Raw genomic sequence first — 143,363 nt, forward strand, 5'->3', positions numbered from 1 at the left:
CTACCCACATAACTGAGGTACCATTTTTATCGGGACACTTGGGGGAACACTGGGTAGGAAGAAATGTGTGGCTCCTCCCAGATTTCAAAACTGTCTGTCACCGATATGTGAGGAAAAAGTGCTTTTTGCCAAATTTTGAGGTTTGGAAAGGATTCTGGGTAACAGAATTTGGTGAGAGCCCCACAAGTCACCCCATATTGGATTCCCCTAGGTGTCTAGTTTTTAAAAATACACAGGTTTGGTATGTTTCCCTAGGTCCCAGCTGACCTAGAGGCCAAAATCCACAGCTAGGCACTTTGCAAAAAACAGCTCTGATTTCTTTGGGATAATGTGATGTGTCCACGTTGTGTTTTGGGGCATTTCCTGTCACGGTCACTAGGCCTACCCACACAAGTGAGGTACCATTTTTATCGGGAGACTTGGGGAAAAGCTGGGTAGGAGGAAATTTTTGGCTCCTCTCAGATTCTAGAACTTTCTGTCATCGAAATGTGAGGAAAAAGTGTTTTCTTTTCCAAATGTTGAGATTTGCAAAGGATTCTGGGTAACATAACTCGGTGAGAGCCCCACAAGTCTCCCCATATTGGATTCCCCTAGGTGTCTAGTTCTAAAAAATGCACAGGTTTGGTAGGTATCCCTAGGTGCCGGCTGAGATAGAGGCCAAAATCCACAGCTAAGCACTTTGCAAAAAAAAAACTGATTTCTTTGGGAAAATGTGATGTGTCCACGTTGTGTTTTGGGGCATTTCCTGTCACGGGTACTATGCCTACACACACAAGTGAGGTACCATTTTTATTGGGAGACTTGGGAGAATGCTGCGTAGGAGGAAATTTGTAGCTCTTCTCAGATTCCAGAACTGTCTGTCACCGAAATGTGAGGAAAAATCTTTCTTTTGCCAAATTTTGAGTTTTGCAAAGGATTCTGGTTAACACAACTTAGTGAGAGCCCCAGAAGTCACCCCATCATTGATTCCCCTTGGTGTCTAGTTTTTAAAAATGCACAGGTTTTGTAGGTTTCCCTAAGTGCCGGCTGAGCAAGAGGCCAAAATCCACAGCTAGGCACTTTGCAAAAAACACCTCTGTTTATTTTGGGATAATGTGATTTGTCCACGTTGTGTTTTGGGGCATTTCCTGTCACGGGCACCAGGCCTACCCACACAAGTGAGGTATAATTTTTATCGGAAGACTTGGAAAAAGCTCAGTAGGAGGAAATGTGTGGCTCCTCTCAGATTCTAGAACTGTCTGTCACCGAAATGTGAGGAAAAAGTGTTTTGTTTGCCAAATTTTGAGGTTTGCAAAGGATTCTGGGTAACACAACTTGGTGAGAGCCCCACAAGTCTCAGCATATTGGATTCCCCTAGGTGTCTAGTTCTAAAAAATGCACAAGTTTGGTAGGTTTCACTAGGTGCCGGCTGAGCTAGAGGCCAAAATCCACAGCTAAGCACTTTGCAAAAAAAAAGCTCTGATTTCTTTGGGAAAATCTGATGTGTCCACGTTGTGTTTTGGGACATTTCCTGTTGCAGGTACTAGGCCTACACACACAAGTGAGGTACCATTTTTATTGGGGGACTTGGGAGAACGCTGGGTAGGAGGAAATGTGTAGCTCTTCTCAGATTCCAGAATATTCTGTCACCAAAATGTGAGAAAAAAGTATTTTGGCAAATTTTGAGGTTTGCAAAGGATTCCGGGTAACAGAACTTTGTGAGACCCCCACAGGTCACCCCATCTTGGATTCCTCTAGGTGTCTAGTTTTAAAAAATGCATAGGTTTTGTAGCTTTTCCTAAGTGTCGGCTGAGCTAGAGGCCAAAATCCATAGCTGGGCATATTGCAAAAAACAGCTCTGATTTCTTTGAGAAAATGTGATGTGTCCACGTTGTGTTTAGGGGCATATCCTGTTGCGGGCACTAGGCCTACCCACATAACTGAGGTACCATTTTTATCGGGACACTTGGGCGAACACTGGGTAGGAAGAAATGTGTGGCTCCTCTCAGATTCCAAAACTGTCTGTCACCGATATGTGAGGAAAAAGTGCTTTTTGCCAAATTTTGAGGTTTACAAAGGATTCTGGGTAACAGAATTTGGGGAGAGCCCCACAAGTCACCCCATATTGGATTCCCCTAGGTGTCTAGTTTTCAAAAATACACAGGTTTGGTATGTTTCCCTAGGACCCGGCTGACCTAGAGGCCAAAATCCACAGCTAGGCACTTTGCAAAAAACAGCTCTGATTTCTTTGGGATAATGTGATGTGTCCACGTTGTGTTTTGGGGCATTTCCTGTCACGGTCACTAGGCCTACCCACACAAGTGAGGTACCATTTTTATCGGGAGTCTTGGGGAAAAGCTGGGTAGGAGGAAATTTGTGGCTCCTCTCAGATTCTAGAACTTTCTGTCATCGAAATGTGAGGAAAAAGTGTTTTCTTTTCCAAATGTTGAGATTTGCAAAGGATTCTGGGTAACAGAACTTGGTGAGAGCCCCACAAGTCTCCCCATATTGGATTCCCCTAGGTGTCTAGTTCTAAGAAATGCACAGGTTTGGTAGGTATCCCTAGGTGCCGGCTGAGATAGAGGCCAAAATCCACAGCTAAGCACTTTGCAAAAAAAAACCTGATTTCTTTGGGAAAATGTGATGTGTCCACGTTGTGTTTTGGGGCATTTCCTGTCACGGGTACTATGCCTACACACACAAGTGAGGTACCATTTTTATTGGGAGACTTGGGAGAATGCTGCGTAGGAGGAAATTTGTAGCTCTTCTCAGATTCCAGAACTGTCTGTCACCGAAATGTGAGGAAAAATCTTTCTTTTGCCAAATTTTGAGTTTTGCAAAGGATTCTGGTTAACACAACTTAGTGAGAGCCCCAGAAGTCACCCCATCATTGATTCCCCTTGGTGTCTAGTTTTTAAAAATGCACAGGTTTTGTAGGTTTCCCTAAGTGCCGGCTGAGCAAGAGGCCAAAATCCACAGCTAGGCACTTTGCAAAAAACACCTCTGTTTATTTTGGGATAATGTGATTTGTCCACGTTGTGTTTTGGGGCATTTCCTGTCGCGGGCACCAGGCCTACCCACACAAGTGAGGTATAATTTTTATCGGAAGACTTGGAAAAAGCTCAGTAGGAGGAAATGTGTGGCTCCTCTCAGATTCTAGAACTGTCTGTCACCGAAATGTGAGGAAAAAGTGTTTTGTTTGCCAAATTTTGAGGTTTGCAAAGGATTCTGGGTAACACAACTTGGTGAGAGCCCCACAAGTCTCAGCATATTGGATTCCCCTAGGTGTCTAGTTCTAAAAAATGCACAAGTTTGGTAGGTTTCACTAGGTGCCGGCTGAGCTAGAGGCCAAAATCCACAGCTAAGCACTTTGCAAAAAAAAAGCTCTGATTTCTATGGGAAAATCTGATGTGTCCACGTTGTGTTTTGGGACATTTCCTGTTGCAGGTACTAGGCCTACACACACAAGTGAGGTACCATTTTTATTGGGGGACTTGGGAGAACGCTGGGTAGGAGGAAATGTGTAGCTCTTCTCAGATTCCAGAATATTCTGTCACCAAAATGTGAGAAAAAAGTATTTTGGCAAATTTTGAGGTTTGCAAAGGATTCCGGGTAACAGAACTTTGTGAGACCCCCACAGGTCACCCCATCTTGGATTCCTCTAGGTGTCTAGTTTTAAAAAATGCATAGGTTTTGTAGCTTTTCCTAAGTGTCGGCTGAGCTAGAGGCCAAAATCCATAGCTGGGCATATTGCAAAAAACAGCTCTGATTTCTTTGAGAAAATGTGATGTGTCCACGTTGTGTTTAGGGGCATATCCTGTTGCGGGCACTAGGCCTACCCACATAACTGAGGTACCATTTTTATCGGGACACTTGGGCGAACACTGGGTAGGAAGAAATGTGTGGCTCCTCTCAGATTCCAAAACTGTCTGTCACCGATATGTGAGGAAAAAGTGCTTTTTGCCAAATTTTGAGGTTTACAAAGGATTGTGGGTAACAGAATTTGGGGAGAGCCCCACAAGTCACCCCATATTGGATTCCCCTAGGTGTCTAGTTTTCAAAAATACACAGGTTTGGTATGTTTCCCTAGGACCCGGCTGACCTAGAGGCCAAAATCCACAGCTAGGCACTTTGCAAAAAACAGCTCTGATTTCTTTGGGATAATGTGATGTGTCCACGTTGTGTTTTGGGGCATTTCCTGTCACGGTCACTAGGCCTACCCACACAAGTGAGGTACCATTTTTATCGGGAGTCTTGGGGAAAAGCTGGGTAGGAGGAAATTTGTGGCTCCTCTCAGATTCTAGAACTTTCTGTCATCGAAATGTGAGGAAAAAGTGTTTTCTTTTCCAAATGTTGAGATTTGCAAAGGATTCTGGGTAACAGAACTTGGTGAGAGCCCCACAAGTCTCCCCATATTGGATTCCCCTAGGTGTCTAGTTCTAAGAAATGCACAGGTTTGGTAGGTATCCCTAGGTGCCGGCTGAGATAGAGGCCAAAATCCACAGCTAAGCACTTTGCAAAAAAAAAAACTGATTTCTTTGGGAAAATGTGATGTGTCCACGTTGTGTTTTGGGGCATTTCCTGTCACGGGTACTATGCCTATACACACAAGTGAGGTACCATTTTTATTGGGAGACTTGGGAGAATGCTGTGTAGGAGGAAATTTGTAGCTCTTCTCAGATTCCAGAACTGTCTGTCAACGAAATGTGAGGAAAAAGTGTTCTTTTGCCAAATTTTGAGTTTTGCAAAGGATTCTGGTTAACACAACTTAGTGAGAGCCCCACAAGTCACCCCATCTTTGATTCCCCTTGGTGTCTAGTTTTTAAAAATGCACAGGTTTGGTAGGTTTCCCTAAGTGCCGGCTGAGCAAGAGGCCAAAATCCACAGCTAGGCACTTTGCAAAAAACAGCTCTGTTTATTTTGGGATAATGTGATTTGTCCACGTTGTGTTTTGGGGCATTTCCTGTCGCGGGCACCAGGCCTACCCACACAAGTGAGGTATAATTTTTATCGGAAGACTTGGAAAAAGCTCAGTAGGAGGAAATGTGTGGCTCCTCTCAGATTCTAGAACTGTCTGTCACCGAAATGTGAGGAAAAAGTGTTTTTTGTTTGCCAAATTTTGAGGTTTGCAAAGGATTTTGGGTAACACAACTTGGTGAGAGCCCCTCAAGTCTCAGCATATTGGATTCCCCTAGGTGTCTAGTTCTAAAAAATGCACAAGTTTGGTAGGTTTCACTAGGTGCCGGCTGAGCTAGAGGCCAAAATCCACAGCTAAGCACTTTGCAAAAAAAAAGCTCTGATTTCTTTGGGAAAATCTGATGTGTCCATGTTGTGTTTTGGGACATTTCCTGTTGCAGGTACTAGGCCTACACACACAAGTGAGGTACCATTTTTATTGGGGGACTTGGGAGAACGCTGGGTAGGAGGAAATTTGTAGCTCTTCTCAGATTCCAGAATATTCTGTCACCAAAATGTGAGAAAAAAGTATTTTGGCAAATTTTGAGGTTTGCAAAGGATTCCGGGTAACAGAACTTTGTGAGACCCCCACAGGTCACCCCATCTTGGATTCCTCTAGGTGTCTAGTTTTAAAAAATGCATAGGTTTTGTAGCTTTTCCTAAGTGTCGGCTGAGCTAGAGGCCAAAATCCATAGCTGGGCATATTGCAAAAAACAGCTCTGATTTCTTTGAGAAAATGTGATGTGTCCACGTTGTGTTTAGGGGCATATCCTGTTGCGGGCACTAGGCCTACCCACATAACTGAGGTACCATTTTTATCGGGACACTTGGGCGAACACTGGGTAGGAAGAAATGTGTGGCTCCTCTCAGATTCCAAAACTGTCTGTCACCGATATGTGAGGAAAAAGTGCTTTTTGCCAAATTTAGAGGTTTACAAAGGATTCTGGGTAACAGAATTTGGGGAGAGCCCCACAAGTCACCCCATATTGGATTCCCCTAGGTGTCTAGTTTTCAAAAATACACAGGTTTGGTATGTTTCCCTAGGACCCGGCTGACCTAGAGGCCAAAATCCACAGCTAGGCACTTTGCAAAAAACAGCTCTGATTTCTTTGGGATAATGTGATGTGTCCACGTTGTGTTTTGGGGCATTTCCTGTCACGGTCACTAGGCCTACCCACACAAGTGAGGTACCATTTTTATCGGGAGACTTGGGGAAAAGCTGGGTAGGAGGAAATTTGTGGCTCCTCTCAGATTCTAGAACTTTCTGTCATCGAAATGTGAGGAAAAAGTGTTTTCTTTTCCAAATGTTGAGATTTGCAAAGGATTCTGGGTAACAGAACTTGGTGAGAGCCCCACAAGTCTCCCCATATTGGATTCCCCTAGGTGTCTAGTTCTAAGAAATGCACAGGTTTGGTAGGTATCCCTAGGTGCCGGCTGAGATAGAGGCCAAAATCCACAGCTAAGCACTTTGCAAAAAAAAAAACTGATTTCTTTGGGAAAATGTGATGTGTCCACGTTGTGTTTTGGGGCATTTCCTGTCACGGGTACTATGCCTACACACAGAAGTGAGGTACCATTTTTATTGGGAGACTTGGGAGAATGCTGTGTAGGAGGAAATTTGTAGCTCTTCTCAGATTCCAGAACTGTCTGTCAACGAAATGTGAGGAAAAAGTGTTCTTTTGCCAAATTTTGAGTTTTGCAAAGGATTCTGGTTAACACAACTTAGTGAGAGCCCCACAAGTCACCCCATCTTTGATTCCCCTTGGTGTCTAGTTTTTAAAAATGCACAGGTTTGGTAGGTTTCCCTAAGTGCCGGCTGAGCAAGAGGCCAAAATCCACAGCTAGGCACTTTGCAAAAAACAGCTCTGTTTATTTTGGGATAATGTGATTTGTCCACGTTGTGTTTTGGGGCATTTCCTGTCGCGGGCACCAGGCCTACCCACACAAGTGAGGTATAATTTTTATCGGAAGACTTGGAAAAAGCTCAGTAGGAGGAAATGTGTGGCTCCTCTCAGATTCTAGAACTGTCTGTCACCGAAATGTGAGGAAAAAGTGTTTTTTGTTTGCCAAATTTTGAGGTTTGCAAAGGATTTTGGGTAACACAACTTGGTGAGAGCCCCTCAAGTCTCAGTATATTGGATTCCCCTAGGTGTCTAGTTCTAAAAAATGCACAAGTTTGGTAGGTTTCACTAGGTGCCGGCTGAGCTAGAGGCCAAAATCCACAGCTAAGCACTTTGCAAAAAAAAAGCTCTGATTTCTTTGGGAAAATCTGATGTGTCCACGTTGTGTTTTGGGACATTTCCTGTTGCAGGTACTAGGCCTACACACACAAGTGAGGTACCATTTTTATTGGGGGACTTGGGAGAACGCTGGGTAGGAGGAAATTTGTAGCTCTTCTCAGATTCCAGAATATTCTGTCACCAAAATGTGAGAAAAAAGTATTTTGGCAAATTTTGAGGTTTGCAAAGGATTCCGGGTAACAGAACTTTGTGAGACCCCCACAGGTCACCCCATCTTGGATTCCTCTAGGTGTCTAGTTTTAAAAAATGCATAGGTTTTGTAGCTTTTCCTAAGTGTCGGCTGAGCTAGAGGCCAAAATCCATAGCTGGGCATATTGCTAAAAACAGCTCTGATTTCTTTGAGAAAATGTGATGTGTCCACGTTGTGTTTAGGGGCATATCCTGTTGCGGGCACTAGGCCTACCCACATAACTGAGGTACCATTTTTATCGGGACACTCGGGGGAACACTGGGTATGAAGAAATGTGTGGCTCCTCTCAGATTCCAAAACTGTCTGTCACCGATATGTGAGGAAAAAGTGCTTTTTGTCAAATTTTGAGGTTTGCAAAGGATTCTGGGTAACATAATTTGGTGAGAGCCCCACAAGTCACCCCATATTGGATTCCCCTAGGTGTCTAGTTTTCAAAAATACACAGGTTTGGTATGTTTCCCTAGGTCCCGGCTGACCTAGAGGCCAAAATCCACAGCTAGGCACTTTGCAAAAAACAGCTCTGATTTCTTTGGGATAATGTGATGTGTCCACGTTGTGTTTTGGGGCATTTCCTGTCACGGTCACTAGGCCTACCCACACAAGTGAGGTACCATTTTTATCGGGAGACTTGGGGAAAAGCTGGGTAGGAGGACATTTGTGGCTCCTCTCAGATTCTAGAACTTTCTGTCATTGAAATGTGAGGAAAAAGTGTTTCTTTTCCAAATGTGGAGATTTGCAAAGGATTCTGGGTAACAGAACTTGGTGAGAGCCCCACAAGTCTCCCCATATTGGATTCCCCTAGGTGTCTAGTTCTAAAAAATGCACAGGTTTGGTAGGTATCCCTAGGTGCCGGCTGAGATAGAGGCCAAAATCCACAGCTAAGCACTTTGCAAAAAAACAACTGATTTCTTTGGGATAATGTGATGTGTCCACGTTGTGTTTTGGGGCATTTCCTGTCACGGTCACTATGCCTACCCACACAAGTGAGGTACCATTTTTTTCGGGAGACTTGGTGAAAAGCTGGGTAGGAGGAGATTTGTGGCTCCTCTCAGATTCTAGACTTGTCTGTCACCGAAATGTGAGGAAAAAGTGTTTTTGTTGCCAAATTTTGAAGTTTGCAAAGGATTCTGGGTAACACAACTTGGTGAGAGCCCCACAAGTCTCAGCATATTGGATTCCCCTAGGTGTCTAGTTCTAAAAAATGCACAAGTTTGGTAGGTTTCCCTAGGTGCTGGCTGAGCTAGAGGCCAAAATCCACAGCTAAGCACTTTGCAAAAAAAAAGCTCTGATTTATTTGGGAAAATCTGATGTGTCCACGTTGTGTTTTGGGACATTTCCTGTTGCAGGTACTAGGCCAACACACACAAGTGAGGTACCATTTTTATTGGGGGACTTGGGACAACGCTGGGTAGGAGGAAATTTGTAGCTCTTCTCAGATTCCAGAATATTCTGTCACCAAAATGTGAGAAAAAAGTATTTTAGCAAATTTTGAGGTTTGCAAAGAATTCCGGGTAACAGAACTTTGTGAGACCCCCACAGGTCACCCCATCTTGAATTCCTCTAGGTGTCTAGTTTTAAAAAATGCATAGGTTTTGTAGCTTTTTCTAAGTGTCGGCTGAGCTAGAGGCCAAACTCCACAGCTAGGCACTTTGCAAAAAACAGCTCTGATTTCTTTGGGATAATGTGATGTGTCCACGTTGTGTTTTGGGGCATTTCCTGTCACGGTCACTAGGCCTACCCACACAAGTGAGGTACCATTTTTATCGGGAGACTTGGGGAAAAGCTGGGTAGGAGGAAATTTGTGGCTCCTCTCAGATTCTAGAACTTTCTGTCATCGAAATGTGAGGAAAAAGTGTTTTCTTTTCCAAATGTTGAGATTTGCAAAGCATTCTGGGTAACAGAACTTGGTGAGAGCCCCACAAGTCTCCCCATATTGGATTCCCCTAGGTGTCTAGTTCTAAAAAATGCACAGGTTTGGTAGGTATCCCTATGTGCCGGCTGAGATAGAGGCCAAAATCCACAGCTAAGCACTTTGCAAAAAACAACTGATTTCTTTGGGAAAATGTGATGTGTCCACGTTGTGTTTTGGGGCATTTCCTGTCACGGGTACTATGCCTACACACACAAGTGAGGTACCATTTTTATTGGGAGACTTGGGAGAATGCTGCGTAGGAGGAAATTTGTAGCTCTTCTCAGATTCCAGAACTGTCTGTCACCGAAATGTGAGGAAAAAGTGTTCTTTTGCCAAATTTTGAGTTTTGCAAAGGATTCTGGTTAACACAACTTAGTGAGAGCCCCACAAGTCACCCCATCTTTGATTCCCCTTGGTGTCTAGTTTTTAAAAATGCACAGGTTTGGTAGGTTTCCCTAAGTGCCGGCTGACCAAGAGGCCAAAATCCACAGCTAGGCACTTTGCAAAAAACAGCTCTGTTTATTTTGGGATAATGTGATTTGTCCACGTTTTGTTTTGGGGCATTTCCTGTTGCAGGCACTAGGCCTATCCACATAACTGAGGTACCATTTTTATCGGGACACTTGGGGGAACACTGGGTAGGAAGAAATGTGTGGCTCCTCTCAGATTCCAAAACTGTCTGTCACCGATATGTGAGTAAAAAGTGCTTTTTGCCACATTTTGAGGTTTGCAAAGGATTACGGGTAACAGAATATGGTGAGACCCCAACAGGTCACCCCATCTTGGATTCCTCTAGGTGTCTAGCTTTAAAAAATGCATAGGTTTTGTATCTTTTCCTAAGTGTCGGCTGAGCTAGAGGCCAAAATCCACAGCTGGGCCCTTTGCAAAAAACAGCTCTGTTTATTTTGGGATAATGTGATTTGTCCACGTTTTGTTTTGGGGCATTTCCTGTCTCGGGCACCAGGCCTACCCACACAAGTGAGGTATAATTTTTATCGGAAGACTTGGAAAAAGCTCAGTAGGAGGAAATGTGTGGCTCCTCTCAGATTCTAGAGCTGTCTGTCACCGAAATGTGAGATAAAAGTGTTTTGTTTGCCAAACTTTGAGGTTTGCAAAGGATTCTGGGTAACAGAAATTGGTGAGAGCCCCACAAGACTCCCCAGTTAGATACCCCTAGGTGTCTAGTTCTAAAAAATGCACAGGTTTGGTAGGTTTCCCTAGGTGCCAACTGAGCTAGAGGCCAAAATCCACAGTTAAGCACTTTGCAAAAAAAAAGCTCTGATTTCTTTGGGAAAATGTGATGTGTCCACGTGTTTTGGGGCAATTCCTTTCGCGGGTACTAGGCCTACACACGCAAGTGAGGTACCATTTTTATTGGGAGACTTGGGGGAATGCTTGGAAGGAGGAAATTTGTGGCTATTCTCAGATTCCACTTCTTTCTGTCACCAAAATGTGAGGAAAAGTGATTTCTTTGCCAAATGTTGAGGTTTGCAAAGGATTCTGGGTAACAGAACTTGGTGAGACCCCCACAAGTCACCCCATCTTGGATTCCTCTAGGTGTCTAGTTTTAAAAAATGCATAGGTTTTGTAGCTTTCCCTAAGTGTCGGCTGAGCTAGAGGCCAAAATCCACAGCTGGGCACTTTGCAAAAAACAGCTCTGATTTCTTTGGGAAAATGTGATGCGTCCAATTTGTGTTTAGGGGCATTTCCTGTTGCAGGCACTAGGCCTACCCACACAACTGAGGTACATTTTTATCGGGACACTTGGGGGAAAGCTGGGTAGGAAGAAATGTGTGGCTCCTCTCAGATTCTAGAACTTTCTGTCATCGAAATGTGAGGAAAAAGTGTTTTGTTTGCCAAATTTTGAGGTTTGCAAATGATTCTGGGTAACAGAACTTGGTGAGAGCCCCACAAGTCTCCCCACATTAGATACCCCTAGGTGTCTAGTTCTAAAAAAATGCACAGGTTTGGTAGGTTTCCCTAGGTGCCGGCTGAGGTAGAGGCCAAAAACCATGGCTAAGCACTTTGCAAAAAAAAGAGCTCTGATTTCTTTTGGAAAATGTGATGTTTCCACGTTGTGTTTTGTGGCATTTCCTTTCGTAGGAACTAGGGCTACACACACAAGTGAGGTACCATTTTTATTGGGAGACTTGGGGGAGTGCTGGGTAGGAGGAAATTTGTGACTATTCTCAGATTCCAGAACTTTCTGTCACCAAAATGTGAGAAAAAAGTGTTATTTTGCCAAATTTTGAGGTTTGCAAAGGATTACGGGTAATAGAACTTAGTGAGACCCCCACAGGTCACCCCATTTTGAATTCCTCTACGTGTCTAGTTTTGAAAAATGCACAGGTTTTGTAGCTTTCCCTAAGTGTCGGTTGAGCTAGAGGCCAAAAATCCACAGCTGGGCATTTTGCAAAAAACAGCTCTGATTTCTTTGGAAAAATGTGATGTGTACACGTTGTGTTTAGGGGCACTTCCTGTCGCAGGCACTAGGCCTACCCACACAACTGAGGTACCATTTTTATCGGGACACTTGGGGGAAAGGTGCTCTGTGGCTCCTCTCAGATTCCAGAACTGTCTGTCGCCGAAATGTGAGGAAAAAGTGTTCTTTTGCCAAATTTTGAGGTTTGCAAAGGATTATGGTTAACTCAACTTAGTGAGAGTCCCACAAGTCTCCCCATCCTGGATTCCCCTTGGTGTCTAGGTTTTAAAAATATACAGGTTTGGTAGGTTTCCCTAAGTGCCGGCTGAGCAAGAGGCCAAAATCCACAGCTAGGCACTTTGCAAAAAACAGCTCTGTTTATTTTGGGATAATGTGAGTTGTCCACGTTGTGTTTTGGGGCATTTCCTGTCGCGGGCACCAGGCTTACCCACACAAGTGAAGTATCATTTTTATCGGAAGACTTGAGGAAATGCTCGGTAGGAGGAAATGTGTGGCTCCTCTCAGATTCTAGAACTGTCTGTCACCGAAATGTGAGGGAAAAGTGTTTTTTTTGCCACATTTTGAGGTTTGCAAAGGATTCTGGGTAACAGAACTTGCTCAGAGCCCCACAGGTCTCCCCATATTGGATTCCCCTTGGTGTCTACTTCTAAAAAATGCACAGGTTTGGTTGGTTTCCCTAGGTGCCGGCCGAGCTAAAGGCCAAAATCCACAGCTAAGCACTTTGCAAAAAAAAAGCTCTGATTTCTTTGGGAAAATGTGATGTGCCCACGCTGTGTTTTGGGGCATTTCCTGTCGCGGTACTAGGCCTACACACACAAGTGAGGTACCATATTTATTGGGAAACTTGTGAGAACGCTGGGTAGGAGGAAATTTGTAGCTCTTTTCAGATTCCAGAATTATCTGTCACCAAAATGTGAGAAAAAACTTTTTTGCCAAATTTTGAGGTTTGCAAAGGATTCCGGGTAACAGAACTTGGTGAGACTCCCACAGGTCACCCCATCTTGGATTCCTCTAGGTGTCTAGTTTTAAAAAATGCATAGGTTTTTTAGCTTTCCCTAAGTGTCGGCTGAGCTAGAGGCCAAAATCCACAGCTGGACACTTTGCAAAAAACAGCTCTGAATTCTTTGGGAAAATGTGATGTGACCACGTTGTGTTTAAGGGCATTTCCTGACGCGGGCACTAGGCCTACCCACACAACTAAGGTACAATTTTTATCGGACACTTGGGGGAAAGCTGGGTAGGAAGAAATGTGTGGCTCTTCTCAGATTCTAGAACAGTCCGTCACCGAAATGTGAGGAAAAAGTGTTTTGTTTGCCAAATTTTGAGGTTTGCAAAGTATTCTGGGTAACAGAACTTGGTGAGCGCCCCACAAGTCTCCCCATAATGGATTCCCCTAGGTGTCTAGTTGTAAAAAATGCACAGGTTTGGTAGGTTTCCCTAGGTGCCGGCTGAGCTAGAGGCCAAAATCCACAGCTAAGCACTTTGCAAAAAAAAAGCTCTGATTTCTTTGGGAAAATGTGATGTGTCAACGTTGTGTTTTGGGACATTTCCTGTCGCGGGTACTAGGCCTAAACACACAAGTGAGGTACCATTTTTATTGGGAGACTTGGGAGAACGCTGGGTAGGAGGAAATTTCTAGCTCTTCTCAGATTCCAGAACTTTCTGTCACCAAAATATGAGGAATTTTTGTTTTGCCAACTTTTGAGGTTTGCAAAGGATTCTAGGTAACAGAACTTGGTGATAACCCCACAAGTCACCCCATCTTAGATTCCTCTAGGTATGTAGTTTAAAAAAATGCATACGTTTTGTAACTTTCCTTAAGTGTCAGCTGAGCTGGAGGCCACAATCCACAGCTGGGCACTTTGCAAAAAACAGCTCTGATTTCTTTGGGAAAATGTGATGTGTCCACGTTGTGTTTAGGGGCATTTCCTGTTGCGGGCACTAGGCCTACCAACAAAACTGAGGTACCATTTTTATCAGGACACTTGGGGGAAAGCTTGGTAAGAAGAAATGTGTGGCTCCTCTCAGATTCCAGAACTTTCTGTCATCGAAATGTGATGAAAAAGTGTTTTCTTTTCCAAATGTTGAGGTTTGCAAAGGATTCTAGGTAACAGAACTTGGTGAGACCCCCACAAGTCACCCCATCCTGGATTCCTCTAGGTGTCTAGTTTTAAAAAATGCATAGGTTTTGTAGGTTTCCCTAAGTGTCGGCTGAACTAGAGGCCAAAATCCACAGCTGGGCAATCTGCAAAAAACAGCTCTGATTTCTTTGGGAAAATGTGATGTGTCCACGTTGTGTTTAGGGGCATTTTGTGTCGCAGGCATTAGGCCTACCCACACAACTGAGGTAACATTTTTATCGGGACACTTGGGGGAAAGCTGGGTAAGAAGAAATGTGTGGCTCCTCTCAGATTTCAGAACCTTCTGTCATCGAAATGTGATGAAAAAGTGTTTTCTTTGCCAAATGTTGAGCTTTGTAAAGGATTCTAGGTAACAGAACTTGGTGAGACCCCCACAAGTCACCCCATCTTGGATTCCTCTAGGTGTCTAGTTTTAAAAAATGCATACGTTTTGTAGCTTTCTCTTTTTGTCGGCTGAGCTAGAGGCCAAAATCCACAGCTGGGCACTTTGCAAAAAACAGCTCTGATTTCTTTGGGAAAATGTGATGCGTCCAATTTGTGTTTAGGGGCATTTCCTGTTGCAGGCACTAGGCCTACCCACACTACTGAGGTACATTTTTATCTGGACACTTGTGGGAAAGCTGGGTAGGAAGAAATGTGTGGCTCCTCTCAGATTCTAGAACTTTCTGTCATCGAAATGTGAGGAAAAAGTGTTTTGTTTGCCAAATTTTGAGGTTTGCAAATGATTCTGGGTAACAGAACTTGGTGAGAGCCCCACAAGTCTCCCCACATTAGATACCCCTATGTGTCTAGTTCTAAAAAATGCACAGGTTTGGTAGGTTTCCCTAGGTGCCGGCTGAGATAGAGGCCAAAAACCATAGCTAAGCACATTGCAAAAAAAAGAGCTCTGATTTCTTTTGGAAAATGTGATGTGTCCACGTTGTGTTTTGGGGCATTTTCTTTCGTAGGAACTAGGGCTACACACACAAGTGAGGTACCATTTTTATTGGGAGACTTGGGGGAGTGCTGGGTAGGAGGAAATTTGTGACGATTCTCATATTCCAGAAATTTCTGTCACCAAAATGTGAGGAAAAAGTGTTCTTTTGCCAAATTTTGAGGTTTGCAAAGGATTCCGGTTAATAGAACTTAGTGAGACCCCCACAGGTCACCCCATCTTGGATTCCTCTACGTGTCTAGTTTTGAAAAATGCATAGGTTTTTTAGCTTTCCCTAAGTGTCGGCTGAGCTAGAGGCCAAAATCCACAGCTGGGCAATTTGCAAAAAACAGCTCTGATTTCTTTGGGAAAATGTTATGTGACCACGTTGTGTTTAAGGGCATTTCCTGTCGCGGGCACTAGGCCTACCCACACAACTGAGGTACAATTTTTATCGGACACTTGGGGAAAGATGGGTAGGAAGAAATGTGTGGCTCCTCTCAGATTCTAGAACAGTCCATCACCGAAATGTGAGGAAAAAGTGTTTTGTTTGCCAAATTTTGAGGTTTGCAAAGTATTCTGGGTAACAGAACTTGGTGAGCGCCCCACAAGTCTCCCCATAATGGATTCCCCTAGGTGTCTAGTTCTAAAAAATGCACAGGTTTGGTAGGTTTCCCTAGGTGCCGGCTGAGCTAGAGGCCAAAATCCACAGCTAAGCACTTTGCAAAAAAAAAAGCTCTGATTTCTTTGGGAAAATGTGATTTGTCAACGTTGTGTTTTGGGACATTTCCTGTCGCGGGTACTAGGCCTAAACACACAAGTGAGGTACCATTTTTATTGGGAGACTTGGGAGAACGCTGGGTAGGAGGAAATTTGTAGCTCTTCTCAGATTCCAGAACTTTCTGTCACCAAAATGTGAGGAAAAAGTTTTTTGCCAACTTTTGAGGTTTGCAAAGGATTCCGGGTAACAGAACTTGGTGAGACCCCCACAAGTCACCCCATCTTAGATTGCTCTAGGTGTCTAGTTTAGAAAAATGCATAGGTTTTGTAACTTTCCTTAAGTGTCGGCTGAGCTGGAGGCCAAAATCCACAGCTGGGCACTTTGCAAAAAACAGCTCTGATTTCTTTGGGAAAATGTGATGTGTCCACGTTGTGTTTAGGGGCATTTTCTGTCGCGGGCACTAGGCCTACCCACACAAATGAGGTACCATTTTTATTAGGACACTTGGGGGAAAGCTTGGTAGGAAGAAATGTGTGGCTCCTCTCAGATTCTAGAACTTTCTGTCATCGAAATGTGAGGAAAAAGTGTTTTCTTTGCCAAATGTTGAGGTTTGCAAAGGATTCCGGGTAACCGAACTTGCTGAGACCCCCACAAGTCACCCCATTTTGGATTCCTCTAGGTGTCTAGTTTTAAAAAATGCATAGGTTTTGTAGCTTTCCCTAAGAGTCGGCTAAGCTAGAGGCCAAAATCCACAGCTGGGCACTTTCCAAAAAACAGCTCTGATTTCTTTGGGAAAATGTGATGTGTCCACGTTGTGTTTAGGGGCATTTTCTGTTGCGGGCACTAGCCCTACCAACACAACTGAGGTACCATTTTAATCGGGACACTTGGGGGGAAGCTGCGTAGGAAGAAATGTGCGGCTCCTCTCAGATTCCAGAACTTACTGTCACCAAAATGTGAGGAAAAGTGTTCTTTTGCCAAATTTTGAGGTTTGCAAAGGATTCCGGGTAACAGAACTTGGTGAGACCCCCACAAGTCACCCCATCTTGGGTTCCTCTAGGTATCTAGTTTTAAAAAATGCATAGGTTTGGTAGCTTTCCCTAAGTGTCGGCTGAGCTAGAGGCCACAATCCACAGCTGGGCACTTTGCAAAAAACAGCTCTGATTTCTTTGGGAAAATGTGATGTGTCCACGTTGTGTTTAGGGGTATTTCCTTTCGCGGGCATTAGGCCTACCCACACAACTGAGGTAACATTTTTATCGGGACACTTGGGGGAAAGCTGGGTAAGAAGAAATTTGTGGCTCCTCTCAGATTCCAGAACTTTCTGTCATCGAAATGTGATGAAAAGGTGTTTTCTTTGCCAAATGTTGAGGTTTGCAAAGGATTCTAGGTAAGTGAACTTGGTGAGACCCCAACAAGTCACCCCATCCTGGATTCCTCTAGGTGTCTAGTTTTAAAAAATGCATAGGTTTGGTAGCTTTCCCTAAGTGTCGGCTGAGCTAGAGGCCACAATCCAAAGCTGGGCACTTTGTATAAAACAGCTCTAATTTCTTTGGGAAAATGTGATGTGTCCACGTTGTGTTTAGGGGCATTTTCTGTCGCGGGCACTAGGCCTACCCACACAACTGACGTACCATTTTTATTAGGACACTTGGGAGAAAGCTGGGTAGGAAGAAATGTGTGGCTCCTCTCAGATTCTAGAACTTTCTGTCATCGAAATGTGAGGAAAAAGTGTTTTCTTTGCCAAATGTTGAGGTTTGCAAAGGATTCCGGGGAACAGAACTTGGTGAGACCCCCACAAGTCACCCCATCTTGGATTCCTCTAGGTGTCTAGTTTTAAAAAATGCATAGGTTTTGTAGCTTTCCCTAAGAGTCGGCTAAGCTAGAGGCCAAAATCCACAGCTGGGCACTTTGCAAAAAACAGCTCTGATTTCTTTGGGAAAATGTGATGTGTCCACGTTGTGTTTAGGGGCATTTCCTGTTGCGGGCACTAGCCCTACCCACACAACTGAGGTACCATTTTAATCGGGACATTTGGGGGAAAGCTGGGTAGGAAGAAATATGCGGCTCCTCTCAGATTCCAGAACTTACTGTCACCAAAATGTGAGGAAAAGTGTTCTTTTGCCAAATTTTGAGGTTTGCAAAGGATTCCGGGTACCAGAACTTGGTGAGACCCCCACAAGTCACCCCATCTTGGGTTCCTCTAGGTGTCTAGTTTTAAAAAATGCATAGGTTTTGTAGCTTTCCCTAAGTGTCGGCTGAGCTAGAGGCCACAATCCACAGCTGGGCACTTTGCAAAAAACAGCTCTGATTTCTTTGGGAAAATGTGATGTGTCCACATTGTGTTTAGGGGCATTTCCTGTTGCGGGCACTAGCCCTACCCACACAACTGAGGTACCATTTTAATCGGGACACTTGGGGGAAAGCTGGGTAGGAAGAAATATGCGGCTCCTCTCAGATTCCAGAACTTACTGTCACCAAAATGTGAGGAAAAGTGTTCTTTTGCCAAATTTTGAGGTTTGCAAAGGATTCCGGGTACCAGAACTTGGTGAGACCCCCACAAGTCACCCCATCTTGGGTTCCTCTAGGTGTCTAGTTTTAAAAAATGCATAGGTTTTGTAGCTTTCCCTAAGTGTCGGCTGAGCTAGAGGCCACAATCCACAGCTGGGCACTTTGCAAAAAACAGCTCTGATTTCTTTGGGAAAATGTGATGTGTCCACGTTGTGTTTAGGGGCATTTCCTGTTGCGGGCACTAGGCCTACCAACAAAACTGAGGTACCATTTTTATCAGGACATTTGGGGGAAAGCTTGGTAAGAAGAAATGTGTGGCTCCTCTCAGATTCCAGAACTTTCTGTCATTGAAATGTGATGAAAAAGTGTTTTCTTTTCCAAATGTTGAGGTTTGCAAAGGATTCTAGGTAACATAACTTGGTGAGACCCCCACAAGTCACCCCATCCTGGATTCCTCTAGGTGTCTAGTTTTAAAAAATGCATAGGTTTTGTAGCTTTCCCTAAGTGTCGGCTGAGCTAGAGGCCACAATCCACAGCTGGGCACTTTGCAAAAAACAGCTCTGATTTCTTTGGGAAAATGTGATGTGTCCACGTTGTGTTTAGGGGCATTTCCTGTTGCGGGCACTAGGCCTACCAACAAAACTGAGGTACCATTTTTATCAGGACACTTGGGGGAAAGCTTGGTAAGAAGAAATGTGTGGCTCCTCTCAGATTCCAGAACTTTCTGTCATCGAAATGTGATGAAAAAGTGTTTTCTTTTCCAAATGTTGAGGTTTGCAAAGGATTCTAGGTAACAGAACTTGGTGAGACCCCCACAAGTCACCCCATCCTGGATTCCTCTAGGTGTCTAGTTTTAAAAAATGCATAGGTTTTGTAGGTTTCCCTAAGTGTCGGCTGAACTAGAGGCCAAAATCCACAGCTGGGCAATCTGCAAAAAACAGCTCTGATTTCTTTGGGAAAATGTGATGTGTCTACATTGTGTTTAGGGGCATTTTGTGTTGCAGGCATTAGGCCTACCCACACAACTGAGGTAAAATTTTTATCGGGACACTTGGGGGAAAGCTGGGTAAGAAGAAATGTGTGGCTCCTCTCAGATTTCAGAACCTTCTGTCATCGAAATGTGATGAAAAAGTGTTTTCTTTGCCAAATGTTGAGCTTTGTAAAGGATTCTAGGTAACAGAACTTGGTGAGACCCCCACAAGTCACCCCATCTTGGATTCCTCTAGGTGTCTAGTTTTTAAAAATGCATACGTTTTGTAGCTTTCTCTAAGTGTCGGCTGAGCTAGAGGCCAAAATCCACAGCTGGGCACTTTGCAAAAAACAGCTCTGATTTCTTTGGGAAAATGTGATGCGTCCACGTTGTGTTTAGGGGTATTTCCTTTCGCGGGCATTAGGGCTACCCACACAACTGAGGTAACATTTTTATCGGGACACTTGGGGGAAAGCTGGGTAAGAAGAAATTTGTGGCTCCTCTCAGATTCCAGAACTTTCTGTCATCGAAATGTGATGAAAAGGTGTTTTCTTTGCCAAATGTTGAGGTTTGCAAAGGATTCTAGGTAAGAGAACTTGGTGAGACCCCAACAAGTCACCCCATCCTGGATTCCTCTAGGTGTCTAGTTTTAAAAAATGCATAGGTTTGGTAGCTTTCCCTAAGTGTCGGCTGAGCTAGAGGCCACAATCCACAGCTGGGCACTTTGTATAAAACAGCTCTGATTTCTTTGGGAAAATGTGATGTGTCCACGTTGTGTTTAGGGGCATTTTCTGTCGCGGGCACTAGGCCTACCCACACAACTGACGTACCATTTTTATTAGGACACTTGGGAGAAAGCTGGGTAGGAAGAAATGTGTGGCTCCTCTCAGATTCTAGAACTTTCTGTCATCGAAATGTGAGGAAAAAGTGTTTTCTTTGCCAAATGTTGAGGTTTGCAAAGGATTCCGGGGAACAGAACTTGGTGACACCCCCACAAGTCACCCCATCTTGGATTCCTCTAGGTGTCTAGTTTTAAAAAATGCATAGGTTTTGTAGCTTTCCCTAAGTGTCGGCTGAGCTAGAGGCCACAATCCACAGCTGGGCACTTTGCAAAAAACAGCTCTGATTTCTTTGGGAAAATGTGATGTGTCCACGTTGTGTTTAGGGGCATTTCCTGTTGCGGGCACTAGCCCTACCCACACAACTGAGGTACCATTTTAATCGGGGGACACTTGGGGGAAAGCTGGGTAGGAAGAAATATGCGGCTCCTCTCAGATTCCAGAACTTACTGTCACCAAAATGTGAGGAAAAGTGTTCTTTTGCCAAATTTTGAGGTTTGCAAAGGATTCCGGGTACCAGAACTTGGTGAGACCCCCACAAGTCACCCCATCTTGGGTTCCTCTAGGTGTCTAGTTTTAAAAAATGCATAGGTTTTGTAGCTTTCCCTAAGTGTCGGCTGAGCTAGAGGCCACAATCCACAGCTGGGCACTTTGCAAAAAACAGCTCTGATTTCTTTGGGAAAATGTGATGTGTCCACGTTGTGTTTAGGGGCATTTCCTGTTGCGGGCACTAGGCCTACCAACAAAACTGAGGTACCATTTTTATCAGGACATTTGGGGGAAAGCTTGGTAAGAAGAAATGTGTGGCTCCTCTCAGATTCCAGAACTTTCTGTCATTGAAATGTGATGAACAAGTGTTTTCTTTTCCAAATGTTGAGGTTTGCAAAGGATTCTAGGTAACATAACTTGGTGAGACCCCCACAAGTCACCCCATCCTGGATTCCTCTAGGTGTCTAGTTTTAAAAAATGCATAGGTTTTGTAGCTTTCCCTAAGTGTCGGCTGAGCTAGAGGCCACAATCCACAGCTGGGCAATTTGCAAAAAACAGCTCTGATTTCTTTGGGAAAATGTGATGTGTCCACGTTGTGTTTAGGGGCATTTCCTGTTGCGGGCACTAGGCCTACCAACAAAACTGAGGTACCATTTTTATCAGGACACTTGGGGGAAAGCTTGGTAAGAAGAAATGTGTGGCTCCTCTCAGATTCCAGAACTTTCTGTCATCGAAATGTGATGAAAAAGTGTTTTCTTTTCCAAATGTTGAGGTTTGCAAAGGATTCTAGGTAACAGAACTTAGTGAGACACCCACAAGTCACCCCATCCTGGATTCCTCTAGGTGTCTAGTTTTAAAAAATGCATAGGTTTTGTAGGTTTCCCTAAGTGTCGGCTGAACTAGAGGCCAAAATCCACAGCTGGGCAATCTGCAAAAAACAGCTCTGATTTCTTTGGGAAAATGTGATGTGTCCACGTTGTGTTTAGGGGCATTTTGTGTCGCAGGCATTAGGCCTACCCACACAACTGAGGTAACATTTTTATCGGGACACTTGGGGGAAAGCTGGGTAAGAAGAAATGTGTGGCTCCTCTCAGATTTCAGAACCTTCTGTCATCGAAATGTGATGAAAAAGTGTTTTCTTTGCCAAATGTTGAGCTTTGTAAAGGATTCTAGGTAACAGAACTTGGTGAGACCCCCACAAGTCACCCCATCTTGGATTCCTCTAGGTGTCTAGTTTTAAAAAATGCATACGTTTTGTAGCTTTCTCTAGGTGTCGGCTGAGCTAGAGGCCAAAATCCACAGCTGGGCACTTTGCAAAAAACAGCTCTGATTTCTTTGGGAAAATGTGATGCGTCCAATTTGTGTTTAGGGGCATTTCCTGTTGCAGGCACTAGGCCTACCCACACTACTGAGGTAGATTTTTATCGGGACACTTGTGGGAAAGCTGGGTAGGAAGAAATGTGTGGCTCCTCTCAGATTCTAGAACTTTCTGTCATCGAAATGTGAGGAAAAAGTGTTTTGTTTGCCAAATTTTGAGGTTTGCAAATGATTCTGGGTAACAGAACTTGGTGAGAGCCCCACAAGTCTCCCCACATTAGATACCCCTAGGTGTCTAGTTCTAAAAAATGCACAGGTTTGGTAGGTTTCCCTAGGTGCCGGCTGAGATAGAGGCCAAAAACCATAGCTAAGCACATTGCAAAAAAAAGAGCTCTGATTTCTTTTGGAAAATGTGATGTGTCCACGTTGTGTTTTGGGGCATTTTCTTTCGTAGGAACTAGGGCTACACACACAAGTGAGGTACCATTTTTATTGGGAGACTTGGGGGAGTGCTGGGTAGGAGGAAATTTGTGACGATTCTCATATTCCAGAAATTTCTGTCACCAAAATGTGAGGAAAAAGTGTTCTTTTGCCAAATTTTGAGGTTTGCAAAGGATTCCGTTTAATAGAACTTAGTGAGACCCCCACAGGTCACCCCATCTTGGATTCCTCTACGTGTCTAGTTTTGAAAAATGCATAGGTTTTTTAGCTTTCCCTAAGTGTCGGCTGAGCTAGAGGCCAAAATCCACAGCTGGGCACTTTGCAAAAAACAGCTCTGATTTCTTTGGGAAAATGTTATGTGACCACGTTGTGTTTAAGGGCATTTCCTGTCGCGGGCACTAGGCCTACCCACACAACTGAGGTACAATTTTTATCGGACACTTGGGGGAAAGATGGGTAGGAAGAAATGTGTGGCTCCTCTCAGATTCTAGAACAGTCCATCACCGAAATGTGAGGAAAAAGTGTTTTGTTTGCCAAATTTTGAGGTTTGCAAAGTATTCTGGGTAACAGAACTTGGTGAGCGCCCCACAAGTCTCCCCATAATGGATTCCCCTAGGTGTCTAGTTCTAAAAAATGCACAGGTTTGGTAGGTTTCCCTAGGTGCCGGCTGAGCTAGAGGCAAAAATCCACAGCTAAGCACTTTGCAAAAAAAAAAGCTCTGATTTCTTTGGGAAAATGTGATTTGTCAACGTTGTGTTTTGGGACATTTCCTGTCGCGGGTACTAGGCCTAAACACACAAGTGAGGTACCATTTTTATTGGGAGACTTGGGAGAACGCTGGGTAGGAGGAAATTTGTAGCTCTTCTCAGATTCCAGAACTTTCTGTCACCAAAATGTGAGGAAAAAGTTTTTTGCCAACTTTTGAGGTTTGCAAAGGATTCCGGGTAACAGAACTTGGTGAGACCCCCACAAGTCACCCCATCTTAGATTGCTCTAGGTGTCTAGTTTAGAAAAATGCATAGGTTTTGTAACTTTCCTTAAGTGTCGGCTGAGCTGGAGGCCAAAATCCACAGCTGGGCACTTTGCAAAAAACAGCTCTGATTTCTTTGGGAAAATGTGATGTGTCCACGTTGTGTTTAGGGGCATTTTCTGTCGCGGGCACTAGGCCTACCCACACAAATGAGGTACCATTTTTATTAGGACACTTGGGGGAAAGCTTTGGTAGGAAGAAATGTGTGGCTCCTCTCAGATTCTAGAACTTTCTGTCATCGAAATGTGAGGAAAAAGTGTTTTCTTTGCCAAATGTTGAGGTTTGCAAAGGATTCCGGGTAACCGAACTTGCTGAGACCCCCACAAGTCACCCCATTTTGGATTCCTCTAGGTGTCTAGTTTTAAAAAATGCATAGGTTTTTTAGCTTTCCCTAAGAGTCGGCTAAGCTAGAGGCCAAAATCCACAGCTGGGCACTTTGCAAAAAACAGCTCTGATTTCTTTGGGAAAATGTGATGTGTCCACGTTGTGTTTAGGGGCATTTTCTGTTGCGGGCACTAGCCCTACCAACACAACTGAGGTACCATTTTAATCGGGACACTTGGGGGAAAGCTGCGTAGGAAGAAATGTGCGGCTCCTCTCAGATTCCAGAACTTACTGTCACCAAAATGTGAGGAAAAGTGTTCTTTTGCCAAATTTTGAAGTTTGCAAAGGATTCCGGGTAACAGAACTTGGTGAGACCCCCACAAGTCACCCCATCTTGGGTTCCTCTAGGTATTTAGTTTTAAAAAATGCATAGGTTTGGTAGCTTTCCCTAAGTGTCGGCTGAGCTAGAGGCCACAATCCACAGCTGGGCACTTTGCAATAAACAGCTCTGATTTCTTTGGGAAAATGTGATGTGTCCACGTTGTGTTTAGGGGTATTTCCTTTCGCGGGCATTAGGCCTACCCACACAACTGAGGTAACATTTTTATCGGGACACTTGGGGGAAAGCTGGGTAAGAAGAAATTTGTGGCTCCTCTCAGATTCCAGAACTTTCTGTCATCGAAATGTGATGAAAAGGTGTTTTCTTTGCCAAATGTTGAGGTTTGCAAAGGATTCTAGGTAAGTGAACTTGGTGAGACCCCAACAAGTCACCCCATCCTGGATTCCTCTAGGTGTCTAGTTTTAAAAAATGCATAGGTTTGGTAGCTTTCCCTAAGTGTCGGCTGAGCTAGAGGCCACAATCCACAGCTGGGCACTTTGTATAAAACAGCTCTGATTTCTTTGGGAAAATGTGATGTGTCCACGTTGTGTTTAGGGGCATTTTCTGTCGCGGGCACTGGGCCTACCCACACAACTGACGTACCATTTTTATTAGGACACTTGGGAGAAAGCTGGGTAGGAAGAAATGTGTGGCTCCTCTCAGATTCTAGAACTTTCTGTCACCAAAATGTGAGGAAAAGTGTTCTTTTGCCAAATTTTGAGGTTTGCAAAGGATTCCGGGTACCAGAACTTGGTGAGACCCCCACAAGTCACCCCATCTTGGGTTCCTCTAGGTGTCTAGTTTTAAAAAATGCATAGGTTTTGTAGCTTTCCCTAAGTGTCGGCTGAGCTAGAGGCCACAATCCACAGCTGGGCACTTTGCAAAAAACAGCTCTGATTTCTTTGGGAAAATGTGATGTGTCCACGTTGTGTTTAGGGGCATTTCCTGTTGCGGGCACTAGGCCTACCAACAAAACTGAGGTACCATTTTTATCAGGACATTTGGGGGAAAGCTTGGTAAGAAGAAATGTGTGGCTCCTCTCAGATTCCAGAACTTTCTGTCATTGAAATGTGATGAACAAGTGTTTTCTTTTCCAAATGTTGAGGTTTGCAAAGGATTCTAGGTAACATAACTTGGTGAGACCCCCACAAGTCACCCCATCCTGGATTCCTCTAGGTGTCTAGTTTTAAAAAATGCATAGGTTTTGTAGCTTTCCCTAAGTGTCGGCTGAGCTAGAGGCCACAATCCACAGCTGGGCAATTTGCAAAAAACAGCTCTGATTTCTTTGGGAAAATGTGATGTGTCCACGTTGTGTTTAGGGGCATTTCCTGTTGCGGGCACTAGGCCTACCAACAAAACTGAGGTACCATTTTTATCAGGACACTTGGGGGAAAGCTTGGTAAGAAGAAATGTGTGGCTCCTCTCAGATTCCAGAACTTTCTGTCATCGAAATGTGATGAAAAAGTGTTTTCTTTTCCAAATGTTGAGGTTTGCAAAGGATTCTAGGTAACAGAACTTGGTGAGACCCCCACAAGTCACCCCATCCTGGATTCCTCTAGGTGTCTAGTTTTAAAAAATGCATAGGTTTTGTAGGTTTCCCTAAGTGTCGGCTGAACTAGAGGCCAAAATCCACAGCTGGGCAATCTGCAAAAAACAGCTCTGATTTCTTTGGGAAAATGTGATGTGTCCACGTTGTGTTTAGGGGCATTTTGTGTCGCAGGCATTAGGCCTACCCACACAACTGAGGTAACATTTTTATCGGGACACTTGGGGGAAAGCTGGGTAAGAAGAAATGTGTGGCTCCTCTCAGATTTCAGAACCTTCTGTCATCGAAATGTGATGAAAAAGTGTTTTCTTTGCCAAATGTTGAGCTTTGTAAAGGATTCTAGGTAACAGAACTTGGTGAGACCCCCACAAGTCACCCCATCTTGGATTCCTCTAGGTGTCTAGTTTTAAAAAATGCATACGTTTTGTAGCTTTCTCTAGGTGTCGGCTGAGCTAGAGGCCAAAATCCACAGCTGGGCACTTTGCAAAAAACAGCTCTGATTTCTTTGGGAAAATGTGATGCGTCCAATTTGTGTTTAGGGGCATTTCCTGTTGCAGGCACTAGGCCTACCCACACTACTGAGGTACATTTTTATCGGGACACTTGTGGGAAAGCTGGGTAGGAAGAAATGTGTGGCTCCTCTCAGATTCTAGAACTTTCTGTCATCGAAATGTGAGGAAAAAGTGTTTTGTTTGCCAAATTTTGAGGTTTGCAAATGATTCTGGGTAACAGAACTTGGTGAGAGCCCCACAAGTCTCCCCACATTAGATACCCCTAGGTGTCTAGTTCTAAAAAATGCACAGGTTTGGTAGGTTTCCCTAGGTGCCGGCTGAGATAGAGGCCAAAAACCATAGCTAAGCACATTGCAAAAAAAAGGCTCTGATTTCTTTTGGAAAATGTGATGTGTCCACGTTGTGTTTTGGGGCATTTTCTTTCGTAGGAACTAGGGCTACACACACAAGTGAGGTACCATTTTTATTGGGAGACTTGGGGGAGTGCTGGGTAGGAGGAAATTTGTGACGATTCTCATATTCCAGAAATTTCTGTCACCAAAATGTGAGGAAAAAGTGTTCTTTTGCCAAATTTTGAGGTTTGCAAAGGATTTCGTTTAATAGAACTTAGTGAGACCCCCACAGGTCACCCCATCTTGGATTCCTCTACGTGTCTAGTTTTGAAAAATGCATAGGTTTTTTAGCTTTCCCTAAGTGTCGGCTGAGCTAGAGGCCAAAATCCACAGCTGGGCACTTTGCAAAAAACAGCTCTGATTTCTTTGGGAAAATGTTATGTGACCACGTTGTGTTTAAGGGCATTTCCTGTCGCGGGCACTAGGCCTACCCACACAACTGAGGTACAATTTTTATCGGACACTCGGGGGAAAGATGGGTAGGAAGAAATGTGTAGCTCCTCTCAGATTCTAGAACAGTCCATCACCGAAATGTGAGGAAAAAGTGTTTTGTTTGCCAAATTTTGAGGTTTGCAAAGTATTCTGGGTAACAGAACTTGGTGAGCGCCCCACAAGTCTCCCCATAATGGATTCCCCTAGGTGTCTAGTTCTAAAAAATGCACAGGTTTGGTAGGTTTCCCTAGGTGCCGGCTGAGCTAGAGGCCAAAATCCACAGCTAAGCACTTTGCAAAAAAAAAAGCTCTGATTTCTTTGGGAAAATGTGATTTGTCAACGTTGTGTTTTGGGACATTTCCTGTCGCGGGTACTAGGCCTAAACACACAAGTGAGGTACCATTTTTATTGGGAGACTTGGGAGAACGCTGGGTAGGAGGAAATTTGTAGCTCTTCTCAGATTCCAGAACTTTCTGTCACCAAAATGTGAGGAAAAAGTTTTTTGCCAACTTTTGAGGTTTGCAAAGGATTCCGGGTAACAGAACTTGGTGAGACCCCCACAAGTCACCCCATCTTAGATTGCTCTAGGTGTCTAGTTTAGAAAAATGCATAGGTTTTGTAACTTTCCTTAAGTGTCGGCTGAGCTGGAGGCCAAAATCCACAGCTGGGCACTTTGCAAAAAACAGCTCTGATTTCTTTGGGAAAATGTGATGTGTCCACGTTGTGTTTAGGGGCATTTTCTGTCGCGGGCACTAGGCCTACCCACACAAATGAGGTACCATTTTTATTAGGACACTTGGGGGAAAGCTTGGTAGGAAGAAATGTGTGGCTCCTCTCAGATTCTAGAACTTTCTGTCATCGAAATGTGAGGAAAAAGTGTTTTCTTTGCCAAATGTTGAGGTTTGCAAAGGATTCCGGGTAACCGAACTTGCTGAGACCCCCACAAGTCACCCCATTTTGGATTCCTCTAGGTGTCTAGTTTTAAAAAATGCAGAGGTTTTTTAGCTTTCCCTAAGAGTCGGCTAAGCTAGAGGCCAAAATCCACAGCTGGGCACTTTGCAAAAAACAGCTCTGATTTCTTTGGGAAAATGTGATGTGTCCACGTTGTGTTTAGGGGCATTTTCTGTTGCGGGCACTAGCCCTACCAACACAACTGAGGTACCATTTTAATCGGGACACTTGGGGGAAAGCTGCGTAGGAAGAAATGTGCGGCTCCTCTCAGATTCCAGAACTTACTGTCACCAAAATGTGAGGAAAAGTGTTCTTTTGCCAAATTTTGAAGTTTGCAAAGGATTCCGGGTAACAGAACTTGGTGAGACCCCCACAAGTCACCCCATCTTGGGTTCCTCTAGGTATTTAGTTTTAAAAAATGCATAGGTTTGGTAGCTTTCCCTAAGTGTCGGCTGAGCTAGAGGCCACAATCCACAGCTGGGCACTTTGCAATAAACAGCTCTGATTTCTTTGGGAAAATGTGATGTGTCCACGTTGTGTTTAGGGGTATTTCCTTTCGCGGGCATTAGGCCTACCCACACAACTGAGGTAACATTTTTATCGGGACACTTGGGGGAAAGCTGGGTAAGAAGAAATTTGTGGCTCCTCTCAGATTCCAGAACTTTCTGTCATCGAAATGTGATGAAAAGGTGTTTTCTTTGCCAAATGTTGAGGTTTGCAAAGGATTCTAGGTAAGTGAACTTGGTGAGACCCCAACAAGTCACCCCATCCTGGATTCCTCTAGGTGTCTAGTTTTAAAAAATGCATAGGTTTGGTAGCTTTCCCTAAGTGTCGGCTGAGCTAGAGGCCACAATCCACAGCTGGGCACTTTGTATAAAACAGCTCTGATTTCTTTGGGAAAATGTGATGTGTCCACGTTGTGTTTAGGGGCATTTTCTGTCGCGGGCACTGGGCCTACCCACACAACTGACGTACCATTTTTATTAGGACACTTGGGAGAAAGCTGGGTAGGAAGAAATGTGTGGCTCCTCTCAGATTCTAGAACTTTCTGTCACCAAAATGTGAGGAAAAGTGTTCTTTTGCCAAATTTTGAGGTTTGCAAAGGATTCCGGGTACCAGAACTTGGTGAGACCCCCACAAGTCACCCCATCTTGGGTTCCTCTAGGTGTCTAGTTTTAAAAAATGCATAGGTTTTGTAGCTTTCCCTAAGTGTCGGCTGAGCTAGAGGCCACAATCCACAGCTGGGCACTTTGCAAAAAACAGCTCTGATTTCTTTGGGAAAATGTGATGTGTCCACGTTGTGTTTAGGGGCATTTCCTGTTGCGGGCACTAGGCCTACCAACAAAACTGAGGTACCATTTTTATCAGGACATTTGGGGGAAAGCTTGGTAAGAAGAAATGTGTGGCTCCTCTCAGATTCCAGAACTTTCTGTCATTGAAATGTGATGAACAAGTGTTTTCTTTTCCAAATGTTGAGGTTTGCAAAGGATTCTAGGTAACATAACTTGGTGAGACCCCCACAAGTCACCCCATCCTGGATTCCTCTAGGTGTCTAGTTTTAAAAAATGCATAGGTTTTGTAGCTTTCCCTAAGTGTCGGCTGAGCTAGAGGCCACAATCCACAGCTGGGCAATTTGCAAAAAACAGCTCTGATTTCTTTGGGAAAATGTGATGTGTCCACGTTGTGTTTAGGGGCATTTCCTGTTGCGGGCACTAGGCCTACCAACAAAACTGAGGTACCATTTTTATCAGGACACTTGGGGGAAAGCTTGGTAAGAAGAAATGTGTGGCTCCTCTCAGATTCCAGAACTTTCTGTCATCGAAATGTGATGAAAAAGTGTTTTCTTTTCCAAATGTTGAGGTTTGCAAAGGATTCTAGGTAACAGAACTTGGTGAGACCCCCACAAGTCACCCCATCCTGGATTCCTCTAGGTGTCTAGTTTTAAAAAATGCATAGGTTTTGTAGGTTTCCCTAAGTGTCGGCTGAACTAGAGGCCAAAATCCACAGCTGGGCAATCTGCAAAAAACAGCTCTGATTTCTTTGGGAAAATGTGATGTGTCCACGTTGTGTTTAGGGGCATTTTGTGTCGCAGGCATTAGGCCTACCCACACAACTGAGGTAACATTTTTATCGGGACACTTGGGGGAAAGCTGGGTAAGAAGAAATGTGTGGCTCCTCTCAGATTTCAGAACCTTCTGTCATCGAAATGTGATGAAAAAGTGTTTTCTTTGCCAAATGTTGAGCTTTGTAAAGGATTCTAGGTAACAGAACTTGGTGAGACCCCCACAAGTCACCCCATCTTGGATTCCTCTAGGTGTCTAGTTTTAAAAAATGCATACGTTTTGTAGCTTTCTCTAGGTGTCGGCTGAGCTAGAGGCCAAAATCCACAGCTGGGCACTTTGCAAAAAACAGCTCTGATTTCTTTGGGAAAATGTGATGCGTCCAATTTGTGTTTAGGGGCATTTCCTGTTGCAGGCACTAGGCCTACCCACACTACTGAGGTACATTTTTATCGGGACACTTGTGGGAAAGCTGGGTAGGAAGAAATGTGTGGCTCCTCTCAGATTCTAGAACTTTCTGTCATCGAAATGTGAGGAAAAAGTGTTTTGTTTGCCAAATTTTGAGGTTTGCAAATGATTCTGGGTAACAGAACTTGGTGAGAGCCCCACAAGTCTCCCCACATTAGATACCCCTAGGTGTCTAGTTCTAAAAAATGCACAGGTTTGGTAGGTTTCCCTAGGTGCCGGCTGAGATAGAGGCCAAAAACCATAGCTAAGCACATTGCAAAAAAAAGAGCTCTGATTTCTTTTGGAAAATGTGATGTGTCCACGTTGTGTTTTGGGGCATTTTCTTTCGTAGGAACTAGGGCTACACACACAAGTGAGGTACCATTTTTATTGGGAGACTTGGGGGAGTGCTGGGTAGGAGGAAATTTGTGACGATTCTCATATTCCAGAAATTTCTGTCACCAAAATGTGAGGAAAAAGTGTTCTTTTGCCAAATTTTGAGGTTTGCAAAGGATTCCGTTTAATAGAACTTAGTGAGACCCCCACAGGTCACCCCATCTTGGATTCCTCTACGTGTCTAGTTTTGAAAAATGCATAGGTTTTTTAGCTTTCCCTAAGTGTCGGCTGAGCTAGAGGCCAAAATCCACAGCTGGGCACTTTGCAAAAAACAGCTCTGATTTCTTTGGGAAAATGTTATGTGACCACGTTGTGTTTAAGGGCATTTCCTGTCGCGGGCACTAGGCCTACCCACACAACTGAGGTACAATTTTTATCGGACACTTGGGGGAAAGATGGGTAGGAAGAAATGTGTGGCTCCTCTCAGATTCTAGAACAGTCCATCACCGAAATGTGAGGAAAAAGTGTTTTGTTTGCCAAATTTTGAGGTTTGCAAAGTATTCTGGGTAACAGAACTTGGTGAGCGCCCCACAAGTCTCCCCATAATGGATTCCCCTAGGTGTCTAGTTCTAAAAAATGCACAGGTTTGGTAGGTTTCCCTAGGTGCCGGCTGAGCTAGAGGCCAAAATCCACAGCTAAGCACTTTGCAAAAAAAAAAGCTCTGATTTCTTTGGGAAAATGTGATTTGTCAACGTTGTGTTTTGGGACATTTCCTGTCGCGGGTACTAGGCCTAAACACACAAGTGAGGTACCATTTTTATTGGGAGACTTGGGAGAACGCTGGGTAGGAGGAAATTTGTAGCTCTTCTCAGATTCCAGAACTTTCTGTCACCAAAATGTGAGGAAAAAGTTTTTTGCCAACTTTTGAGGTTTGCAAAGGATTCCGGGTAACAGAACTTGGTGAGACCCCCACAAGTCACCCCATCTTAGATTGCTCTAGGTGTCTAGTTTAGAAAAATGCATAGGTTTTGTAACTTTCCTTAAGTGTCGGCTGAGCTGGAGGCCAAAATCCACAGCTGGGCACTTTGCAAAAAACAGCTCTGATTTCTTTGGGAAAATGTGATGTGTCCACGTTGTGTTTAGGGGCATTTTCTGTCGCGGGCACTAGGCCTACCCACACAAATGAGGTACCATTTTTATTAGGACACTTGGGGGAAAGCTTGGTAGGAAGAAATGTGTGGCTCCTCTCAGATTCTAGAACTTTCTGTCATCGAAATGTGAGGAAAAAGTGTTTTCTTTGCCAAATGTTGAGGTTTGCAAAGGATTCCGGGTAACCGAACTTGCTGAGACCCCCACAAGTCACCCCATTTTGGATTCCTCTAGGTGTCTAGTTTTAAAAAATGCATAGGTTTTTTAGCTTTCCCTAAGAGTCGGCTAAGCTAGAGGCCAAAATCCACAGCTGGGCACTTTGCAAAAAACAGCTCTGATTTCTTTGGGAAAATGTGATGTGTCCACGTTGTGTTTAGGGGCATTTTCTGTTGCGGGCACTAGCCCTACCAACACAACTGAGGTACCATTTTAATCGGGACACTTGGGGGAAAGCTGCGTAGGAAGAAATGTGCGGCTCCTCTCAGATTCCAGAACTTACTGTCACCAAAATGTGAGGAAAAGTGTTCTTTTGCCAAATTTTGAAGTTTGCAAAGGATTCCGGGTAACAGAACTTGGTGAGACCCCCACAAGTCACCCCATCTTGGGTTCCTCTAGGTATTTAGTTTTAAAAAATGCATAGGTTTGGTAGCTTTCCCTAAGTGTCGGCTGAGCTAGAGGCCACAATCCACAGCTGGGCACTTTGCAATAAACAGCTCTGATTTCTTTGGGAAAATGTGATGTGTCCACGTTGTGTTTAGGGGTATTTCCTTTCGCGGGCATTAGGCCTACCCACACAACTGAGGTAACATTTTTATCGGGACACTTGGGGGAAAGCTGGGTAAGAAGAAATTTGTGGCTCCTCTCAGATTCCAGAACTTTCTGTCATCGAAATGTGATGAAAAGGTGTTTTCTTTGCCAAATGTTGAGGTTTGCAAAGGATTCTAGGTAAGTGAACTTGGTGAGACCCCAACAAGTCACCCCATCCTGGATTCCTCTAGGTGTCTAGTTTTAAAAAATGCATAGGTTTGGTAGCTTTCCCTAAGTGTCGGCTGAGCTAGAGGCCACAATCCACAGCTGGGCACTTTGTATAAAACAGCTCTGATTTCTTTGGGAAAATGTGATGTGTCCACGTTGTGTTTAGGGGCATTTTCTGTCGCGGGCACTGGGCCTACCCACACAACTGACGTACCATTTTTATTAGGACACTTGGGAGAAAGCTGGGTAGGAAGAAATGTGTGGCTCCTCTCAGATTCTAGAACTTTCTGTCATCGAAATGTGAGGAAAAAGTGTTTTCTTTGCCAAATGTTGAGGTTTGCAAAGGATTCCGGGGAACAGAACTTGGTGAGACCCCCACAAGTCACCCCATCTTGGATTCCTCTAGGTGTCTAGTTTTAAAAAATGCATAGGTTTTGTAGCTTTCCCTAAGAGTCGGCTAAGCTAGAGGCCAAAATCCACAGCTGGGCACTTTGCAAAAAACAGCTCTGATTTCTTTGGGAAAATGTGATGTGTCCACGTTGTGTTTAGGGGCATTTCCTGTTGCGGGCACTAGCCCTACCCACACAACTGAGGTACCATTTTAATCGGGACACTTGGGGGAAAGCTGGGTAGGAAGAAATATGCGGCTCCTCTCAGATTCCAGAACTTACTGTCACCAAAATGTGAGGAAAAGTGTTCTTTTGCCAAATTTTGAGGTTTGCAAAGGATTCCGGGTACCAGAACTTGGTGAGACCCCCACAAGTCACCCCATCTTGGGTTCCTCTAGGTGTCTAGTTTTAAAAAATGCATAGGTTTTGTAGCTTTCCCTAAGTGTCGGCTGAGCTAGAGGCCACAATCCACAGCTGGGCACTTTGCAAAAAACAGCTCTGATTTCTTTGGGAAAATGTGATGTGTCCACATTGTGTTTAGGGGCATTTCCTGTTGCGGGCACTAGCCCTACCCACACAACTGAGGTACCATTTTAATCGGGACACTTGGGGGAAAGCTGGGTAGGAAGAAATATGCGGCTCCTCTCAGATTCCAGAACTTACTGTCACCAAAATGTGAGGAAAAGTGTTCTTTTGCCAAATTTTGAGGTTTGCAAAGGATTCCGGGTACCAGAACTTGGTGAGACCCCCACAAGTCACCCCATCTTGGGTTCCTCTAGGTGTCTAGTTTTAAAAAATGCATAGGTTTTGTAGCTTTCCCTAAGTGTCGGCTGAGCTAGAGGCCACAATCCACAGCTGGGCACTTTGCAAAAAACAGCTCTGATTTCTTTGGGAAAATGTGATGTGTCCACGTTGTGTTTAGGGGCATTTCCTGTTGCGGGCACTAGGCCTACCAACAAAACTGAGGTACCATTTTTATCAGGACATTTGGGGGAAAGCTTGGTAAGAAGAAATGTGTGGCTCCTCTCAGATTCCAGAACTTTCTGTCATTGAAATGTGATGAAAAAGTGTTTTCTTTTCCAAATGTTGAGGTTTGCAAAGGATTCTAGGTAACATAACTTGGTGAGACCCCCACAAGTCACCCCATCCTGGATTCCTCTAGGTGTCTAGTTTTAAAAAATGCATAGGTTTTGTAGCTTTCCCTAAGTGTCGGCTGAGCTAGAGGCCACAATCCACAGCTGGGCACTTTGCAAAAAACAGCTCTGATTTCTTTGGGAAAATGTGATGTGTCCACGTTGTGTTTAGGGGCATTTCCTGTTGCGGGCACTAGGCCTACCAACAAAACTGAGGTACCATTTTTATCAGGACACTTGGGGGAAAGCTTGGTAAGAAGAAATGTGTGGCTCCTCTCAGATTCCAGAACTTTCTGTCATCGAAATGTGATGAAAAAGTGTTTTCTTTTCCAAATGTTGAGGTTTGCAAAGGATTCTAGGTAACAGAACTTGGTGAGACCCCCACAAGTCACCCCATCCTGGATTCCTCTAGGTGTCTAGTTTTAAAAAATGCATAGGTTTTGTAGGTTTCCCTAAGTGTCGGCTGAACTAGAGGCCAAAATCCACAGCTGGGCAATCTGCAAAAAACAGCTCTGATTTCTTTGGGAAAATGTGATGTGTCTACATTGTGTTTAGGGGCATTTTGTGTTGCAGGCATTAGGCCTACCCACACAACTGAGGTAACATTTTTATCGGGACACTTGGGGGAAAGCTGGGTAAGAAGAAATGTGTGGCTCCTCTCAGATTTCAGAACCTTCTGTCATCGAAATGTGATGAAAAAGTGTTTTCTTTGCCAAATGTTGAGCTTTGTAAAGGATTCTAGGTAACAGAACTTGGTGAGACCCCCACAAGTCACCCCATCTTGGATTCCTCTAGGTGTCTAGTTTTAAAAAATGCATACGTTTTGTAGCTTTCTCTAAGTGTCGGCTGAGCTAGAGGCCAAAATCCACAGCTGGGCACTTTGCAAAAAACAGCTCTGATTTCTTTGGGAAAATGTGATGCGTCCAATTTGTGTTTAGGGGCATTTCTTGTTGCAGGCACTAGGCCTACCCACACTACTGAGGTACATTTTTATCGGGACACTTGGGGGAAAGCTGGGTAGGAAGAAATGTGTGGCTCCTCTCAGATTCTAGAACTTTCTGTCATCGAAATGTGAGGAAAAAGTGTTTTGTTTGCCAAATTTTGAGGTTTGCAAATGATTCTGGGCAACAGAACTTGGTGAGAGCCCCACAAGTCTCCCCACATTAGATACCCCTAGGTGTCTAGTTCTAAAAAATGCACAGGTTTGGTAGGTTTCCCTAGGTGCCGGCTGAGATAGAGGCCAAAAACCATAGCTAAGCACTTTGCAAAAAAAAGAGCTCTGATTTCTTTTGGAAAATGTGATGTGTCCACATTGTGTTTTGGGGCATTTCCTTTCGTAGGAACTAGGGCTACACACACAAGTGAGGTACCATTTTTATTGGGAGACTTGGGGGAGTGCTGGGTAGGAGGAAATTTGTGACGATTCTCATATTCCAGAAATTTCTGTCACCAAAATGTGAGGAAAAAGTGTTCTTTTGCCAAATTTTGAGGTTTGCAAAGGATTCCGGTTAATAGAACTTAGTGAGACCCCCACAGGTCACCCCATCTTGGATTCCTCTACGTGTCTAGTTTTGAAAAATGCATAGGTTTTTTAGCTTTCCCTAAGTGTCGGCTGAGCTAGAGGCCAAAATCCACAGCTGGGCACTTTGCAAAAAACAGCTCTGATTTCTTTGGGAAAATGTTATGTGACCACGTTGTGTTTAAGGGCATTTCCTGTCGCGGGCACTAGGCCTACCCACACAACTGAGGTACAATTTTTATCGGACACTTGGGGGAAAGTTGGGTAGGAAGAAATGTGTGGCTCCTCTCAGATTCTAGAACAGTCCATCACCGAAATGTGAGGAAAAAGTGTTTTGTTTGCCAAATTTTGAGGTTTGCAAAGTATTCTGGGTAACAGAACTTGGTGAGCGCCCCACAAGTCTCCCCATAATGGATTCCCCTAGGTGTCTAGTTCTAAAAAATGCACAGGTTTGGTAGGTTTCCCTAGGTGCCGGCAGAGCTAGAGGCCAAAATCCACAGCTAAGCACTTTGCAAAAAAAAAAGCTCTGATTTCTTTGGGAAAATGTGATTTGTCAACGTTGTGTTTTGGGACATTTCCTGTCGCGGGTACTAGGCCTAAACACACAAGTGAGGTACCATTTTTATTTGGAGACTTGGGAGAACGCTGGGTAGGAGGAAATTTGTAGCTCTTCTCAGATTCCAGAACTTTCTGTCACCAAAATGTGAGGAAAAAGTTTTTTGCCAACTTTTGAGGTTTGCAAAGGATTCCGGGTAACAGAACTTGGTGAGACCCCCACAAGTCACCCCATCTTAGATTGCTCTAGGTGTCTAGTTTAGAAAAATGCATAGGTTTTGTAACTTTCCTTAAGTGTCGGCTGAGCTGGAGGCCAAAATCCACAGCTGGGCACTTTGCAAAAAACAGCTCTGATTTCTTTGGGAAAATGTGATGTGTCCACGTTGTGTTTAGGGGCATTTTCTGTCGCGGGCACTAGGCCTACCCACACAAATGAGGTACCATTTTTATTAGGACACTTGGGGGAAAGCTTGGTAAGAAGAAATGTGTGGCTCCTCTCAGATTCTAGAACTTTCTGTCATCGAAATGTGAGGAAAAAGTGTTTTCTTTGCCAAATGTTGAGGTTTGCAAAGGATTCCGGGTAACCGAACTTGCTGAGACCCCCACACGTCACCCCATTTTGGATTCCTCTAGGTGTCTAGTTTTAAAAAATGCATAGGTTTTGTAGCTTTCCCTAAGAGTCGGCTAAGCTAGAGGCCAAAATCCACAGCTGGGCACTTTGCAAAAAACAGCTCTGATTTCTTTGGGAAAATGTGATGTGTCCACGTTGTGTTTAGGGGCATTTTCTGTTGCGGGCACTAGCCCTACCAACACAACTGAGGTACCATTTTAATCGGGACACTTGGGGGAAAGCTGCGTAGGAAGGAATGTGCAGCTCCTCTCAGATTCCAGAACTTACTGTCACCAAAATGTGAGGAAAAGTGTTCTTTTGCCAAATTTTGAGGTTTGCAAAGGATTCCGGGTAACAGAACTTGGTGAGACCCCCACAAGTCACCCCATCTTGGGTTCCTCTAGGTATCTAGTTTTAAAAAATGCATAGGTTTGGTAGCTTTCCCTAAGTGTCGGCTGAGCTAGAGGCCACAATCCACAGCTGGGCACTTTGCAAAAAACAGCTCTGATTTCTTTGGGAAAATGTGATGTGTCCATGTTGTGTTTAGGGGTATTTCCTTTCGCGGGCATTAGGCCTACCCACACAACTGAGGTAACATTTTTATCGGGACACTTGGGGGAAAGCTGGGTAAGAAGAAATTTGTGGCTCCTCTCAGATTCCAGAACTTTCTGTCATCGAAATGTGATGAAAAAGTGTTTTCTTTGCCAAATGTTGAGGTTTGCAAAGGATTCTAGGTAAGAGAACTTGGTGAGACCCCCACAAGTCACCCCATCCTGGATTCCTCTAGGTGTCTAGTTTTAAAAAATGCATAGGTTTGGTAGCTTTCCCTAAGTGTCGGCTGAGCTAGAGGCCACAATCCACAGCTGGGCACTTTGTATAAAACAGCTCTGATTTCTTTGGGAAAATGTGATGTGTCCACGTTGTGTTTAGGGGCATTTTCTGTCGCGGGCACTAGGCCTACCCACACAACTGAGGTACCATTTTTATTAGGACACTTGGGAGAAAGCTGGGTAGGAAGAAATGTGTGGCTCCTCTCAGATTCTAGAACTTTTTGTCATCGAAATGTGAGGAAAAAGTGTTTTCTTTGCCAAATGTTGAGGTTTGCAAAGGATTCCGGGGAACAGAACTTGGTGAGACCCCCACAAGTCACCCCATCTTGGATTCCTCTAGGTGTCTAGTTTTAAAAAATGCATAGGTTTTGTAGCTTTCCCTAAGAGTCGGCTAAGCTAGAGGCCAAAAATCCACAGCTGGGCACTTTGCAAAAAACAGCTCTGATTTCTTTGGGAAAATGTGATGTGTCCACGTTGTGTTTAGGGGCATTTCCTGTTGCGGGCACTAGCCCTACCCACACAACTGAGGTACCATTTTAATCGGGACACTTGGGGGAAAGTTGGGTAGGAAGAAATATGCGGCTCCTCTCAGATTCCAGAACTTACTGTCACCAAAATGTGAGGAAAAGTGTTCTTTTGCCAAATTTTGAGGTTTGCAAAGGATTCCGGGTACCAGAACTTGGTGAGACCCCCACAAGTCACCCCATCTTGGGTTCCTCTAGGTGTCTAGTTTAAAAAAATGCATAGGTTTTGTAGCTTTCCCTAAGTGTCGGCTGAGCTAGAGGCCACAATCCACAGCTGGGCACTTTGCAAAAAACAGCTCTGATTTCTTTGGGAAAATGTGATGTGTCCACGTTGTGTTTAGGGGCATTTCCTGTTGCGGGCACTAGCCCTACCCACACAACTGAGGTACCATTTTAATCGGGACACTTGGGGGAAAGCTGGGTAGGAAGAAATATGCGGCTCCTCTCAGATTCCAGAACTTACTGTCACCAAAATGTGAGGAAAAGTGTTCTTTTGCCAAATTTTGAGGTTTGCAAAGGATTCCGGGTACCAGAACTTGGTGAGACCCCCACAAGTCACCCCATCTTGGGTTCCTCTAGGTGTCTAGTTTTAAAAAATGCATAGGTTTTGTAGCTTTCCCTAAGTGTCGGCTGAGCTAGAGGCCACAATCCACAGCTGGGCACTTTGCAAAAAACAGCTCTGATTTCTTTGGGAAAATGTGATGTGTCCACATTGTGTTTAGGGGCATTTCCTGTTGCGGGCACTAGGCCTACCAACAAAACTGAGGTACCATTTTTATCAGGACATTTGGAGGAAAGCTTGGTAAGAAGAAATGTGTGGCTCCTCTCAGATTCCAGAACTTTCTGTCATTGAAATGTGATGAAAAAGTGTTTTCTTTTCCAAATGTTGAGGTTTGCAAAGGATTCTAGGTAACAGAACTTGGTGAGACCCCCACAAGTCACCCCATCCTGGATTCCTCTAGGTGTCTAGTTTTAAAAAATGCATAGGTTTTGTAGCTTTCCCTAAGTGTCGGCTGAGCTAGAGGCCACAATCCACAGCTGGGCACTTTGCAAAAAACAGCTCTGATTTCTTTGGGAAAATGTGATGTGTCCACGTTGTGTTTAGGGGCATTTCCTGTTGCGGGCACTAGGCCTACCAACAAAACTGAGGTACCATTTTTATCAGGACACTTGGGGGAAAGCTTGGTAAGAAGAAATGTGTGGCTCCTCTCAGATTCCAGAACTTTCTGTCATCGAAATGTGATGAAAAAGTGTTTTCTTTTCCAAATGTTGAGGTTTGCAAAGGATTCTAGGTAACAGAACTTGGTGAGACCCCCACAAGTCACCCCATCCTGGATTCCTCTAGGTGTCTAGTTTTAAAAAATGCATAGGTTTTGTAGGTTTCCCTAAGTGTCGGCTGAACTAGAGGCCAAAATCCACAGCTGGGCAATCTGCAAAAAACAGCTCTGATTTCTTTGGGAAAATGTGATGTGTCTACATTGTGTTTAGGGGCATTTTGTGTTGCAGGCATTAGGCCTACCCACACAACTGAGGTAACATTTTTATCGGGACACTTGGGGGAAAGCTGGGTAAGAAGAAATGTGTGGCTCCTCTCAGATTTCAGAACCTTCTGTCATCGAAATGTGATGAAAAAGTGTTTTCTTTGCCAAATATTGAGCTTTGTAAAGGATTCTAGGTAACAGAACTTGGTGAGACCCCCACAAGTCACCCCATCTTGGATTCCTCTAGGTGTCTAGTTTTAAAAAATGCATACGTTTTGTAGCTTTCTCTAAGTGTCGGCTGAGCTAGAGGCCAAAATCCACAGCTGGGCACTTTGCAAAAAACAGCTCTGATTTCTTTGGGAAAATGTGATGCGTCCAATTTGTGTTTAGGGGCATTTCCTGTTGCAGGCACTAGGCCTACCCACACTACTGAGGTACATTTTTATCGGGACACTTGGGGGAAAGCTGGGTAGGAAGAAATGTGTGGCTCCTCTCAGATTCTAGAACTTTCTGTCATCGAAATGTGAGGAAAAAGTGTTTTGTTTGCCAAATTTTGAGGTTTGCAAATGATTCTGGGTAACAGAACTTGGTGAGAGCCCCACAAGTCTCCCCACATTAGATACCCCTAGGTGTCTAGTTCTAAAAAATGCACAGGTTTGGTAGGTTTCCCTAGGTGCCGGCTGAGATAGAGGCCAAAAACCATAGCTAAGCACTTTGCAAAAAAAAGAGCTCTGATTTCTTTTGGAAAATGTGATGTGTCCACGTTGTGTTTTGGGGCATTTCCTTTCGTAGGAACTAGGGCTACACACACAAGTGAGGTACCATTTTTATTGGGAGACTTGGGGGAGTGCTGGGTAGGAGGAAATTTGTGACGATTCTCATATTCCAGAAATTTCTGTCACCAAAATGTGAGGAAAAAGTGTTCTTTTGCCAAATTTTGAGGTTTGCAAAGGATTCCGGTTAATAGAACTTAGTGAGACCCCCACAGGTCACCCCATCTTGGATTCCTCTACGTGTCTAGTTTTGAAAAATGCATAGGTTTTTTAGCTTTCCCTAAGTGTCGGCTGAGCTAGAGGCCAAAATCCACAGCTGGGCACTTTGCAAAAAACAGCTCTGATTTCTTTGGGAAAATGTTATGTGACCACGTTGTGTTTAAGGGCATTTCCTGTCGCGGGCACTAGGCCTACCCACACACCTGAGGTACAATTTTTATTGGACACTTGGGGGAAAGGTGTTCTGTGGCTCCTCTCAGATTCCAGAACTGTCTGTCACCGAAATGTGAGGAAAAAGTGTTCTTTTGCCAAATGTTGAGGTTTGCAAAGGATTATGGTTAACACAACTTAGTGAGAGCCCCACAAGTCACCCCATCCTGGATTCCCCTTGGTGTCTAGGTTTTAAAAATGCACAGGTTTGGTAGGTTTCCCTAAGTGCCGGCTGAGCAAGAGGCCAAAATCCACAGCTAGGCACTTTGCAAAAAACAGCTCTGTTTATTTTGGGATAATGTGAGTTGTCCACGTTGTGTTTTGGGGCATTTCCTGTCGCGGGCACCAGGCTTACCCTCACAAGTGAGGTATCATTTTTATCAGAAGACTTGAGGAAATGCTTGGTAGGAGGAAATGTGTGGCTCCTCTCAGATTCTAGAACTGTCTGTCACCGAAATGTGAGGTAAAAGTGTTTTTTTTGCCAAATTTTGTGGTTTGCAAAGGATTCTGGGTAACAGAACTTGCTGAGAGCCCCACAGGTCTCCCCATATTGGATTCCCCTAGGTGTCTAGTTCTAAAAAATGCACAGGTTTGGTAGGTTTCCCTAGGTGCCGGCCGAGCTAAAGGCCAAAATCCAAAGCTAAGCACTTTGCAAAAAAAAAGCTCTGATTTCTTTGGGAAAATGTGATGTGTCCACGCTGTGTTTTGGGGCATTTCCTGTCACGGGTACTAGGCCTACACACACAAGTGAGGTACCATTTTTATTGGGAGACTTGGGAGAACGCTGGGTAGGAGGAAATTTGTAGCTCTTTTCAGATTCCAGAATTATCTGTCACCAAAATGTGAGAAAAAACTTTTTTGCCAAATTTTGAGGTTTGAAAAGGATTCTGGGTAACAGAACTTGGTGAGACTCCCACAAGTCACCCCATCTTGGGTTCCTCTAGGTGTCTAGTTTTAAAAAATGCATAGGGTTTGTAGCTTTCCCTAAGTGTCGGCTGAGCTAGAGGCCAAAATCCACAGCTGGGCACTTTGCAAAAAACAGCTCTGATTTCTTTGGGAAAATGTGATGTGTCCACGTTGTGTTTAGGGGCATTTCCTGTCGCGGGCATTAGGCCTACCCACACAACTGAGGTAACATTTTTATCTGGACACTTGGGGGAAAGCTGGGTAAGAAGAAATTTGTGGCTCCTCTCAGATTCCAGAACTTTCTGTCATTGAAATGTGATGAAAAAGTGTTTCTTTGCCAAATGTTGAGGTTTGCAAAGGATTCTAGGTAACAGAACTTGGTGAGACCTCCACAAATCACCCCATCTTGGATTCCTCTAGGTGTCTAGATTTAAAAAATGCATACGTTTTGTAGCTTTCCCTAAGTGTCGGCTGAGCTAGAGGCCAAAATCCACAGCTGGGCACATTGCAAAAAACAGCTCTGATTTCTTTGGGAAAATGTGATGCGTCCAATTTGTGTTTAGGGGCATTTCCTGTTGCAGGCACTAGGCCTACCCACACAACTGAGGTAAATTTTTATCGGGACACTTGGGGGAAAGCTGGGTAGGAAGAAATGTGTGGCTCCTCTCAGATTCTAGAACTTTCTGTCATCGAAATGTGAGGAAAAAGTGTTTTGTTTACCAAATTTTGAGGTTTGCAAATGATTCTGGGTAACAGATCTTGGTGAGAGCCCCACAAGTCTCCCCACATTAGATATCCCTAGGTGTCTAGTTCTAAAAAATGCACAGGTTTGGTAGGTTTCCATAGGTGCCGGCTGAGGTAGAGTCCTAAAACCATAGCTAAGCACTTTGCAAAAAAAAGAGCTCTGATTTCTTTTGGAAAATGTGATGTGTCCACGCTGTGTTTTGGGGCATTTCCTTTCGTAGGAACTAGGGCTACACACACAAGTGAGGTACCATTTTTATTGGAAGACTTGGGGGAGTGCTGGGTAGGAGGAAATTTGTGACTATTCTCATAATCCAGAACTTTCTGTCACCAAAATGTGAGGAAAAAGTGTTCTTTTGCCAAATTTTGAGGTTTGCAAAGGATTCCGGGTAACAGAACTTGGTGAGACTCCCACAAGTCACCCCATCTTGGGTTCCTCTAGGTGTCTAGTTTTAAAAAATGCATAGGGTTTGTAGCTTTCCCTAAGTGTCGGCTGAGCTAGAGGCCAAAATCCACAGCTGGGCACTTTGCAAAAAACAGCTCTGATTTCTTTGGGAAAATGTGATGTGTCCACGTTGTGTTTAGGGGCATTTCCTGTCGCGGGCATTAGGCCTACCCACACAACTGAGGTACCATTTTTATCGGGACACTTGGGGGAAAGCTGGGTAAGAAGAAATTTGTGGCTCCTCTCAGATTCTAGAACTTTCTGTCATTGAAATGTGATGAAAAAGTGTTTCTTTGCCAAATGTTGAGGTTTGCAAAGGATTCTAGGTAACAGAACTTGGTGAGACCCCCACAAATCACCCCATCTTGGATTCCTCTAGGTGTCTAGATTTAAAAAATGCATACGTTTTGTAGCTTTCCCTAAGTGTCGGCTGAGCTAGAGGCCAAAATCCACAGCTGGGCACATTGCAAAAAACAGCTCTGATTTCTTTGGGAAAATGTGATGCGTCCAATTTGTGTTTAGGGGCATTTCCTGTTGCAGGCACTAGGCCTACCCACACAACTGAGGTAAATTTTTATCGGGACACTTGGGGGAAAGCTGGGTAGGAAGAAATGTGTGGCTCCTCTCAGATTCTAGAACTTTCTGTCATCGAAATGTGAGGAAAAAGTGTTTTGTTTACCAAATTTTGAGGTTTGCAAATGATTCTGGGTAACAGATCTTGGTGAGAGCCCCACAAGTCTCCCCACATTAGATACCCCTAGGTGTCTAGTTCTAAAAAATGCACAGGTTTGGTAGGTTTCCATAGGTGCCGGCTGAGGTAGAGGCCAAAAACCATAGCTAAGCACTTTGCAAAAAAAAGAGCTCTGATTTCTTTTGGAAAATGTGATGTGTCCACGCTGTGTTTTGGGGCATTTCCTTTCATAGGAACTAGGGCTACACACACAAGTGAGGTACCATTTTTATTGGAAGACTTGGGGGAGTGCTGGGTAGGAGGAAATTTGTGACTATTCTCATAATCCAGAACTTTCTGTCACCAAAATGTGAGGAAAAAGTGTTCTTTTGCCAAATTTTGAGGTTTGCAAAGGATTCCGGGTAATAGAACTTAGTGAGACCCCCACAGGTCACCCCATCTTGGATTCCTCTACGTGTCTAGTTTTGAAAAATGCACAGGTTTTGTAGCTTTCCCTAAGTGTCGGTTGAGCTAGAGGCCAAAATCCACAGCTGGGCACTTTGCAAAAAACAGCTCTGATTTCTTTGGAAAAATGTGATGTGTACACGTTGTGTTTAGGGGCATTTCCTGTCGCAGGCACTAGGCCTACCCACACAACTGAGGTACCATTTTTATCGGGACACTTGGGGGAAAGGTGCTCTGTGGCTCCTCTCAGATTCCAGAACTGTCTGTCACCGAAATGTGAGGAAAAAGTGTTCTTTTGCCAAATGTTGAGGTTTGCAAAGGATTATGGTTAACACAACTTATTGAGAGCCCCACAAGTCACCCCATCCTGGATTCCCCTTGGTGTCTAGGTTTTAAAAATGCACAGGTTTGGTAGGTTTCCCTAAGGTCCGGCTGAGCAAGAGGCCAAAATCCACAGCTAGGCACTTTGCAAAAAACAGCTCTGTTTATTTTGGGATAATGTGAGTTGTCCACGTTGTGTTTTGGGGCATTTCCTGTCGCGGGCACCAGGCTTACCCTCACAAGTGAGGTATCATTTTTATCGGAAGACTTGAGGAAATGCTCGGTAGGAGGAAATGTGTGGCTCCTCTCAGATTCTAGAACTGTCTGTCACTGAAATGTGAGGTAAAAGTGTTTTTTTTGCCTAATTTTGAGGTTTGCAAAGGATTCTGGGTAACAGAACTTGCTGAGAGCCCCACAGGTCTCCCCATATTGGATTCCCCTAGGTGTCTAGTTCTAAAAAATGCACAGGTTTTGTAGGTTTCCCTAGGTGCCGGCCGAGCTAAAGGCCAAAATCCACAGCTAAGCACTTTGCAAAAAAAAAGCTCTGATTTCTTTGGGAAAATGTGATGTGTCCACGCTGTGTTTTGGGGCATTTCCTGTTGCGGGTACTAGGCCTACACACACAAGTGAGGTACCATTTTTATTGGGAGACTTGGGAAAACGCTGGGTAGGAGGAAATTTGTAGCTCTTTTCAGATTCCAAAATTATCTGTCACCAAAATGTGAGAAAAAACTTTTTTGCCAAATTTTGAGGTTTGCAAAGGATTCCGGGTAACAGAACTTGGTGAGACTCCCACAGGTCACCCCATCTTGGATTCCTCTAGGTGTCTAGTTTTAAAAAATGCATAGGTTTTTTAGCTTTCCCTAAGTGTCGGCTGAGCTAGAGGCCAAAATCCACAGCTGGGCACTTTGCAAAAAACAGCTCTGATTTCTTTGGGAAAATGTGATGTGACCACGTTGTGTTTAAGGGCATTTCCTGTCGCGGGCACTAGGCCTACCCACACAACTAAGGCACAATTTTTATCGGACACTAGGGGGAAAGCTGGGTAGGAAGAAATGTGTGGCTCCTATCAGATTCTAGAACAGTCCGTCACCGAAATGTGAGGAAAAAGTGTTTTGTTTGCCAAATTTTGAGGTTTGCAAAGGATTCCGGGTAACAGAACTTGGTGAGACTCCCACAGGTCACCCCATCTTGGATTCCTCTAGGTGTCTAGTTTTAAAAAATGCACAGGTTTTTTAGCTTTCCCTAAGTGTCGGCTGAGCTAGAGGCCAAAATCCACAGCTGGGCACTTTGCAAAAAACAGCTCTGATTTCTTTGGGAAAATGTGATGTGACCACGTTGTGTTTAAGGGCATTTCCTGTCGCGGGCACTAGGCCTACCCACACAACTAAGGTACAATTTTTATCGGACACTTGGGGGAAAGCTGGGTAGGAAGAAATGTGTGGCTCCTATCAGATTCTAGAACAGTCCGTCACCGAAATGTGAGGAAAAAGTGTTTTGTTTGCCAAATTTTGAGGTTTGCAAAGTATTCTGGGTAACAGAACTTGGTGAGCGCCCCACAAGTCTCCCCATAATGGATTCCCCTAGGTGTCTAGTTCTAAAAAATGCACAGGTTTGGTAGGTTTCCCTAGGTGCCGGCTGAGCTAGAGGCCAAAATCCACAGCTAAGCACTTTGCAAAAAAAAAGCTCTGATTTCTTTGGGAAAATGTGATGTGTCAACGTTGTGTTTTGGGACATTTCCTGTCGCGGGTACTAGGCCTAAACACACAAGTGAGGTACCATTTTTATTGGGAGACTTGGGAGAACGCTGGGTAGGAGGAAATTTGTAGCTCTTCTCAGATTCCAGAACTTTCTGTCACCAAAATATGAGGAATGTTTTTTTTGCCAACTTTTGAGGTTTGCAAAGGATTCTGTGTAACAGAACTTGGTGAGACCCCCACAAGTCATCCCATCTTAGATTCCTCTAGGTATCTCGTTTAGAAAAATGCATAGGTTTTGTAACTTTCCTTAAGTGTCGGCTGAGCTCTAGGCCAAAATCCACAGCTGGGCACTTTGCATAAAACAGCTCTGATTTCTTTGGGAAAATGTGATGCGTCCAATTTGTGTTTAGGGGCATTTCCTGTTGCGGGTACTAGGCCTACCCACACAACTGAGGTACATTTTTATCGGGACACATGGGGGAAAGCTGGGTAGGAAGAAATGTGTGGCTCCTCTCAGATTGTAGAACTTTCTGTCATCGAAATGTGAGGAAAAAGTGTTTTCTTTGCCAAATGTTGAGGTTTGCAAAGGATTCTGGGTAACAGAACTTGGTGAGACCCCCACAAGTCACCCCATCTTGGGTCCCTCTAGGTGTCTAGTTTTAAAAAATGCATAGGTTTTGTAGCTTTCCCTAAGTGTCGGCTGAGCTAGAGGCCACAATCCACAGCTGGGCACTTTGCAAAAAACAGCTCTGATTTCTTTGGGAAAATGTGATGTGTCCACGTTGTGTTTAGGGGCATTTCCTGTCACGGGCACTAGGCCTACCAACAAAACTGAGGTACCATTTTTATCGGGACACTTGGGGGAAAGCTTGGTAAGAAGAAATGTGTGGCTCCTCTCAGATTCCAGAACTTTCTGTCATCGAAATGTGATGAAAAAGTGTTTTCTTTGCCAAATGTTGAGGTTTGCAAAGGATTCTAGGTAACAGAACTTGGTGAGACCCCCACAAGTCCCACCATCTTGGATTCCTCTAGGTGTCTAGTTTTAAAAAATGCATAGGTTTTGTAGGTTTCTCTAAGTGTCGGCTGAACTAGAGGCCAAAATCCACAGCTGGGCACTCTGCAAAAAACAGCTCTGATTTCTTTGGGAAAATGTGATGTGTCCACGTTGTGTTTAGGGGCATTTCCTGTCGCAGGCATTAGGCCTACCCACACAACTGAGGTAACATTTTTATCGGGAAACTTGGGGGAATGCTGGGTAAGAAGAAATGTGTGGCTCCCCTCAGATTCCAGAACTTTCTGTCATCGAAATGTGATGAAAAATTGTTTTCTTTGCCAAATGTTGAGCTTTGCAAAGGATTCTAGATAACAGAACTTGGTGAGACCCCCACAAGTCACCCCATCTTGGATTCCTCTAGGTGTCTAGTTTTAAAAAATGCATACGTTTTGTAGCTTTCCCTAAGTGTCGGCTGAGCTAGAGGCCAAAATCCACAGCTGGGCACATTGCAAAAAACAGCTCTGATTTCTTTGGGAAAATGTGATGCGTCCAATTTGTGTTTAGGGGCATTTCCTGTTGCAGGCACTAGGCCTACCCACACAACTGAGGTAAATTTTTATCGGGACACTTGGGGGAAAGCTGGGTAGGAAGAAATGTGTGGCTCCTCTCAGATTCTAGAACTTTCTGTCATCGAAATGTGAGGAAAAAGTGTTTTGTTTACCAAATTTTGAGGTTTGCAAATGATTCTGGGTAACAGATCTTGGTGAGAGCCCCACAAGTCTCCCCACATTAGATACCCCTAGGTGTCTAGTTCTAAAAAATGCACAGGTTTGGTAGGTTTCCATAGGTGCTGGCTGAGGTAGAGGCCAAAAACCATAGCTAAGCACTTTGCAAAAAAAAGAGCTCTGATTTCTTTTGGAAAATGTGATGTGTCCACGCTGTGTTTTGGGGCATTTCCTTTCGTAGGAACTAGGGCTACACACACAAGTGAGGTACCATTTTTATTGGAAGACTTGGGGGAGTGCTGGGTAGGAGGAAATTTGTGACTATTCTCATAATCCAGAACTTTCTGTCACCAAAATGTGAGGAAAAAGTGTTCTTTTGCCAAATTTTGAGGTTTGCAAAGGATTCCGGGTAATAGAACTTAGTGAGACCCCCACAGGTCACCCCATCTTGGATTCCTCTACGTGTCTAGTTTTGAAAAATGCACAGGTTTTGTAGCTTTCCCTAAGTGTCGGTTGAGCTAGAGGCCAAAATCCACAGCTGGGCACTTTGCAAAAAACAGCTCTGATTTCTTTGGAAAAATGTGATGTGTACATGTTGTGTTTAGGGGCATTTCCTGTCGCAGGCACTAGGCCTACCCACACAACTGAGGTACCATTTTTATCGGGACACTTGGGGGAAAGGTGCTCTGTGGCTCCTCTCAGATTCCAGAACTGTCTGTCACCGAAATGTGAGGAAAAAGTGTTCTTTTGCCAAATGTTGAGGTTTGCAAAGGATTATGGTTAACACAACTTATTGAGAGCCCCACAAGTCACCCCATCCTGGATTCCCCTTGGTGTCTAGGTTTTAAAAATGCACAGGTTTGGTAGGTTTCCCTAAGGTCCGGCTGAGCAAGAGGCCAAAATCCACAGCTAGGCACTTTGCAAAAAACAGCTCTGTTTATTTTGGGATAATGTGAGTTGTCCACGTTGTGTTTTGGGGCATTTCCTGTCGCGGGCACCAGGCTTACCCTCACAAGTGAGGTATCATTTTTATCGGAAGACTTGAGGAAATGCTCGGTAGGAGGAAATGTGTGGCTCCTCTCAGATTCTAGAACTGTCTGTCACTGAAATGTGAGGTAAAAGTGTTTTTTTTGCCTAATTTTGAGGTTTGCAAAGGATTCTGGGTAACAGAACTTGCTGAGAGCCCCACAGGTCTCGCCATATTGGATTCCCCTAGGTGTCTAGTTCTAAAAAATGCACAGGTTTTGTAGGTTTCCCTAGGTGCCGGCCGAGCTAAAGGCCAAAATCCACAGCTAAGCACTTTGCAAAAAAAAAAGCTCTGATTTCTTTGGGAAAATGTGATGTGTCCACGCTGTGTTTTGGGGCATTTCCTGTTGCGGGTACTAGGCCTACACACACAAGTGAGGTACCATTTTTATTGGGAGACTTGGGAAAACGCTGGGTAGGAGGAAATTTGTAGCTCTTTTCAGATTCCAAAATTATCTGTCACCAAAATGTGAGAAAAAACTTTTTTGCCAAATTTTGAGGTTTGCAAAGGATTCCGGGTAACAGAACTTGGTGAGACTCCCACAGGTCACCCCATCTTGGATTCCTCTAGGTGTCTAGTTTTAAAAACTGCATAGGTTTTTTAGCTTTCCCTAAGTGTCGGCTGAGCTAGAGGCCAAAATCCACAGCTGTGCACTTTGCAAAAAACAGCTCTGATTTCTTTGGGAAAATGTGATGTGACCACGTTGTGTTTAAGGGCATTTCCTGTCGCGGGCACTAGGCCTACCCACACAACTAAGGCACAATTTTTATCGGACACTTGGGGGAAAGCTGGGTAGGAAGAAATGTGTGGCTCCTATCAGATTCTAGAACAGTCCGTCACCGAAATGTGAGGAAAAAGTGTTTTGTTTGCCAAATTTTGAGGTTTGCAAAGGATTCCGGGTAACAGAACTTGGTGAGACTCCCACAGGTCACCCCATCTTGGATTCCTCTAGGTGTCTAGTTTTAAAAAATGCACAGCTTTTTAGCTTTCCCTAAGTGTCGGCTGAGCTAGAGGCCAAAATCCACAGCTGGGCACTTTGCAAAAAACAGCTCTGATTTCTTTGGGAAAATGTGATGTGACCACGTTGTGTTTAAGGGCATTTCCTGTCGCGGGCACTAGGCCTACCCACACAACTAAGGTACAATTTTTATCAGACACTTGGGGGAAAGCTGGGTAGGAAGAAATGTGTGGCTCCTATCAGATTCTAGAACAGTCCGTCACCGAAATGTGAGGAAAAAGTGTTTTGTTTGCCAAATTTTGAGGTTTGCAAAGTATTCTGGGTAACAGAACTTGGTGAGCGCCCCACAAGTCTCCCCATAATGGATTCCCCTAGGTGTCTAGTTCTAAAAAATGCACAGGTTTGGTAGGTTTCCCTAGGTGCCGGCTGAGCTAGAGGCCAAAATCCACAGCTAAGCACTTTGCAAAAAAAAAGCTCTGATTTCTTTGGGAAAATGTGATGTGTCAACGTTGTGTTTTGGGGCATTTCCTGTTGCGGGCACTAGGCCTACCCACACAACTGAGGTACATTTTTATCGGGACACATGGGGGAAAGCTGGGTAGGAAGAAATGTGTGGCTCCTCTCAGATTGTAGAACTTTCTGTCATCGAAATGTGAGGAATAAGTGTTTTCTTTGCCAAATGTTGAGGTTTGCAAAGGATTCCGGGTAACAGAACTTGGTGAGACTCCCACAAGTCACCCCATCTTGGGTCCCTCTAGGTGTCTAGTTTTAAAAAATGCATAGGTTTTGTAGCTTTCCCTAAGTGTCGGCTGAGCTAGAGGCCACAATCCACAGCTGGGCACTTTGCAAAAAACAGCTCTGATTTCTTTGGGAAAATGTGATGTGTCCACGTTGTGTTTAGGGGCATTTCCTGTCACGGGCACTAGGCCTACCAACAAAACTGAAGTACCATTTTTATCGGGACACTTGGGGGAAAGCTTGGTAAGAAGAAATGTGTGGCTCCTCTCAGATTCCAGAACTTTCTGTCATCGAAATGTGATGAAAAAGTGTTTTCTTTGCCAAATGTTGAGGTTTGCAAAGGATTCTAGGTAACAGAACTTGGTGAGACCCCCACAAGTCACACCATCTTGGATTCCTCTAGGTGTCTAGTTTTAAAAAATGCATAGGTTTTGTAGGTTTCTCTAAGTGTCGGCTGAACTAGAGGCCAAAATCCACAGCTGGGCACTCTGCAAAAAACAGCTCTGATTTCTTTGGGAAAATGTGATGTGTCCACGTTGTGTTTAGGGGCATTTCCTGTCGCAGGCATTAGGCCTACCCACACAACTGAGGTAACATTTTTATCGGGAAACTTGGGGGAATGCTGGGTAAGAAGAAATGTGTGGCTCCCCTCAGATTCCAGAACTTTCTGTCATCGAAATGTGATGAAAAATTGTTTTCTTTGCCAAATGTTGAGCTTTGCAAAGGATTCTAGATAACAGAACTTGGTGAGACCCCCACAAGTCACCCCATCTTGGATTCCTCTAGGTGTCTAGTTTTAAAAAATGCATACGTTTTGTAGCTTTCCCTAAGTGTCGGCTGAGCTAGAGGCCAAATTCCACAGCTGGGCACTTTGCAAAAAACAGCTCTGATTTCTTTGGGAAAATGTGATGCGTCCAATTTGTGTTTAGGGGCATTTCCTGTTGCAGGCACTAAGCCTACCCACACAACTGAGGTACATTTTTATCTGGACACTTGGGGGAAAGCTGGGTAGGAAGAAATGTGTGGCTCCTCTCAGATTCTAGAACTTTCTGTCATCGAAATGTGAGGAAAAAGTGTTTTGTTTGCCAAATTTTGAGGTTTGCAAATGATTCTGGGTAACAGAACTTGGTGAGAGCCCCACAAGTCTCCCCACATTAGATACCCCTAGGTGTCTAGTTCTAAAAAATGCACAGGTTTGGTAGGTTTCCCTGGGTGCCGGCTGAGGTAGAGGCCAAAAACCATAGCTAAGCACTTTACAAAAAAAAGAGCTCTGATTTCTTTTGGAAAATGTGATGTGTCCACGTTGTGTTTTGGGGCATTTCCTTTTGTAGGAACTAGGGCTACACACACAAGTGAGGTACCATTTTTATTGGGAGACTTGGGGGAGTGCTGGGTAGGAGGAAATTTGTGACGATTCTCATATTCCAGAACTTTCTGTCACCAAAATGTGAGGAAAAAGTGTTCTTTTGCCAAATTTTGAGGTTTGCAAAGGATTCCGGGTAATAGAACTTAGTGAGACCCCCACAGGTCACCCCATCTTGGATTCCTCTACGTGTCTAGTTTTGAAAAATGCATAGGTTTTTTAGCTTTCCCTAAGTGTCGGCTGAGCTAGAGGCCAAAATCCACAGCTGGGCACTTTACAAAAAATTCAGCTCTGATTTCTTTGGGAAAATGTTATGTGACCACGTTGTGTTTAAGGGCATTTCCTGTCGCGGGCACTAGGCCTACCCACACAACTGAGGTACAATTTTTATCGGACACTTGGGGGAAAGCTGGGTAGGAAGAAATGTGTGGCTCCTCTCAGATTCTAGAACAGTCCGTCACCGAAATGTGAGGAAAAAGTGTTTTGTTTGCCAAATTTTGAGGTTTGCAAAGTATTCTGGGTAACAGCACTTGGTGAGCGCCCCACAAGTCTCCCCATAATGGATTCCTCTACGTGTCTAGTTCTAAAAAATGCACAGGTTTGGTTGGTTTCCCTAGGTGCCGGCTGAGCTAGAGGCCAAAATCCACAGCTAAGCACTTTGCAAAAAAAAAGCTCTGATTTCTTTGGGAAAATGTGATTTGTCAACGTTGTGTTTTGGGACATTTCCTGTTGCGGGTACTAGGCCTAAACACACAAGTGAGGTACCATTTTTATTGGGAGACTTGGGAGAACGCTGGGTAGGAGGAAATTTGTAGCTCTTCTCAGATTCCAGAACTTTCTGTCACCAAAATGTGAGGAAAAAGGTTTTTGCCAACTTTTGAGGTTTGCAAAGGATTCCGGGTAACAGAACTTGGTGAGACCCCCATAAGTCACCCCATCTTAGATTCCTCTAGGTGTCTAGTTTAGAAAAATGCATAGGTTTTGTAACTTTCCTTAAGTGTCGGCTGAGCTGGAGGCCAAAGTCCACAGCTGGGCATTTTGCATAAAACAGCTCTGATTTCTTTGGGAAAATGTGATGTGTCCACGTTGTGTTTAGGGGCATTTTCTGTCGCGGGCACTAGGCCTACCCACACAACTGAGGTACCATTTTCATTAGTACGCTTTGGGGAAAGCTGGGTAGGAAGAAATGTGTGGCTCCTCTCAGATTCTAGAACTTTCTGTCATCGAAATGTGAGGAAAAAGTGTTTTCTTTGCCAAATGTTGAGGTTTGCAAAGGATTCCGGGTAACAGAACTTGGTGAGACCCCCACAAGTCACCCCATCTTGGATTCCTCTAGGTGTCTAGTTTTAAAAAATGCATAGGTTTTGTAGCTTTCCCTAAGAGTTGGCTAAGCTAGAGGCCAAAATCCACAGCTGGGCACTTTGCAAAAAACATCTCTGATTTCTTTGGGAAAATGTGATGTGTCCACGTTGTGTTTAGGGGCATTTCCTGTTGCGGGCACTAGCCCTACCCACACAACTGAGGTACGATTTTAATCGGGACACTTGGGGGAAAGCTGGGTAGGAAGAAATGTGCGGCTCCTCTCAGATTCCAGAACTTACTGTCACCAAAATGTGAGGAAAAGTGTTCTTTTGCCAAATTTTGAGGTTTGCAAAGGATTCCGGGTAACAGAACTTGGTGAGAACCCCACAAGTCACCCCATATTGGGTTCCTCTAGGTGTCTAGTTTTAAAAAATGCATAGGTTTTGTAGCTTTCCCTAAGTGTCGGCTGAGCTAGAGGCCACAATCCAGAGCTGGGCACTTTGCAAAAAACAGCTCTGATTTCTTTGGGAAAATGTGATGTGTCAACGTTGTGTTTAGGGGCATTTCCTGTCGCGGGCACTAGGCCTACCAACATAACTGAGGTACCATTTTTATTGGGACACTTGGGGAAAAGCTTGGTAAGAAGAAATGTGTGGCTCTTCTCAGATTCCAGAACTTTCTGTCATCGAAATGTGATGAAAAAGTGTTTTCTTTGCCAAATGTTGAGGTTTGCAAAGGATTCTAGGTAACAGAACTTAGTGAGACCCCCACAAGTCACCCCATCCTGGATTCCTCTAGGTGTCTAGTTTTAAAAAATGCATAGGTTTTGTAGCTTTCCCTAAGAGTCGGCTAAGCTAGAGGCCAAAATCCACAGCTGGGCACTTTGCAAAAAACAGCTCTGATTTCTTTGGGAAAATGTGATGTGTCCACGTTGTGTTTAGGGGCATTTCCTGTTGCGGGCACTAGCCCTACCCACACAACTGAGGTACCATTTTAATCGGGACACTTGGGGGAAAGCTGGGTAGGAAGAAATGTGCGGCTCCTCTCAGATTCCAGAACTTACTGTCACCAAAATGTGAGGAAAAGTGTTCTTTTGCCAAATTTTGAGGTTTGCAAAGGATTCCGGGTAACAGAACTTGGTGAGACCCCCACAAGTCACCCCATCTTGGATTCCTCTAGGTGTCTAGTTTTAAAAAATGCACAGGTTTTTTAGCTTTCCCTAAGTGTCGGCTGAGCTAGAGGCCAAAATCCACAGCTGGGCACTTTGCAAAAAACAGCTCTGATTTCTTTGGGAAAATGTGATGTGACCACGTTGTGTTTAAGGGCATTTCCTGTCGCGGGCACTAGGCCTACCCACACAACTAAGGTACAATTTTTATCGGACACTTGGGGGAAAGCTGGGTAGGAAGAAATGTGTGTCTCCTATCAGATTCTAGAACAGTCCGTCACCGAAATGTGAGGAAAAAGTGTTTTGTTTGCCAAATTTTGAGGTTTGCAAAGTATTCTGGGTAACAGAACTTGGTGAGCGCCCCACAAGTCTCCCCATAATGGATTCCCCTAGGTGTCTAGTTCTAAAAAATGCACAGGTTTGGTAGGTTTCCCTAGGTGCCGGCTGAGCTAGAGGCCAAAATCCACAGCTAAGCACTTTGCAAAAAAAAAGCTCTGATTTCTTTGGGAAAATGTGATGTGTCAACGTTGTGTTTTGGGACATTTCCTGTCGTGGGTACTAGGCCTAAACACACAAGTGAGGTACCATTTTTATTGGGAGACTTGGGAGAACGCTGGGTAGGAGGAAATTTGTAGCTCTTCTCAGATTCCAGAACTTTCTGTCACCAAAATATGAGGAATGTTTTTTTTGCCAACTTTTGAGGTTTGCAAAGGATTCTGTGTAACAGAACTTGGTGAGACCCCCACAAGTCACCCCATCTTAGATTCCTCTAGGTATCTAGTTTAGAAAAATGCATAGGTTTTGTAACTTTCCTTAAGTGTCGGCTGAGCTCTAGGCCAAAATCCACAGCTGGGCACTTTGCATAAAACAGCTCTGATTTCTTTGGGAAAATGTGATGCGTCCAATTTGTGTTTAGGGGCATTTCCTGTTGCGGGCACTAGGCCTACCCACACAACTGAGGTACATTTTTATCGGGACACATGGGGGAAAGCTGGGTAGGAAGAAATGTGTGGCTCCTCTCAGATTCTAGAACTTTCTGTCATCGAAATGTGAGGAAAAAGTGTTTTCTTTGCCAAATGTTGAGGTTTGCAAAGGATTCCGGGTAACAGAACTTGGTGAGACCCCCACAAGTCACCCCATGTTGGGTTCCTCTAGGTGTCTAGTTTAAAAAAATGCATAGGTTTTGTAGGTTTCCCTAAGTGTAGGCTGAACTAGAGGCCAAAATCCACAGCTGGGCACTCTGCAAAAAACAGCTGATTTCTTTGGGAAAATGTGATGTGTCCACGTTGTGTTTAGGGGCATTTCCTGTCGCAGGCATTAGGCCTACCCACACAACTGAGGTAACATTTTTATCGGGAAACTTGGGGGAAAGCTGGGTAAGAAGAAATGTGTGGCTCCCCTCAGATTCCAGAACTTTCTGTCATCGAAATGTGATGAAAAAGTGTTTTCTTTGCCAAATGTTGAGCTTTGCAAAGGATTCTAGATAACAGAACTTGGTGAGACCCCCACAAGTCACCCCATCTTGGATTCCTCTAGGTGTCTAGTTTTAAAAAATGCATACTTTTTGTAGCTTTCCCTAAGTGTCGGCTGAGCTAGAGGCCAAAATCCACAGCTGGGCACTTTGCAAAAAACAGCTCTGATTTCTTTGGGAAAATGTGATGCGTCCAATTTGTGTTTAGGGGCATTTCCTGTTGCAGGCACTAAGCCTACCCACACAACTGAGGTACATTTTTATCTGGACACTTGGGGGAAAGCTGGGTAGGAAAAAATGTGTGGCTCCTCTCAGTTTCTAGAACTTTCTGTCATCGAAATGTGAGGAAAAAGTGTTTTGTTTGCCATATTTTGAGGTTTGCAAATGATTCTGGGTAACAGAACTTGGTGAGAGCCCCACAAGTCTCCCCACATTAGATACCCCTAGGTGTCTAGTTCTAAAAAATGCACAGGTTTGGTAGGTTTCCCTGGGTGCCGGCTGAGGTAGAGGCCAAAAACCATAGCTAAGCACTTTACAAAAAAAAGAGCTCTGATTTCTTTTGGAAAATGTGATGTGTCCACGTTGTGTTTTGGGGCATTTCCTTTCGTAGGAACTAGGGCTACACACACAAGTGAGGTACCATTTTTATTGGGAGACTTGGGGGAGTGCTGGGTAGGAGGAAATTTGTGACGATTCTCATATTCCAGAACTTCCTGTCACCAAAATGTGAGGAAAAAGTGTTCTTTTGCCAAATTTTGAGGTTTGCGAAGGAGTCCGGGTAATAGAACTTAGTGAGACCCCCACAGGTCACCCCATCTTGGATTCCTCTACGTGTCTAGTTTTGAAAAATGCATAGGTTTTTTAGCTTTCCCTAAGTGTCGGCTGAGCTAGAGGCCAAAATCCACAGCTGGGCACTTTACAAAAAATTCAGCTCTGATTTCTTTGGGAAAATGTTATGTGACCACGTTGTGTTTAAGGGCATTTCCTGTCACGGGCACTAGGCCTACCCACACAACTGAGGTACAATTTTTATCGGACACTTGGGGGAAAGCTGGGTAGGAAGAAATGTGTGGCTCCTCTCAGATTCTAGAACAGTCCGTCACCGAAATGTGAGGAAAAAGTGTTTTGTTTGCCAAATTTTGAGGTTTGCAAAGTATTCTGGGTAACAGCACTTGGTGAGCGCCCCACAAGTCTCCCCATAATGGATTCCCCTACGTGTCTAGTTCTAAAAAATGCACAGGTTTGGTTGGTTTCCCTAGGTGCAGGCTGAGCTAGAGGCCAAAATCCACAGCTAAGCACTTTGCAAAAAAAAAGCTCTGATTTCTTTGGGAAAATGTGATTTGTCAACGTTGTGTTTTGGGACATTTCCTGTTGCGGGTACTAGGCCAAAACACACAAGTGAGGTACCATTTTTATTGGGAGACTTGGGAGAACGCTGGGTAGGAGGAAATTTGTAGCTCTTCTCAGATTCCAGAACTTTCTGTCACCAAAATGTGAGGAAATTTTTTTTTGCCAACTTTTGAGGTTTGCAAAGGATTCCGGGTAACAGAACTTGGTGAGACCCCCATAAGTCACCCCATCTTAGATTCCTCTAGGTGTCTAGTTTAGAAAAATGCATAGGTTTTGTAACTTTCCTTAAGTGTCGGCTGAGCTGGAGGCCAAAATCCACAGCTGGGCATTTTGCATAAAACAGCTCTGATTTCTTTGGGCAAATGTTGTGTGTCCACGTTGTGTTTAGGGGCATTTTCTGTCGCGGGCACTAGGCCTACCCACACAACTGAGGTACCATTTTCATTAGTACGCTTTGGGGAAAGCTGGGTAGGAAGAAATGTGTGGCTCCTCTCAGATTCTAGAACTTTCTGTCATCGAAATGTGAGGAAAAAGTGTTTTCTTTGCCAAATGTTGAGGTTTGCAAAGGATTCCGGGTAACAGAACTTGGTGAGACCCCCACAAGTCACCCCATCTTGGATTCCTCTAGGTGTCTAGTTTTAAAAAATGCATAGGTTTTGTAGCTTTCCCTAACAGTCGGCTAAGCTAGAGGCCAAAATCCACAGCTGGGCACTTTGCAAAAAACATCTCTGATTTCTTTGGGAAAATGTGATGTGTCCACGCTGTGTTTAGGGGCATTTCCTGTTGCGGGCACTAGCCCTACCCACACAACTGAGGTACCATTTTAATCGGGACACTTGGGGGAAAGCTGGGTAGGAAGAAATGTGCGGCTCCTCTCAGATTCCAGAACTTACTGTCACCAAAATGTGAGGAAAAGTGTTCTTTTGCCAAATTTTGAGGTTTGCAAAGGATTCCGGGTAACAGAACTTGGTGAGACCCCCACAAGTCACCCCATATTGGGTTCCTCTAGGTGTCTAGATTTAAAAAATGCATAGGTTTTGTAGCTTTCCCTAAGTGTCGGCTGAGCTAGAGGCCAAAATCCACAGCTGGGCACTTTGCAAAAAACAGCTCTGATTTCTTTGGGAAAATGTGATGTGTCAACGTTGTGTTTAGGGGCATTTCCTGTCGCGGGCACTAGGCCTACCAACATAACTGAGGTACCATTTTTATTGGGACACTTGGGGAAAAGCTTGGTAAGAAGAAATGTGTGGCTCCTCTCAGATTCCAGAACTTTCTGTCATCAAAATGTGATGAAAAAGTGTTTTCTTTGCCAAATGTTGAGGTTTGCAAAGGATTCTAGGTAACAGAACTTGGTGAGACCCCCACAAGTCACCCCATCCTGGATTCCTCTAGGTGTCTAGTTTTAAAAAATGCATAGGTTTTGTAGGTTTCCCTAAGTGTCGGCTGAACTAGAGGCCAAAATCCACAGCTGGGCACTTTGCAAAAAACAGCTCTGATTTCTTTGGGAAAATGTGATGTGTCCACGTTGTGTTTAGGGGCATTTCCTGTCGCGGGCATTAGGCCTACCCACACAACTGAGGTAACATTTTTATCGGGACACTTGGGTAAAAGCTGGGTAAGAAGAAATGTGTGGCTCCTCTCAGATTCCAGAACTTTCTGTCATCGAAATGTGATGAAAAAGTGTTTTCTTTGCCAAATGTTGAGGTTTGCAAAGGATTCTAGGTAACAGAACTTGGTGAGACCCCCACAAGTCACCCCATCTTGGATTCCTCTAGGTGTCTAGTTTTAAAAAATGCATACGTTTTGTAGCTTTCCCTAAGTGTCGGCTGAGCTAGAGGCCAAAATCCACAGCTGGGCACTTTGCAAAAAAACAGAGCTCTGATTTCTTTTGGAAAATGTGATGTGTCCACGTTGTGTTTTGGGGCATTTCCTTTCGTAGGAACTAGGGCTACATACACAAGTGAGGTACCATTTTTATTGGGAGACTTGGGGGAGTGCTGGGTAGGAGGACATTTGTGACTATTCTCATATTCCAGAACTTTCTGTCACCAAAATGTGAGGAAAAAGTGTTCTTTTGCCAAATTTTGAGGTTTGCAAAGGATTCCGGGTAATAGAACTTAGTGAGACCCCCACAGGTCACCCCATCTTGGATTCCTCTAAGTGTCTAGTTTTGAAAAATGCACAGGTTTTGTAGCTTTCCCTAAGTGTCGGTTGAGCTAGAGGCCAAAATCCACAGCTGGGCACTTTGCAAAAAACAGCTCTGATTTCTTTGGAAAAATGTGATGTGTACACGTTGTGTTTAGGGGCATTTCCTGTCGCAGGCACTAGGCCTACCCACACAACTGAGGTAACATTTTTATCGGGACACTTGGGGGAAAGCTGGGTAAGAAGAAATGTGTGGCTCCTCTCAGATTCCAGAACTTTCTGTCATCGAAATGTGATGAAAAAGTGTTTTCTTTGCCAAATGTTGAGGTTTGCAAAGGATTCTAGGTAACAGAACTTGGTGAGACCCCCACAAGTCACCCCATCTTGGATTCCTCTAGGTGTCTAGTTTAGAAAAATGCAAAGGTTTTGTAGCTTTCCGTAAGAGTCGGGTAAGCTAGAGGCCACAATCCACAGCTGGGCACTTTGCAAAAAACAGCTCTGATTTCTTTGGGAAAATGTGATGTGTCCACGTTGTGTTTAGGGTCATTTCCTGTCGCGGGCACTAGGCCTACCAACAAAACTGAGGTACCATTTTTATCGGGACACTTGGGGGAAAACTTGGTAAGAAGAAATGTGTGCCTCCTCTCAGATTCCAGAACTTTCTGTCATCGAAATGTGATGAAAAAGTGTTTTCTTTGCCAAATGTTGAGGTTTGCAAAGGTTTCTGGGTAACAGAACTTGGTGAGACCCCCACAAGTCACCCCATCCTGGATTCCTCTAGGTGTCTAGTTTAAAAAAATGCATAGGTTTTGTAGGTTTCCCTAAGTGTCGGCTGCACTAGAGGCCAAAATCCACAGCTGGGCACTTTGGAAATCACAGCTCTGATTTCTTTGGGAAAATGTGATGTGTCCACGTTGTGTTTAGGGGCATTTCCTGTCGCGGGCATTAGGCCTACCCACACAACTGAGGTATCATTTTTATCGGGACACTTGGGGGAAAGCTGGGTAAGGAGAAATGTGTGGCTCCTCTCAGATTCCAGAACTTTCTGTCATCGAAATGTGATGAAAAAGTTTTTTCTTTGCCAAATGTTGAGGTTTGCAAAGAATTCTAGGTAACAGAACTTGGTGAGACCCCCACAAGTCACCCCATCTTGGATTCCTCTAGGTGTCTAGTTTTAAAAAATGCATACGTTTTGTAGCTTTCCCTAAGTGTCGGCTGAGCTAGAGTCCAAAATCCACAGCTGGGCACTTTGCAAAAAACAGCTCTGATTTCTTTGGGAAAATGTGATGCGTCCAATTTGTGTTTAGGGGCATTTCCTGTTGCAGGCACTAGGCCTACCCACACAACTGAGGTACATTTGTATCGGGACACATGGGGGAAAGCTGGGTAGGAAGAAATGTGTGGCTCCTCTCAGATTCTAGAACTTTCTGTCATCGAAATGTGAGGAAAAAGTGTTTTGTTTACCAAATGTTGAGGTTTGCAAATGATTCTGGGTAACAGAACTTGGTGAGAGCCCCACAAGTTTCCCCACATTAGATACCCCTAGGTGTCTAGTTCTAAAAAATGCACAGGTTTGGTAGGTTTCCATAGGTGCCGGCTGAGGTAGAGGCCAAAAACCATAGCTAAGCACTTTGCAAAAAAAAGAGCTCTGATTTCTTTTGGAAAATGTGATGTGTCCACGTTGTGTTTTGGGGCATTTCCTTTCGTAGGAACTAGGGCTACACACACAAGTGAGGTACCATTTTTATTGGGAGACTTGGGGGAGTGCTGGGTAGGAGGAAATTTGTGACTATTCTCATATTCCAGAACTTTCTGTCACCAAAATGTGAGGAAAAAGTGTTCTTTTGCCAAATTTTGAGGTTTGCAAAGGATACCGGGTAATAGAACTTAGTGAGACCCCCACAGGTCACCCCATCTTGGATTCCTCTATGTGTCTAGTTTTGAAAAATGCACAGGTTTTGTAGCTTTCCCTAAGTGTCGGTTGAGCTAGAGGCCAAAATCCACAGCTGGGCACTTTGCAAAAAACAGCTCTGATTTCTTTGGAAAAATGTGATGTGTACACGTTGTGTTTAGGGGCATTTCCTGTCGCAGGCACTAGGCCTACCCACACAACTGAGGTACCATTTTTATCGGGACACTTGGGGGAAAGGTGGTCTGTGGCTCCTCTCAGATTCCAGAACTGTCTGTCGCCGAAATGTGAGGAAAAAGTGTTCTTTTGCCAAATTTTGAGGTTTGCAAAGGATTATGGTTAACTCAACTTAGTGAGAGTCCCACAAGTCACCCCATCCTGGATTCCCCTTGGTGTCTAGGTTTTAAAAATATACAGGTTTGGTAGGTTTCCCTAAGTGCCGGCTGAGCAAGAGGCCAAAATCCACAGCTAGGCACTTTGCAAAAAACAGCTCTGTTTATTTTGGGATAATGTGAGTTCTCCACGTTGTGTTTTGGGGCATTTCCTGTCGCGGGCACCAGGCTTACCCACACAAGTGAAGTATCATTTTTATCGGAAGACTTGAGGAAATGCTCGGTAGGAGGAAATGTGTGGCTCCTCTCAGATTCTAGAAATGTCTGTCACCGAAATGTGAGGTAAAAGTGTTTTTTTGGCCGAATTTTGAGGTTTGCAAAGGATTCTGGGTAACAGAACTTGCTGAGAGCCCCACATGTCTCCCCATATTGGATTCCCCTAGGTGTCTAGTTCTAAAAAATGCACAGGTTTGGTAGGTTTCCCTAGGTGCCGGCCGAGCTAAAGGCCAAAATCCACAGCTAAGCACTTTGCAAAAAAAAAGCTCTGATTTCTTTGGGAAAATGTGATGTGTCCACGTTGTGTTTTGGGGCATTTCCTGTCGCGGGTACTAGGCCTACACACACAAGTGAGGTGCCATTTTAATTGGGATACTTGGGAGAACGCTGGGTAGGAGGAAATTTGTAGCTCTTTTCAGATTCCAGAATTATCTGTCACCAAAATGTGAGAAAAAATTTTTTTGCCAAATTTTGAGGTTTGCAAAGGATTCCGGGTAACAGAACTTGGTGAGACTCCCACAGGTCACCCCATCTTGGATTCCTCTAGGTGTCTAGTTTTAAAAAATGCATAGGTTTTTTAGCTTTCCCTAAGTGTCGGCTGAGCTAGAGGCCAAAATCCACAGCTGGGCACTTTGCAAAAAACAGCTCTGATTTCTTTGGGAAAATGTGATGCGTCCAATTTGTGTTTAGGGGCATTTCCTGTTGCAGGCACTAGGCCTACCCACACAACTGAGGTACATTTTTATCTGGACACTTGGGGGAAAGCTGGGTAGGAAGAAATGTATGGCTCCTCTCATATTCTAGAACTTTCTGTCATCGAAATGTGAGGAAAAAGTGTTTTGTTTGCCAAATTTTGAGGTTTGCAAATGATTCTGGGTATCAGAACTTGGTGAGAGCTCCACAAGTCTCCCCACATTAGATACCCCTAGGTGTCTAGTTCTAAAAAATGCACAGGTTTGGTAGGTTTCCATAGGTGCCGGCTGAGGTAGAGGCCAAAAACCATAGCTAAGCACTTTGCAAAAAAACAGAGCTCTGATTTCTTTTGGAAAATGTGATGTGTCCACGTTGTGTTTTGGGGCATTTCCTTTCGTAGGAACTAGGGCTACATACACAAGTGAGGTACCATTTTTATTGGGAGACTTGGGGGAGTGCTGGGTAGGAGGACATTTGTGACTATTCTCATATTCCAGAACTTTCTGTCACCAAAATGTGAGGAAAAAGTGTTCTTTTGCCAAATTTTGAGGTTTGCAAAGGATTCCGGGTAATAGAACTTAGTGAGACCCCCACAGGTCACCCCATCTTGGATTCCTCTAAGTGTATATTTTTGAAAAATGCACAGGTTTTGTAGCTTTCCCTAAGTGTCGGTTGAGCTAGAGGCCAAAATCCACAGCTGGGCACTTTGCAAAAAACAGCTCTGATTTCTTTGGAAAAATGTGATGTGTACACGTTGTGTTTAGGGGCATTTCCTGTCGCAGGCACTAGGCCTACCCACACAACTGAGGTACCATTTTTATCGGGACACTTGGGGGAAAGCTGGGTAAGAAGAAATGTGTGGCTCCTCTCAGATTCCAGAACTTTCTGTCATCGAAATGTGATGAAAAAGTGTTTTCTTTGCCAAATGTTGAGGTTTGCAAAGGTTTCTGGGTAACAGAACTTGGTGAGACCCCCACAAGTCACTCCATCCTGGTTTCCTCTAGGTGTCTAGTTTAAAAAAATGCATAGGTTTTGTAGGTTTCCCTAAGTGTCGGCTGCACTAGAGGCCAAAATCCACAGCTGGGCACTTTGGAAATCACAGCTCTGATTTCTTTGGGAAAATGTGATGTGTCCACGTTGTGTTTAGGGGCATTTCCTGTCGCGGGCATTAGGCCTACCCACACAACTGAGGTATCATTTTTATCGGGACACTTGGGGGAAAGCTGGGTAAGGAGAAATGTGTGGCTCCTCTCAGATTCCAGAACTTTCTGTCATCGAAATGTGATGAAAAAGTTTTTTCTTTGCCAAATGTTGAGGTTTGCAAAGAATTCTAGGTAACAGAACTTGGTGAGACCCCCACAAGTCACCCCATCTTGGATTCCTCTAGGTGTCTAGTTTAAAAAAATGCATACGTTTTGTAGCTTTCCCTAAGAGTCGGCTGAGCTGGAGTCCAAAATCCACAGCTGGGCACTTTGCAAAAAACAGCTCTGATTTCTTTGGGAAAATGTGATGCGTCCAATTTGTGTTTAGGGGCATTTCCTGTTGCAGGCACTAGGCCTACCCACACAACTGAGGTACATTTGTATCGGGACACATGGGGGAAAGCTGGGTAGGAAGAAATTTGTGGCTCCTCTCAGATTCTAGAACTTTCTGTCATCGAAATGTGAGGAAAAAGTGTTTTGTTTACCAAATTTTGAGGTTTGCAAATGATTCTGGGTAACCGAACTTGGTGAGAGCCCCACAAGTCTCCCCACATTAGATACCCCTAGGTGTCTAGTTCTAAAAAATGCACAGGTTTGGTAGGTTTCCATAGGTGCCGGCTGAGGTAGAGGCCAAAAACCATAGCTAAGCACTTTGCAAAAAAAAGAGCTCTGATTTCTTTTGGAAAATGTGATGTGTCCACGTTGTGTTTTGGGGCATTTCCTTTCGTAGGAACTAGGGCTACACACACAAGTGAGGTACCATTTTTATTGGGAGACTTGGGGGAGTGCTGGGTAGGAGGAAATTTGTGACTATTCTCATATTCCAGAACTTTCTGTCACCAAAATGTGAGGAAAAAGTGTTCTTTTGCCAAATTTTGAGGTTTGCAAAGCATACCGGGTAATAGAACTTAGTGAGACCCCCACAGGTCACCCCATCTTGGATTCCTCTATGTGTCTAGTTTTGAAAAATGCACAGGTTTTGTAGCTTTCCCTAAGTGTCGGTTGAGCTAGAGGCCAAAATCCACAGCTGGGCACTTTGCAAAAAACAGCTCTGATTTCTTTGGAAAAATGTGATGTGTACACGTTGTGTTTAGGGGCATTTCCTGTCGCAGGCACTAGGCCTACCCACACAACTGAGGTACCATTTTTATCGGGACACTTGGGGGAAAGGTGCTCTGTGGCTCCTCTCAGATTCCAGAACTGTCTGTCGCCGAAATGTGAGGAAAAAGTGTTCTTTTGCCAAATTTTGAGGTTTGCAAAGGATTATGGTTAACTCAACTTAGTGAGAGTCCCACAAGTCACCCCATCCTGGATTCCCCTTGGTGTCTAGGTTTTAAAAATATACAGGTTTGGTAGGTTTCCCTAAGTGCCGGCTGAGCAAGAGGCCAAAATCCACAGCTAGGCACTTTGCAAAAAACAGCTCTGTTTATTTTGGGATAATGTGAGTTCTCCACGTTGTGTTTTGGGGCATTTCCTGTCGCGGGCACCAGGCTTACCCACACAAGTGAAGTATCATTTTTATCGGAAGACTTGAGGAAATGCTCGGTAGGAGGAAATGTGTGGCTCCTCTCAGATTCTAGAAATGTCTGTAACCGAAATGTGAGGTAAAAGTGTTTTTTTGGCCAAATTTTGAGGTTTGCAAAGGATTCTGGGTAACAGAACTTGCTGAGAGCACCACATGTCTCCCCATATTGGACTCCCCTAGGTGTCTAGTTCTAAAAAATGCACAGGTTTGGTAGGTTTCCCTAGGTGCCGGCCGAGCTAAAGGCCAAAATCCACAGCTAAGCACTTTGCAAAAAAAAAGCTCTGATTTCTTTGGGAAAATGTGATGTGTCCACGTTGTGTTTTGGGGCATTTCCTGTCGCGGGTACTAGGCCTACACACACAAGTGAGGTGCCATTTTAATTGGGAGACTTGGGAGAACGCTGGGTAGGAGGAAATTTGTAGCTCTTTTCAGATTCCAGAATTATCTGTCACCAAAATGTGAGAAAAAACTTTTTTGCCAAATTTTGAGGTTTGCAAAGGATTCCGGGTAACAGAACTTGGTGAGACTCCCACAGGTCACCCCATCTTGGATTCCTCTAGGTGTCTAGTTTTAAAAAATGCATAGGTTTTTTAGCTTTCCCTAAGTGTCGGCTGAGCTAGAGGCCAAAATCCACAGCTGGGCACTTTGCAAAAAACAGCTCTGATTTCCTTGGGAAAATGTGATGCGTCCAATTTGTGTTTAGGGGCATTTCCTGTTGCAGGCACTAGGCCTACCCACACAACTGAGGTACATTTTTATCTGGACACTTGGGGGAAAGCTGGGTAGGAAGAAATGTATGGCTCCTCTCATATTCTAGAACTTTCTGTCATCGAAATGTGAGGAAAAAGTGTTTTGTTTGCCAAATTTTGAGGTTTGCAAATGATTCTGGGTATCAGAACTTGGTGAGAGCCCAACAAGTCTCCCCACATTAGATACCCATAGGTGTCTAGTTCTAAAAAATGCACAGGTTTGGTAGGTTTCCATAGGTGCCGGCTGAGGTAGAGGCCAAAAACCATATCTAAGCACTTTGCAAAAAAACAGAGCTCTGATTTCTTTTGGAAAATGTGATGTGTCCACGTTGTGTTTTGGGGCATTTCCTTTCGTAGGAACTAGGGCTACATACACAAGTGAGGTACCATTTTTATTGGGAGACTTGGGGGAGTGCTGGGTAGGAGGACATTTGTGACTATTCTCATATTCCAGAACTTTCTGTCACCAAAATGTGAGGAAAAAGTGTTCTTTTGCCAAATTTTGAGGTTTGCAAAGGATTCCGGGTAATAGAACTTAGTGAGACCCCCACAGGTCACCCCATCTTGGATTCCTCTAAGTGTATATTTTTGAAAAATGCACAGGTTTTGTAGCTTTCCCTAAGTGTCGGTTGAGCTAGAGGCCAAAATCCACAGCTGGGCACTTTGCAAAAAACAGCTCTGATTTCTTTGGAAAAATGTGATGTGTAAACGTTGTGTTTAGGGGCATTTCCTGTCGCAGGCACTAGGCCTACCCACACAACTGAGGTAACATTTTTATCGGGACACTTGGGGGAAAGCTGGGTAAGAAGAAATGTGTGGCTCCTCTCAGATTCCAGAACTTTCTGTCATCGAAATGTGATGAAAAAGTGTTTTCTTTGCCAAATGTTGAGGTTTGCAAAGGATTCTAGGTAACAGAACTTGGTGAGACCCCCACAAGTCACCCCATCTTGGATTCCTCTAGGTGTCTAGTTTAGAAAAATGCAAAGGTTTTGTAGCTTTCCGTAAGAGTCGGGTAAGCTAGAGGCCACAATCCACAGCTGGGCACTTTGCAAAAAACAGCTCTGATTTCTTTGGGAAAATGTGATGTGTCCACGTTGTGTTTAGGGTCATTTCCTGTCGCGGGCACTAGGCCTACCAACAAAACTGAGGTACCATTTTTATCAGGACACTTGGGGGAAAACTTGGTAAGAAGAAATGTGTGGCTCCTCTCAGATTCCAGAACTTTCTGTCATCGAAATGTGATGAAAAAGTGTTTTCTTTGCCAAATGTTGAGGTTTGCAAAGGTTTCTGGGTAACAGAACTTGGTGAGACCCCCACAAGTCACCCCATCCAGGATTCCTCTAGGTGTCTAGTTTAAAAAAATGCATAGGTTTTGTAGGTTTCCCTAAGTGTCGGCTGCACTAGAGGCCAAAATCCACAGCTGGGCACTTTGGAAATCACAGCTCTGATTTCTTTGGGAAAATGTGATGTGTCCACGTTGTGTTTAGTGGCATTTCCTGTCGCGGGCATTAGGCCTACCCACACAACTGAGGTATAATTTTTATCGGGACACTTGGGGGAAAGCTGGGTAAGGAGAAATGTGTGGCTCCTCTCAGATTCCAGAACTTTCTGTCATCGAAATGTGATGAAAAAGTTTTTTCTTTGCCAAATGTTGAAGTTTGCAAAGAATTCTAGGTAACAGAACTTGGTGAGACCCCCACAAGTCACCCCATCTTGGATTCCTCTAGGTGTCTAGTTTTAAAAAATGCATACGTTTTGTAGCTTTCCCTAATTGTCGGCTGAGCTGGAGTCCAAAATCCACAGCTGGGCACTTTGCAAAAAACAGCTCTGATTTCTTTGGGAAAATGTGATGCGTCCAATTTGTGTTTAGGGGCATTTCCTGTTGCAGGCACTAGGCCTACCCACACAACTGAGGTACATTTGTATCGGGACACATGGGGGAAAGCTGGGTAGGAAGAAATGTGTGGCTCCTCTCAGATTCTAGAACTTTCTGTCATCGAAATGTGAGGAAAAAGTGTTTTGTTTACCAAATTTTGAGGTTTGCAAATGATTCTGGGTAACAGAACTTGGTGAGAGCCCCACAAGTCTCCCCACATTAGATACCCCTAGGTGTCTAGTTCTAAAAAATGCACAGGTTTGGTAGGTTTCCGTAGGTGCCGGCTGAGGTAGAGGCCAAAAACCATAGCTAAGCACTTTGCAAAAAAAAGAGCTCTGATTTCTTTTGGAAAATGTGATGTGTCCACGTTGTGTTTTGGGGCATTTCCTTTCGTAGGAACTAGGGCTACACACACAAGTGAGGTACCATTTTTATTGGGAGACTTGGGGGAGTGCTGGGTAGGAGGAAATTTGTGACTATTCTCATATTCCAGAACTTTCTGTCACCAAAATGTGAGGAAAAAGTGTTCTTTTGCCAAATTTTGAGGTTTGCAAAGCATACCGGGTAATAGAACTTAGTGAGACCCCCACAGGTCACCCCATCTTGGATTCCTCTATGTGTCTAGTTTTGAAAAATGCACAGGTTTTGTAGCTTTCCCTAAGTGTCGGTTGAGCTAGAGGCCAAAATCCACAGCTGGGCACTTTGCAAAAAACAGCTCTGATTTCTTTGGAAAAATGTGATGTGTACACGTTGTGTTTAGGGGCATTTCCTGTCGCAGGCACTAGGCCTACCCACACAACTGAGGTACCATTTTTATCGGGACACTTGGGGGAAAGGTGCTCTGTGGCTCCTCTCAGATTCCAGAACTGTCTGTCGCCGAAATGTGAGGAAAAAGTGTTCTTTTGCCAAATTTTGAGGTTTGCGAAGGATTATGGTTAACTCAACTTAGTGAGAGTCCCACAAGTCTCCCCATCCTGGATTCCCCTTGGTGTCTAGGTTTTAAAAATGTACAGGTTTGGTAGGTTTCCCTAAGTGCCGGCTGAGCAAGAGGCCAAAATCCACAGCTAGGCACTTTGCAAAAAACAGCTCTGTTTATTTTGGGATAATGTGAGTTCTCCACGTTGTGTTTTGGGGCATTTCCTGTCGCGGGCACCAGGCTTACCCACACAAGTGAAGTATCATTTTTATCGGAAGACTTGAGGAAATGCTCGGTAGGAGGAAATGTGTGGCTCCTCTCAGATTCTAGAACTGACTGTCACCGAAATGTGAGGTAAAAGTGTTTTTTTGGCCAAATTTTGAGTTTTGCAAAGGATTCTGGGTAACAGAACTTGGTGAGAGCCCCACATGTCTCCCCATATTGGATTCCCCTAGGTGTCTAGTTCTAAAAAATGCACAGGTTTGGTAGGTTTCCCTAGGTGCCGGCCGAGCTAAAGGCCAAAATCCACAGCTAAGCACTTTGCAAAAAAAAAGCTCTGATTTCTTTGGGAAAATGTGATGTGTCCACGTTGTGTTTTGGGGCATTTCCTGTCGCGGGTACTAGGCCTACACACACAAGTGAGGTGCCATTTTAATTGGGAGACTTGGGAGAACGCTGGGTAGGAGGAAATTTGTAGCTCTTTTCAGATTCCAGAATTATCTGTCACCAAAATGTGAGAAAAAACTTTTTTGCCAAATTTTGAGGTTTGCAAAGGATTCCGGGTAACAGAACTTGGTGAGACTCCCACAGGTCACCCCATATTGGATTCCTCTAGGTGTCTAGTTTTAAAAAATGCATAGGTTTTTTAGCTTTCCCTAAGTGTCGGCTGAGCTAGAGGCCAAAATCCACAGCTGGGCACTTTGCAAAAAACAGCTCTGATTTCTTTGGGAAAATGTGATGTGACCACGTTGTGTTTAAGGGCATTTCCTGTTGCGGGCACTAGGCCTACCCACACAACTGAGGTACAATTTTTATCGGACACTTGAGGGAAAGCTGGGTAGGAAAAAATGTGTGGCTCCTCTCAGATTCTAGAACAGTCCGTCACCGAAATGTGAGGAAAAAGTGTTTCGTTTGCCAAATTTTGAGGTTTGCTAACTATTCTGGGTAACAGAACTTGGTGAGCGCCCCACAAGTCTCCCCATATTGGATTCCCCTAGGTGTCTAGTTCTAAAAAATGCACAGGTTTGGTAGGTTTCCCTAGGTGCCGGCTGAGCTAGAGGCCAAAATCCACAGCTAAGCACTTTGCGAAAAAAAAGCTCTGATTTCTTTGGGAAAATGTGATGTGTCAACGTTGTGTTTTGGGACATTTCCTGTCGCGGGTACTAGGCCTAAACACACAAGTGAGGTACCATTTTTATTGGGAGACTTGGGAGACTTGGGAGAACGCTGGGAAGGAGGAAATTTGTAGCTCTTCTCAGATTCCAGAACTTTCTGTCACCAAAATGTGAGGAAAAAGTTTTTTGCCAACTTATGAGGTTTGCAAAGGATTCCGGGTAACAGAACTTGGTGAGACCCCCACAAGTCACCCCATCTTAGATTCCTCTAGGTGTCTAGTTTAGAAAAATGCATAGGTTTTGTAACTTTCCTTAAGTGTCGGCTGAGCTGGAGGCCAAAATCCACAGCTAGGCAATTTGCATAAAACAGCTCTGATTTCTTTGGGAAAATGTGATGTGTCCACGTTGTGTTTAGGGGCATTTCCTGTCGCGGGCACTAGGCCTACCCACACAACTGAGGTACCATTTTTATTAGGACACTTGGGGGAAAGCTGGGTAGGAAGAAATGTGTGGCTCCTCTCAGATTCTAGAACTTTCTGTCATCGAAATGTGAGGAAAAAGTGTTTTCTTTGCCAAATGTTGATGTTTGCAAAGGATTCCGGGTAACAGAACTTGGTGAGACCCCCACAAGTCACCCCATCTTGGATTCCTCTAGGTGTCTAGTTTTAAAAAATGCATAGGTTTTGTAGGTTTCCTTAAGTGTCGGCTGAACTAGAGGCCAAAATCCACAACCTGGCACTTTGCAAAAAACAGCTCTGATTTCTTTGGGAAAATGTGATGTGTCCACGTTGTGTTTAGGGGCATTTCCTGTCGCGGGCATTAGGCCTACCCACACAACTGAGGTAACATTTTTATCGGGACGCTTGGGGGAAAGCTGGGTAGGAGTAAATTTGTGGCTATTCTCAGATTCCAGAACTTTCTGTCACCAAAATGTGAGGAATACGTTTTTTTTTTCTAAAGTTTGAGGTTTGCAAAGGATTCTGGGTAACAGAACTTGGTGAGGGACCCACATGTCACCCTATCATGGATTCCTCTGGGTGTCTAGTTTTCAAAAATTCACAGGTTTGGTAGGTTTTCCAAGGTACCAGCTGAGCTAGAGGCAAAAATCCGCAGCTAGACACTTTGTAAAAAACAGCTCTGTTAATTTTGGGAAAATGTGATATGTCTACGTTGTGTTTTGGTCCATTTCCTGATGCGGGCATTAGGCCTACCCACACGACTGAGGTACCATTTTTATCGGGAGACTTGGAGGAACGCTGGGTAGGAGTGAATGTGTGGCTCCTCTCAGATTCAAGAGCTTTCTGTCACCGAAATGTGAGGAAAAAGTGTTTTGTTTGCCAAATTTTGAGGTTTGCAAAGGATTCTGGGTAACAGAACTTGGTGAGAGCCACCCAAGTCACCCATATTGGATTCTCCTTGGTGTCTAGTTTACAAAAACGCGGAGGTTTGGTAGGTTTCCCTAGGTGCCAGCTGAGCTAGAGGCCAAAATCCACAGCTAGGCACTTTGCAAAAAAGAGCTCTGATTTCTTTCGGAAAATGTGATGTGTCCACGTTGTGTTTTAGGGCATTTCCTGTTGTGGGTACTAGGCCTACACCCACAACTGAGGTGCCATTTTTATCGGGACACTTGGGGAAACGCTGGGTAGGAAGAAATTTGTGGCTATTCTCAGATCCCAGAACTTTCTGTCATCGAAATGTGAGGTAAAAGTTTTTTTAGCCAAATTTTCAGGTTTGCAAAGGATTCTGGGTAACAGAACTTGGTGAGGGACCCAAAAGTCACCCTATCTTGGATTCCTCTGGGTGTCTAGTTTTAAAAAATGCACAGGTTTGGTAGGTTTTCCTGGGTGCCGGCTGAGCTAGATGCCAAAATCCACAGCTAAGCACTTTGCAAAAACAAGCTCTGATTTCTTTGGGAAAATGTGATGTGTCCACGTTGTGTTTTGGGTCCTTTCTTGTCATGGGTACTAGGCCTACACACACAAGTGAGGTACCATTTTTATTGGAAGACTTGGGAGAACTCTAGGTAGGAGGACATTTGTAGCTCTTCTCAAATTCCAGAACATTCTGTCACCAAAATGTTAGAAAATGTTTTTTGCCAAATGTTGAGGTTTGCAAAGGATTCTGGGTAACAGAACTTGATGAGACCCCCACAAGTCACCCCATCTTGGATTCTTCTAGGTGTCTAGTTTTAAAAAAATGCATAGGTTTTGTGGCTATCCCTAAGTGTCGGCTGAGCTAGAGGCCAAAATACACAGCTAGGCACTTTTAAAAATCAGCTCTGATTTCTTTGGGAAAATGTGCTGTGTCCACGTTGTGTTTAGGGGCATTTCCTGTTGCGGGTACTAGGCCTACACCCACAACTGAGGTGCCATTTTTATCGGGACACTTGGGGAAACACTGGGTAGGAAGAAATTTGTGGCTATTCTCACATCCCAGACCTTTCTGTCATCGAAATGTGAGGTAAAAGTTTTTTTAGCCAAATTTTGAGGTTTGCAAAGGATTCTGGGTAACAGAACTTGGTGAGGGACCCAAAAGTCACCCTATCTTGGATTCCTCTGGGTGTCTAGTTTTAAAAAATGCACAGGTTTGGTAAGTTTTCCTGGGTGCCGGCTGAGCTAGATGCCAAAATCCACAGCTAAGCACTTTGCAAAAAAAAAGCTCTGATTTCTTTGGGAAAATGTGATGTGTCCACGTTGTGTTTTGGGGCATTTCTTGTCACGGGTACTAGGCCTACACACACAAGTAAGGTACCATTTTTATTGGAAGACTTGGGAGAACGCTGGGTAGGAGGAAATTCGTAGCTCTTCTCAGATTCCTGAACATTCTGTCACCAAAATGTAAGAAAATGTTTTTTGCCAAATTTTGAGGTTTGCAAAGGATTCTGGGTAACAGAACTTGGTGAGACCCCCACAAGTCACCCCATCTTGGATTCTTCTAGGCGTCTAGTTTTAAAAAATGCATAGGTTTTGTAGCTATCCCTAAGTGTCGGCTGAGCTAGAGGCCAAAATACACAGCTAGGCACTTTTCAAAAAACAGCTCTGATTTCTTTGGGAAAATGTGAAATGTCCACGTTGTGTTTAGGGGCATTTCCTGTCGCGGGCACTAGGCCTACCCACACAACTGAGGTACCATTTTTATTAGGACACTTGGGGGAAAGCTGGGTAGGAAGAAATGTGTGGCTCCTCTCAGATTCTAGAACTTTCTGTCATCGAAATGTGAGGAAAAAGTGTTTTCTTTGCCAAATGTTCAGGTTTGCAAAGGATTCCGGGTAACAGAACTTGGTGAGACCCCCACAAGTCACCCCATCTTGGATTCCTCTAGGTGTCTAGTTTTAAAAAATGCATAGGTTTTGTAGCTTTCCCTAAGAGTCGGCTAAGCTAGAGGCCAAAATCCACAGCTTGGCACTTTGCAAAAAACAGCTCTGATTTCTTTGGGAAAATGTGATGTGTCTATGTTGGTTTAGGGGCATTTCAAGTCGCGGCCACTAGCCCTACCCACACAACTGATGTACCATTTTAATCGGGACACTTGGGGGAAAGCTGGGTAGGAAGAAATGTGCGGCTCCTCTCAGATTCCAGAACTTACTGTCACCAAAATGTGAGGAAAAGTGTTCTTTTGCCAAATTTTGAGGTTTGCAAAGGATTCCGGGTAACAGAACTTGGTGAGACCCCCACAAGTCACCCCATCTTGGGTTCCTCTGGGTGTCTAGTTTTAAAAAATGCATAGGTTTTGTAGCTTTCCCTAAGTGATGGCTGAGCTAGAGGATACAATCCACAGCTGGGCACTTTGCAAAAAACGGCTCTGATTTCTTTGGGAAAATGTGATGTGTCCACGTTGTGTTTAGGGACATTTCCTGTCGCGGGCACTAGGCCTACCCACACAACTGAGGTACCATTTTTATCGGGACACTTGGGGGAAAGCTGGGTAAGAAGAAATGTGTGGCTCCTCTCAGATTCCAGAACTTTCTGTCATCGAAATGTGATGAAAAAGTGTTTTCTTTGCCAAATGTTGAGGTTTGCAAAGGATTCTAGGTAACAGAACTTGGTGAGACCCCCACAAGTCACCCCATCCTGGATTCCTCTAGGTGTCTAGTTTAAAAAAATGCATAGGTTTTGTAGGTTTCCCTTAGTGTCAGCTGAACTAGAGGCCAAAATCCACAGCTGGGCACTTTGCAAAAAACAGCTCTGATTTCTTTGGGAAAATGTGATGTGTCCACGTTGTGTTTAGGGGCGTTTCCTGTCGTGGGCATTAGGCCTACCCACACAACTGAGGTAACATTTTTATCGGGACACTTGGAGGAAAGCTGGGTAAGAAGAAATGTTTGGCTCCTCTCAGATTCAAGAACTTTCTGTCATCGAAATGTGATGAAAAATTTTTTTCTTTGCCAAATGTTGAGGTTTGCAAAGGATTCTAGGTAACAGAACTTGGTGAGACCCCCACAAGACACCCCATCTTCGATTCCTCTAGGTGTCTAGTTTTAAAAAATGCATAGGTTTTGTAGCTTTCCCTAAGTGTCGGCTGAGCTAGAGGCCAAAATACACAGCTAGGCACTTTTAAACAAAAGCTCTGATTTCTTTGGGAAAATGTGATGTGTCCACGTTGTGTTTAGGGGTATTTCCTGTTGCGGGTACTAGGCCTACACCCACAACTGAGGTGCCATTTTTATTGGGACACTTGGGGAAACACTGGGTAGGAAGAAATTTGTGGCTATTCTCAGATCCCAGAACTTTCTGTCATCGAAATGTGAGGTAAAAGTTGTTTTTGCCAAATTTTGAGGTTTGCAAAGGATTCTGGGTAACAAAACTTGGTGAGGGACCCAAAAGTCACCCTATCTTGGATTCCTCTGGGTGTCTAGTTTAAAAAAATGCACAGGTTTGGTAAGTTTTCCTGGGTGCCGGCTGAGCTAGATGCCACAATCCACAGCTAAGCACTTTGCAAAAAAAAGCTCTGATTTCTTTGGGAAAATGTAATGTGTCCACGTTGTGTTTTGGGGCATTTCTTGTCACGGGTACTAGGCCTACACACACAAGTAAGGTACCATTTTTATTGTAAGACTTGGGAGAACGCTGGGTAGGAGGGAATTTGTAGCTCTTCTCAGATTCCAGAACATTCTGTCACCAAAATGTAAGAAAATGTTTTTTGCCAAATTTTGAGGTTTGCAAAGGATTCTGGGTAACAGAACTTGGTGAGACCCCCACAAGTCACCCCATCTTCGATTCTTGTAGGTTTCTAGTTTTAAAAAATGCATAGGTTTTGTAGCTATCCCTAAGTGTCGGCTGAGCTAGAGGCCAAAATACACAGCTAGGCACTTTTAAAAAAACAGCTCTGATTTCTTTGGGAAAATGTGATGTGTCCACGTTGTGTTTAGGGGCATTTCCTGTTGCGGGCACTATGCGTACCCACACAACTGAGGTAACATTTTTATCAGGACACTTGGGGAAAAGCTGAGTAGGAAGAAATGTGTGGCTCCTCTCAGATTCTAGAACTTTCTGTCATTGAAATGTGAGGAAAAAGTGTTTTCTTTGCCAAATGTTGAGGTTTGCAAAGGATTCTAGGTAACAGAACTTGGTGAGACCCCCACAAGTCACCCCATCTTGGATTCCTGTAGGTGTCTTGTTTTAAAAAATGCATAGGTTTTGTAGGTTTCCCTAAGTGTCGGTTGAGCTAGAGGCCAAAATTCACAGCTGGGCACTTTGCAAAAAACAGCTCTGATTTCTTTCGGAAAATGTGATGTGTCCACGTTGTGTTTAGGGGCATTTCCTTTCGCGGGCATGAGGCCTATCCACACAACTGAGGTAACATTTTTATTGGGACACTTGGGGGAAAGCTGGGTAGGAAGAAATGTGTGGCTCCTCTCACATTCCATAACTGTCTGTCACCGAAATGTGAGGAAAAAGTGTTTTTTTGCCAAATGTTGAGGTTTGCAAAGGATTCTAGGTAACAGAATTTGGTGAGAGCCCCACAAATCACCAAAAATTGGATTACCCTAGGTTTCTAGTTTTAGAAAATGCACAGGTTTGGTAGGTTTCCCTAGGTGCCGGTAGACCTAGAGGCCAAAATCCACAGATAGGCACCTTGCAAAAATCAGCTCTGATTTCTTTGGGAAAATGTGATGTGTCCACGTTGTGTTTTGGGGCATTTCCTGTCGCGGGCACTAGGCCTACCCGCACAAGTGAGGTACCATTTTTATTAGGACACTTGGGGGAAAGCTGGGTAGAAAGAAATGTGTGGCTCCTCTCAGATTCTAGAACTTTCTGTCATCGAAATGTGAGGAAAAAGTGTTTTCTTTGCCAAATGTTCAGGTTTGCAAAGGATTCCGGGTAACAGAACTTGGTGAGACCCCCACAAGTCACCCCATCTTGGAATCCTCTAGGTGTCTAGTTTTAAAAAATGCATAGGTTTTGTAGCTTTCCCTAAGAGTCGGCTAAGCTAGAGGCCAAAATCCACAGCTGGGCACTTTGCAAAAAACAGCTCTGATTTCTTTGGGAAAATGTGATGTGTCTATGTTGGTTTAGGGGCATTTCAAGTCGCGGCCACTAGCCCTACCCACACAACTGAGGTACCATTTTAATCGGGACGCTTGGGGGAAAGCTGGGTAGGAAGAAATGTGCGGCTCCTCTCAGATTCCAGAACTTACTGTCACCAAAATGTGAGGAAAAGTGTTCTTTTGCCAAATTTTGAGGTTTGCAAAGGATTCAGGGTAACAGAACTTGGTGAGACCCCCACAAGTCACCCCATCTTGGGTTCCTCTGGGTGTCTAGTTTTAAAAAATGCGTAGGTTTTGTAGGTTTCCCTTAGTGTCAGCTGAACTAGAGGCCAAAATCCACAGCTGGGCACTTTGCAAAAAACAGCTCTGATTTCTTTGGGAAAATGTGATGTGTCCACGTTGTGTTTAGGGGCGTTTCCTGTCGTGGGCATTAGGCCTACCCACACAACTGAGGTAACATTTTTATCGGGACACTTGGGGGAAAGCTGGGTAAGAAGAAATGTGTGGCTCCTCTCAGATTCAAGAACTTTCTGTCATCGAAATGTGATGAAAAAGTGTTTTCTTTGCCAAATGTTGAGGTTTGCAAAGGATTCTAGGTAACAGAACTTGGTGAGACCCCCACAAGTCACCCCATCTTGGATTCTTCTAGGTGTCTAGTTTTAAAAAATGCATAGGTTTTGTAGGTTTCCTTAAATGTCGGCTGAACTAGAGGCCAAAATCCACAGCTGGGTACTTTGCAAAAAACAGCTCTGATTTCTTTGGGAAAATGTGATGTGTCCACGTTGTGTTTAGGGGCATTTCCTGTCGCGGGCATTAGGCCTACCCACACAACTGATGTAACATTTTTATCGGGACACTTGGGGGAAAGCTGGGTAGGAGTAAATTTGTGGCTATTCTCAGATTCCAGAACTTTCTGTCACCAAAATGTGAGGAATAAGTTTTTCTTTTTCTAAAGTTTGAGGTTTGCAAATGTTTCTGGGTAACAGAACTTGGTGAGGGACCCACAAGTCACCCTATCATGGATTCCTCTGGGTGTCTAGTTTTCAAAAATTCACAGGTTTGGTATGTTTTCCAAGGTACCAGCTGAGCTAGAGGCAACAATCCGCAGCTAGACACTTTGCAAAAACAGCTCTGTTTATTTTGGGAAAATGTGATATGTCTACGTTGTGTTTTGGTCCATTTCCTGATGCGGGTATTAGGCCTACCCACACGACTGAGGTACCATTTTTATCGGGAGACTTGGGGGAACGCTGGGTAGGAGTGAATGTGTGGCTCCTCTCAGATTCCAGAGCTTTCTGTCACCGAAATGTGAGGAAAAATTGTTTTGTTTGCCAAATTTTGAGGTTTGCAAAGGATTCTGGGTAACAGAACTTGGTGAGAGCCCCACAAGTCACCCATATTGGATTCTCCTTGGTGTCTAGTTTACAAAAATGCGGAGGTTTGGTAGGTTTCCCTAGGTGCCAGCTGAGCTAGAGGCCAAAATCCACAGCTAGCCACTTTGCAAAAAAGAGCTCTGATTTCTTTGGGAAAATGTGATGTGTCCACGTTGTGTTTTAGGGCATTTCCTGTTGCGGGTACTAGGCCTACACCCACAACTGAGGTGCCATTTTTATCGGGACACTTGGGGAAACGCTGGGTAGGAAGAAATTTGTGGCTATTCTCAGATCCCAGAACTTTCTGTCATCAAAATGAGAGGTAAAAGTTTTTTTTAGCCAAATTTTCAGGTTTGCAAAGGATTCTGGGTAACAGAACTTGGTGTGGGACCCAAAAGTCACCCTATCTTGGATTCCTCTGGGTGTCTAGTTTTAAAAAATGCACAGGTTTGGTAGGTTTTCCTGGGTGCCGGCTGAGCTAGATGCCAAAATCCACAGCTAAGCACTTTGCAAAAAAAAGCTCTGATTTCTTTGGGAAAATGTGATGTGTCCACGTTGTGTTTTGGGGCCTTTCTTGTCATGGGTACTAGGCCTACACACACACGTGAGGTACCATTTTTATTGGAAGACTTGGGAGAACGCTGGGTAGGAGGAAATTTGTAGCTCTTCTCACATTCCAGAACATTCTGTCACCAAAATGTAAGAAAATGTTTTTTGCCAAATTTTGAGGTTTGCAAAGGATTCTGGGTAACAGAACTTGGTGAGACCCCCACAAGTCACCCCATCTTGGATTCTTCTAGGGGTCTAGTTTGAAAAAATGCATAGGTTTTGTAGCTATCCCTAAGTGTCGTCTGAGCTAGAGGCCAAAATACACAGCTAGGCACTTTTAAAAAATAGCTCTGATTTCTTTGGGAAAATGTGATGTGTCCACGTTGTGTTTAGAGGCATTTCCTGTTGCGGGTACTAGGCCTACACCCACAACTGAGGTGACATTTTTATTGGGACACTTGGGGAAACACTGGGTAGGAAGAAATTTGTGGCTATTCTCAGATCCCAGAACTTTCTGTCATCGAAATGTGAGGTAAACGTTTTTTTTGCCAAATTTTGAGGTTTGCAAAGGATTCTGGGTAACAGAACTTGGTGAGGGACCCAAAAGTCACCCTATCTTGGATTCCTCTGGGTGTCTAGTTTTAAAAAAATGCACAGGTTTGGTAAGTTTTCTTGGGTGCCGGCTGAGCTAGATGCCAAAATCCACAGCTAAGCACTTTGCAAAAAAAAGCTCTGATTTCTTTGGGAAAATGTGATGTGTCCACGTTGTGTTTTGGGGCATTTCTTGTCACGGGTACTAGGCCTACACACACAAGTAAGGTATCATTTTTATTGGAAGACTTGGGAGAACGCTGGGTAGGAGGGAATTCGTAGCTCTTCTCAGATTCCAGAACATTCTGTCACCAAAATGTAAAAAAATGTTTTTTGCCAAATTTTGAGGTTTGCAAAGGATTCTGGGTAACAGAACTTGGTGAGACCCCCACAAGTCACCCCATCTACGATTCTTCTAGGTGTCTAGTTTTAAAAAATGCATAGGTTTTGTAGCTATCCCTAAGTGTCGGCTGAGCTAGAGGCCAAAATACACAGGTAGGCACTTTTAAAAAAACAGCTCTGATTTCTTTGGGAAAATGTGATGTGTCCACGTTGTGTTCAGGGGCATTTCCTGTTGCGGGCACTAGGCGTACCCACACAACTGAGGTGCCATTTTTATCAGGACACTTGGGGAAAAGCTGGGTAGGAAGAAATGTGTGGCTCCTCTCAGATTCTAGAACTGCTGTCATCGAAATGTGAGGAAAAAGGGTTTTCTTTGCCTAATGTTGAGGTTTGCAAAGGATTCCGGGTAACAGAACTTGGTGAGACCCCCACAAGTCACCCCATCTTGGATTCCTGTAGGTGTCTAGTTTTAAAAAATGCATAGGTTTTGTAGGTTTCCCTAGGTGTCGGTTGAGCTAGAGGCCAAAATTCACAGCTGGGCACTTTGCAAAAAACAGCTCTGATTTCTTTGGGAAAATGTGATGTGTCCACGTTGTGTTTAGGGGTATTTCCTTTCGCGGGCATGAGGCTTATCCACACAACTGAGGTAACATTTTTATTGGGACACTTGGGGGAAAGCTGGGTAGGAAGAAATGTGTGGCTCCTCTCACATTCCAGAACTGTCTGTCACCGAAATGTGAGGAAAAAGTGTTTTTTTGCCAAATGTTGAGGTTTGCAAAGGATTCTAGGTAACAGAATTTGGTGAGAGCCCCACAAGTCACCACATGTTGGATTACCCTAGGTTTCTAGTTTTAGAAAATGCACAGGTTTGGTAGGTTTCCCCGGTGCCGGCAGACCTAGAGGCCAAAATCCACAGATAGGCACCTTGCAAAAATCAGCTCTGATTTCTTTGGGAAAATGTGATGTGTCCACGTTGTGTTTTGGGGCATTTCCTGTCGCGGGCACTAGGCCTACCCACCCAAGTGAGGTCCCAGTTTTATTGGGATAATGGGGGAAAGCTGGGTAGGAGGAAATTTGTGGCTATTCTCAGATTCCAGAACTTTCTGTCACCAAAATGTGAGGATTAAGTTTTTTTTGCTAAATTTTGAGGTTTGCAAAGGATTCTGGGTAACAGAACTTGGTGAGGGACCCACAAATCACCCTATCAAGGATTTCTCTGGGTGTCTAGTTTTAAAAAATTCACAGGTTTGGTAGGTTTTCCAAGGTACCAGCTGAGCTAGAGGCAAAAATCCGCAGCTAGACACTTTGCAAAAACAGCTCTGTTTATTTTGGGAAAATGTGATATGTCTACGTTGTGTTTTGGTCCATTTCCTGTTGTGGGCACTAGGTCTACCCACACGACTGAGGTACCATTTTTATCGGGAGACTTGGGGGAACGCTGGGAAGGAGTGAATGTGTGGCTCCTCTCAGATTCCAGAACTTTCTGTCACTGAAATGTGAGGAAAAAGTGTTTTGTTTGCCAAATTTTGAGGTTTGCAAAGGATTCTGGGTAACAGAACCTGGTGAGAGCCCCACAAGTCACCCATATTGGATTCTCCTTGGTGTCTACTTTACAAAAATGCGCAGGTTTGGTAGGTTTCCCTAGGTGCCAGCTGAGCTATAGGCCAAAATCCACAGCTAGGCACTTTGCAAAAAAGAGCTCTGATTTCTTTGGGAAAATGTGATGTGTCCACGTTGTGTTTTAGGGCATTTCCTGCTGCGGGTACTAGGCCTACAGCCTCAACTGAGGTGCCATTTTTATCGGGACACTTGGGGAAACGCTGGCTATTCTCAGATCCCAGAACTTTCTGTCATCGAAATGTGAGGTAAACGTTTTTTTTGCCAAATTTTCAGGTTTGCAAAGGATTCTGGGTAACAGAACTTGGTGAGGGACCCAAAAGTCACCCTATCTTGGATTCCTCTAGGTGTCTAGTTTTAAAAAATGCACAGGTTTGGTAGGTTTTCCTCGGTGCTGGCTGAGCTAGATGCCAAAATCCACAGCTAAGCACTTTGCAAAAAAAAAGCTCTGATTTCTTTGGGATAATGTGATGTGTCCACGTTGTGTTTTGGGGCATTTCTTGTCACGGGTACTAGGCCTACACACACAAGTTAGGTGTCATTTTCATTGGAAGACTTGGGAGAACGCTAAGTAGGAGGAAATTCGTAGCTCTTCTCAGATTCTAGAACATTCTGTCACGAAAATGTAAGAAAATGTTTTTTGCCAAATTTTGAGGTTTGCAAAGGATTCTGGGTAACAGAACTTGGTGAGACCCCCACAAGTCACCCCATCTTGGATTCCTCTAGGTGTCTAGTTTTAAAAAATGGATAGGTTTTGCAGCTTTCCCTAAGTGTCGGCTGAGCTAGAGGCCAAAATAGACAGCTAGGCACTTTTCAAAAAACAGCTCTGATTTCTTTGGGAAAATGTGATGTGTCCATGTTATGTTTAGGGGCATTTCCTGTTGCGGGCACTAGGCGTACCCACACAACTGAGGTACCATTTTTATCAGGACACTTGGGTGAAAGCTGGGTAGGAAGAAATGTGTGGCTCCTCTCAGATTCTAGAACTTTCTGTCATCGAAATGTGAGGAAAAAGTGCCAAATGTTGAGGTTTGCAAAGGATTCTAGGTAACAGAACTTGGTGAGATTCCCACAAGTCACCCCATTTTGGATTCCCCTTGGTGTATAGTTTTAAAAAATGCACAGGTTTGGTAATTTTCCCTAAGTGCCGGCTGAGCAAGAGGCCAAAATCCACAGTAGGCACTTTGCAAAAAACAGCTCTGTTTATTTTGGGATAATGTGGTTTGTCCACGTTGTGTTTTGGGGCGTTTCCTGTTGCGGGCTCCAGGCCTACCCACACAAGTGAGGTATCATTTTTATCGGAAGACTTGAGGAAATGCTCGATAGGAGGAAATGTGTGGCTCCTCTCAGATTCTAGAACTGTCTGTCACCGAAATGTGAGGAAAAAGTGTTTTGTTTGCCAAATTTTGAAGTTTGCAAAGGATTCTGGTTAACACAACTTGGTGAGAGCCCCACAAGTCTGCCCACATTAGATAACCCTACGTGTCTAGTTCTAAAAAAGCACAGGTTTGGTAGGTTTCTCTAAGTGCCGGCTGAGCTAGAGGCCAAAATCCACAGCTAAGCACTTTGCAAAAAAAAAGCTCTGATTTCTTTGGGAAAATGTGTTGTGTCCATGTTGTGTTTTGGGACATTTTCTGTCGCGGGTACTAGGCCTACACACACAAGTGAGGTACCATTTTTATTGGGAGACTTGGGAGAACGCTGGGTAGGAGGAAATTTGTAGCTCTTCTCATATTCCAGAATATTCTGTCACCAAAATGTGAGAAAAAAGTTTTTGTTGCCAAATTTTGAGGTTTGCAAAGGATTCCGGGTAACAGAACTTGGTGAGACCCCCACAGGTCACCCCATCTTGGATTCCTCTAGGTGTCTAGTTTTAAAAAATGCATAGGTTTTGTAGCTTTCCCTAAGTGTCGGCTGAGCTAGAGGCCAAAATCCACAGCTGGGCACTTTGCAAAAAACAGCTCTGATTTCTTTGGGAAAATGTGATGTGTCCACGTTGTGTTTAGGGGCATTTCCTGTCGCAGGCACTAGGCCTACCCACACAACTGAGGTACCATTTTGATTGGGACATTTGGGGGAAATCTGGGTAGGAAGAAATTTGTGGCTCCTCTCATACTCTAGAACTTTCTGTCATCGAAATGTGAGGAAAAAGTGTTTTCTTTTCCAAATGTTGAGGTTTGCAAAGGATTCTGGGTAACAGAACTTGGTGAGAGCCCCAAAAGTCTCCCCATATTTTTTCCACTAGGTGTCTAGTTCTAAAAAATGCACACGTTTGGTACGTTTCCCTAGGTGCCGGCTGAGCTAGAGGCCAAAATCAACAGCTAAGTACTTTGCAGAAAAAAAGCTCTGATTTCTTTGGGAAAATGTGATGTGTCCACGTTGTGTTTTGGGACATTTCCTGTCGCGGGTACTAAGCATACACACACAAGTGAGGTACCATTTTTATTCGGAGACTTGGGTGAATGCTGGGTAGCAGGAAATTTGTGGCTCTTCTCAGATTCCAGAACATTCTGTCACCAAAATGTGAGGTAAAAGTTTTTGCCAAATTTTGAGTTTTGCAAAGGATTCAGGGTAACAGAACGTGGTGAGAGCCCCACAAGTCACCCCATCTTGGATTCCTCTACGTGTCTAGTTTTGAAAAATGCATAGGTTTTGGACCTTTCCCTAAGTGTCGGCTGAGCTAGAGGCCAAAATCCACAGCTGGGAACTTTGCAAAAAACAACTCTGATTTCTTTGGGAAAATGTGATGTGTCCATGTTGTGTTCAGTGGCATTTCCTGTCGCGGGCACTAGGCCTACCTACACAACTGAGGTACCATTTTGATCGGGACACTTGGGGGAAAGCTGGGTAGGAAGAAATAGAAATGTGTGGCTCCTCTGATATTCTAGAACTTTCTGTCATCAAAAGGTGAGGAAAAAGTGTTTTCTTTGCCAAATGTTGAGGTTTGCAAAGGATTCTGGGTAACAGAACTTGGTGAGAGCCCCAAAAGTCTCCCCATATTTTTTCCCCTAGGGGTCTAGTTCTAAAAAATGCACAAGTATGGTAGGTTTCTCTAGGTGACGGCTGAGCTAGAGGCCAAAATCCACAGCTTGACACTTTGCTAAAAACAGCTCTGTTTATTTTTGGAAAATGTGATGTGTCCGCGTTGTGTTTTGGGGCATTTACTGTCACGGGCACTAGGCCTACACTCACAAGTGAGATACTCATTTTATTGGGAGACTTGGGGGAACGCTGGGTAGGAGGAAATTTGTGGCTCTTCTCAGATTCCAGAACTTACTGTCACCGAATTGTGAGGAAAAAGTGTTTTGTTTGCCAAATTTTGAGGTTTGCAAAGGATTCTGGGTAACAGAACTTGGTGAGAGCCCCACAAGTCACTGATATTGGATTCTCCTTGGTGTCTAATTTTCAAAGATGTACAGGTTTGATAAGTTTCCCTAAGTGCCAGCTGAGCTAGCGGCCTAAATCCACAGATAGCCACTTTGCAAAAAACAACTCTGATTTCTTTGGGAAAATGTGATGTGTCCACGTTTTGTTTTGGGCCATTTCCTGTAGCGGATACTAGGCCTACACACACAAGTGAGATACCATTTTTATCGGGAGACTTGGGGGAACGCTGGGTAGGAAGAAATGTGTGGCTCCTCTCAGATTCCAGAACTTACTGTCACCGAATTGTGAGGAAAAAGTGTTTTGTTTGCCAAATTTTGAGGTTTGCAAAGGATTCTGGGTAACAGAACTTGGTAAGAGCCCCACAAGTCACCGATATTGGATTCTCCTTGGTGTCTAGTTTCCAAAAATGTGCAGGTTTGGTAGGTTTCCTTAGGTGCCAGCTGAGCTAGAGGCCAAAATCCACAGCTAGGCACTTTGCAAAAAACAGCTCTGATTTCTTGGGAAAAACGTGATGTGTCTACGTTGTGTTTTAGGGCATTTCCTGTTGCGTGTACTAGGCCTACACACACAAGTGAGGTACCATTCTTATTGGGATACTTGGGTAAAAGCTGGGTAGGAAGACATTTTTGGCTGTTCTCAGATTCCAGAAATTTCTCTCACCAAAATGTGAGGTAAAAGTTTTTTTTGCCAAATTTTGAGGTTTGCAAATGATTCTGGGTGACAGAACTTGGTGAGGGATCCACAAGTCACCCTATCTTGGATTTCTCTGGGTGTCTAGTTTTAAAAAATGCACAGGTTTGGTAGGTTTTCCTGGATGCCGTCTGAGCTAGAGGCAAAAATCCACAGCTAGACACTTTGCAAAAAACAGCTCTGTTTTCTTTGTGAAAATGTGATGTGTCCACGTTGTGTTTTGGGGTTTTTCCTGTCGTGGGTACTAGGCCTACACACACAAGTGAGGTACTATTTTTATTGGGAGACTTGGGGGAATGCTGGGTAGGAGGAAATTTGTGGCAATTCTCAGATTCCAGAACTTTCTGTCACCAAAATGTAAGGAGACATTTTTTTGCCAAATTTTGAGGTTTGCAAAGGATTCTGAGTAACAGAAATTGGTGAGAGCCCCACATGTCACCCTATCTTGGATTCCACTAGGTGTCTAGTTTTAAAAAATGCACAGGTTTGGTAAGTTTCTCTAAGTGCCGGTTGAGCTAGAGGCCAAAATCCACAGCTAGGCACTTTGCAAAAAACAGCTCTGTTTATTTTGGGATAATGTAATGTGTCCACGTTGTGTTTAGGGGCACTTCCTGTCGCGGGCACTAGGCCTACCCACACAACTGAGGTATCATTTTTATCGGTACACTTGGGGAAACGCTGGGTAGGAGGAAATGTGTGGCTCCTCTCAGATTCTAGAACTTTCTGTCATCGAAATGTAAGGAAAAAGTGTTTTCTTTGCCAAATGTTGAGGTTTTGCAAAGGATTCTGGATAACATAACTTGGTGAGAGCCCCACAAGTCTCCCCATATTCGATTCCCCTTGGTGTCTAGTTCTAAAAAATGCACAGGTTTGGTAGGTTTCCCTAGGTGCTGGCTGATCTAGATACCAAAATCCACAGCTAAGCACTTTGCAAAAAAAAAGCTCTGATTTCTTTGGGAAAATGTGATGTGTCCACGTTGTGTTTTGGGGCATTTCCTGTCACGGGTACTAGGCCTACACACACAAGTGAGGTACCATTTTTATCGGAAGACTTGGGAGAACACTGGGTAGGAGGAAATTCGTAGATCTTCTCAGATTCCAGAACATTCTGTCACCAAAATGTAAGAAAAAGTTTTTTGCCAAATTTTGAGGTTTGCAAAGGATTCTGGGTAACAGAACTTGGTGAGACCCCCACAAGTCACCCCATCTTGGATTCCTCTAGGTGTCTAGTTTTGAAAAATACATAGGTTTTGTAGCTTTCCCTAAGTGTTGGCTGAGCTAGAGGCCAAAATCCACAGCTGGGCACGTTGCAAAAAACAGCTCTGATTTCTTTGGGAAAATGTGATGTGTCCACGTTGTGTTTAGGGGCATTTCCTGTCGCGGGCACTAAGACTACCACACAACTGAGGTACCATTTTTATCGGGACACTTGGGGGAAAGCTGGTTAGGAAGAAGTGTATGGCTCCTCTCAGATTCCAGAACTGTCTGTCATTTAAATGTGAGGAAAAAGTGTTCTTTTGCCAGATTTGGAGGTTTGCAAAGGATTCTGGGTAACATAACTTGGTGAGAGCCCCACAAGTCACCCCATCTTGGATTCCCCTACGTGTCTAGTTTTAAAAAATGCACAGGTTTGGTAGGGTTCCTGTTAGAAATGGGGTCTTTGGTTGACAGTCAGGTTACCCCCTGTTCAAGCAAGGACCCTCACTCTAGTCAGGGTAAAAGAGAATCACCCTCAGCTAACCCCTGCTTACCCCCTTGGTAGCTTGGCAGAGCAGTAGGCTTAACTTCAGAGTGCTAGGTGTAAAGTATTTGTACCAACACACACAGTAACTTAATGAAAAGACTACAAAATGACACAACACCAGTTTAGAAAAATAGGAAATATTTATCTAAACAAAACAAGACCAAAACGACAAAAATCCAACATACACAAGTCAAGTAATTAATTTTTAAGGATTAAACTCAAAAATGGCGCTTAGAAACAAAAATGCTTCGATGAGGTGTTAACACGGCGTCGTGACGGAGTCGTTCCCAACAAGCCGACACCAGCGGCTCCGGACACGGAGTCGCGTAGACCCCCAAGTACAGTACCTTTGGTGAAGAGTGAAAACAAACAGATGCGCAAAGTCGGGATCGCGGCGTCTGTGTGAAACGTTGAATTCGCGCACTTCAAGCGGCGTCGGTCACGACGTGGGCCGGCGACTTCCACGGAGTCGCGGAATTCAGCGAGGCTTCAGCGGCGTCGGGCCTGCGAAGAGCGTCGCGTTCCAGCGAAGGTCACAGTGTCGGGTGCAGACGGTGTCACCGGATTCAGCAGTAGCGTCGGTCCAAAGTCGTCCGAAGTCGATTTCCTTGTATTTCCACCAGCTTTCCTTTCAAGGGCCCAGGGACTGGATAGGGCACCACATCTCAGAGCAGGAGCCTCTCCAGAGATTTCAGGTGCTGGCAGAGAGAAATCTTTGCTGTCCCTGAGACTTCAAACAACAAGAGGCAAGCTCTAAATCAAGCCCTTGGAGATTTCTTCACAAGATGGAAGGCACACAAAGTCCAGTCTTTGCCCTCTTACTCTGGCAGAAGCAGCACTGCAGGAACGCTCCATAAAGCACAGTCACAGGCAGGGCAGCACTTCTTCCTCAGCTATTCAGCTCTTCTCCAGGCAGAGGTTCCTCTTGGTTCCAGAAGTGTTTCTAAAGTCTGTGGTTTTGGGTGCCCTTCTTATACCCAATTTTTCCTTTGAAGTAGGCCTACTTCAAAGTAAAGTCTCTTTTGAATGTGAATCCCTGCCTTTCCCAGGCCAGGCCCCAGACACTCACCAGGGGGTCAGAGACTGCATTGTGTGAGGATAGGTACAGCCCTTTCAGGTGTAAGTGACCATTCCTCCTCTCCCTCCTAGCACAGATGGCTCATCAGGAAATGCAGACTACACCCCAGCTCCTTTTGTGTGACTGTCTAGTGTGAGGTGCAACCAGCCCAACTGTCAAACTGACCCAGACAGGGAATACACAAACAGGCAGAGTCACAGAAATTGTATAAGCAAGAAAATGCTCACTTTCTAAAAGTGGCATTTTCAAACGCACAATCTTAAAATCAACTTTACTAAAAGATGTATTTTTAAATTGTGAACTCAGAGACCCCAAACTCCACATGTCCATCCACTCCCAAAGGGAATCTACACTTTAATCAGATTTAAAGGTAGCCCCTATATTAACCTATGAGAGGGACAGGCCTTGAATCAGTGAAAAAAGAATATATCAATATTTCACTGTCAGGACATATAAAACACATTACTATGGGGGTCATTCTAACCCTGGCGGTCCAAGACCGCCAGGGCTAAAATGACGGGGGCACCACCAACAGGCTGGCGGTGCCCCGCAGGGCATTCTGACCGCGGTGGTTCGGCCGCGGTCAGAAGTGGAAAACCGGCGGTCTCCCGCCGGTTTTCCGCTGCCCAAATGAATCCTCCATGGCGGCGCAGCAAGCTGCGCCGCCATGGAGGTTTCTGACAGCCCATACCGCCATCCTGTTCCTGGCGGTTCTATCGCCAGGAACAGGATGGCGGTATGGGGTGTCTTGGGGCCCCTGGGGGCCCCTGCAGTGCCCATGCCAATGGCATGTGCACTGCAGTGGCCCCCGTAAGAGGGCCCCAAAAAGAATTTCAGTGTCTGCTTTGCAGACTCTGAAATTCGCGACGGGTGCAACTGCACCCGTCGCACCTTCCCACTCCGCCGGCTCAATTCTGAGCTGGCGTCCTAGTGGGAAGGTAGTTTTACACTGGGCTGGCGGGCGGCCTTTTGGCGGTCGCCCGCCAGCCCAGTGTAAAACCCAAAATACCCTCAGCAGTCTTTCGACCGCGGAGCGGTATTTTGGAGGGGGAAGTCTGGCGGGCGGCCTCCGCCGCCCGCCAGACTTAGAATCACCCCCTATATGTCCTACCTTAACCATACACTGCACCATGCCCTTGGGGCTACCTACGGCCTACCTTATGGGTGCCTTACATGTAAGAAAAGGGAAGGTTTAGGCCTGGCAAGCTGGTACACTTGCCAAGTCGAATTTACAGTGCACATTTTAAACAGGAGCACTTGCACTTTAGCACTGGTTAGCAGTGGTAAAGTACCCAGAGTAATAAAAACAGCAAAATAAGAGTGCAGCACACATCAATAACCTGGGGAACAGAGGCAAAAAGTTAAGGGAGACCACGCCAAGGATGAAAAGTCTAACATTTCCCTAAGTGCCGGCTGAGCTAGAGGCCAAAATCCACAGCTAGACACTTTGCAAAAAACAGCTCTGTTTATTTTGGGATAATGTGATGTGTCCACGTTGTGTTTTGGGGCATTTCCTGTCGCGGGCACTAGGCCTACCCACACAAATGAGGTATCATTTTTATCGGGAGACTTGGGGAAAAGCTGGGTAGGAGGAAATTTGTGGCTCCTCCCAGATTCTAGAACTTTCTGTCACCGAAATGTGAGGAAAAAGTGTTTTGTTTGCCAAATTTTGAGGTTTGTAAAGGATTCTGGGTAATGGAACTTGGTGAGAGCCCCACAATTACCCCAAATTTTATTCCCCTAGGTGTCTAGTTTTCATAAATGCACAGATTTGGTAAGTTTCCCTAGGTGACGGATGAGCTAGAGGCCAAAATCCACAGCTAGGCACTTTGCAAAAAACAGCTCTGATTTCTTTGGGAAAATGTGGTGTGTCCACGTTGTGTTATGGGACATTTCCTGTTGCGGGTACTAGGCCTCAACACAAAAGTGAGGTACCATGCTTATTGGGAGACTTGGGGGAACGCTGGGGAGGAGGAAATTTGTGGCTATTCTCAGATTCCAGAACTTTCTGTCACCAAAATGTGAGGAGAAAGTTTTTTTGCCAGATTTTGAGGTTTGCAAAGGTTTCTGGGTAACAGAACTTGGTGAGAGCCCCACAAGTCAACCCATCTTGGATTCCTCTAGGTGTCTAGTTTCCTGAAATGCACAGCTTTGGTAGGTTTCCCTAAATGTCGGCCGAGCTAGAGGCCAAAATCCATAGCTAGGCACTTTGCAAAAAAAAGCTCTGTTTTCTTTGGGAAAATGTGATGTGTCCACGTTGTGTTTTGGGGCATTTCCTTCGCGGTCTCTAGGCCTACCCACACAACAGAGGGACATTTTTATCGGGACACCTGGGGGAACGCTGGTTAGGAAGAAATGTGTGGGTCCTCCCAGATTCCAGAACTGTTTGTCACCGAAATGTGAGGAAAAAGTGTTTTTTTGCCAAATGTTAAGGTTTGCAAAGGATTCTGGGTAACATAACTTGGTGAGAGCCCCACAAGTCACCGCATGTTGGATTCCCCTAGGTGCCTATTTTTAAAAAATGGACAGGTTTGGTAGGTTTCCCTAGGTGCCGGCTGAGTTAGAGGCCAAAATGCACAGCCAGGCACTTTGCAAAAAACAACTCTGATTTCTTTGGGAAAATGTGATGTGTCCACGTTGTGTTTTGGGGCATTTCCTGTCGCGGGCACTAGGCCTACCCTCACAAGTGAGGTCCCAGTTTTATTGGGATACTTGGGGGAAAGCTGGGTAGGAGGAAATTTGTGGCTATTCTCAGATTCCAGAACTTTCTGTCACCAAAATGTGAGGAGAAAGTTATTTTGCCAGATTTTGAGGTTTGCAAAGGTTTCTGGGTAACAGAACTTTGTGAGAGCCCCACAAGTCACCCCATCTTGGATTCCTCTAGGGGTCTAGTTTCCTGAAATGCACAGCTTTGGTAGGTTTCCCTAAATGTCGGCCGAGCTAGAGGCCAAAATCTATAGCTAGGCACTTTGCAAAAAAAAGCTCTGTTTTCTTTGGGAAAATGTGATGTGTCCACGTTGTGTTTTGGGGCATTTCCTTCGCGGTCTCTAGGCCTACCCACACAACAGAGGGACATTTTTATCGGGACACCTGGGGGAACGCTGGTTAGGAAGAAATGTGTGGGTCCTCCCAGATTCCAGAACTGTTTGTCACCGAAATGTGAGGAAAAAGTGTTTTTTTGCCAAATGTTGAGGTTTGCAAAGGATTCTGGGTAACATAACTTGGTGAGAGCCCCACAAGTCACCGCATGTTGGATTCCCCTAGGTGCCTATTTTTCAAAAATGGACAGGTTTGGTAGGTTTCCCTAGGTGCCGGCTGAGTTAGAGGCCAAAATGCACAGCCAGGCACTTTGCAAAAAACAACTCTGATTTCTTTGGGAAAATGTGATGTGTCCACGTTGTGTTTTGGGGCATTTACTGTCGCGGGCACTAGGCCTTCACTCACAAGTGAGGTACCAATTTTATTGGGAGACTTGGGGGAACGCTGGGTAGGAGGAAATTTGTGGCTCTACTCAGATTCCAGAACTATCTGTCAACGAAATGTGAGGAAAAAGTGTTTTTTTGCCAAATTTTGAGGATTGCAAAGGATTTTGGGTAACGGAACTTGGTGAGAGCCCCGCGAGTGACCCCATATTGGATTCCCCTTGGTGTCTAGTTTTAAAAAATGCATAGGTTTGGTAGGTTTCCATGGGAGCCGGCTGAGCTAGAGGCCAAAATCCACAGCTAGGCACTTTTAAAAAAACAGCTCTGATTTCTTTGGGAAAATGTGATGTGTCCACGTTGTGTTCAGGGGCATTTCCTTTTGCAGACACTAGGCCTACCCACACAACTGAGGTACCATTTTTATCGGGAGACTTGGGGGAGCGCTGGGTAGGAGGAAATGTGTGGCTCCTGTCAGATTCCAGAACTGCCTGTCACCGAAATGTGAGGAAAAAGTGTCCTTTTGCCAAATTTTGAGGTTTGCAAAGGATTCTGGGTAACAGATCTTGGTGAGAACCCCACAAGTCACCCCATCAAGGATTCCCCTACGTGTCTAGTTTTCAAAAAGGCACAGGTTTGGTAGGTTTCCCTAAGTGCTGGCTTAGCTAGAGGCCAAAATCCACAGCTAGGCACTTTACAAAAAACAGCTCTGTTTATTTTGGGATAATGTGATGTGTCCACATTGGGTTTTGGGGCATTTCCTGTCACGGGCACTAGGCCTACCCACACAAGTCAGGTACCATTTTTATCGGGAGACTTGGGTAAACGCTGGGTAGGAGGAAATATATGCCTCCTCTCAGATTCTAGAGCTTTCTGTCACCGAAATATGAGGAAAAAGTGTTTTGTTTGCCAAATTTGGAGGTTTGCAAAGGATTCTGGGCAACCGAACTTGGTGAGAGCCCCACAAGTCACCCCATATTGGATTCCTCTAGGTGTCTAGTTTTAAAAAATGCACAGGTTTGGTAGGTTTCCCAGGTGCCGGTTGAGCTAGAGGCCAAAATCCACAGCCAGGCATTTTGCAAAAAACAGTTCTGATTTCTTTTTTGAAAATGTGATATGTCCACGTTGTGTTTTGGGGCATTTCCTGTCGCGCGCACTAGGCCTACCCACACAAGTGAGGTACCACTTTTACCGAGAAACTTGGGTAAACGATGGGTAGGAGGAAACATGTGCCTCCTCTCAGATTCTGGAGCTTTCTGTCACCGAAATGTGAGCAAAAAGTGTTTTTTGTTTGACAAATGTTGAGGTTTGCAAAGGATTCTGGGCAACAGAATTTGGTGAGAGCCCCACAAGTCACCCCATATTGGATTCCCCTAGGTGTCTAGTTTTAAAAAATGCACAGCTTTGGTAGGTTTCCCAGGTGCCGGTTGAGCTAGAGGCCGAAATCCACAGCCAGGCATTTTGCAAAAAACAGCTCTGATTTCTTTTTTGAAAATGTGATGTGTCCACGTTGTGTTTTGGGGCATTTCCTGTCGCGGGCACTATGCCTACCCACACAAGTGAGGTACCACTTTTATCAGGAGACTTGGGTAAACGCTGGGTAGGAGGAAACATGTGCCTCCTCTCAGATTCTAGAGCTTTTTGTCACCGAAATGTGAGCAAAAAGTGTTTTGTTTGCCAAATGTTGAGGTTTGCAAAGGATTCTGGGCAACAGAATTTCTCTAGGTGTCTAGTTTTTAAAAATCCACAGGTTTGGTGGGGTTCCCAGGTGCTGGTTAAGCTAGAGGCCAAAATCTACAGCCGGGTATTTTGTAAAAAACAGCTCTGATTTCTTTTTTGAAAATGTGATGTGTCCACGTTGTGTTTTGGGGCATTTCCTGACGTGGGCACTAGGCCTACAGACACAATTGAGGTCCCAGTTTTATTGGGAGACTTGGGGGAACGCTTTGTAGAAGGAAATGTGTGGCTTTTCTGAGATTCCAGAACTTTCTGTCATCGAAATGTGAGGTAACATTTATTTTTACCAAATTTTGAGGTTTGCAAAGGATTCTGGAGAACAAAACTTGGTGAGGGACCCAAAAGTCACCCTATCTTGGATTCCTCTGGGTGTCTAGTTTTAAAAAATGCACAGGTTTGGTAGGTTTTCCTGGGTGCTGGCTGAGCTAGATGCCAAAATCCACAGCTAAGCACTTTGCAAAAAGAAAAGCTCTGATTTCTTCGGGAAAATGCGATGTGTCCACGTTGTGTTTTGGGTCATTTCTTGTCACGGGTACTAGGCCTACACACACAAGTGAGGTACCATTTTTATTGGAAGACTTGGGAGAAACTGGATAGGAGGAAATTCGTAGCTCTTCTCAGATTCCAGAACATTCTGTCATTAAATGTAAGAAAATGTTTTTTGCCAAATTTTGAGGTTTGCAAAGGATTCTGGGTAACAGAACTTGGTGAGACCCCCACAAGTCACCCCATCTTGGATTCCTCTAGGTGTCTAGTTTTAAAAAATGCACAGGTTGTGTAGCTTTCCCTAAGTGTCGGCTGAGCCAGAGGCCAAAATACACAGCTAGGCACTTTTCAAAAAACAGCTCTGATTTCTTTGGGAAAATGTGATGTGTCCACGTTGTGTTTAGGGGCATTTCCTGTTGCGGGCACTAGGTGTACCCACACAACTGAGGTACCATTTTTATCAGGACACTTGGGGGAAAGCTGGGTAGGAAGAAATGTGTGACTCCTCTCAGATTCTAGAACTTTCTGTCATCGAAATGTAAGGAAAAAGTGTTTTATTTGCCAAATGTTGAGGTTTGCAAAGGATTCTGGGTAACTTAACTTGGTGAGAGCCCCTCATGTCATCCTATCTTGGATTCCACTAGGTGTCTAGTTTTAAAAAATGCACAGGTTTGGTAAGTTTCTCTAAGTGGCGGTTGAGCTAGAGGCCAAAATCCACAGCTAGGCACTTTGCAAAAAACAGCTCTGTTTATTTTGGGATAATGTGATGTGTCCACGTTGTGTTTAGGGGCACTTCCTGTCGCGGGCACTAGGCCTACCCACACAACTGAGGTATCATTTTTATCTGTACACTTGGGGAAACGCTGGGTAGGAGGAAATGTGTGGCTCCTCTCAGATTCTAGAACTTTCTGTCATCGAAATGTAAGGAAAAAGTGTTTTATTTGCCAAATGTTGAGGTTTGCAAAGGATTCTGGGTAACTTAACTTGGTGAGAGCCCCACAAGTCTCCCCATATTAGATTCCCCTTGGTATCTAGTTCTAAAAAATGCACAGGTTTGGTAGGTTTCCCTATGTGCCGGCTGATCTAGATGCCAAAATCCACAGCTAAGCACTTTGCAAAAAAAAAGCTCTGATTTCTTTGGGAAAATGTGATGTGTCTACGTTGTGTTTTGGGGCATTTCCTGTCACGGGTACTAGGCCTACACATACAAGTGAGGTACCATTTTTATCGGAAGACTTGGGAGAACGCTGGGTAGGAGGAAATTCGTAGCTCTTCTCAGATTCCAGAACATTCTGTCACCAAAATGTAAGAAAAAGTTTTTTGCCAAATTTTGAGGTTTGCAAAGGATTCTGGGTAACAGAACTTGGTGAGACCCCCACAAGTCACCCCATCTTGGATTCCTCTAGGTGTATAGTTTTCCAAAATACATAGGTTTTGTAGCTTTCCCTAGGTGTCGGCTGAGCTAGAGGCCAAAATCCACAGCTTGGCACGTTGCAAAAACAGCTCTGATTTCTTTGGGAAACTGTGATGTGTCCACGTTGTGTTTAGGGGCATTTCCTGTCACGGGCACTAAGCCTACCCACACAACTGAGGTACCATTTTTATTGGGACACTTGCGGGAAAGCTGGTTAGGAAGAAGTGTGTGGCTCCTCTCAGATTCCAGAACTGTCTGTCATTTAAATGTGAGGAAAAGGTGTCCTTTTGCCAGATTTTGAGGTTTGCAAAGGATTCTGGGTAACATAACTTGGTGAGAGCCCCACAAGTCACCCCATCTTGGATTCCCCTAGGTGTCTAGTTTTAAAAAATGCACAGGTTTGGTAGGTTTCCTGTTAGAAATGGGGTCTTTGGTGGACAGTCAGGTTACCCCCTGTTCAAGCAAGGACCCTCACTCTAGTCAGGGTAAAAGAGAATCACCCTCATCTAACCCCTGCTTACCCCCTTGGTAGCTTGGCAGAGCAGTAGGCTTAACTTCAGAGTGCTAGTTGTAAAGTATTTGTACCAACACACACATTAACTTAATGAAAACACTACAAAATGACACGACACCAGTTTAGAAAAATAGGAAATATTTATCTAAACAAAACAAGACCAAAACGACAAAAATCCAACATACACAAGTCAAGTAATGAATTTTTAAGGATTAAACTCAAAAATGGCGCTTAGAAACAAAAATGCTTCGATGAGGTGTTAACACGGAGTCATTCCCAACAAGCCGACACCAGCGGTTCCGGACACGGAGTCGCGTAGACCCCAAGTACAGTACCTTTGGTGAAGAGTGAAAACAAACAGATGCGCAAAGTCGGGATCGCAGCGTCTGTGTGAAACGTTGAATTCGCGCACTTCAAGCGGCGTCAGTCACGACGTGGGCTGGCGACTTCCACGGAGTCGCGGACTTCAGCGAGGCTGCAGCGGCGTCGGGCCTGCGAAGAGCGTCGCGTTCCAGCGAAGGTCACAGCGTCGGGTGCAGACGGTGTCACCGGATTCAGCAGTAGCGTCAGGTCCAAAGTCGTCCGAAGTAGATTTCCTTGTATTTCCACCAGCTTTCCTTTCAAGGGCCCAGGGACTGGATAGGGCACCACTTGTCAGAGCAGGAGCCTCTCCAGAGATTCCAGGTGCTGGTAGAGAATAGTCTTTGCTGTCCCTGAGACTTCAAACAACAGGAGGCAAGCTCTAAATCAAGCCCTTGGAGACTTCTTCTCAAGATGGAAGTCACACAAAGTCCAGTCTTTGCCCCTTTACTCTGGCAGAAGCAGCACTGCAGGAACGCTCTACAAAGCACAGTCACAGGCAGGGCAGCACTTCTTCCTCAGCTATTCAGCTCTTCTCCAGGCAGAGGTTCCTCTTGGTTCCAGAAGTGTTTCTAAAGTCTGTGGTTTTGGGTGCCCCTCTTATACCCAATTTCTCCTTTGAAGTAGGCCTACTTCAAAGTAAAGTCTCTTTTGAATGTGAAATCCTCCCTTGCCCAGGCCAGGCCCCAGACACTCACCAGGGGGTCGGAGACTGCATTGTGTGAGGATAGGCACAGCCCTTTCAGGTGTAAGTGACCACTCCTCCTCTCCCTCCTAGCACAGATGGCTCATCAGGAAATGCAGACTACACCCCAGCTCCTTTGTGTCACTGTCTAGTGTGAGGTGCAACCAGCCCAACTGTCAAACTGACCCAGACAGGGAATACACAAACAGGCAGTGTCACAGAAATTGTATAAGCAAGAAAATGCTCACTCTCTAAAAGTGGCATTTTCAAACGCACAATCTTAAAATCAACTTTACTGAAAGATGTATTTTTAAATTGTGAACTCAGAGACCCCAAACTCCACATGTGCATCCGCTCCCAAAGGGAATCTACACTTTAATCAGATTTAAAGGTAGCCCCTATGTTAACCTATGAGAGGGACAGGCCTTGAATCAGTGAAAAAATAATATATCAATATTTCACTGTCAGGACATATAAAACACATTACTATGGGGGTCATTCTAACCCTGCCCTTGGGGCTACCTACGGCCTACCTTACGGGTGCCTTACATGTAAGAAAAGGGAAGGTTTAGGCCTGGCAAGCTGGTACACTTGCCAAGTCGAATTTACAGTGCACATTTTAAACAGGAGCACTTGCACTTTAGCACTGGTTAGCAGTGGTAAAGTGCCCAGAGTAATAAAAACAGCAAAATCAGAGTGCATCACACATCAATAACCTGGGGAACAGAGGCAAAAAGTTAAGGGAGACCACGCCAAGGATGAAAAGTCTAACATTTCCCTAAGTGCCGGCTGAGCTAGAGGCCAAAATCCACAGCTAGGCACTTTGCAAAAAACAGCTCTGTTTATTTTGGGATAATGTGATGTGTCCACGTTGTGTTTTGGGGCATTTCCTGTCACAGGCACTAGGCCTACCCACATAAATGAGGTATCATTTTTATCGGGAGACTTGGGGAAAAGCTGGGTAGGAGAAAATTTGTGGCTCCTCTCAGATTCTAGAACTTTCTGTCAAGGAAATGTGAGGAAAAAGTGTTTTGTTTGCCAAATTTTGAGGTTTGTAAAGGATTCTGGGTAACGGAACTTGGTGAGAGCCCCACAATTACCCCATATTTGATTCCCTTAGGTGTCTAGTTTTCATAAATGCACAGGTTTGGTAAGTTTCCCTAGGTGACGGATGAGCTAGAGGCCAAAATCCACAGCTAGGCACTTTGCAAAAAACAGCTCTGATTTCTTTTGGAAAATGTGTTGTGTCCACGTTGTGTAATGGGACATTGCCTGTCGCGGGTACTTGGCCTCAACACAAAAGTGAGGTACCATGCTTACTGGGAGACTTGGGGGAACGCTGGGTAGGAGGAAATTTGTGGCTATTCTCAGATTCCAGAACTTTCTGTCACCAAAATGTGAGGAGACAGTTTTTTTGCCAAATGTTGAGGTTTGCAAAGGTTTCTGGGTAAAAGAACTTGGTGAGAGCCCCACAAGTCACCCCATCTTGGATTCTACTAGGTGTCTAGTTTCCTGAAATGCACAGCTTTGGTAGGTTTCCCTAAATGTCAGCCGAGCTAGAGGCCAAAATCCATAGCTAGGCACTTTGCAAAAAAAAGCTCTATTTTCTTTGGTAAAATGTGATGTGTCCACGTTGTGTTTTGGGGCATTTCCTTCGCGGTCTCTAGGCCTCCTCTCAGATTCCAGAACTGCCTGTCACCGAAATGAGAGGAAAAAGTGTTCTTTTGCCAAATTTTGAGGTTTGCAAAGGATTCTGGGTAACAGAACTTGGTGAGAACCCCACAAGTCACCCCATCAAGGATTCCCCTACGTGTCTAGTGTTAAAAAAGGCACAGGTTTGGTAGGTTTCCCTAGGTGCCGGCTTAGCTAGAGGCCAAAATCCACAGCTAGGCACTTTACAAAAAACAGCTCTGTTTATTTTGGTATAATGTGATGTGTCCACATTGGGTTTTGGGGCATTTCCTGTCACGGGCACTAGGCCTACCCACACAGGTGAGGTACCATTTTTATCGGGAGACTTGGGTAAATGCTGGGTAGGAGGAAATATATGCCTCCTCTCAGATTCTAGAGCTTTCTGTCACCGAAATATGAGGAAAAAGTGTTTTGTTTGCCAAATTTGGAGGTTTGCAAAGGATTCTGGGCAACAGAACTTGGTGAGAGCCCCACAAGTCACCCCATATTGGATTCCCCTAGGTGTCTAGTTTAAAAAATGCACAGCTTTGGTAGGTTTCCCAGGTGCCGGTTGAGCTAGAGGCCGAAATCCACAGCCAGGCATTTTGCAAAAAACAGCTCTGATTTCTTTTTTGAAAATGTTATGTGTCCACGTTGTGTTTTGGGGCATTTCCTGTCGCGGGCACTATGCCTACCCACACAACTGAGGTACCACTTTTATCAGGAGACTTGGGTAAACGCTGGGTAGGAGGAAACATGTGCCTCCTCTCAGATTCTAGAGCTTTCTGTCACCGAAATGTGAGCAAAAAGTTTTTTTTTTTGCCAAATGTTGAGGTTTGCAAAGGATTCTGGGCAACAGAATTTGGTGAGAGCCCCACAAGTCACCCCATATTGGATTCCTCTAGGTGTCTAGTTTTGAAAAATGCACAGGTTTGGTAGGTTTCCCAGGTGCCGGTTAAGCTAGAGGCCAAAATCTACAGCCGGGCATTTTGCAAAAAACAGCTCTGATTTCTTTTTTGAAAATGTGATGTGTCCACGTTGTGTTTTGGGGCATTTCCTGACGTGGGCACTAGGCCTACAGACACAAGTGAGGTCCCAGTTTTATTGGGAGACTTGGGGGAACGCTTTGTAGAAGGAAATGTGTGGCTTTTCTGATATTCCAGAACTTTCTGTCACCATAATGTGAGGAGAAAGTTGTTTTGCCAAATTTTGAGGTTTGCAAAGGATTCTGGGTAACAGAACTTGGTGAGAGCCCCACAAGTCACCCTATCTTGGATTCCTCTGGGTGTCTAGTTTTAAAAAATGCACAGGTTTGGTAGGTTTCCCTAGGTGCTGGCTGAGCTAGAGGCAAAAATCCACAGTTAGACACTTTGCAAAAAACAGCTCTGTTTATTTTGGGAAAATGTAATGTGTCCACGATGTGTTTTGGGGCATTTCCTGTCGTGGGCACTAGGCCCACCCACATGACTGAGGTACCATTTTTATCGGGAGACTTGGGGGAACGATGGGTAGGAGGGAATTTGTGGCTCCTCTCAGATTCCAGAACTTTCTGTCACCTAAATGTGAGGAAAAAGTGTTTTGTTTGCCAAATTTTGAGGTTTGCAAAGGATTCTGGGTAAAAGAATTTGGTGAGAGCCCCACAAGTCACCCTATCTTGGATTCCTCTGGGTGTCTAGTTTTAAAAAATGCACAGGTTTGGTAGGTTTCCCCTGGTGCCGGCTGAGCTAGAAGCAAAAATCCACAGCTAGACAATTTGCAAAAAAAGAGCTCTGTTAATTTTGGGAAAATGTGATGTGTCCTCGATGTGTTTTGGGGCATTTCCTGTCGCGGGCACTAGGCCCACCCACATGACTGAGGTACCATTTTTATCGGGAGACTTGGGGGAACGATGGGTAGGAGGGAATTTGTGGCTCCTCTCAGATTCCAGAACTTTCTGTCACCTAAATGTGAGGAAAAAGTGTTTTGTTTGCCAAATTTTGAGGTTTGCAAAGGATTCTGGGTAAAAGAATTTAGTGAGAGCCCCAGAAGTCACCCCATATTAGATTCTCCTTGGTGTCTAGTCTTAAAAAATGCACAGGTTTGGTAGGTTTCCCTAGGTGCCGGTTGAGCTAGAGGCCAAAATCCACATCTAGGCACTTTGCAAAAAACAGCTCTGATTTCTTTGGGAAAATGTGATGTGTCCACGTTGTGTTTTGGGGCATTTCCTGTTGCGGGTACTAGGTCTACACTCACAAGTGAGGTACAGATTTTATTGGGAGACTTGGGGGATCGCTGGGTAGGAGGACATTTGTGGCTTTTCTGAGATTCCAGAACTTTCTGTCACCAAAATGTGAGTAGAAAGTTTGTTTGCCAAATTTTGAGGTTTGCAAAGGATTCTGGGTAACAGAACCTGGTGAGAGCCCCACAAGTCACCCCATATTAGATTCCTCTAGGTGTCTACTTTTCCAAAATGAACAGGTTTTGTAGCTTTCCCTAAGTGTCGGCTGAGCTAGAGGCCAAAATCCACAGCTTGGCACTTTGTAAAAAACAGCTCTGATTTCTTTGGGAAAATGTTATGTGTCCACGTTGTGTTTTGGGGCATTTCCTGATGTGGGCACTAGGCCTACAGACACAAGGGAGGTCCCAGTTTTATTGGGATGCTTGGGGGAACGCTGGGTAGGAGGAAATCTGTGGCTCTTCTCAGATTCCAGAACTTTCTGTCACCTTAATGTGAGGAAAAAGTGTTTTGTTTGCCAAATTTTGAGGTTTGCAAAGGATTCTGGGTAAAAGAATTTGGTGAGAGCCCCAGAAGTCACCCATATTGGATTCTCCTTGGTGTCTAGAATTAAAAAATGCACAGGTTTGGTAGGTTTCCCTAGGTGCCGGATGAGCTAGAGGCCAAAATCCACATCTAGGCACTTTGCAAAAAACAGCTCTGATTTCTTTGGGAAAATGTGATGTGTCCACGTTGTGTTTTGGGGTATTTCCTGTTGCGGGTACTAGGTCTACACTCACAAGTGAGGTACAAATTTTATTGGGAGACTTGGGGGATCGCTGGGTAGGAGGACATTTGTGGCTTTTCTGAGATTCCAGAACTTTCTGTCACCAACATGTGAGTAGAAAGTTTGTTTGCCAAATTTTGAGGTTTGCAAAGGATTCTGGGTAACAGAACCTGGTGAGAGCCCCACAAGTCACCCCATATTAGATTCCTCTAGGTGTCTACTTTTCCAAAATGAACAGGTTTTTTAGCTTTCCCTAAGTGTCGGCTGAGCTAGAGGCCAAAATCCACAGCTTGGCTCTTTGTAAAAAACAGCTCTGATTTCTTTGGGAAAATGTGATGTGTCCACGTTGTGTTTTGGGGCATTTCCTGATGTGGGCACTAGGCCTACAGACACAAGGGAGGTCCCAGTTTTATTGGGATGCTTGGGGGAGCGCTAGGTAGGAGGAAATCTGTGGCTCTTCTCAGATTCCAGAACTTTCTGTCACCTAAATGTGAGGAAAAAGTGTTTTGTTTGCCACATTTTGAGGTTTGCAAAGGATTCTGGGTAAAAGAATTTGGTGAGAGCCCCAGAAGTCACCCCATATTGGATTCTCCTTGGTGTCTAGTCTTAAAAAATGCACAGGTTTGGTAGGTTTCCCTAGGTGCCGGCTGAGCTAGAGGCCAAAATCCACAGCTTGGCACTTTGTAAAAAACAGCTCTGATTTCTTTCGGAAAATGTGATGTGTCCACGTGGTGTTTTGGGGCATTTCCTGATGTGGGCACTAGGCCTACAGACACAAGGGAGGTCCCAGTTTTATTGGGATGCTTGGGGGAACGCTGGGTAGGAGGAAATCTGTGGCTCTTCTCAGATTCCAGAACTTTCTGTCACCTTAATGTGAGGAAAAAGTGTTTTGTTTGCCAAATTTTGAGGTTTGCAAAGGATTCTAGGTAAAATAATTTGGTGAGAGCCCCAGAAGTCACCCCATATTAGATTCCTCTAGGTGTCTACTTTTCCAAAATGAACAGGTTTTGTAGCTTTCCCTAAGTGTCGGCTGAGCTAGAGGCCAAAATCCACAGCTTGGCACTTTGTAAAAAACAGCTCTGATTTCTTTGGGAAAATGTAATGTGTCCACGTTGTGTTTTGGGGCATTTCCTGATGTGGGCACTAGGCCTACAGACACAAGGGAGTTCCCAGTTTTATTGGGATGCTTGGGGGAGCGCTAGGTAGGAGGAAATCTGTGGCTCTTCTCAGATTCCAGAACTTTCTGTCACCTAAATGTGAGGAAAAAGTGTTTTGTTTGCCAAAATTTGAGGTTTGCAAAGGATTCTGGGTAAAAGAATTTGGTGAGAGCCCCAGAAGTCACCCCATATTGGATTCTCCTTGGTGTCTAGTCTTAAAAAATGCACAGGTTTGGTAGGTTTCCCTAGGTGCCGGCTGAGCTAGAGGCCAAAATCCACATCTAGGCACTTTGCAAAAAACAGCTCTGATTTCTTTGGGAAAATGTGATGTGTCCACGTTGTGTTTTGGAGGATTTCCTGTTGCGGGTACTAGGTCTAAACTCACAAGTGAGGTACAAATTTTATTGGGAGACTTGGGGGATTGCTGGGTAGGAGGACATTTGTGGCTTTTCTGAGGTTCCAGAACTTTCTGTCACCAAAATGTGAGTAGAAAGTTTTTTTGCCAAATTTTGAAGTTTCCAAATGAATCTGGGTAACAGAACTTGGTGAGAGCCCCACAAGTCACCCCACATTGGATTCCTCTAGGTGTCTACTTTTCGAAAATGCACAGGTTTGGTAGGTTTCCCTAAGTGTTAGCTGAGCTAGAGGCCAAAATCCACAGCTAGGCACTTTGCAAAAAACAGCTCTGATTTCTTTGGGAAAATGTGATGTGTCCACGTTGTGTTTTGGGGCATTTCCTGACGTGGGCACTAGGCCTACAGACACAAGTGAGGTCCCAGTTTTATTGGGATACTTGGGGTTATGCTGGGTAAGAGGAAATTTGTGGCTCTTCTCAGATTCTAGAACTTTCTGTCACCAAAATGTGAGGAAAACATTTTTTTTGCCAAATCTTTAGGTTTGCAAAAGATTCTGGGTAACAGAACTTGGTGAGAGCCCCACAAGTCACCCTATCTTGGATTCCTCTGGGTGTCTAGTGTTTCCAAAATGCACAGATTTGGTAGGTTTCCCTAAGTGTCGGCTGAGCTAGAGGCCAAAATACACAGATAGGCACTTTTCAAAAAACAGCTCTGATTTCTTTGGGAAAATGTGATGTGTCGACATTGTGTTTTGGGGCATTTCCTGTCGCGGGTACTAGGCCTACACACACAAGTGAGGTACCATTTTTATTGGGAGACTTGGGGGAACGCTGGGTAGGAGGAAATATGTGGCTTTTCTGAGATTCCAGAACTTTCTGTCACCAAAATGTGAAGAAAAAGTATTTTTTACAAAATTTTGAGGTTTGAAAAGGATTCTGGATAACAGAACTTGGTGAGAACCCCACAAGTCAGCCTATGTTGGATTCCTCTGGGTGTCTAGTTTTAAAAAATGCACAGGTTTGGTAGGTTTACCTAGGTGCCTGCTGAACTAGCGGCAAAAATCCACAGCTAGACACTTTGCAAAAAACAGCTCTGTTTATTTTCGGAAAATGTGATGTGTCCATGATGTGTTTTGGGGCATTTCCTGTCGCGGGCACTATGCATACCTACACGACTGAAGTACCATTTTTATTGGGAGACTTGGGGAAACAATGGGTAGGAGGGAATTTGTGGCTTCTCTCAGATTCCAGAACTTTCTATCACCAAAATGTGAGGAAAAAGTGTTTTGTTTGCCAAATTTTGAGGTTTTCAAAGGATTCTGGGTAACAGAACTTGGTGAGAGCCCCAGAAGTCACCCCATATTGGATTCTCCTTGGTGTCTAGTCTCAAAAAATGCACAGGTTTGGTAGGTTTCCCTAGGTGCCTGCTGAGCTAGAGGACAAAAATCCACAGCTAGGCACTTTGCAAAAAACAGCTCTGATTTCTTTGGGAAAATGTGATGTGACCACGTTGTGTTTTGGGGCATTTCCTGTTACGGGTACTAGGTCTACACTCACAAGTGAGGTACCAATTTTATTGAGAAACTTTGAGGATCGTTGGGTAGGAGGAAATGTGTGGCTCTTCTCAGATTCCAGAACTTTCTGTCACCGAAATGTGAGGAAAAAGTGTTTTTTCCAAATTTTGAGGCTTGCAAAGGATTGTGAGTACCAGAACTTGGTAAGAGCCCCACAAGTGACCTCATTCTGGATTCCTCTAGGTGTCTAGTTTGTGAAAATGCACAGGTTTGGTAGGATTCTGCACGTTTCGGCTGAGCTGGAGGCCAAAATCCACAGCTAGGCACTTTGCAAAAAACAGCTCTGATTTCTTTGGGAAAATGTGATGTGTCCACGTTGTGTCTTGGGGCATTTACTGTCACAGGCCCTAGGCCTTCACTCAGAAGTGAGGTACCAATTTCATTGGGAGACTTAGGGGAACGCTGGGTAGGAGGAAATATGTGGCTCCTCTAGGATTCCGGGACTTTCTGTCACCGAAATGTGTGGAAAAAGTGTTTTGTTTGCCAAATATGTAGGTGCGCAAAGGATTCTGGGTAACAGAACTTGGTGAGAGCCCCACAAGTCACCCCATATTAGATTCCCCTAGTTGTCTAGTTTTACAAAATGCACAGGTTTGGTAGGTTTCCCTAGGAGCCGGCTGAGCTACAGGCCAAAATACACAGATAGGCACTTTTCAAAAAACAGCTCTGATTTGTTTGGGAAAATGTGATGTGTCGACATTGTGTTTTGGGGCATTTCCTGTCGCAGGTACTAAGCCTACACACACAAGTGAGGTACAATTTTTATTGGGAGACTTGGGGGAACGCTGGGTAGGAGGGAATTTGTGGCTTTTCTGAGATTCCAGAACTTTCTGTCACCAAAATGTGAGTAGAAAGTTTTTTGGCCAAATTTTGAGGTTTGCAAAGGATTCTGGGTAACAGAACTTGGTGAGAGCCCCACAAGTCAGCCTATGTTGGATTTCTCTGGGTGTCTAGTTTTAAAAAGTGCACCGGTTTGGTAGGTTTCCCTAGGTGCCGGCTGAACTAGAGGCAAAAATCCACAGCTAGAAACTTTGCAAAAAACAGCTCTGTTTATTTTGGGAAAATGTGATGTGTCCATGATGTGTTGTGGGGCATTTCCTGTCGCTGGCACTACGCATACCTACACGACTGAAGTACCATTTTTATTGGGAGACTTGGGGAAACAATGGGTAGGAGGGAATTTGTGGCTTCTCTCAGATTCCAGAACTTTCTGTCACCAAAATGTGAGGAAAAAGTGTTTTGTTTGCCAAATTTTGAGGTTTTCAAAGGATTCTGGGTAACAGAACTTGGTGAGAGCCCCAGAAGTCAGCCCATATTGGATTCTCCTTGGTGTCTAGTCTTAAAAAATGCACAGGTTTGGTAGGTTTCCATAGGTGCCAGCTTAGCTAGAGGACAAAAATCCACAGCTAGGCACTTTGCAAAAAACAGCTCTGATATCGTTTGGAAAATGTGATGTGTCCACGTTGTGTTAAGGGGCATTTCCTGTCGCGGTACTAGGCCTACACACACAAGTGAGGTACCATTTTGATTGAGAGACTTGGGGGAACGCTAGGTAGGAGAAAATCAGTGGCTCTTCTGAGATTCCAGAACTTTCTGTCACCAAAATGTGAGGAGAACTTTTTTTTGCCAAATTTTGAGGTTTGCAAAGGATTCTGGGTAACAGAAGTTGGTGAGAGCCCCACAAGTCACCACATCTTGGATTCCTCTAGGTGTCTACTTTTCCAAAATGCACAGGTTTGGTAGGTTTCCCTAAGTGTCGGCTGAGCTAGAGTCCAAAATCCACAGCTAGGCACTTTGCAAAAAACAGCTCTGATTTCTTTGGGAAAATGTGATGTGTCCACGTTGTGTTTTGGGGCATTTCCTGTCGTGGGCACTAGGCCCACCCACATGACTGAGGTACCATTTTTATCTGGAGACTTGGGGGAACGATGGGTAGGAGGAAATTTGTGGCTCCACTCAGATTCCAGAACTTTCTGTCACCTAAATGTGAGGAAAAAGTGTTTTGTTTGCCAAATTGTGAGGTTTGCAAAGGATTCTGGGTAAAAGAATTTGGTGAGAGCCCCACAAGTCACCCTATCTTGGATTCCTCTGGGTGTCTAGTTTTCAAAAATGCACAGGTTTGGTAGGTTTCCCCTGGTGCCGGCTGAGCTAGAAACAAAAATCCACAACTAGACAATTTGCAAAAAAGAGCTCTGTTAATTTTGGGAAAATGTGATGTGTCCACGATGTGTTTTGGGGCATTTCCTGTCGCGGGCACTAGGCCCACCCACATGACTGAGGTACCATTTTTATCGGGAGACTTGGGGGAACGATGGGTAGGAGGGAATTTGTGGCTGCTCTCAGATTCCAGAACTTTCTGTCACCTAAATGTAAGGAAAAAGTGTTTTGTTTGCCAAATTTTGAGGTTTGCAAAGGATTCTGGGTAAAAGAATTTGGTGAGAGCCACAGAAGTCACCCCATATTAGATTCTCCTTGGTGTCTAGTCTTAAAAAATGCAAAGGTTTGGTAGGTTTCCCTAGGTGCCGGCTGAGCTAGAGGCCAAAATCCACATCTAGGCACTTTGCAAAAAACAGCTCTGATTTCTTTGGGAAAATGTGATGTGTCCACGTTGTGTTTTGGGGTATTTCCTGTTGCGGGTACTAGGTCTACACTCACAAGTGAGGTACAAATTTTATTGGGAGACTTGGGGGATCGCTGGGTAGGAGGACATTTGTGGCTTTTCTGAGATTCCAGAACTTTCTGTCACCAAAATGTGAGTAGAAAGTTTGTTTGCCAAATTTTGAGGTTTGCAAAGGATTCTGGGTAACAGAACCTGGTGAGACCCCCACAAGTCACCCCATATTAGATTCCTCTAGGTGTCTACTTTCCAAAATGAACAGGTTTTGTAGCTTTCCCTAAGTGTCGGCTGAGCTAGAGGCCAAAATCCACAGCTTGGCACTTTGTAAAAAACAGCTCTGATTTCTTTGGGAAAATGTGATGTGTTCACGTTGTGTTTTGGGGCATTTCCTGATGAGGGCACTAGGCCTACAGACACAAGGGAGGTCCCAGTTTTATTGGGATGCTTGGGGGAACGCTGGGAAGGAGGAAATCTGTGGCTCTTCTCAGATTCCAGAACTTTCTGTCACCTAAATGTGAGGAAAAAGTGTTTTGTTTGCCAAATTTTGAGGTTTGCAAAGGATTCTGGGTAAAAGAATTTGGTGAGAGCCCCAGAAGTCACCCCATATTGGATTCTCCTTGGTGTCTAGTCTTAAAAAATGCACAGGTTTGGTAGGTTTCCCTAGGTGCCGGCTGAGCTAGAGGCCAAAATCCACATCTAGGCACTTTGCAAAAAACAGCTCTGATTTCTTTGGGAAAATGTGATGTGTCCACGTTGTGTTTTGGAGGATTTCCTGTTGCGGGTACTAGGTCTACACTCACAAGTGAGGTACAAATTTTATTGGGAGACTTGGGGGATCGTTGGGTAGGAGGACATTTGTGGCTTTTCTGAGGTTCCAGAACTTTCTGTCACCAAAATGTGAGTAGAAAGTTTTTTTGCCAAATTTTGAAGTTCCCAAATGAATCTGGGTAACAGAACTTGGAGAGAGCCCCACAAGTCACCCCACATTGGTTTCCTCTAGGTGTCTACTTTTCGAAAATGCACAGGTTTGGTAGGTTTCCCTAAGTGTTAGCCAAAATCCACAGCTAGGCACTTTGCAAAAAACAGCTCTGATTTCTTTGGGAAAATGTGATGTGTCCACGTTGTGTTTTGGGGCATTTCCTGACGTGGGCACTAGGCCTACAGACACAAGTGAGGTCCCAGTTTTATTGGGATACTTGGGGGAACGCTGGGTAAGAGGAAATTTGTGGCTTTTCTGAGATTCCAGAACTTTCTGTCACCGAAATGTGAGGAAAAAGTATTTTTTACTAAATTTTGAGGTTTGAAAAGGATTCTGGGTAACAGAACTTGGTAAGAGCCCCACAAGTCACCCTATCTTGGATTCCTCTGGGTGTCTAGTGTTTCCAAAATGCACAGATTTGGTAGGTTTCCCTAAGTGTCGGCTGAGCTAGAGGCCAAAATACACAGATAGGCACTTTTAAAAAAACAGCTCTGATTTCTTTGGGAAAATGTGATGTGTCGACATTGTGTTTTGGGGCATTTCCTGTCACGGGTACTAGGCCTACACACACAAATGAGGTACCATTTTTATTGGGAGACTTGGGGGAACGCTGGATAGGAGGAAAATTGTGGCTTTTCTGAGATTCCAGAACTTTCTGTCACCGAAATGTGAGGAAAAAGTATTTTTTACCAAATTTTGAGGTTTGAAAAGGATTCTGGGTAACAGAACTTGGTGAGAGCCCCACAAGTCAGCTTATGTTAGATTCCTCTGGGTGTCTAGTTTTTAAAAATGCACAGGTTTGGTAGGTTTACCTAGGTGCCGGCTGAACTGGAGGCAAAAATCCACAGCTAGACACTTTGCAAAAAACAGCTCTGTTTATTTTGGGAAAATGTGATGTGTCCATGATGTGTTGTGGGGCATTTCCTGTCACGGGCACTACGCATACCTACACGACTGAAGTACCATTTTTATTGGGAGACTTGGGGAAACAATGGGTAGGAGGGAATTTGTGGCTTCTCTCAGATTCCAGAACTTTCTGTCACCAAAATGTGAGGAAAAAGTGTTTTGTTTGCCAAATTTTGAGGTTTTCAAAGGATTCTGGGTAACAGAACTTGGTGAGAGCCCCAGAAGTCAGCCCATATTGGATTCTTCTTGGTGTCTAGTCTTAAAAAATGCACAGGTTTGGTAGGTTTCCCTTGGTGACGGCTGAGCTAGAGGACAAAAATCCACAGCTATGCACTTTGCAAAAAACAGCTCTGATTTCTTTGGTGAAATGTGATGTGTCTACATTGTGTTTTGGGGCATTTCCTGTTGCGGGTACTAGGTCTACACTCACAAGTGAGGTACCAACTTTATTGAGAAACTTTGAGGATCGTTGGGTAGGAGGAAATGTGTGGCTCTTCTCAGATTCCAGAACTTTCTGTCACCGAAATGTGAGGAAAAAGTTTTTTTTCCAAATTTTGAGGCTTGCAAAGGATTGTGAGTACCAGAACTTGGTAAGAGCCCCACAAGTGACCTCATCCTGGATTCCTCTAGGTGTCTAGTTTCTGAAAATGCACAGGTTTGGTAGGTTTCCCCACGTGTCGGCTGAGCTAGAGGCCAAAATCCACAGCTAGGCACTTTGCAAAAAACAGCTCGGATTTCTTTGGGAAAATGTGATGTGTCCACGTTGTGTCTTGGGGCATTTACTGTCACAGGCCCTAGGCCTTCACTCAGAAGTGAGGTACCAATTTTATTGGGAGACTTAGGGGAACAGTGGGTAGGAGGAAATATGTGGCTCCTCTAAGATTCCGGGACTTTCTGTCACCGAAATGTGAGGAAAAAGTGTTTTGTTTGCCAAATTTGTAGGTTTGCAAAGGATTCTGGGTAACAGAACTTGGTGAGAGCCCCACAAGTCACCCCATATTAGATTCCCCTAGTTGTCTAGTTTTACAAAATGCACAGGTTTGGTAGGTTTCCCTAGGAGCCGGCTGAGCTAGAGGCCAAAATACACAGATAGGCACTTTTCAAAAAACAGCTCTGATTTCTCTGGGAAAATGTGATGTGTCCACGTTGTGTTTTGGGGCATTTTCTGTCGCGGGCACTAGGCCTACCCACACAAGTGAGGTACCATTTTTATAGGGAGACTTGGGTAAACTCTGGGTAGGAGGAAATATGTGCCTCCTCTCAGATTCTAGAACTTTCTGTCACCGAAATGTGAGGAAAAAGTCTTTTGTTTGACAAATGTTGAGGTTTGCAAAGGATTCTGGGCAACAGAACTTGGTGAGAGCCCCACAAGTCACCCCATATTGGATTCCTCTAGGTGTCTAGTTTTCAAAATTACACAGGTTTGGTAGGTTTCCATAGGTGCCAGCTTAGCTAGAGGCCAAAATCCACAGCCAGACACTTTGCAAAAAACAGCTCTGATATCGTTTGGAAAATGTGATGTGTCCACGTTGTGTTTAGGGGCATTTCCTGTCGCGGTACTAGGCCTACACACACAAGTGAGGTACCATTTTTATTGAGAGACTTGGGGGAACGCTAGGTAGGAGAAAATCAGTGGCTCTTCTGAGATTCCAGAACTTTCTATCACCAAAATGTGAGTAGAAATTTTTTTTGCCAAATTTTGAAGTTTCCAAATGAATCTGGGTAACAGAACTTGGTGAGAGCCCCACAAGTCACCCCACATTGGATTCCTCTAGGTGTCTACTTTTTGAAAATGCACAGGTTTGGTAGGTTTCCCTAAGTGTTAGCTGAGCTAGAGGCCAAAATCCACAGCTAGGCACTTTGCAAAACACAGCTCTGATTTCTTTGGGAAAATGTGATGTGTCCACGTTGTGTTTTGGGGCATTTCCTGACGTGGGCACTAGGCCTACAGACACAAGTGAGGTCCCAGTTTTATTGGGATACTTGGGGGAACGCTGGGTAAGAGGAAATTTGTGGCTCTTCTCAGATTCCAGAACTTTCTGTCACCAAAATGTGAGGAAAACATTTTTTTTGCCAAATTTTTAGGTTTGCAAAAGATTCTGGGTAACAGAACTTGGTGAGAGCCCCACAAGTCACCCTATCTCGGATTCCTCTGGGTGTCTAGTGTTTCCAAAATGCACAGATTTGGTAGGTTTCCCTAAGTGTCGGCTGAGCTAGAGGCCAAAATCCACAGCTAAGCACTTTGCAAAAAACAGCTCTGATTTCTTTGGGAAAATATGATGTGTCCACGTTGTGTTTTGGGGCATTTCCTGACGTGGGCACTCGGCCTACAGACACAAGTGAGGTCCCAGTTTTATTGGGATTCCTGGGGGAACGCTGGGTAGGAGGAAATTTGTCTCTCTTCTCAGATTTCAGAACTTTCTGTCACCAAAATGTGAGGAAAAAGTATTTTTTACCAAATTTTGAGGTTTGCAAAGGATTCTGGGTAACAGAACTTGGTGAGAGCCCCACAAGTCACCCTATCTTGGATTCCTCTGGGTGTCTAGTTTTAAAAAATGCACAGGTTTGGTCGGTTTCCCTAGGTGCTGGCTGAGCTAGAGGCAAAAATCCACAGCTAGACACTTTGCAAAAAACAGCTCTGTTTATTTTGGGAAAATGTAATGTGTCCATGATGTGTTTTAGGGCATTTCCTGTGGCGGACACTAGGCCTACCCATATGACTGAGGTACCATTTTTATTGGGAGACTTGGGGGAACGATGGATAGGAGGGGATCTGTGGCTCAGAACTTGATGAGAGGTAACAGAACATGGTGAGAGCGCCACAAGTCACCCTATCTTGGATTCCTCTGGGTGTCTAGTTTTAAAAAATGCATAGGTTTGGTCGGTTTCCCTAGGTGCTGGCTGAGCTAGAGGCAAAAATCCACAGCTAGGCACTTTGCAAAAAACAGCTCTGATTTCTTTGGGAAAATGTGATGTGTCCCCGTTGTGTTTTGGGGCATTTCCTGTCGTGGGCACTAGGCCCACCCACATGACTGAGGTACCATTTTTATCGGGAGACTTAGGGGAACGATGGGTATTAGGGAATTTGTGGCTCCTCTCAGATTCCAGAACTTTCTGTCACCTAAATGTGAGGAAAAAGTGTTTTGTTTGCCAAATTGTGAGGTTTGCAAAGGATTCTGGGTAAAAGAATTTGGTGAGAGCCCCACAAGTCACCCTATCTTGGATTCCTCTGGGTGTCTAGTTTTCAAAAATGCACAGGTTTGGTAGGTTTCCCCTGGTGCCGGCTAAGCTAGAAGCAAAAATCCACAGCTAGACAATTTGCAAAAAAGAGCTCTGCTAATTTTGGGAAAATGTGATGTTTCCACGATGTGTTTTGGGGCATTTCCTGTCGCGGGCACAAGGCCCACCCACATGACTGAGGTACCATTTTTATCGGGAGACTTGGGGGAACGATGGGTAGGAGGGAATTTGTGGCTCCTCTCAGATTCCAGAACTTTCTGTCACCTAAATGTGAGGAAAAAGTGTTTTGTTTGCCAAATTTTGAGGTTTGCAAAGGATTCTGGGTAAAAGAATTTGGTGAGAGCCCCAGAAGTCACCCCATATTAGATTCTCCTTGGTGTCTACTCTTAAAAAATGCACAGGTTTGGTAGGTTTCCCTAGGTGCCGGCTGAGCTAGAGGCCAAAATCCACATCTAGGCACTTTGCAAAAAACAGCTCTGATTTCTTTGGGAAAATGTGATGTGTCCATGTTGTGTTTTGGGGCATTTCCTGTTGCGGGTACTAGGTCTACACTCACAAGTGAGGTACAAATTTTATTTGGAGACTTGGGGGATCGCTGGGTAGGAGGACATTTGTGGCTTTTCTGAGATTCCAGAACTTTCTGTCACCAAAATGTGAGTAGAAAGTTTGTTTGCCAAATTTTGAGGTTTGCAAAGGATTCTGGGTAACAGAACCTGGTGAGAGCCCCACAAGTCACCCCATATTAGATTCCTCAAGGTGTCTACTTTCCAAAATGAACAGGTTTTGTAGCTTTCCCTAAGTGTCGGCTGAGCTAGAGGCCAAAATCCACAGCTTGGCACTTTGTAAAAAACAGCTCTGATTTCTTTGGGAAAATGTGATGTGTCCACGTTGTGTTTTGGGGGCATTTCCTGATGTGGGCACTAGGCCTACAGACACAAGGGAGGTCCCAGTTGTATTGGGATGCTTGGGGGAACGCTGGGTAGGAGGAAATCTGTGGCTCTTCTCAGATTCCAGAACTTTCTGTCACCTAAATGTGAGGAAAAGGTGTTTTGTTTGCCAAATTTTGAGGTTTGCAAAGGATTCTGGGTAAAAGAATTTGGTGAGAGCCCCAGAAGTCACCCCATATTGGATTCTCCTTGGTGTCTAGTCTTAAAAAATGCACAGGTTTGGTAGGTTTCCCTAGGTGCCGGCTGAGCTAGAGGCCAAAATCCACATCTAGGCACTTTGCAAAAAACAGCTCTGATTTCTTTGGGAAAATGTGATGTGTCCACGTTCTGTTTTGGAGGATTTCCTGTTGCGGGTACTAGGTCTACACTCACAAGTGAGGTACAAATTTTATTGGGAGACTTGGGGGATTGCTGGGTAGGAGGGCATTTGTGGCTTTTATGAGGTTCCAGAACTTTCTGTCACCAAAATGTGAGTAGAAATTTTTTTTGCCAAATTTTGAAGTTTCCAAATGAATCTGGGTAACAGAACTTGGTGAGAGCCCCACAAGTCACCCCACATTGGATTCCTCTAGGTGTCTACTTTTTGAAAATGCACAGGTTTGGTAGGTTTCCCTAAGTGTTAGCTGAGCTAGAGGCCAAAATCCACAGCTAGGCACTTTGCAAAAAACAGCTCTGATTTCTTTGGGAAAATGTGATGTGTCCACGTTGTGTTTTGGGGCATTTCCTGACGTGAGCACTAGGCCTACAGACACAAGTGAGGTCCCAGTTTTATTGGGATACTTGGGGGAACGCTGGGTAAGAGGAAATTTGTGGCTCTTCTCAGATTCCAGAACTTTCTGTCACCAAAATGTGAGGAAAACATTTTTTTTTGCCAAATTTTTAGGTTTGCAAAAGATTCTGGGTAACAGAACTTGGTGAGAGCCCCACAAGAAACCCTATCTCGGATTCCTCTGGGTGTCTAGTGTTTCCAAAATGCACAGATTTGGTAGGTTTCCCTAAGTGTCGGCTGAGCTAGAGGCCAAAATCCACAGCTAAGCACTTTGCAAAAAACAGCTCTGATTTCTTTGGGAAAATATGATGTGTCCACGTTGTGTTTTGGGGCATTTCCTGACGTATGCACTCGGCCTACAGACACAAGTGAGGTCCCAGTTTTATTGGGATTCTTGGGGGAACGCTGGGTAGGAGGAAATTTGTCGCTCTTCTCAGATTTCAGAACTTTCTGTCACCAAAATGTGAGGAAAAAGTATTTTTTACCAAATTTTGAGGTTTGCAAAGGATTCTGGGTAACAGAACTTGGTGAGAGCCCCACAAGTCACCCTATCTTGGATTCCTCTGGGTGTCTAGTTTTAAAAAATGCACAGGTTTGGTCAGTTTCCCTAGGTGCTGGCTGAGCTAGAGGCAAAAATCCACAGCTAGACACTTTGCAAAAAACAGCTCTGTTTATTTTGGGAAAATGTAATGTGTCCATGATGTGTTTTGGGGCATTTCCTGTGGCGGACACTAGGCCTACCCATATGACTGAGGTACCATTTTTATCGGGAGACTTGGGGGAACGATAGATAGGAGGGGATCTGTGGCTCCTCTCAGATTCCAGAACTTTCTGTCACCGAAATGTGAGGAAAAAGTGTTTTGTTTGCCAAATTTTGAGGTTTGCAAAAGATTCTGGGTAACAGAATTTGGTGAGAGCCCCAGAAGTCACCCCATATTGGATTCTCCTTGGTGTCTAGTCTTAAAAAATGCACAGGTTTGGTAGGTTTCCCTAAGTGCCGGCTGAGGTAGAGGCCAAAATCCACATCTAGGCATTTTACAAAAAACAGCTCTGGTTTCTTTAGGAAAATGTGATGGGTCCACGTTGTGTTTTGGGGCATTTCCTGTTGCGGGTACTAGGTCTACAGTCACAAGTGAGGTACCAATTTTATTGGGAGACTTGGGGGATGGCTGTTTAGAAGGAAATTTGTGGCTCTTCTCATATTCCAGAACTTTCTCTCACCGAAATGTGAGTAAAACGTTTTTTTCCCAAATTTTGAGGCTTGCAAAGGATTGTGGGTAACAGAACTTGGTAAGAGCCCCACAAGTCACCCCATATTGGATTCTACTTGGTGTCTAGTCTTAAAAAATGCACAGGTTTGGTAGGTTTCCCTAGGTGCCGGCTGACCTAGAGGCCAAAATCCACATCTAGGCATTTTACAAAAAACAGCTCTGATTTCTTTGGGAAAATGTGATGTGTCTACGTTGTGTTTTGGGGCATTTACTGTTGTGGGCACTAGGCCTTCACTCACAAGTGAGGTACCAATTGAATTGGGAGACTTTTGGGAACGCTGGGTAGGAGGACATTTGTTGCTCTTCTCAGATTCCAGAACTGTCTGTCACTGAAATGTGAGGAAAGGGTGTTCTTTTGTAAAAGTTTGAAGTTACTAAGGATTCTGGGAAATAGAAATTGGTGAGAACCCCACAAGTCACCCCATCTTGGATTCCTCTAGGTGTCTAATTTTAAAAAATGCACAGGTTTGGTAAGTTTCCCTAAGTGCCGGCTGAGCTAGTGGCCTAAATCCTCAGATAGGCACTTTGCAAAAAACAGCTCTGATTTCTTTTGAAAATTGTGATGTGTCCACGTTGTGTTTTGGGGCATTTACTGTCACGTGCACTAGCCCTACACTCACAAGTGAGATACTAATTTGATTGGGAGACTTGGGGGAGCGCTGTGTAGGAGGAAATTTGTGGCTCTTCTCAGATTCCAGAACTGTCTGTCACCGAAATGTGAGGAAAAAGTGTACTGTTGCCAAATTTTGAGTTTTGCAAAGGATTCAGGGTAACAGAACCTGGAGAGAGCCCCACAAGTCACCCCATCTTGGATTACTCTTGGTGTCTAATTTTCAAAAATGCAAAGGTTTGATAAGTTTCCCTAAGTGCCAGCTGAGCTAGCGGCCTAAATCCACAGATATGCTCTTTGCAAAAAACAGCTCTGTTTATTTTGGGATAATGTGATGTATCCACATTGTGTTTTGGGCATTTCCTGTCGCGGGTACTAGGCCCACACACACAAGTGAGGTACCATTTTCATTGGGAGACTTGGGGGAACGCTGGGTAGGAGGACATTTGTGGCTCTTCTCATATTCCAGTACGTTCTCTCACCAAAATGTGAGGAAAAACTTTTTTGCCATATATTGAGGTTGCCAAAGGATTCTGGGTATCAGAACTTGGTGAAAGCCCAACAAGTCACCCTATCTTTGATTCCTCTAGGTGTCTAGTTTTAAAAAAAGCACAGGTTTGGTAGGTTTCCCTAAGTGTCGGCTGAACTAGAGTCCAAAATCCACAGCTGGGCACTTTAAAAAAAACAGCTCTGATTTCTTTGTGAAAATGTGTTGTCTTGACGTTGTGTTTTGGGGCGTTTCCTGTTGCGGGCACTAGGCCTACACACACAACTGAGGTACCATTTTTGTCGGGAGACCTAGGTAAACGCAGGGTAGGAGGACATTTGTGCCTCCTCTCAGATTCGAGAACTTTCTGTCACCGAAATGTGAGGAAAAAATGTTTTGTTTGCCAAATTTTGAGGTTTGCAAAGGATTCTGGACAACAGAACTTGGTGAGAGCCCCACAAGTCACCCCATATTGGATTCCTCTAGTTGTCTAGTTTTAAAAAATGCACAGGTTTGGTACTTTTCCCTGGGTGCCGGCTGAGCTACTGGCCAAAATCTAGAGCCAGACACTTTGCATTTTTATTGGGAGACTTGGAGGAATGCTGGGTAGGAGGAAATTTGTGGCTCTTCTGATATTCCAGAACTTACTGTCACCGAATTGTGAGGAAAAAATGTTTTGTTTGCCAAATTTTGAGGTTTGCAAACGATTCTGGGTAACAGAACTTGGTGCGAGCCCCACAAGTCACCCCATCTTGGATTCCTCTAGGTGTCTACTTTTCCAAAATGCACAGGTTTGGTAGGTTTCCCTATGTGTTAGCTGAGCTAGAGGCCAAAATCCACAGCTAGGCACTTTGCAAAAAACAGCTCTGATTTCTTTGGGAAAATGTGATGTGTCCACGTTGTGTTTTGAGGCATTTCCTGACGTGGGCACTAGGCCGACAGACACAAGTGAGGTCCCAGTTTTATTGGGATACTTGGGGGAACGCTGGGTAAGAGGAAAGTTGTGGCTCTTCTCAGATTCCAGAACTTTCTGTCACCAAAATGTGAGGAATTTTTTTTTTTCCAAATTGTTAGGTTTGCAAAAGATTCTGGGTAACAGAACTTGGTGAGAGCCCCACAAGTCACCCCATATTGGATTCCTCTAGTTGTCTAGTTTTAAAAAATGCACAGGTTTGGTACTTTTCCCTGGGTGCCGGCTGAGCTACTGGCCAAAATCTAGAGCCAGACAGTTTGCATTTTTATTGGGAGACTTGGAGGAATGCTGGGTAGGAGGAAATTTGTGGCTCTTCTGATATTCCAGAACTTTCTGTCACCGAATTGTGAGGAAAAAATGTTTTGTTTGCCAAATTTTGAGGTTTGCAAACGATTCTGGGTAACAGAACTTGGTGAGAGCCCCACAAGTCACCCCATCTTGGATTCCTCTAGGTGTCTACTTTTCCAAAATGCACAGGTTTGGTAGGTTTCCCTATGTGTTAGCTGAGCTAGAGGCCAAAATCCACAGCTAGGCACTTTGCAAAAAACAGCTCTGATTTCTTTGGGAAAATGTGATGTGTCCACGTTGTGTTTTGAGGCATTTCCTGACGTGGGCACTAGGCCGACAGACACAAGTGAGGTCCCAGTTTTATTGGGATACTTGGGGGAACGCTCGGTAAGAGGAAAGTTGTGGCTCTTCTCAGATTCCAGAACTTTCTGTCACCAAAATGTGAGGATTTTTTTTTTTTCCAAATTGTTAGGTTTGCAAAAGATTTTGGGTAACAGAACTTGGTGAGAGCCCCACAAGTTACCCCATCTTGGATTCCTCTAGGTGTCTACTTTTCCAAAATGCACAGGTTTGGTAGGTTTCCCTAAGTGTTAGCTGAGCTAGAGGCCAAAATCCACAGCTAGGCACTTTGCAAAAAACAGCTCTGATTTCTTTGGGAAAATGTGATGTGTCCAAGTTGTGTTTTGAGGCATTTCCTGACGTGGGCACTAGGCCGACAGACACAAGTGAGGTCCCAGTTTTATTGGGATACTTGGGGGAACGCTGGGTAAGAGGAAAGTTGTGGCTCTTCTCAGATTCCAGAACTTTCTGTCACCAAAATGTGAGCAATTTTTTTTTTCCAAATTGTTAGGTTTGCAAAGGATTCTGGACAACAGAACTTGGTGAGAGCCCCACAAGTCACCCCATATTGGATTCCTCTAGTTGTCTAGTTTTAAAAAATGCACAGGTTTGGTACTTTTCCCTGGGTGCCGGTGAGCTACAGGCCGAAATCTAGAGCCAGACACTTTGCATTTTTATTGGGAGACTTGGAGGAATGCTGGGTAGGAGGAAATTTGTGGCTCTTCTCAGATTCCAGAACTTTCTGTCACGAAAATGTGAGGAAAAAGTTTTTTTTGCCACATTTTGAGGTTTGCAAAGGATTCTGGGTAACAGAACTTGGTGAGAGCCCCACAAGTCACCCTATCTTGGATTCCTCTGGGTGTCTAGTTTTCAAAAATGCACAGGTTTGGTAGGTTTCCCCTGGTGCCGCCTGAGGTAGAAGCAAAAATCCACAGCTAGACAATTTGCAAAACACAGCTCTGTTTATTTTGGGAAAATGTGATGTGTCCACGATGTGTTTTGGGGCATTTCCTGTCGTGGGCACTAGGCCCACCCACATGACTGAGGTACCATTTTTATCGGGAGACTTGGGGGAACGATGGGTAGGAGGGAATTTGTGGCTCCTCTCAGATTCCAGAACTTTCTGTCAAATAAATGTGAGGAAAAAGTGTTTTGTTTGCCAAATTTTGAGGTTTGCAAAGGATTCTGGGTGAAATAGTTTGGTGAGAGACCCAGAAGTCACCCCATATTGGATTCTCCTTGGTATCTAGTCTTAAAAAATGCACAAGTTTGGTAGGTTTCCCTAGGTGCCGGCTGAGCTAGAGGCCAAAATCCACATCTAGGCACTTTGCAAAAAACAGCTCTGATTTCTTTGGGAAAATGTGATGTGTCCACGTTGTGTTTTGGGGCATTTCCTGTTGCGGGTACTAGGTCTTCACTCACAAGTGAGGTACAAATTTTATTGGGAGACTTGGGGGATCGCTGGGTAGGAGGACATTTGTGGCTTTTCTGAGATTCCAGAACTTTCTGTCACCAAAATGTGAGTAGAAAGTTTTTTTCCCAAATTTTGAGGGTTGCAAAGGATTCTGGGTAACAGAACTTGGTGAGAGCCCCACAAGTCACCCCATATTGGATTCCTCTAGGTGTCTACTTTTCCAAAATGCACAGGTTTTGTAGCTTTCCCTAAGTGTCAGCTGAGCTAGAAGCCAAAATCCACAGCTTGGCACTTTGTAAAAAACAGCTCTGATTTCTTTAGGAAAATTTTATGTGTCCACGTTGTGTTTTGGGGCATTTCTTGATGTGGGCACTAGGCCTACAGACAAAAGTGAGTTCCCAGTTTTATTGGGATTCTTGGGGGTACGCTGGGTAGGAGGAAATTTGTTGCTCTTCTCAGATTCCAGAACTTTCTGTCACCAAAATGTGAGGAAAAAGTATTTTTTACTAAATTTTGAGGTTTGCAAAGGATTCTGGGTAACAGAACTTGGTGAGAGCCCCACAAGTCACCCTATCTTGGATTCCTCTGGGTGTCTAGTTTTCAAAAATGCACAGGTTTGGTAGGTTTCCCCTGGTGCCGGCTGAGGTAGAAGCAAAAATCCACAGCTAGACAATTTGCAAAACACAGCTCTGTTTATTTTGGGAAAATGTGATGTGTCCACGATGTGTTTTGGGGCATTTCCTGTCGTGGGCACTAGGCCCACCCACATGACTGAGGTACCATTTTTATCGGGAGACTTGGGGGAACGATGGGTAGGAGGGAATTTGTGGCTCCTCTCAGATTCCAGAACTTTCTGTCAAATAAATGTGAGGAAAAAGTGTTTTGTTTGCCAAATTTTGAGGTTTGCAAAGGATTCTGGGTGAAATAGTTTGGTGAGAGACCCAGAAGTCACCCCATATTGGATTCTCCTTGGTATCTAGTCTTAAAAAATGCACAAGTTTGGTAGGTTTCCCTAGGTGCCGGCTGAGCTAGAGGCCAAAATCCACATCTAGGCACTTTGCAAAAAACAGCTCTGATTTCTTTGGGAAAATGTGATGTGTCCACGTTGTGTTTTGGGGCATTTCCTGTTGCGGGTACTAGGTCTTCACTCACAAGTGAGGTACAAATTTTATTGGGAGACTTGGGGGATCGCTGGGTAGGAGGACATTTGTGGCTTTTCTGAGATTCCAGAACTTTCTGTCACCAAAATGTGAGTAGAAAGTTTTTTTCCCAAATTTTGAGGGTTGCAAAGGATTCTGGGTAACAGAACTTGGTGAGAGCCCCACAAGTCACCCCATATTGGATTCCTCTAGGTGTCTACTTTTCCAAAATGCACAGGTTTTGTAGCTTTCCCTAAGTGTCAGCTGAGCTAGAAGCCAAAATCCACAGCTTGGCACTTTGTAAAAAACAGCTCTGATTTCTTTAGGAAAATTTTATGTGTCCACGTTGTGTTTTGGGGCATTTCTTGATGTGGGCACTAGGCCTACAGACAAAAGTGAGTTCCCAGTTTTATTGGGATTCTTGGGGGTACGCTGGGTAGGAGGAAATTTGTTGCTCTTCTCAGATTCCAGAACTTTCTGTCACCAAAATGTGAGGAAAAAGTATTTTTTACTAAATTTTGAGGTTTGCAAAGGATTCTGGGTAACAGAACTTGGTGAGAGCCCCACAATTCACCCTATCTTGGATTCCTTTGGGTGTCTAGTTTTAAAAAATGCACAGGTTTGGTCGGTTTCCCTAGGTGCTTGCTGAACTAGAGGCAAAAATCCACAGATAGACACTTTGCAAAAAACAGCTCTGTTTATTTTGGGAAAATGTAATGTGTCCACGATGTGTTTTGGGGCATTTCCTGTGGCGGACACTAGGCCTACCCATATGACTGAGGTACAATTTTTATCGGGAGACTTGGGGGAACGATGGATAGGAGGGGATCTGTGGCTCCTCTAAGATTCCAGAACTTTCTGTCACCGAAATGTGACGAAAAAGTGTTTTGTTTGCCAAATTTTGAGGTTTGCAAAGGATTCCGTGTAAAAGAATTTGGTGAGAGCCACAGAAGTCACCTCATATTGGATTCTCCTTGGTGTCTAGTCTTAAAAAATGCACAGGTTTGGTAGGTTTCCCTAGGTGCCGGTTGAGCTAGAGGCCAAAATCCACATCTAGGCACTTTGCAAAAAACAGCTCTGATTTCTTTGGGAAAATGTGATGTGTACACTTTGTGTTTTGGGGCATTTCCTGTTGCGGGTACTAGGTCTACACTCACAAGTGAGGTACAAATTTTATTGGGAGACTTGGGGGATCGCTGGGTAGGAGGACATTTGTGGCTTTTCTGAGATTCCAGAAGTTTCTGTCACCAAAATGTGAGTAGAACGTTTTTTTGCCAAATGTTGAGGTTTGCAAAGGATTCTGGGTAACAGAACTTGGTGAGAGCCCCACAAGTCACCCCATATTGGATTCCTCTAGGTGTCTACTTTTCCAAAATGCACAGGTTTTGTAGCTTTCCCTAAGTGTCGGCTGAGCTAGAAGCCAAAATCCACAGCTTGGCACTTTGTAAAAAACAGCTCTGATTTCTTTGGGAAAATGTGATGTGTCCAGGTTGTGTTTTGGGGGCATTTCCTGATGTGGGCACTAGGCCTACCGACACAAGTGAGGTCCCAGTTTTATTGGGATGCTTGGGGGTATGCTGGGTAGGAGGAAATTTGTGGCTCTTCTCAGATTCCAGAACTTTCTGTCACCAAAATGTTAGGAAAAAGTTATTTTTGCCAAATTTTGAGGTTTGCAAAGGATTCTGGGTAACAGAACTTGGTGAGAGCCCCACAAGTCACCCTATGTTGGATTCCTCTGGATGTCTAGTTTTAAAAAATGCACAGGTTTGGCAGGTTTCCCTAGGTGCTGGCTGAACTAGAGGCAAAAATCCACAGCTAGACACTTTGCAAAAAACAGCTCTGTTTATTTTGGTAAAATGTGATGTGTCCATGATGTGTTTTGTGGCATTTCCTGTTGCGGGCACTACGCCTACCTACACAACTGAAGTACCATTTGTATTGGGAGACTTGGGGGAACAATGGGTAGGAAGGAATTTGTGGCTCCTCTCAGATTCCAAAACTTTCTGTCACCGAAATGTGAGGAAAAAGTGTTTTGTTTGCCAAATTTGGAGGTTTGCAAAGGATTCTGGGCAACAGAACTTGGGGAGAGCCCTACAAGTCACCCCATATTGGATTCATCTAGGTGTATAGTTTACAAAAATGCAAAGGTTTGGTAGGTTTCCCTTGGAGCCGGCTCAGGTAGAGGCCAAAATGCACATCTAGGCATTTTTAAAAAAACAGCTCTGATTTCTTTGGGAAAATGTGATGTATCCACGTTGTGTTTTGGGGCATTTCCTGTCGCGGTTACTAGGCCTACCCACACAAGTGAGGTACCATTTTTATCGGGAGACTTGGGTAAATGCAGGGTAGGAGGAAATATGTGCCTCCTGTCAGATTCTAGAGCTTTCTGTCACTGAAATGTGAGGAAAAAGTGTTTTGTTTCCCAAAGTTTGAGGTTTGCAAAGGATTCTGGGCAACAGAACTTGGTGAGAGCTCCACAAGTCGCCCCATATTGGATTCCTCTAGGTGTCTAGTTTGGAAAAATGCACAGGTTTGGTAGGTTTCCCAGGTGCCGGTTGAGGTAGAGGCCAAAATACACAGCCAGGCACTTTGCAAAAAACAGCTCTGATTTCTTTTTTGAAAATGTGATGTGTCGACGTTGTGTTTTGGGGCATTTCCTGTCGCGGGTACTAGGCCTACACACACAAGTGAGGTACCATTTTTATTGGGAGACTTGGGGGGACGCTGGGTAGGAGGAAATTTGTGGCTTTCCTGAGATTCCAGAACTTTCTGTCACCAAAATGTGAGTAGAAAGTTTTTTGGCCAAATTTTGAGGTTTGCAAAGGATTCTGGGTAACAGAACTTGGTGAGAGCCCCACAAGTCACCCCATATTGGATTCCTCTACGTGTCTACTCTTCCAAAATGCACAGGTTTGGTAGGTTTCCATAAGTGTCGGCTGAGATAGAGGCCAAAATCCACAGCTTGGCACTTTGTAAAAAACAGCTCTGATTTCTTTGGGAAAATGTGATGTGTCCAAGTTGTGTTTTGGGGGCATTTCCTGATGTGGGCACTAGGCCTACAGACACAAGTGAGGTCCCAGTTTTATTGGGATGCTTGGGGGAACGTTGGGTAGGAGGAAATTTGTGGCTCCTCTCAGATTCCAGAACTTTCTGTCACCAAAATGTTAGGAAAAATATTTTTTTGCCAAATTTTGAGATTTGCAAAGGATTCTGGGTAACAGAACTTGGTGAGAGCCCCACAAGTCAGCCTATGTTGGATTCCTCTGGGTGTCTAGTTTTCAAAAATGCACAGGTTTGGTAGGTTTCCTGTTAGAAATGGGGTCTTTGGTTGACAGTCAGGTTACCCCCTGTTCAAGCAAGGACCCTCACTCTAGTCAGGGTAAAAGAGAATCACCCTCAGCTAACCCCTGCTTACCCCCTTGGTAGCTTGGCAGAGCAGTAGGCTTAACCTCAGAGTGCTAGGTGAAAGTATTTGTACCAACACACACAGTAACTTAATGAAAACACCACAAAATGACACAACACCAGTTTAGAAAAATAGGAAATATTTATCTAAACAAAACAAGACCAAAATGACAAAACTCCGACATACACAAGTCAAGTTATGAATTTTTAGAGATTAAACTCAAAAATAGCGCTTATAAACAAAAATGCTTCAAGGAGATGTTAACACGGCGTCGTGACGGAGTCGTTCCCAACAAGCCGACACCAGCGGGGCCGGACACGGAGTCGTGTAGACCCCCAAGTACAGTACCTTTGGTGAAGAGTGAAAACAAGCCGAGGCGCGAAGTCAGGAATCGCGGCGTCTGTGCGAAACGTTGAATCCGTGCACTTCAAGCGGCGTCGGTCACGACGTGGTGCGGCGACTTCCACGGACTCGCGGAGTTTAGCGGGGCTGCTGTGCCAACGGGCCTGCGAAGAGTGTCGTGTTCCAGCGAAGGTCACGGCGTCAGGTGCAGGCGGCGTTACCGGATTCAGCAGCGGCGTCGCTCCGGAGTCGTCCGAAGTCGATTTCCTTCGATTTCCACCAGCTTTCCTTTCAAGGGCCCAGGGACTGGATAGGGCACCACTTGTCAGAGCAGGAGTCTCTCCAGAGACTCCAGGTGCTGGCAGAGAGAAGTCTTTGCTGTCCCTGAGACTTCAAACAACAGGAGGCAAGCTCTAAATCAAGCCCTTGGAGATTTCTTCACAAGATGGAAGGCACACAAAGTCCAGTCTTTGCCCTCTTACTCTGGCAGAAGCAGCACTGTAGGAAAGCTCCACAAAGCACAGGCAGGGCAGCACGTCTTCCTCAGCTATCAGCTCTTCTCCAGTCAGAGGTTCCTCTTGGTTCCAGAAGTGTTTCTCAAGTCTGTAGATTTGGGTGCCCCTCTTATACCCATTTTAGTCTTTGAAGTCACCTTTCTTCAAAGGGGACTCACACCTACTTGTGAAATCCTGCCTTGCCCAGGCAAAGGCATCAGACACACAGCAGGGGGTTGGAGCCGGCATTGTCAGAGGCAGGCACAGTCCTTTCAGATGAGAGTGACCACTCCACCCCTCCCTCCTAGCAGAGATGGCTAATCAGGAAATGCAGGTTACACCCCAGCTCCCTTTGTGTCACTGTCTGGTGTGAGGTGAAAAACAACCCAACTGTCAAACTGACCCAGACAGGTAATCCACAAACACGGCAGAGTCACAGAATGCTTTAAGCAAGAAAATGCTCACTTTCTAAAAGTGGCATTTTTAAACGCACAATCTCAAAATCAACTTTACTAAAAGATGTATTTTTAAATTGTGAGTTCAGGGACCCCAAACTCCACATGTCCATCTACTCTCTAGGGGAATCTACACTTTAATCATATTTAAAGGTAGCCCCCATGTTATCCTATGAGAGAGACAGGCCTTGCAACAGTGAAAAACGAAGTTGGCAGTATTTCACTGTCAGGACATATAAACCACATTGCTAAATGTCCTACCGTATCCATAAACTGCACCCTGCCCTTGGGGCTACCTAGGGCCTACCTTAGTGGTGCCTTACATGTAAGAAAAGGGAAGGTTTAGGCCTGGCAAGTGGGTACACTTGCCAAGTCGAATTTACAGTGTAAAAATACACTTACAGACACTGCAGTGGCAGGTCTGAGACATGATTACAGGGTTACTTGTGTGGGTGGCACAACCAGTGCTGCAGGCCCACTAGTAACATTTGATTTACAGGCCCTGGGCACCTCTAGTGCACCTTACTAGGGACTTACTAGTAAATCAAATAGGCCAATCATGGATAAACCAATTACATACAATTTACACGGAGAGCATATGCACTTTAGCACTGGTTAGCAGTGGGAAAGTGCTCAGAGTTCAAAAGCCAACAGCGACAGGTCAGGAAAAAATAGGAGGCAGGAGGCAAAAAGATTCAGGATGACCCTGCATAAGCAAAAGTCCAACACGACCCCCTACCAGCCTAAAGCCAGGGGAGAACAATCAATACCTTGATGTACTTCCCTGATTGGGGCGATAGAACAAGGACCCAGGCCCACAACAGCAGGGGCATGTTCCAGTTCTACGCCTTCCTGACTCCAGTTGGATCCCTCTGTCCATACTCTCAGGGCCCACTAAGCTAACCCATGGGGAACCCTTCTCCACATCTGCAGACACCATCTGTGCAGCACCTAACTTTACTTTGCTCACAGATGTATTGCAATGGGCAGATAGTACCACCAGGGCCAACACAGTGGTGTTGCCCACTCCACCCCCAGGGTGTGACTCACGTCCCCCCTCCAGGGGCAACTCTGTCCACCAGGACAGCAAGCCATGGTGGCCCCGGACAACTGTCAGGGATGAGAGCCGGACCTCAGGCCTCTCCAACCACTGTGACTGCGGAGAATGGGGGGCGGTAGCCCCAGGTGCCTGGCACCCTTTGACCACTCTCTCTTCCACCAGGTCAGGGATGACAAACTGACCCTGGTCCTCCCTTCTGGGGCTCTCTACCCTCCCTGCAGAAGCGGCACCCCCAGAGACAAAGACTGTCAGGGTGCTTGTAGAAGCAGTCCTGCACAATTCTTCCACCAGTGTAGGGCTGGTAACCTGCAACTGGTCCGCCAACCTGGGGTCTGTAGCTTCAGGTTGGACCAGGGCCAGGGGTGAGGATTCCCTCCCCCTGCCCTCCCTTCTGGGGTCCTGCACCCCCCAACAAGGAGTGGCCCCCTCAGAAGGCAACATGGGATGGGCACTGTTAGCAGTAGCCCCTTCCTCCAGGTCAGGGGGGACACCCTGAACCAGGCCTTCCAATCCAGGGTCTGTACCCTTAGATTGCTCTGGAGTCAGAGGTGAGTCTTTCTCTCCCCTTCCCCTACTCTCAGGGTTCTGCACCCACCCCTCAGGGAGAGTACCCCTTGAAATCATACCAGGGGGGGTGATTGGGCAAACCGCTCCCCCCTTCAGGTCAGGGTTTATCCCCTGCACCTGATCCTCCAGTCCATTGTCTGTATCCACAGACTGGACCACTGCCTGGCAACCCAGGAATTTCTGGGGGGCATACCTACCCCCCACCAGGTCAGAGTTTACCCTCTGAACCTGGTCATCCAACCCAGGGTCACCACCCTGCGGTAGAACCACTGCCTGGTGCACCAGGACTTCCTTGGGAGCACACTTACCCCCCATCAGGTCAGAGTTTACCCCCTGAACCTGATCATTCAACCCAGAGTCACCTCCCTGCGGTTGAACCATTGCCTGGCACACCAGGACTTCCAGGGGGGCACACTTACCCCCCTCAAGGGACACACTGTCCCGAAGGGCCACACAAGAGTCTGGCTGGCGCATGTCTCCTGACCTCTGCCCATCTGACAGAGTCTGGATTCCCCCCACCCCAGAAATGGTCTCACCAAGGTCATTCATGGGGGGCTCTGCTCTCAGAGCTGACCCCTGACCCTCCAGGTTCTCCACTGGGGTCCGCAACCCCCTCTCAACCCTCTGGCTGGACTTCTGCACCCCCTCACTAGGAGTGGTACTGCCAGACATCAGAACTGGTGGGACACTGGCTACAGACGCCCCCCCAAGTTCTCCTGACACTGTGGGATCTCCCTCAACAGATGGCCCTATGGTACAGGCTAGGCTCCCCTCCTGGTGTTCCCTCATGGAACCCTCCAGGACCTGGGACCGGATCTCGGGCACTTTGGACCTCAGCCCATCCCCATTCCCTCTCTTCAGAGACTGGACATGGGGTCCCTCACCCATTGCACTACACTGGGACCTACCTGGGCCACTACAATCCTTCCCGACCTCACCTGGTTGGGAAATACCTAGACTACTCCTCTCAGGAGCCCCCCCAAATGCCTCTTCAGACTCTCTGGTACTCACCAAGAGGTCTGCCTCCATTGTATGCTCCCTGGGGTCAGAGAACTCACACTCCACCTGGTGTTGGCATAGCTCTGGAAAATAAGGACTAGACATATGCTCTCCAGCAATTACATCACTCAGCCCCTTACATGAATTAACCAAAGTACCCTTCACCCAACCATCCAGTGACTCTGCTTTGAAAAAGCACCCCACATCACCCTCCTGAGACTGGTGAGACAGTACCCGACTGTCCCTGAAACTCTACCCACACTCTTCTGGGATGTCTTCACACTCCATAACCAGGACTTCTACCTGGGGGGAACCCTTCTCCCTGTCGCTCTCACCTAGAGTCAGTAGAGTGTCCCTCCCACCAGTAGGAATATGACTCCCCATGCCAGTTCCCCAATCCACCTCAAGGACCCTGTGCATTACTGGAGCTACCTCATACCCCTGAACCTCCTGGTGTGTGTTAACTCCCTCCTTCAAGTAGGGCACCACATCTCTGGGCATGTGCACTTCTTCAGCAGTACTGGATACAAGATTTTTGCTGCCACCATCTGAACTGGACTCAGCCCTCATGGCCTCCAGCTTCAGCTCTTCACAGCTCAGCTCTTGAACTGTAATCCTTTCTTTTTCCAGGACTAAGGCTCTCTTCTCCTCAGCCCTCTCAAGCTCTGCATCTAGCTCTTCCAGACTCCGGATTCGAGCTAGGAGCCAATCATCTCTTTCTGTTCCCTCCTCAGGGCCACTGCCCTCCTCCTCAGAGTAGTCCTCCTCCTCAGAGTAGTTATCCTCCTCAGACTCATTTGGTGGTGTTGCCTAACAACGTTTCAATTCATACTGAAACAGGGCTGACTCAAGATCCTCCCTTCTGGATTTCTTGTTCACTGCCAGTCCCCTTTCCATGCAGAATGCTTTAAGCTGCCACTTTTTATACATAAATAGGTGCCAGAAATTGACTTCCATTCTGCAAAGGCTTCACAACCAAAAACCAAAGTCCAAAAATATTAGCAATACTTCCAGGAGGACATCAGAGAACAAAAAGCAGAATCACAAGACAAGTAGTATGTGGTCACGTAGTAGTCTGAACTCAAAACAGTAGTGTACACTTAATTACTGTATGTCAAGTACAAATACAAGTCCAAATCCCAACCGCTGATCACCAATGTTAGAAATGGGGTCTTTGGTTGACAGTCAGGTTACCCTCTGTTCAAGCAAGGACCCTCACTCTAGTCAGCGTAAAAGAGAATCACCCTCAGCTAACCCCTGCTTACCCCCTTGGTAGCTTGGCAGAGCAGTAGGCTTAACCTCAGAGTGCTAGGTGTAAAGTATTTGTACCAACACACACAGTAACTTAATGAAAACACCACAAAATGACACAACACCAGTTTAGAAAAATAGGAAATATTTATCTAAACAAAACAAGACCAAAACGACAAAAATCCGACATACACAAGTCAAGTTATGAATTTTTAAAGATTAAACTCAAAAATAGCGCTTAGAAACAAAAATGCTTCAATGAGATGTTAACACGGCATCGTGACGGAGTCGTTCCCAACAAGCCGACACCAGCAGCGCCGGACACGGAGTCGTGTAGACCCCCAAGTACAGTACCTTTGGTGAAGAGTGAAAACAAGCTGAGGCGCGAAGTCAGGAATCGCGGCGTCTGTGCGAAATGTTGAATCCGTGCACTTCAAGCGGTGTCGGTCACGACGTGGTGCGGCGACTTCCACGGAGTCGCGGACTTTAGCGGGGCTGCTGCGGCGACGGGCCTGCGAAGAGTGTTGTGTTCCAGCGAAGGTCACGGCGTCAGGTGCAGGAGGCATTACCGGATTCAGCAGCGGCGTCGGTCCGGAGTCGTCCGAAGTCGATTTCCTTGGATTTCCACCAGCTTTCCTTTCAAGGGCCCAGGGACTGGATAGGGCACCACTTCTCAGAGCAGGAGTCTCTCCAGAGACTCCAGGTGCTGGCAGAGAGAAGTCTTTGCTGTCCCTGAGACTTCAAACAACAGGAGGCAAGCTCTAAATCAAGCCCTTGGAGATTTCTTCACAAGATGGAAGGCACACAAAGTCCAGTCTTTGCCCTCTTACTCTGGCAGAAGCAGCACTGCAGGAAAGCTCCACAAAGCACAGTCACAGGCAGGGCAGCACGTCTTCCTCAGCTATCAGCTCTTCTCCAGGCAGACGTTCCTCTTGGTTCCAGAAGTGTTTCTCAAGTCTGTAGATTTGGGTGCCCTTCTTATACCCATTTTAGTCTTTGAAGTCACCTTTCTTCAAAGGGGACTCACACCTACTTGTGAAATCCTGCCTTGCCCAGGCAAGGCATCAGACACACAGCAGGGGGTTGGAGCCGGCATTGTCAGAGGCAGGCACAGTCCTTTCAGATGAGAGTGACCACTCCACCCCTCCCTCCTAGCAGAGATCGCTAATCAGGAAATGCAGGTTACACCCCAGCTCCCTTTGTGTCAGTGTCTGGTGTGAGGTGAAAAACAAACCAACTGTCAAACTGACCCAGACAGGCAATCCACAAACACGGCAGAGTCACAGAATGGTTTAAGCAAGAAAATGCTCACTTTCTAAAAATGGCATTTTTAAACGCACAATCTCAAAATCAACTTTACTAAAAGATGTATTTTTAAATTGTGAGTTCAGGGACCCCAAACTCCACATGTCCATCTACTCTCTAGGGGAATCTACACTTTAATCATATTTAAAGGTAGCCCCCATGTTATCCTATGAGACAGACAGGCCTTGCAACAGTGAAAAACGAAGTTGGCAGTATTTCACTGTCAGGACATACAAACCACATTACTATATGTCCTACCATATCCATAAACTGCACTCTGCCCTTGGGGCTACCTAGGGCCTACCTTAGGGGTGCCTTACATGTAAGAAAAGGGAAGGTTTAGGCCTGGCAAGTGGGTACACTTGCCAAGTTGAATTTACAGTGTAAAAATACACTTACATACACTGCAGTGGCAGGTCTGAGACATGATTACAGGGTTACTTGTGTGGGTGGCACAACCAGTGCTGCAGGCCCACTAGTAACATTTGATTTACAGGCCCTGGGCACCTCTAGTGCACCTTACTAGGGACTTACTAGTAAATCAAATAGGCCAATCATGGATAAACCAATTACATACAATTTACACGGAGAGCATATGCACTTTAGCACTGGTTAGCAGTGGGAAAGTGCTCAGAGTTCAAAAGCCAACAGCGACAGGTCAGGAAAAAATAGGAGGCAGGAGGCAAAAAGATTCAGGATGACCCTGCATAAGCAAAAGTCCAACATTTCCCTAGGTGCCGGCTGAACTAGAGGCAAAAATCCACAGCTAGACACTTTGCAAAAAACAGCTCTGTTTATTTTGGGAAAATGTGATGTGTCCATGATGTGTTTTGGGGTATTTCCTGTCGCGGGCACTACGCATACCTACACGACTGAAGTACCATTTTTATTGGGAGACTTGGGGAAACAATGGGTAGGAGGGAATTTGTGGCTTCTCTCAGATTCCAGAACTTTCTGTCACCAAAATGTGAGGAAAAAGTGTTTTGTTTGCCAGATTTTTAGGTTTTCAAAGGATTCTGGGTAACAGAACTTGGTGAGAGCCCCAGAAGTCACCCCATATTTGATTCTCCTTGGTGTCTAGTCTTATAAAATGCACAGGTTTGGTTGGTTTCCCTTGGTGCCTGCAGAGCTAGAGGACAAAAATCCACAGGTAGGCACTTTGCAAACATCAGCTCTGATTTCTTTGGGAAAATGTGATGTGTCCACGTTGTGTTTTGGGGCAATTCCTGTTGCGGGTAGTAGGTCTACACTCACAAGTGAGGTACCAATTTTATTGAGAAACTTTGAGGATCGTTGGGTAGGAGGAAATGTGTGGCTCTTCTCAAATTCCAGAACTTTCTGTCACCGAAATGTGAGGAAAAAGTGTTTTTTCCAAATGTTGAGGGTTGCAAAGGATTGTGAGTACCAGAACTTGGTAAGAGCCCCACAAGTGACCACATCCTGGATTCCTCTAGGTGTCTAGTTTGTGAAAATGCACAGGTTTAGTAGGTTTCCCCATGTGTCGGCTGAGCTAGAGGCCAAAATCCACAGCTAGGCACTTTGCAAAAAACAGCTCTGATTTCTTTGGGAAAATGTGATGTGTCCACGTTGTGTCTTAGGGCATTTACTGTCACGGGACCTAGGCCTTCACTGAGAACTGAGGTACCAATTTTATTGGGAGACTTAGGGGAACACTGGGTAGGAGGAAATATGTGGCTCCTCTAGGATTCCGGCACTTTCTGTCACAGAAATGTGAGGAAAAAGTGTTTTGTTTGCCAAATTTGTAGGTTTGCAAAGGATTCTGGGTAACAGAACTTGGTGAGAGCCCCACAAGTCACCCCATATTGGATTCCCCTAGTTGTCTAGTTTTCAAAAATGCACAGGTTTGGTAGGTTTCCCTAGGAGCCGGCTGAGCTAGAGGCCAAAATACACAGCTAGGCACTTTTCAAAAAACAGCTCTGATTTCTTTGGGAAAATGTGATGTATCCACATTGTGTTTTGGGGCATTTTCTGTCGCGGGCACTAGGCCTACCCACACAAGTGAGGTACCATTTTTATCGGGAGACTTGGGTAAACTCTGGGAAGGAGGAAATATGTGCCTCCTCTCAGATTCTAGAACTTTCTGTCACCGAAATGTGAGGAAAAAGTGTTTTGTTTGACAAATTTTGAGGTTTGCAAAGGATTCTGGGCAACAGAACTTGGTGAGAGCCCCACAAGTCACCCCATATTGGATTCCTCTAGGTATCTAGTTTTAAAAATTACACAGGTTTGGTAGGTTTCCATAGGTGCCAGCTTAGCTAGAGGCCAAAATCCACAGCCAGACACTTTGCAAAAAACAGCTCTGATATCTTTTGGAAAATGTGATGTGTCCACATTGTGTTTAGGGGCATTTCCTGTTGTGGGTACTAGGCCTACACACACAAGTGAGGTACCATTTTTATTGAGAGACTTGGGGGAACGCTAGGTAGGAGAAAATCAGTGGCTCTTCTGAAATTCCAGAACTTTCTGTCACCAAAATGTGAGGAGAACGTTTTTTTGCCAAATTTTGAGGTTTGCAAAGGATTCTGGGTAACAGAACTTGGTGAGAGCCCCACAAGTCACCACATCTTGGATTCCTCTAGGTGTCTACTTTTCCAAAATGCACAGGTTTGGTAGGTTTCCCTAAGTGTCGGCTGAGCTAGAGTCCAAAATCCACAGCTAGGCACTTTGCAAAAAACAGCTCTGATTTCTTTGGGAAAATGTGATGTGTCCACGATGTGTTTTGGGGCATTTCCTGTCGCGGGCACTAGGCCCACCCACATGACTGAGGTGCCATTTGTATCGGGAGACTTGGGGGAACGATGGGTAGGAGGGAATTTGTGGCTCCTCTCAGATTCCAGAACTTTCTGTCACCTAACTGTGAGGAAAAACTGTTTTGTTTGCCAAATTTTGAGGTTTGCAAAGGATTCTGGGTAAAAGAATTTGATGAGAGCCCCACAAGTCACCCTATCTTGGATTCCTCTGGGTGTCTAGTTTTCAAAAATGCACAGGTTTGGTAGGTTTCCCCTGGTGCCGGCTGAGCTAGAAGCAAAAATCCACAGCTAGACAATTTGCAAGAAACAGCTCTGTTTATTTTGGGAAAATGTGATGTGTCCACGATGTGTTATGGGGCATTTCCTCTCGCGGGCACTAGGCCCACCCACATGACTGAGGTACCATTTTTGTCGGGAGACTTGGGGGAACGATGGGTAGAAGGGACTTTGTGCTCCTCTCAGATTCCAGAACTTTCTGTCACCTAAATGTGAGGAAAAAGTGTTTTGTTTTCCAAATGTGGAGGTTTGCAAAGGATTCTGGGTAAAAGAATTTGGTGAGAGCCCCAGAATTCACCCCATATTGGATTCTCCTTGGTGTCTAGTCTAAAAAATGCACAGGTTTGGTAGGTTTCCCTAGGTGCCGGCTGAGCTAGAGGCCAAAATCCACATCTAGGCACTTTGCAAAAAACAGCCCTGATTTCTTTGGGAAAATGTAATGTGTCCACGTTGTGTTTTGGGGCATTTCCTGTTGCGGGTACTAGGTCTACACTCACAAGTGATGTACAAATTTTATTGGGAGACTTGGGGGATCGGTGGGTAGGAGGACATTTGTGGCTTTTCTGATATTCCAGAACTTTCTGTCACCAAAATGTGAGTAGAAAGTTTGTTTGTCAAATTTTGAGGTTTGCAAAGGATTCTGGGTAACAGAACTTAGTGAGAGCCCCACAAGTCACCCCATATTGTATTCCTCTAGCTGTCTACTTTTCCAAAATGCACAGGTTTTGTAGCTTTCCCTAAGTGTCGGCTGAGCTGGAGGCAAAAATCCACAGCTTGGCACTTTGTAAAAAAACAGCTCTGATTTCTTTGGGAAAATGTGATGTGTCCACGTTGTGTTTTGGGGCATTTCCTGATGTGGGCACTAGGCCTACAGACCCAAGTGAGGTCCCAGTTTTATTGGGATGCTTGGGGGGAACGCTGGGTAGGAGGAAATCTGTGGCTCTTCTCAGATTCCAGAACTTTCTGTCACCTAAATGTGAGGAAAAAGTGTTTTGTTTGCCAAATTATGAGGTTTGCAAAGGATTCTGGGTAACAGAACTTGCTGAGAGCCCCACAAGTCACCCCATATTGGATTCCTCTAGGTGTCTACTCTTCCAAAATGCACAGGTTTGGTAGGTTTCCCGAAGTGTCGGCTGAGCTAGAGGCCAAAATCCACAGCTTGGCACTTTGCAAAAAACAGCTCTGATTTCTTTGGGAAAATGTGATGTGTCCACGTTGTGTTTTGGGGGCATTTCCTGATGTGGGCACTAGGCCTAGAGAAACAAGTGAGGTCCCAGTTTTATTGGGATGCTTGGGGGAACGCAGGGTGGAGGAAATTTGTGGCTCTTCTCAGATTCCAGAACAGAACTTTCTGTCACCAAAATGTTAGGAAAAAGTTTCTTTTGCCAAATTCTGAGGTTTGCAAAGGATTCTGGGTAACAGAACTTGGTGAGAGCCCCACAAGTCAGCCTATGATAGATTCCTCTGGGTGTCTAGTTTTAAAAAATGCACAGGTTTGGTAGGTTTCCCTAAGTGCCGGCTGAACTAGAGGCAAACATCCACAGCTAGACAGTTTGCAAAAAACAGCTCTGTTTATTTTGGGAAAATGTGATGTGTCCATGATGTGTTTTGGGGCATTTCCTGTCGCGGGCACTATGCCTACCTACACGACTGAAGTACCATTTTTATTGGGAGACTTGGGGAAACAATGGGTAGGAGGGAATTTGTGGCTTCTCTCAGATTCCAGAACTTTCTGTCACCAAAATGTGAGGAAAAAGTGGTTTGTTTGCCAAATTTTAAGGTTTGCAAAGGATTCTGGGTAACATAACTTGGTGAGAGCCCCAGAAGTCACCCCATATTGGATTCTCCTTGGTGTCTAGTCTTAAAAAATGCACAGGTTTGGTAGGTTTCCCTTGGTGCCAGCTGAGCTAGAGGACAAAAATCCACAGCTAGGCACTTTTCAAAAAACAGCTCTGATTTCTTTGGGAAAATGGGATGTGTCCACGTTGTGTTTTGGGGCATTTCCTGTTGCGGGTACTAGGTCTAAACTCACAAGTGAGGTACCAATTTTATTGGGAAAGTTTGAGGATCCTTGGGTAGGAGAAAATGTGTGGCTCTTCTCAGATTCCAGAACTTTCTGTCACCGAAATGTGATGAAAAAGTGTTTTTTTCAAATTTTGAGGCTTGCAAAGGATTGTGAGTACCAGAACTTGGTAAGAGCCCCACAAGTGACCCCATCCTGGATTCCTCTAGGTGTCTGGTTTGTGAAAATGCACAGGTTTGGTTGGTTTCCCCACGTGTCGGATGAGCTAGAGGCCAAAATCCACAGCTAGGCACTTTGCAAAAACCAGCTCTGATTTCTTTGGGAAAATATGATGTGTCCACGTTGTGTCTTGGGGCATTTACTGTCACGGGCCCTAGGCCTTCACTCAGAAGTGAGGTACCAATTTTTTGGGGAGACTTAGGGGAACGCTGGATAGGAGGAAATATGTGGCTCCTCTAAGATTCCGGGACTTTCTGTCACCGAAATGTGAGGAAAAAGTGTTTTGTTTGCCAAATTTGTAGGTTTGCAAAGGATTCTGGGTAACAGAACTTGGTGAGAGCCCCACAAGTCACCCCATATTGGATTCCCCTAGTTGTCTAGTTTTCAAAAATGCACAGGTTTGGTAGGTTTCCCTAGGAGCAGGCTGAGCTAGAGGCCAATATACACAGCTAGGCACTTTTCAAAAAACAGCTCTGATTTCTTTGGGAAAATGTGATGTATCCACGTTGTGTTTTGGGTTATTTTCTGTCGCGGGCACTAGGCCTACCTACACAAGTGAGGTACCATTTTTATCGGGAGACTTGGGTAAACGCAGGGTAGGAGGAAATATGTGCCTCCTCTCAGATTCTAGAACTTTCTGTCACCGAAATATGAGGAAAAAGTGTTTTGTTTGACAAATTTTGAGGTTTGCAAAGGATTCTGGGCAACAGAACTTGGTGAGAGCCCCACAAGTCACCCCATATTGGATTCCTCTAGGTGTTTAGTTTTAAAAATTACACAGGTTTGGTAGGTTTCCATAGGTGCCAGCTTAGCTAGAGGCCAAAATCCACAGCTAGACACTTTGCAAAAAACAGCTCTGATATCTTTTGGAAAATGTGATGTGTCCACGTTCTGTTTAGGGGCATTTCCTGTCGCGGGTACTAGGCCTACACACACATGTGAGGTACCATTTTTATTGAGAGACTTGGGGGAATGCTAGGTTGGAGAAAATTAGTGGCTCTTCTGAGATTCCAGAACTTTCTGTCACCAAAATTGGAGGAGAACTTTTTTTGCCAAATTTTGAGGTTTGCAAAGGATTCTGGGTAACAGAACATGGTGAGAGCCCCACAAGTCACCACATCTTGGATTCCTCTAGGTGTCTACTTTTCCAAAATGCACAGGTTTGGTAGGTTTCCCTAAGTGTCGGCTGAGCTAGAGTCCAAAATCCACAGCTAGGCACTTTGCAAAAAACAGCTCTGATTTCTTTGGGAAAATGTGATGTGTCCACGTTGTGTTTTGGGGCATTTCCTGATGTGGGCACTAGGCCTAAACACACAAGTGAAGTCCCAGTTTTATTGGGATACTTGGGGGAATGCTGGGTAGGAGGAAATCTGTGGCTCTTCTCAGATTCCGGAACTTTCTGTCACCAAAATGTGAGGAAAACGTTTTTTTGCCAAATGTTGTGGTTTGCAAAGGATTCTGGGTAACAGAACTTGGTGAGAGCCCCACAAGTCACCCCATATTGGATTCCCCTAGGTGTACAGTTTACAAAAATGCACAGGTTTGGTAGGTTTCCCTAGGAGCCGGCTCAGCTAGAGGCCAAAATACACAGCTAGCCACTTTTAAAAAAACAGCTCTGATTTCTTTGGGAAAATGTGATGTATCCATGTTGTGTTTTGGGGCATTTCCTGTCGCGGGCACTAGGCCTATCCACACAAGTGAGGTACCATTTTTATCGGGAGACTTGGGTAAACGCAAGGTAGGAGGAAATATGTTCCTCCTCTCAGATTCTAGAGCTTTTTGTCACCGAAATGTAAGGAAAAAGTGTTTTGTTTCCCAAAGTTTGAGGTTTGCAATGGATTCTGGGCAACAGAACTTGGTCAGAGCCCCACAAGTCACCCCATATTGGATTCCTCTGGGTGCCTAGTTTTAAAAAATGCACATATTTGGTAGGTTTCCCAGGTGCCGGTTGAGGTAGAGGCCAAAATACACAGCCAGGCACTTTGCAAAAAACAGCTCTGATTTCTTTTTTGAAAATGTGATGTCTCCACGTTGTGTTTTGGGGCATTTCCTGTTGCGGGTACTAGGCCTACACACACAAGTGAGGTACCTTTTTTATTGGGAGTCTTGGGGGAACGCTGGGTAGGAGGAAATATGTGGCTTTTCTGAGATTCCAGAACTTTCTGTCACCAAAATGTGAGGAAAAAGTGTTTTGTTTTGTCAAATTTTGAGGTTTGCAAAGGATTCTGGGTAACAGACCTTGGTGAGAGCCCCACAAGTCACCCCATATTAGATTCCTCTTGGTGTCTAGTTTTCAAAAATGCACAGGTTTGGTAGGTTTCCCTAAGTGTCGGTTGAGCTAGAGGCCAAAATTCACAGCTAGGCACTTTGCAAAAAACAGCTCTGATTTCTTTGGGAAAATGTGATGAGTCCACATTGTGTTTTAGGGCATTTCCTGTTGCGGGTACCAGTCCTACACACACAAGTGAGGTTCTATTTTTACTGGGAGACGTGGGGGAACACCGGATAGGAGAAAAATAGTGGCTCTTCTGAGATTCCAGAACTTTCTGTCACCAAAATGTGAGGAGAACTTTTTTTGCCAAATTTTGAGGTTTGCAAAAGATTCTGAGTAACAGAACTTGGTGACAGCCCCACAAGTCACCACATCTTGGATTCCTCTAGGTGTCTACTTTTCCAAAAATGCACAGGTTTGGTGGGTTTCCCTAAGTGTCGGCTGAGCTAGAGTCCAAAATCCACAGCTAGGCACTTTGCAAAAAACAGCTCTGATTTCTTTGGGAAAATGTGATGTGTCCACGTTGTGTTTTGGGGAATTTCCTGATGTGGGCACTAGGCCTACACACAAAAGTGAAGTCCCAGTTTTATTTGGGTACTTGGGGGAACGCTGGGTAGGAGGAAATCTGTGGCTCTTCTCAGATTCCAGAACTTTCTGTCACCAAAATGTGAGGAAAAAGTTTTTTTGCCAAATGTTGAGGTTTGCAAAGGATTCTGGGTAACATAATTTGGTGAGAGCCCCACAAGTCACCATATCTTTGATTCCTCTAGGTGTCTACTCTTCAAAAATGCACAGGTTTGGTAGGTTTCCCTAAGTGTCGGCTGAGCTGGAGTCCAAAATCCACAGCTAGGCACTTTGCAAAAAACAGCTCTGATTTCTTTGGGAAAATGTGATGTGTCCACGTTGTGTTTTGGGGCATTTCCTGATGCGGGTATTAGGCCTACACACACAAGTGAGGTACCATTTTTATTAGGAGACTTGGGGGAACGCTGGGTAGGAGGAAATTTGTGGCTTTTCTGAGATTCCATAACTTTCTGTCACCAAAATGTGAGGAAAACGTGTTTTGTTTGTCAAATTTTGAGGTTTGCAAAGGATTCTGGGTAACAGAACTTGATGAGAGCCCCACAAGTCACCCCATATTGGATTCCTGTAGGTGTCTAGTTTTAAAAAATGCACAGGTTTGGTAGGTTTCCCTAAGTGTCGGTTGAGCTAGAGGCCAAAATCCACAGCTAGGAACTTTGCAAAAGACAGCTCTGATTTCTTTGGGAAAATGTGATGTGTCCACGTTGTGTTTTGGGCCATTTCGTGATGTGGGCACTAGGCCTACACACACAAGTGAAGTCCCAGTTTTATTGGGGTACTTGGGGGAACGCTGGGTAGGAGGAAATCTGTGGCTCTTCTCAGATTCCAGAACTTTCTGTCACCAAAATGTGAGGAAAAAGTTTTTTTGCCAAATTTTGAGGTTTGCAAAGGATTCTGGGTAACATAATTTGGCGAGAGCCCCACAAGTCACCATATCTTGGATTCCTCTAGGTGTCTACTTTTCCAAAAGGCACAGGTTTGGTAGGTTTCCCTAAGTGTCGGCTGAGCTGGAGTCCAAAATCCACAGCTAGGCACTTTGCAAAAAACAGCTCTGATTTCTTTGGGAAAATGTGATGTGTCCACGTTGTGTTTTTGGGCATTTCCTGATGCGGGTACTAGGCCTACACACACAAGTGAGGTACCATTTTTATTGGGAGACTTGGGGGAACGCTGGGTAGGAGGAAATTTGTGGCTTTTCTGAGATTCCATAACTTTCTGTCACCAAAATGTGAGGAAAAAGTGTTTTGTTTGTCAAATTTTGAGGTTTGCAAAGGATTCTGGGTAACAGAACTTGGTGAGAGCCCCACAAGTCACCCCATATTGAATTCCTGTAGGTGTCTAGTTTTCAAAAATGCACAGGTTTGGTAGGTTTCCCTAAGTGTCGGTTGAGCTAGAGGCCAAAATCCACAGCTAGGCACTTTGCAAAAAACAGCTCTGATTTCTTTGGGAAATTGTTATGTGTCCACGTTGTGTTTTGGGGCATTTCCTGATGTGGGCACTAGGCCTACACACACAAGTGAAGTCCCAGTTTTATTGGGGTACTTGGGGGAACGCTGGGTAGGAGGAAATCTGTGGCTCTTCTCAGATTCCAGAACTTTCTGTCACCAAAATGTGAGGAAAAAGTTTTTTTGCCAAATTTTGAGGTTTGCAAAGGATTCTGGGTAACATAATTTGGTGAGAGCCCCACAAGTCACCATATCTTGGATTCCTCTAGGTGTCTACTTTTCCAAAATGCACAGGTTTGGTAGGTTTCCCTAAGTGTCGGCTGAGCTGGAGTCCAAAATCCACAGCTAGGCACTTTGCAAAAAACAGCTCTGATTTCTTTGGGAAAATGTGATGTGTCCACGTTGTGTTTTGGGGCATTTCCTGATGCGGGTATTAGGCCTACACACACAAGTGAGGTACCATTTTTATTAGGAGACTTGGGGGAACGCTGGGTAGGAGGAAATTTGTGGCTTTTCTGAGATTCCATAACTTTCTGTCACCAAAATGTGAGGAAAACGTGTTTTGTTTGTCAAATTTTGAGGTTTGCAAAGGATTCTGGGTAACAGAACTTGGTGAGAGCCCCACAAGTCACCCCATATTGGATTCCTGTAGGTGTCTAGTTTTAAAAAATGCACAGGTTTGGTAGGTTTCCCTAAGTGTCGGTTGAGCTAGAGGCCAAAATCCACAGCTAGGAACTTTGCAAAAGACAGCTCTGATTTCTTTGGGAAAATGTGATGTGTCCACGTTGTGTTTTGGGGCATTTCCTGATGTGGGCACTAGGCCTACACACACAAGTGAAGTCCCAGTTTTATTGGGGTACTTGGGGGAATGCTGGGTAGGAGGAAATCTGTGGCTCTTCTCAGATTCCAGAACTTTCTGTCACCAAAATGTGAGGAAAAAGTTTTTTTGCCAAATTTTGAGGTTTGCAAAGGATTCTGGGTAACATAATTTGGTGAGAGCCCCACAAGTCACCATATCTTGGATTCCTCTAGGTGTCTACTTTTCCAAAATGCACAGGTTTGGTAGGTTTCCCTAAGTGTCGGCTGAGCTGGAGTCCAAAATCCACAGCTAGGCACTTTGCAAAAAACAGCTCTGATTTCTTTGGGAAAATGTGATGTGTCCACGTTGTGTTTTGGGGCATTTCCTGATGCGGGTACTAGGCCTACACACACAAGTGAGGTACCATTTTTATTGGGAGACTTGGGGGAACGCTGGGTAGGAGGAAATTTGTGGCTTTTCTGAGATTCCATAACTTTCTGTCACCAAAATGTGAGGAAAAAGTGTTTTGTTTGTCAAATGTTGAGGTTTGCAAAGGATTCTGGGTAACAGAACTTGGTGAGAGCCCCACAAGTCACCCCATATTGGATTCCTGTAGGTGTCTAGTTTTCAAAAATGCACAGGTTTGGTAGGTTTCCCTAAGTGTCGGTTGATCTAGAGGCCAAAATCCACAGCTAGGCACTTTGCAAAAAACAGCTCTGATTTCTTTGGGAAAATGTGATGTGTCCACGTTGTGTTTTGGGGCATTTCCTTCGCGGGCACTAGGTCTACCAACACAAAAGAGGTACCATTTTTATCGGGACACCTGGGGGAATGCTGGGTAGGAAGAAATATGTGGCTCCTCTCGGATTCCAGAACTTTCTGTCATTGAAATGTGAGGTAAAAGTGTTTTTTTACCAAATTGTGAGGTTTGCAAAGGATTCTGGTTAACAGAACTTGGTGAGAGCCCCACAAGTCACCCCTTCTTGGATTCCGCTACATGTTTAGTGTTTAAAAATACACAAGTTTGGTAGGATTCCTGTTGGACTTTTGCTTATGCAGGGCCATCCTGAATCTTTTTGCGTACTGCCTCCTATTTTTTTCTGACCTGTCGCTGTTGGCTTTTGAACTCTGAGCACTTTCCCACTGCTAAACAGTGCTAAAGTGCATATGCGCTCCGTGTAAATTGTATGCAATTGGTTTATCCATGATTGGCCTATTTGATTTACCAGTAAGTCCCTAGTAAGGTGCACTAGAGGTGCCAGGGCCTGTATATCAAATGCTACTAGTGGGCCTGCAGCACTGGTTGTGCCACCCATATAAGTAGCTCTGTAATCATGTCTCAGACCTGCCACTTCAGTGTCTGTGTGTGTATTGTTACACTGTAAATTCGACTTTGCAAGTGTACCCACTTGCCAGGCCTAAACCTTCCCTTTTCTTACATGTAAGGCACCCCTAAGGTAGGCCCTAGGTAGCCCCAAGGGCAGGGTGCAGTGTATGGCTAAGGTAGGACATATAGTAATGTGATTTATATGTCCTGACAGTGAAATACTGCCAACTTCGTTTTTCACTGTTGCAAGGCCTGTCTCTCTCATAGGATAATATGGGGGCTACCTTTAAATATGATTAAAGTGTAGATTCCCCTAGAGAGTAGATGGACATGTGGAGTTTGGGGTCCCTGAACTCACAATTTAAAAATACATCTTTTAATAAAGTTGATTTTAAGATTGTGCGTTTGAAAATGCCACTTTTAGAAAGTGAGCATTTTCTTGCTTAAACCATTCTGTGACTCTGCCTTGTTTGTAGATTCCCTGTCTGGGTCAGTTTGACAGTTGGGTTGTTTTTCACCTCGCACTAGACAGTGACACAAAGGGGGCTGGGGTGTAACCTGCATTTCCTGATTAGCCATCTCTGCTAGGAGGGGTGGAGTGGTCACTCTCATCTGAAAGGACTGTGCCTGCCTCTGACAATGCCGGCTCCAACCCCCTGGTGTGTGTCTTAGGCATTGCCTGGGCAAGGCAGGATTTCACAAGTAGGTGTGAGTCCCCTTTGAAGAAAGGTGACTTCAAAGACTAAAATGGGTATAAGAAGGGCACCCGAATCTACAGACTTTAGAAACACTTCTGGAACCAAGAGGAACCTCTGCCTGGAAAAGAGCTGATAGCTGAGGAAGAAGTGCTGCCCTGCCTGTGACTGTGCTTTGTGGAGCTTTCCTGCAGTGCTGCTTCTGCCAGCGTAAGAGGGCAAAGACTGGACTTTGTGTGCCTTCCATCTTGTGAAGAAATCTCCAAGGGCTTGAGTTAGAGCTTGCCTCCTGTTGTTTGAAGTCTCAGGGACAGCAAAGACTTCTCTCTGCCAGCACCTGGAGTCTCTAGAGAGACTCCTGCTCTGACAAGTGGTGCCCTATCCAGTCCCTGGGCCCTTGAAAGGAAAGCTGGTGGAAATCCAAGGAAATCGACTTCGGATGACTCCGGACCGACGCCGCTGCTGAATCCGGTAACGCCGCCTGCACCTGACGCCGTGACTTCACTGGAATGCGACGCTCTTCGCAGGCCCGACGCCGCAGCAGCCCCGCTGAAGTCCCCGACTCCGTGGAAGTCGACGCACCCCGTCGTGACCGACGACGCTCGAAGCGCGTGGATTCAACGTTTCACACAGACGCCGCGATTCCTGACTTCGCGCCTCGGCTTGTTTTCACTCTTCACCAA

The sequence above is a fragment of the Pleurodeles waltl genome, chromosome 2_2 (assembly GCF_031143425.1).
Source record: "Pleurodeles waltl isolate 20211129_DDA chromosome 2_2, aPleWal1.hap1.20221129, whole genome shotgun sequence".
Lineage (NCBI taxonomy): Eukaryota > Metazoa > Chordata > Amphibia > Caudata > Salamandridae > Pleurodeles > Pleurodeles waltl.